The sequence below is a fragment of the Ciconia boyciana genome, chromosome 8 (assembly GCF_034638445.1).
Source record: "Ciconia boyciana chromosome 8, ASM3463844v1, whole genome shotgun sequence".
NCBI lineage: Eukaryota > Metazoa > Chordata > Aves > Ciconiiformes > Ciconiidae > Ciconia > Ciconia boyciana.
The window spans coordinates 3,386,512-3,496,297 of NC_132941.1; the positions used below are offsets into that span (position 1 = coordinate 3,386,512).

A 109,786-nucleotide genomic window follows, 5' to 3' on the forward strand; every position below is an offset into this window, starting at 1 on the left:
TTTCTCCTGTCTGGTCCCCTCCTAACCAGAGTCCCCCCTCCTTCAGCTAACAGTGCCTTTGGTTGCTAAATGCTTTTCTTTTTTAGCATAAATATAAATGACTCGAGAGTGGTGTGTGGAAAGCAGTAGAAGCCACCTGCTCTGATACAAAAGGGATCAGGATGTTTTAGCCGAATGAGCTGGTAAATGGAAAATGCAGCTGGATGTAGACGAATGCAAAATGATAATTGGGGGCAGTGAACGGAAAGAGGGTGTATAATAGCGGGGGCACGTAGAAAGTGTAACAGCCACAGAGGGGAGGCAGGGGTTACTGCAAAAAATCCTTGAAATGGCCCACCTAACGCTGTCAGGAGTGGAATAACATACCCCCAGACCCTGATGTACATCAGCAAAGGCGGCGGCGGGGTTTGCAGAGGTTTCCCGTGCAAGCGGCCAGCGCACGGCTTTGCAGCAGGAACAGTAAATGTGGCCACGTCCGATAAACTGCTCCTTACAGCACCTTTGCGCTGGCACCTCCTTTAAAATAGCAAAGATGGGTCATTTCTCCAAGTGGGTTACAAACGTCACTGAGTTAATTCATCGGCTTTTGTGTGTGTGGAGTGGCGAACAGGAAAGCAAAGGGGTTCAGGTTTGCCTGCAGCCGTCTTTTATGGTCCAATCAGCCAATTTTCTGTGTAACTATAATAAATCACGGCGACAGACACACAGAATGGCGTTGTCTTTATGTAATTATTCCATAAATTGCCCCATTTTCTCCCCTAGAAAGCTCTCCCAGTTCCTTCCCTTTTCTTTGCTGGAGAAGGTTGTTATCCTGAACACAATAAGACAACCGCGTTTGAAGAACTTATTTTGTAAGCAAAGGGTAAAGAGATGGAGCCTGCTCCTTTTTCCAACCGGTGGCTCTCGCGCGGCTCTTTGCTCCAAGGGGGGATTTGCAAAGCAAGGGAAACAATCTTACAGCTCGGGAAATCGAGCGTGAACTCCAGGACTGAAGCAAAACCATCTCACTAAAAAGCCCGTCAACACAGAGCCGAGCTGCCAAGGGCGACGATGGGGAGAGCAGCCGGCGGGCTGGGGGGACGGGTAACGGCAGGGGCGAGCGTGGCTCTCCTCCTCCTTTAGCTCTGCATGTCATTTCACCTGGGCTGTGGCTTAGAGGAGTCTCCTGTACTCTGTGTCATTAGCTTCATGGTGGCATTTGGCTTCTTTGCAGAAAAACACGGGGTTTTTTCTCTCCTCCCCCCCCCCCCCCAATTTTGAAACCCCACACCGCAGTGACAAAGGGTAGCTTTTGCATCTTTAAGTTGTCCCTGTGCAAGTGACATTTTAGGGCACTTTGGCTTTCCAGCTGCTGCAGATGGCACCCATCACTCAGCCCCGCAAATCACCCTGCTGAGCAGCGCAGAGGCGCTTTCCAAAGCAGCCCAGCTCCCTCCTGCAAACGGCACGCTTTGCTGCAGATTTGCTTCTGAGAAGCTTTTAATTCTCTTCCCATTCCTTTTCCATTCCCATCCCCTGGCTAACTACTGTTTCAGACTGCTGAACAGTAAGCACGCAGACCAGGGCAGGTCCTGCCTGCGAGAAGCCAGATAAACTATTCTCCTGTGGGCACTTGCAGTTATAAAACCCACACAATTTGTGTACAGCAAGACTTTGGGGACCTCTTGGCTTGGCTAGTGTTTTGATAACTGAGCTTGTGTTGTTTCTCCCTCCCCCTGCCCTGTAGAAGATACTTTTTAAAAATACAGCAAGTGGGAAAGAAAAAAAAAAGACCTTTTCCCACCAAGGATATAAAATTTCCATCAAAGCGGCCATGTCACTAGAGACCCAAAGCTAAGAAGTTGATCTTATATCTCTATAATAAACTAATTTATTAGGTTTTTATTTTAAGAGTTGGTGGTATTAATTAGATTGATATGGCCCATAAATCACTTGATTTGGCTGAGCCCTCAGATACTTGTAATTTAAATTAATACAGGTGCAGCTCAATTAATCTGATTAAATCCTGGGACAAGCAATGTACTGTTTGCAGCACCCAGGAGTACATGACAGGGAAAAAGAGTTTTTTAAGGTAACGTACCTTCTTCATCGGAGGGTCAGATCAGCTCAGCTGGTGAATCAAGGTACAAGAGTGGAGCTGCAGAAGATGCAACCTAAAAACCAGTACAATGTGCAAGGTGAGAAGCTAGACCTGCAGAGCCAGGCATCTCTCCAATATCATAAAGACTGGCCACTTGCTGGGGCTCGGTGCAAAAGGCAGATGCGGTACAGCCGCTCTCCGGCTCTGCCCTGAGACCTGGCAGCCAGGCAAAGCTCATCACAGCTTCAGGGCCAGGCAAGGAGCTGAACTTCACAAACTCACAGCAACCGCTCTGGTTTTGGGGAGTCCTGATCTTCTCTCATCTTTAGGCACCAACAAATGAATTCCCCAGAAGGTGAGTTTAAGCCGTTAGCGAGCATAAGCCATGGCCTCATCTCCTTTGCGGTCACTATCTTGATTTTTTTCTGCCTCATTCCCCGGGGCACTGGCAATGAGCAGACCAGGACGACTGAACAGAACGGGCTGATGTGGAGGCAAGTTGATGTGCCCCATCCGAGACATACCTGTCCTGCAACTCCCTTCCCATCAAGAGTATTTCTCCTCTGGTGATGTTTCTGGATACTGCATCATGGTAGTGGGGATTTTATTGTGCCTTGCCCGTATAGAGGGCTGAATGCACCCTCCTGTGGGATATACGTTGCAGTGTGTTCTTGCAGGGTTGCACCCATCCACTTCCTGGCGTTGAGGGTTACTAAACTTTTACCGGGTGAACGACACCAGATACTCGACCGGTGTTTCCATCTAGTTTTTTCCAGAATACTCTGGGCTGACAGCTCTCAAGATTGATGTTCCCTGTCTGTACAGCCCAGACAGCTGCCGTGCAGCCTTCTCCCTACGCTCCTGCTAATTTGCCTTAATCCCGAGTTTAAGCGAGCTCCCCAATGGATAAGAGTGGAATTCAGACCCCGTGGTCCGCCCCAGCCTTGCTTTCTCTGTTGCCCACAAGCGGTCCACGTGGGACGGTGGCACAAGTCTGATATCTACACCAGTTCCCCAGAAGCCGGGTGAAAACCCCTTCCGAGGAGACCACAGCACGTTTAGCAGCAGAGCACCAGCCCAGGGCTTGTGCAGCCGCAGGTTGTTTCCGTTAGAGTACAGATGCCATAAAATACGTTTTCTTTTAAAGCAGGAGATAATGCTATTATAGCAGTTGGATTAATCTAATATTCTTCTTCATCTTCAAAAGGGAATTGCCTAAATAGCCAGAGAGAGACACATTTTATGAGTCCTTCTCAAGGGCTATCAATCAAACTTTCCAAGAAAGGCATTGATGCCCTTTTTGCTCATGAGAGGGAAATCAGATTCCCCACAGCTTTGCTTTCAGCCTGCTGTAGCCTTGCAGTGTAATAGCTGCATCGCAAATGGTCTGGACAACCTTTTCTTCTACCGGTCCAGAGAAAAAACCCACAAGGAGGAAACCTGTAAGAAGAGAGGGAAAACAGCCCAATTAGAGGCAATGATCTCTTAGCTCTCTGCCCTCTCTCCCCCATGGATGAAGCAGATGTAAAACAATAGCTTTATTTGTGAAAATTTTAATTGGGTAGTTCAAAGGAAGCGGCGGAGGCTCTTTTGATCTCTTGGTGTGTTTGAATGCCACGTTGCAACGGTGCCTGCTGGCCACGGCGGTGACCTCTTGTGTTAATTAGTGTTTATCTGAAATCGAATTAGCTCACAATTGGGAGAAAGCAGAGTGAAAAATCAGAGGATAATCATAGATTTGTGTGATTCTCAATTAGAGGTAAAAGCAGGTCTTTGGCTGCTGAAGTTGACGTTAAAATAACTCTGAGAACATTACATTTTTGCTTTGTTTTTCTAATACTCTTCGTCAGATGGTACTATTTCTCTTACTAATACCCCGTGCTGCCTTCATCTTTGCTGAGTCTGCTGGTCCGCGATGCTCATTGGAACTTAAACCATAAACCAACACCGAACAATGATGCATTATTTAGAGCAGACCAAATGCTGTAAGGTTGACAATAGTGCAAAGCTTCTCTTTCTTGTGGTCAGTAATCCATAAATAAATACATCATCTATCTAGGTTTGCAGAACTGTCTGATGGATGGGAATAGCCTGCATTATATGAGGGCACTGAGGACGCTGTGAAAGCCAGCATCTGCTTGGAGTGCAAACTGGCCATTTCTGAGTAACAGCATTAAAACTCTTTATGTAGACGGGGGGTGCGAGAGCTGCCCAGCCACCGTCCTGGCGCCCATCTGTGGGGCTCTCCGGAAGGTAAAGGGCAACAGGGGTTCTTGATGCAGGAATAGAAATGCATGAAAGCATCAGGTTCTCTCTCTCTCTGTGAAATATTAGCAAAGGACAGAATGTGATAGCTAAAACTATCTCAAGAGGCAGGTATACGGTCCCAGTTTCTGCGTAGAGAATAGCAAGAGATAGAAGTCAAACATCTGTCCCCCATGAACATCTGCAGACCTTCAGCGTGTTGGACCGGAATGAAATCCCATTCTCAGATCAGCTCCAGATCCTAAAGTTTCCAAAGTGCCAGGAATGGTTTTATTCAAACCCTGCCTTTGGCTCCTAAGCTAGCTTCAACTGACACCAAGCTAAAAGGTGGACCTTGCCGCTTGCACACGCAGTGTGCTCATCGGCGTGGAGCAAGGCACTCCGAAAATAACTGGGTGGCATTTTCGCCGTGTCCTTGGGCATGCACCGCTCTGTTTTCTGGGGTTAGCCACAAGAGGGTGGCATGATGATGTGCACCAGGCAGCTTCCCTGCTCTGGCTGTTCCACTTCTAGCACAGCATTTTATAGCCAGCTCTGTAGATCTAGCAAAACTTCGGAACAGATCCTTGGTTTTGGCACATGAACGCATTTCCCACTACAAAGGAGCCTGACGGGTCTTTCTGAAGGCAGCCCTGACTGTGCAGCATTCCTTGATGTTACATGCGTCCTTTGTGCCTAAAACCAGCCTTAGTTAGTAGGCACTGTAGCAGCGTATAAAATTTAGACTATTTAGGGATGAAAACTTTTATTGGTACTTGGTAACTGCTGTAGGGAGAAGTCCACGGATGTTGTTTATAAGCAAATATTATTTTTCATGGTCATGCATGTTTACAAGACAGTGACGTTCTTATGCAACTACTTTATAACACATCGGGATGTTTCTAGTGGGTCTTTATTTGATGACAGCTGACGGTGAACAAGCTGGTTAACAAATACACACAAAAAAAGACTCATGTGACAGCGAGGGAGATTAACTTAAATGAAACAGATTAATTTCATCTAAAATCTACCCAGCCTGGATTGTCTCGGCATGTTTTTCTAAATCAGACCTTCGGTAACCCAACCCAAGTCACTCGTCTTGAATAATGAATCAGCCGATGTGTCTCTGTGTAAGGCAAGTTAGCATTTGGTTTTGCAAAGCCTCACTTGGGTGACAAGTCCCAGTAAGAGCAAGGAACAGGGCACAGGGGATGTCCAGGTAGCAACACAAATTGAAGAGATAAAAAAAAACCAAAACCCCGCTCCAAGTTTTATGTGCAAAGCTTTATAAATGCTAGAATTTTTTCACCTTACATTAACATGATAGCTTTTCATGCATAGACAGACAGATGATGTTGATACTCAGAATACACCTTAGCCTCACTGCTGTTTCATAGCCTGGCACTCATCTAAACCAAAATTCCCCCACCCTGGATCCGTGCAGGTTTCTGCAGGGTGCGAGAGTCTCCGCTCACTCGCGGCTCTGGCTGTAGGGCCAGGGACCTTGTTGGCAGAAATCCCTTTTGCCGTGAACATATTTTAAATACAAGCTTCTGAATCTCATTACTTGCTGTCTTTTCCTCTTCCATTCGTTTTTCTCCTAACAATGCACCTGCCAATATCTGCCCCTGAGCCCCATTTTAAGTAGCATTTTCCATAGTTAATGTCACACTCTTGCTCCCTATCTATCTTTGGCAACTGCTGACTGCCTGCAGCAGGACCAGGGGAGAGGGAAAGCCCTCCCTGGGTATAACAATAACACAACACCCATTCTTAGAAGAATGATGAGATAGGCTGTGTAATAAATATTTATAAGAGCAAGCGTAATGAAATGAATGTGTTGTATACTGAAGCTCCCTTAGGGTTTGGTCATCACATGGTTTTTTTCTTCTTTTCTTTCTTCTCTGTGATACAGAATTGTCCTGATGTCCCTGGGTTGTTGAGCAAATTGCTTATTGTGTTGCTCACTTACACAATGCATGTTATTATGTGCAACCAGCTGCTCCTGTTTGGCATTGCTCGCACATACAGAACAGGAGGCTACCGTCACTTTTCTCGTCTGGAAGTCAACGTTCCCTCTAGTGCCGAAGTTGCTGCCAGACCAGAAGAAGTCTGGCAACAAAGCGAGTCCTCGTGGTAAAGGTCCCTAAGAGACTCCTTTTCTGGGAAGACCAAGGTTGCAGTTTCGCAATGAGGTTGAGCTGATCCAGTTTTGTGCTGCCGTTGAAAGCTTCCTCGTGCCTCTTTCTGTATATTCCCATTGCTTTCCTTGTGCTGGCACTAAGTCTTGGGTGACTGCATGGAGAGCTGGAGCAGGGGACTGGTTTTGTTGTTATTGTTGTTGCCAATTAAGTTTTCAGCACCATCATCCTTCCCTCTGGTCCAGCTCTGGGCTCATTCAAGCACTAATGCCATCACAAAGGAAAGAGTAGCCAACTCTTCCGGTAATTAGAGCAGCTTAAATCCATCATAAAATGTCAACCTCAGTGTTGCAGACCTGTCTGGAGTCACAGATGGTCAGAAACCAGAGCAAGGCTGTATTTGAGACTGGGAGGTTTAATCCTGCTTGGGAGAGAAAGAACCTAAGCATGGTCCCAAACACATCTCAGGCACTGACCCCCTGCAAGATGGGGGCCGAGTAGCTGTGGGCAGCGCTTCATATCTGCCAAACTGGAGGGCACTAACCCCCAGGGGGGATGCTTTCACTGAGCAGGAAAGTGCTTTGGAACAAGCGCATCTACAAAAGCTTCACCGTGCTCTAACTTTGGAGCTATAGGGTTTGGCAGCGTGGGGATTTGTGTCTGAGATCAGTGGTCGGAGGGAGCATGCTCAGTCTGCAAAGAAAGTGCCTATTCCAAGTTTAAACAGTCCTCTCCAGGGTAAAGTGGATTAAACTAAGCAAATATAAAGCAACCTTCGCCTGGCATAAGAACATCCTCATCGTGATTTTTAAAATAGCTATTCTGCTTTAAATTGCTGTCTCCGTTAACTTTGAATTAACTTCCATTTCTTTCATTTGCTTTAAGTGCTCTGACCCTGGCCCACAGCTTCTCGATGCTCTGAACCCCAAGCCGTGGGAGGCAGCCAGACAGCATTTTCAGCGGTAGGATTCAGACTGAACCTAGAACTGGGATAATACTGCGCTGCCTACTTAATAAGAAGATGCAACATGCTGTGAATCTTCTTGTTCCTCACTGCTTTCTCTGTGAAACAGCTTTTTCCCTGTTCTTCGGGTTTCTTTTATTTTGGGGGATCTTTTTGGGGAGCAAGCGTTGCTCTTTACCTGTATTTGTTTAGTATCTTGCACAACCGGATCCTGGTAGTTTGAATCCTACAGCTGCCAGCTGGAAGTGGACATGGGCTGCTTAGTGTGGGTTTGGATTCAGAGCCTGGAGAAATGCTGGTTCAGAAACCTCTAACACATGCTGCTGTGCTTCGAGGCCTCTTGCATCTGTACCAACCTTTCAAAAGCATGGATCCGCCCTTGGCTACAGACTGGCTGTATGGGAGAAGCTCCTGCTGCGCTAGATAAATTTATAGCAGCTTTTGCTAGATTTCCCTAATGAGCTCTTCTTTGCTGGGATCTTGCACAAACCAAGAGATGTGTACAATATACTGTCCATATAACTGACTCACCAAAGATGTTTTTTTTTTCTGGAGCACAGAAATAATGTCTCCCAAAGGGGGAACAAAAGGCTGGACTACAAACACCCGCCACTTGCTGTTGCTACTCTTTGCCATTCACACTTTCTCAGCTCAGAGTATCAGAGGTTTGCAGCTATTGAAAGGTAGAAAGAAACTCCTCGCTGACAGGGACGGGAACTTTGGGGAGTCTGCAGTGCATAAATGGGGGCTTTTGCTTGCCATAAGTATTGGGGCAGAAATGCCATTATCTGGGGAAAGAATGTCCCTTCTGTTGGCACAGGTCTGCTGTCACTTTGTTCTTTATGGACTTACAGCCAGGGAGTTATCCAATCCTTCCTGAATCTACAAAGTGTCTCTTTCTCCAGGCTCTCCTTCCTCTGCAAGCGCTGCAAGAAGTCACTTCACACAGCGGTGGCTGAGGCAGCTAATGCCTACCCGGGAGGTGTGACACCAGGAATGCCTCTCTGCAGCCACAGGACCCGCTCCTGCGAACACACGCGTCGGCCAGCGTTGGCTTCAGTTGTGAAGGAGTCGCCCCACGGAAACATTGGATGTTGCGAGCTCAGCTTGTCTGTGCCTCATGCAGGTGGACGGTGGGGACTTGGTGTTACTCTCGCAGCGTACGTGTATTGTCAGTGTGAAAGGAGCTGATGCTCTGGGTCGCGTTACTGGCACTTTCACAGATCAGGGGCTGTTTGCTAAGTCTTTTTTTATTTTTCTTTTCCCCAGGGATAGATATTCAAGGAATATATCTGTTGCAAGCTTGGGTTTGTCAAAATGCTGGTTTAATTCCTGTTCCCACTGACATGCAGGCTGTGGAGAGACAGAGGGGTGCCACAGAGGAATCAAGTAAGACTGTAAAGTCAGGCAGGGAGCAAAGACAAGAATTAGACCTGGGTCTTTTGATTTCCAGGCTAGTGCCTGCTTCTAACCCTGACCTGTCGGCAGGGAGCTGGGTCAATGCCTTAACACAGGCAGGTGCCGTTAGCCAGAGCGTGCAGTATTTTGCAGACCACTAGGTTTTCATTATTTATATTATGCCAGACTTGCCTGACTTTTAGGTAAAGGTTTCCTTGCTTACAGGGAGGGAGAAACATCCAGGATTTGAGGGAAAAAGGGCAGGGGTGTGTCTAAAAGCATACCACTGGCAGACACAATGAAGAGACATTCCTCTACAGCCTCGTTAAAGCCATCTGACAGCACCTTTAAAACCGCCTCACACAGAAAGGAGCAGGTGGGAAAGGCCTAGAGAGAAGGGAGGGTTTGTGGTGGTTGTTAATCGTTAGCTCCATGCTGGAGTAGTGCAGGAGGGAGCACGGCTGTTACTATCCCCCTTTTTTTTCTGCAGGGAGGTAAGTGCATGGATAGGGTTGGTGGATTTGCTGTGGCCTTATTACCCCCTCCTTCCCAGCGAGGTGCGCAGCAAGTGCCCAGCCAGCCGGGAGGGCCCCAATGCTCGGCAGAGCCTCCCTGCATGTCTCTGTCCCGGGCAGGGGGCTGCTGGATCCCAGGGCTTGTCTGTGCTGATAGTGCCAAGTACTACCTTACAGTTGCATAACTCATAAACACAGGAAACCTGCTTCCCACCACGCAGCCTTTCTGGTTTCATTTAAGTTTTTATAGTTCATTATACAAGCTAATAAATAGGAAGGTCTGGATTAAAAAGGTTTCTTTTTTCATATTCTGCATAGCTGGAGCCCTCTCTGCATTCCACACTGCTGCGATAAAACATCCCAGTGCACCGGGCAGCCCCTTCTCCTTTCGGAGGCCAAAGCAGGCTCCCTCCTACCCACTCTGGATGCAGTTGCCTTCTGCTTGGCACCAGCCACCGCTGCCAAAAAGGAGGTCTTGGTGTCATTTGCCCTCAGGACTGAACCTGCACCTGCGGCTTTACGCGCAGACGTGCAGTGTGACTTTGTGTCTGGGACCCAGCCAAGCTGGGGAGGCAGCGGCGTCGGTCTCCATCTTTCAGCACCCTTCAGCTCCCCACCTCATTTCCACTGCTTGGCTTGGCTGGTGGATGGCACCTGCCTCCCTCCGCAGCAACGGGGTGCGGACAGGCTGTGCTGGCTATTTTATTTGCTTTATTTTCAAAGAGAGCCGAGACGCATAGGCTAGACTTCAATGCCTGAAAAGCCCAATGAACGCTATACACCTGAAGGAGTTGTGCTTCCAAATGGGCCCCAGCGGGACTGCAAACCAATGGCGATATGGTCACTGGTGTCTGTTTCCCTCCGTAGCCTAGCCAGGCTGCGTGGGGTGGCTGCCTCACCTCCTCTCCACAGACACGGGCCTGCGCCTGCCGACAGCAAGGCCTGCGGGAGGGCGGCCATCAGCCCTCGGGCGGCCGCCAGCCCTCGGCCGGCTGTGGCGGTGCGAGCCGCCGGGACCCCGTGCCCCTCCGCCTGTCAGCGGAAAGCGGCGGGCAGCCAAGGGTGGACGCTGCAGAGGGCTCCCACAGCCCTGACGGGACAGAGGGGCTGGCAGAGGTGTGCGTGTGTGTCCCCGGAGCACCATGAGGGGGAAGACGACGGCTGGCGGCAGCGCGGTGTCCTCCACACTCACCTGCGGCAAAAAGGAAAAAAAAACCAAAACCTAAAGAAAAGGGGGAAAAAATATTAAAAAGCACATAAATGTTTATAATTCCCCGTTTGCCAGCCTGGGGAGCTGCCGGCCCGGCGGAGGAGCCCCGCACCTGCCGCGGCAGCCCGGCCCCGTTTCCCCCCCCGCCCCAAGCAACGGGACCGCTCCCCCCGCCGCGGGCTGGCAGCAACCTGTTGGTTCCGCCGCTGTCGAGGAGGGCGGGAGGACCCCCCTCGGCTCGGCGGCGAGCCCGCTGACAAAGGCGGAGCAGCGGCAGGCCAGGGCCGCCCCCGCCCCCCGCCCCCGGCAGCGGGGCCCGGCGGCGCCGGCGGGCAGCGCGGGGCTGGGGCTGGGGCGCTCGCACAAAATGGCGGTGGGGTGGCGGGAGAGCGCGCTCCCCTCTTAGATGCGGCCGCGGCGGCCCCTGCTCCCGGCGCCCGGCGGGGCTTACATGGCGCTGGAGGACCTGCTTTGTCTCTGCTTCTCCGCCCTCGCCGTCCTGGCCGTGCAAGGTGGGTGAGGAAGGAAGGGGGGGGTCGGTGCCCCCGAGCCCACGGACGGTCGCGGTCGCGCGTGGGGCCGCGGCGCCACCTGCCCTTACACCGCGCCCCGCTCGGCCACGGGCAGCGGCCGGCTCCCCGCGGGGATGCGCTCCCCGGCCGGGACCCTTTCCCCCGCCGTTTCTCGCTCCCACGTAGCAGCCCTCTCCCCCCCCTTAGTGGCCATTATCCCCCCAGTCGCCCTCTCCCCTCTCAGTGGCCGCTTCCCCCATCCCCCGTGGCGATTTTTCACCTCCCCCCCCCCCCCGGCTTTTCATCCCCTTGAATCGGGCGACGGCCACACTGGTGGCCTCAACCCGTGCCTTGGACGGTGCCTCCTTTGGGGTCACCTTTTGGGGGTGACACAGGGTATCCCCCGCAGGGAGCCCCTCTCAGAGTGCCGGGCTGGAGCGGGGGAGCGGGCCAGCAGCAGCGATCCCCGGGCCTCTGCCTTGCCAGCGGCAAGTTTCCTCTGGAGGGACGGCTGCTGCGCCAAGCCAGCCCAGGGACCAAGCGCTTGTCGGGCGCGGGGCTGGCCCGGAGCAGGCCCAGGTGTCTGGCAGGGCCATGGTGGGGACCCTCGCCCCGCTCCCACCAGCGTAGCACCCATGGGTGAGCAGATGTCCCGTTGGTCAAGGAAGCGACCCAGGAGTAGCCGTGCTCCTCGCGCCCTCCGTTTTGCAACGGTTACGCAAACGGCTCCGTGCGTGGGTACACGTACGCCTGTGGTGCTCGCCGACTTTCTGCGTTTGCTGTCGAAGTTCGCATCGACGGCTGTTGGAGCTGCGGACCTTGGGGTGTGTGGCTCGTTCCCTGTGCGTGCACAGACCCGCAAAAGCTTTTGTCTGCATCCCCGAGAAGGGGCTGGAAAGGTGTAGGCTGGTGGAGCTGCACTGAAAAATGTGAGCCGTCTATGCGCCCTGGAGTTGCTCTCGTTTAAAAGAGCCTCCTAAACGGGGGATTGCAGTGGAGGAGCCATCCCTATGTCATAGTACATTTTTATTCCTTTTTATGATGCATTCTGGTTTGGCAGAACATAATAACAGCACAAAGGATGTTTAGTTTTTACGGCTTCGAAAATAGCCTTTTGGGGGAGAATACAGTGTGGTTGATGGCTGCAGGCTTGTTTTTCTTTTCTTTCTTTTTTTTCAGAACATTGTGAGCTCCCATAAGGGGTAGGTTATCATTTGATATAGGTGCAGCGTTAAGTTGGCTGTGTGTAGAAATGAGTAACAGTCCATGTAAATGGCCCATTGTCATCGGTGCGTGTGGGTTTTTCTAGATGGATGGCAGCCTGTGACCCCACCAGCAGAAGAACGGGTAAGCTGGGACGGGTGGGAGCTGCGTCTCCTGCGTGTTTGAGCAAACAGCTAAGTGGATCCCAAGGCTTGTAATGGAGGGCAATGATTTAAAAAAAAAAAAAAAAGAAAAAAAGGGTGGGGTGGTGGAGTGGATGTTGTTTTTCAAACCCACTTCAACAAGAAAACTTCAAATGCTTTGCGGGAATTTGCAGTTGTGGCTTCTCTGCTTTTTTTTGCAAGCAATTAGGCAACTAGTGAAAATTGTTTCTGTTTGTTTTCTAACAATGGGCCACGTATTGTGTAGAGGTAGTGAGTGCGTCCACACAGTCTGTGGACGTGCCTCTCGGTACATGTGGATGTGCTTTCCAACAGGTGGGTTTGATTCTGAAAAGAAAAACATGGACTTGTTTCAGTCTGAAATTAATTTGGCAGAGGGTTGAAATGGTTTTGGGAAAGTCTGCATTTGATCCTGAAGCCCACGTGTTTTGATCCAAAGTTCAAGCCTCACTGGGTATGAAATACTTAGGAGAGAAGTAGGCTGGAAAACCTTCCCCCCTCCGTGGATTTGATGGAAGCTGTGCCTGTTTACACTAGCTGGGGATGTGATCCAGTGTTTTGAAAGCCTTCTGTCTGTCCTACTTTGAGACTTGTTTTCCCTGCAGTAGCAGGAAAGGGTTTAAGAAAAAAAAAAACCCAAAACAAAACAACCCCTCTTCAGTTGACTCTGGCAAGGGGGTTGTGCTGATTGGTTTCCTTGGGGCTCTCTACAGGGGACGTGTTGGTGGGAAGTGGGCTGAGCTTTCCATCCGAGGGATCAGCTGAAATCCATCTGGGTTTATGTCATTTGGATTTGTGGTTGAGTCCTCTTGCTGCAGAACAGATTTCCTTTTTCGACATCACCTAACTTTAGTTCTGATTTGTTTTATCCTTCCTGTCGCATTTGTCTTGGCGGTGTAACCCCGCAGCCTGCTGCGTGCAGTGAGTGCCTTTGCCTGGGGAAGTCAGTGTTGCCATTGTTCGGGGATCGCGCGTCTCTGCTGCTGCGGTCGCCTGCGCTTGGCAGGATGTCACCTGCATGCAGATCCGCTTGCCCTGTTGACTGTGGTGTTGCAGTGTCGCCTGTCCGTAGGCTGGGTTGCAAGGAGGCAGGATGGGGGGTGCAAGGAAGGGGTATTTCTTGCAGTACCCAAGAAATGGGGAGCGCTGACAGTGCCAAACACTCGTGCACGTCACGTTAGCGAGGTTTTGCCTCTATCATGTTTCCAGGGGCCGGTTTCTTGCATGGGAGCTTGCTGCCATTGGGTTGGGGCTGTCATGACAGCCAGTCTCCAAGCCTGATGGCAGGGGCTGCTCGAAAGTGGGGAATGTTTCTGCTGGTTTCTCTGTTTCTCTTCTGGTGCGTGAGGCTGAAGGAGAAACTGCTCAGGCTTGGTTCTGTTTTTGTTTTCCCTGTTTTCCCTAGCTTTTTCCTTCTCTCTTTCTTTTTTTGTGCCCTCTCCTTTCACTACCTTGAAGTCCAAAGCGAAGCAGAACCTGCGAATTTTCTGATGTTTCCCCCCTTTCTGCAGCAGACTTTCTCCTGGCAGCTGTAGAAAGTTTGATCTGCTGCAGGGGGCCCCATGCGGGGTGGGTGTATCGCTGATGGTACGCGAGCCGCTTCAGGGTGGCGCAAGTAATAATTTAAAAAGAAAACGTTTGGCAACCTGCCTTCCCCTGGGGAAGAAGGGAGACGATTCTCCCTGCGTGCACGCTTGCAGCATGATTTGGAGCTGGAGGCAGCTTTTGTGGTATGGCACAGGTCTCTGAGCATCGGAGGCACCAGAGCCACCTGCGTTTGGGAACTGCTGGGTGTTGCCGTGGCATACGGGACGTCTCGCTTCAGTGCCTGCTGTGGTCCTGTGCCAGTTGCTTCATCTGCTCTTGTGTCCTCAGGGCCCATCTTTAGGCAAAAACAGAGGTGCTGCACACTTCTGTCAAAGGCGTTGAGAGGATAAAATCTGTCAATGAGTGTTCAGCACATATATAATATCTTCGTCACTATAGTATACAACTATCCCGAGGGCAGGGTGCTGCATTGTCCCACGTTGGCTCACGAATTTGTGATTCCTGATACCATATTGCTTGCCCGGTGATTTGAACTGTACCTCTCTTGGAGCTGCCTTCCCAAAGGCTGACTCTTCTCCCAGGGAGAAATCCAGGTGCTTGTGAACTAGTCCGGGCATTTGCAGCGTAAGAGGTGCTGCTTGCATGATTTACATGCTTCTCTCCTGTTTAAATGGCTGCCTGGCCATTAAGCCTAGTCATGGTTATAGAATTAAGATGGGAATTAATATTTAATCTGATTGTAATTTGTTGCTGGAATCCATCCCAACCTGTATCTCTGCGTGAGGTGAGTGGGTACCCGAAGGAAAACTGAGTCCGGTGTTACACCTAGGGGATTTTCTGCTTGGACACTGAGAATTATAGGCCTGCCTTGGGTGATGGCAGAAACCCTAACCTTTACAAACCCGGAGCGATCATAGTCATTTTGTTATCTGTAGGAAGCAAATGTTTGCTTTATAGTCAGCTGTAATACTAGAGGGGATATGGTAAATCCTTGTTATCAGTATTTGCCAAGTGCACGTTGGGCCAAAATCAACTCTGGTGCAATTTCTTTTGGAGAATAACTGGACTCGCTTGTCTACAGTATTTTTAGCCTGGTTTTCTAAAGAAAAGAAACTTACGTAGTCATGCTGTCTGGTTGCCTGTCCATCTCCCTTTCCTTTTCCAAATAATTTTTGGACCTGCTGGTCAGTCATAGCTAGTACGGATATGGAGAATTCAGAGTTTTTGAAATTAAGTAGTCAAGTAGAGGAGAGAGATGCAGTTTCTGTGTGGACTGAAGGAGAGGCACTGGAAAACCCACCTAGGGAAGGAACCTGAAGTGCCTCAGCTGCAAGAACTGCTTTGAACAGAGCTTGCACCTTGTTCGGGTAGGACAGGGTAATCCAGTCACAAGACACGAAGCTGCAGGAAATCACAATCTCACGTCCTTGTATCCACTTGTTCATTTTATTTTTGAAGTCTTTTATGCTTTAAAACATGCTGTTGTTTTATGGTTATGCTAACATTCGTGTCACAGGGCTTGGTAGCTGTTTTGCTTTTCTCTCTTACTGGGAAAGCACTTTCTGAACACAGGACTTGGAGCTGCTGTGGCATTGGCTCTTTCTGTTTTTGTGTTGGTCACTTGCCATCTTTGCCTCAGTTTCCCCATTTGTTCTAGCTGGGCAGAAGGTGCTGTTGCACACTGTAAACATATGAAGAGCACCGTCACTCTAAGTACCCTTCTTGCATTTATTGAAATCCATGAGTAGGTGACCTCCAGGTGCTCCTTATGCTTTTCTGACTTAACGGCTTCGTTGGTGAGATGATCCACAGTCGTTAAAAGTGAATCTGCCATCTTCATAAAAAGCAGAGTTGAGCTGTGTTTTCACAAGCCCTTCTAGAGATGCTAAACCCCACACCAGACATGGGGGGAAGGACTGAAGAGCTCCTTCTAGTTTGTCGGACTTTCACTGGTATGCTGAAGTCATCCTTGAAACACCATTGAATTTTCCTAATTTTGAAGAGTAACAGAGCCTTCATAGGGAGGGGAAGAGCTGGTCAGTCTTTACTTACAGGAATGTAGAGAGCTGCTAGAGTTGCAGCTGCTGAGAAGAGAAGTTCCCTGGGAGAACCCAAACACTTGTCATCAGCCTTGTTTGAGCGTATCTAACACTTTCCTGTTTGCAGGTGTCAAGACACTTTGCTCATGAGTGTGTAGGTCGTGGTGCTTCTCCCTTGGATGTGTTTTCGTTCATGTCACTGATGCCCTTTGGTGTCTCTGTTTAGTCGGATACTCTCCTGCTCTTAATCCATGGGATCCTGCTGTTGTGATATGGGCCCGCTTTACCTGAAAAGTCCAGCAGATGCAGTGTGTTGTCTCCATGGGTAATAAACACACTCTGTGGTGGTTATGATAAGCAATTACTGTAGTCTACTGAAACTTTCATATCAGATGTTCTGAAATGATTTTAAAATCTGTATCTGCATTTTAAACGCAATTGCCTGTTACTGCCATGTTAAATTCAGCTAAGCTATTGAATAACCTGGTTTATTCTATGCTTTCTTTTTTTTAATGTTGTAATTTTTTTTCAAGATCTCTCATGGATTTCTTGCGGACAGGTCTTTAATATTAAAGGTGTGTCAATGAAATGTGACCATCCCCAGAGGTTGCTCTCAGCCCAGACTGGTGGGAGAATTAAAATGTAGTGCATGAAGCCATTGTACTTGTGCTCAGTCTGCTGTGGCCCTTTCCCTTATTCTGACTGACTTCCCTGCTCTCGTTTCCTGCTTGGGTCTTTGAATCACATTCCCTTTGGAGTTGGGATGGCTTAGCACCTTGTTAAATGTAAGAATTTGGGAAGTTAAACAGTTAAAATGGAACTCCAGGGAAGGGTGCTGGGATGGCAGAACTTGGAGCAGAGGTACAGCAAACCTGGGATGCAGAAGCGATGCCAGGCTGGCAGCCGGCTGGGGGGATGTGATAAGGTCCTGCTTTATGTTTCAGTGTCTGTGCTGGGAAATGTGCATCCTTGATAGTTTCTGAATTGACTGTCGATAGATGATCACATTAATTGGTGTGACCAAAAAGGTCATTACTTAATGGGATGGATTTCCTGTGCTGTGTTGTGTGAATACACTGAGGGTTTTGGCAAAACCTGGCTGTTCATGCACTCAGGGCTTTGATAAATCTTCTTTTTCAAAAGCATCAGCAGTGCTTACAGGTTTTAAAATTACCTGAAGTTTTGCACTTAATGTAAGACTGTTGTCTCTGTGTCTCTCGGCTGCTTAGTTTGATCCAGTTTGCAGAATGGGTGCATGTATTTTCCAGACAAAGTGGAATTGTGCCTGATACTAAAAGAAAACTAGTCAAGTGTTCACTGATTTGTTTGTTTGTTTGTTTTTGCAACTGAGAAGGCTTTTATGTTCCTTTGGAAATCTTTGTCTCTTTTTTGTCTCTTTTTTTGGAGATGGTCTAGAGAAAAACTCCAGTGTGCTCCTTGTAGTGCTGATGTGATGTGCTGTTACCTTTCTGGAAATATCATTGCTGCTTTAAAAGGATGACATGTCTAGTCCTCTTAATCATGTTGACCCAGAGGGACTGGGCTAGTTGCAGCCCATTTCTATGTCCTACCAGTCCTGCTGGCTTGTTTGACTCCTGGCAAAGCCTTGAGAGAGCTCGTAAGAAGGAAACATGGAGCTTTTCATGACCAAAAAAGACAAGGGTCAGGGAGGGCAGGGAATTAGCAGATGTTCAGGCTGATGTTCATGGGGTTTAGCCTGTGGTGTTGGGATGGGACCTGTCACTGTATGGGAGATAAAGCTTGTGTACGAGGTGCTGGGACTTGTTTGAGGTTATCTTCAGCAGTGGGGTAAGAAGCGTGACATGGGGTGGAGGATCTGGGGCTGCCAGCTTGACTCCGTTATTTCCCGCTTGATAGGTATTTTCCCCCGCCATAGAGGCTCAAGCAGCCCTGTTGTTAGAGAATTCAGGTTGTCGTAGGAGGGCGATCATATGCTCCACAGGTTTGTGTGTGCTTGCGAAGGCACTATGCGTTGTTGCATAGCAAGGCATCTTGGCAGAATACACGTAGAAGATAAAAGGGGAAAAGGAAACCCAGCATCTGATTCAATACCAGCTCCTTTGCTGGGTTGGCAAAAATTGTTTAGATCCTCCTTCCCAAGAATGATTTTGTAAACATAATACTGCCTATTAGCCATGTAAATTACTGTCATTGGTGGCAATTGTTGTGATGGAAAGATAAGTGTCTTGAAACTCTGGTTTGATTTACCCCTCCTGCCCCCCCCAGGCTTGCTAACCAGTTGTTTATGTCAGCACTGATTGCGGCTTTTGTCAGAGAAATCAAAATATTGATCAAAATTATTTAGCTCTGTTTTTCCTAGGTCACAGTAAATGCAACTTTTCTTTCTTTTCCTTTGTACTCTTTTCTCTGTACTGAAAACAAAGCAAACCTTTCCTCGAGGAGGTGAGCCGTACGTTCCCGAAGTCAAATGTCATCCACTTGAAGAGGGTCCTTAGGAGCAGACTTCATATCTGGAGGCTTTCCTCAAGAGTCTGTCAGTTGAAAATCTGGCTAGCAGCATTACCACAAGTACCATTGTGGGGTTTTCTTTACGTGCAAAGTGGGGAGAGAAGGAAGTTTCTCCCAGCTGCTGGCAGAGAATAGCTTCCCATTTACTTAACGCTGTGGCTGCTGCCAGGATTTTCTGTTTAGCAGCAGAGGGAGTTAAGTGCGGGGTGAAAGGCTTCAGTAACACTTCAGCATCCGGGCACGAGGCTGAGCCGTCAAATAATTCTTCTTGCTCTTTGTTTTTTATACCAGTCAAGGCACTTGGGTAGTTTTGTAGGTTTAAGGCTAGCGAGGTTACGCTGCCTTCATGTGTACTGTGGGAAGCTGAGGACATTTCTTGTTTCAGGTTTAATGGTTGTGCTTGAACAAGAGCATCTCTTAAAGAGCAACACCCACTTCTGACTTAAAAATGTCTTGTGGGTGCTTGTCCGTCACAGCCCCTCCATAAGCTGGTTTGATGTCCTCGCTCAGTAAAGTGCACCTTCATTCACTCTGAATTTACCTAGCTGTGGTTTATAGATGTATATGAAGACAGCTACTGGTATGAAAAGCCTCCCTGTGAGTATGTGTGCGCTGATCGAGTTTCCTGGTAACCTGCTCTTTACTAAGCTGAATATGTGCAGGTCCTTGAGTCTTTCACCTGTTTTCCATCCCTTAATCTCAGCCTTCTGTAGTTAACACTAGTGTAAGTAAAATCCCTGCTTTTCTCAGCAGTTAGGTGTTTGCTCAGCAGAGGAAATGTCTTACCTACTTTGATTGAGAGCCCGACTTTTCGGATCTGGACCCTGCAAGTCCCTAGGGGCACCTGTTCCCCTGCAGTTCAGCGCAGAGCCGCTGTTCAGCTTGGACAGCCGGTGCTGGATGCGGCTTTCCAGATGTGACGGGATCGGAGCCAAGCAGAGGGAAAAGTAAAGAAACCTTCAGCTCCGAGAGCGCCTCTTTGGTGAGCAGCTGAGCTGTTGCCAAGGCAGATTTTGGGTGTTGCAGCGGGATGCTCACACGCAGGAAACCAGAGGAAGAATTGGGATGGGGCATATATGTGCAGCTTCCATATAGCTCTTAAAGAGAAAAGCTGCTGTCTAAGCTGGAATCACACCGTGTAGTTACACTTGCATAGAAAAATACTGTCTTAGTCTTACAGCAGCTTTCACCAAAGAACATCTCAGCCACGTCCTTCATCAGCAGAAGTACAGGTGGAGCGTATGGAGCTTCGCCCTCTCCCACTCATAAAAGTTGCCTCTGCCCTTTTCCGTGTTGCCTGCACAATGCGGTTTTTATTTTCTTGTGTAAATGTCTCCAGCCTCTGCTCAGCTGTGTCCATGAAGAAGTAGGAAACCAATAGTAGGACTTTTTGGGCTTAAGCATGGAGACGTTTGGTTTCTTGCTGCATGACACACTTAAGAGTGGCTTCAGGCAACCCTCTATCTGCATCATAGTTTTAAATTTGTAACATGAGGTATTAAAATTCCTCTCTGAGGGACTAAGCATGAGTACATTCGGGGTGGAGATGTCCAGATGCTGTGCAGCAGAGTGCTGCAGGCATGTCTTTCGGATGCAGAGGCCTGTTGGGGGAATAGGTGCTGTACAAAATGCATTTTGTAGGTGGCTGCACGGACATGGCTGTACCTCCCTGTCTGTGGTGAATCAACACTGGATGTCTGCGGGTGCATTGTGAATACAGAGATGTGTATGTGGTATGTGCAGGCCTGTAAATGAAAATTCCTGATTACTTGTTTATATATTTTAAAGTTTGTGGGTTTAAAAAAAATGCTGCCCTCGGGAATATTTTCTTCTCACCAGAAACTTGTTAGACTGGAAATTTCACAGTATTAATTTTTATGGCATTGCCTAAGCTGAACTAATTGGGTATTTTGGAAGGGGGAAGACAAGGGTGTGGATGTGCATTTTTATGTAGATTTCATTAAAAATGTGACTTGGATTATCCTGCTAGCTATCTGAGCAATGTGAAGGTCTCTGCTGGAAAACGCAAGTGATTATAGGCTGGTGACTAACAAATAATCCTTGGCTAATATGGGGTGGGCTCAATTAATGTTAATCCCTGCTCAGCAGTAGTAAAAGTTGGATAAAGTCAAGGAGATTTTGCAAGGCTGTTACTGACCTGAACATGAGAATGATCACACAGCATTCCCTAAAATGAAACTGGCTCTTTGGAAGAGGCATCATTCTCATAATTTCCTTCTTACAATACAGAAGGAGCTGTTCATAATGGCCCAAAATTGCCTGGTTATGAAGATGAGGATTTCTCTTGTGCTGATGTTATGTGCTGGGGCACACAGGACCTCATTAAAAGAGGAGCAGCAGTAATTAGTCTAGATTAATGGAAATAAATCTGGTTTTAGTAATAAATGAGGTTGTGTTCCTTGGTCCAGAGCAGCCACCATCTATAGTGCTCATCTAGCAGCCTGATGCACACAGGCAAAACCTCTCCTCACCGTGGAAAAAAAAAATGGGTGATTTGGGCGTTTTTGCTGAAATCTCAGTATAAGTCCAGGTGTTGTTTTTAGATGTGTTCTGGTGAAATAAGCAGAAACCCAGAGACAGCAGGGAGAAGCATCACATCTGATACAGGAGGGCCCCAGAGTGGTGTGACGGTCCCCACAGGCATTCTGCTGCTCGGATACTGTAGCATTGAAAGCGTGTCCTTCACCATTTGGAAGCAGACCCAGTCCTTTTACTGCTTTGTCCTCAAACTGTCAGGTTTGGCTGGCTGCAGCTTTGGAAAAAGGAAAGATTTATGTGCTCTGAAGAGAAACTTGTGCTGACAGTGGGTAAATGCACTGTAGATGTTGGAAAGTTAAACTGCCAAGTAGGTGCAAGGGATTTTGGAACATAGGCTGTGAAGTATGTTTTCCTCCTGCTGTTATGATATAAGTAAGTTTAAATGTGGAAATGGGAAGGCAAATTCCCACCCATTCTGACTCTCGGTTCTAACCGTCTTCAAAAGGTGGTACTGCTCCTTGTTTTCCGTGGATATGGGCATTATCTTGCTGTTTCTCCTAATGCGATCCCTGAGCTGTAAGAGCTCACTTTGCATTTTCAATGATAACTGAGTTTCCAGATAACAATCAAATACTGTCTTTTAAAACTGGTCTAGGTGAGAAGTTATGCCAGGAGGATGCAAAGTCCTGAGATGGTCGAGTACTTGGTAAGAACATTGCATTGTCTGTCTGTGGGCACTCCTTTGACTTAAGTTTAGCATCCCATGTTTTATTATTTTCAATGGCTCCTTCTCAAACCTACCCTCTTATCTGCTATTGTCCAAGTAAGGCTGGCTGGCTAGCTGTATTGATAGCGTACCTTTGTGGGTTAAGTGATAACAAAAAGGAGCAGAACGTGGCTAGATAAAGCCGGGGGTAGTCCACACCCGTGGAGGGAGCCAGTGTCAGACACTGCAGCCTGTAGCCAGGCAGTGAAGCACGGATGGGTTTTGTGACTTCCTGGAGGCCATACGGTGGATGGTGACAAAGCTGAGCCTGGACAGAGTCTGGTGCTTTGTCTGGACTGCCCAAGCTGTCTGTTCTCTGCAAAATTAACTCCTGGTCTAAGCCCCCCTCCCCTTTCTCTTGTGTTCCTGTGCTGTGTGGGTGGTGTGTGCACTCTGCGGTCCTTGTGTCCTCCAAGAGAAGTGAAACCTTTCTTGGGGTGATGCAGGCTTGCAGTGACAGTCGTCTGCAGAGAGCTATTAAAACATACTTTCCCATTAGTTTTCTTTGTTGCTGTTCTGAATTGTCTTCTCTTCCCTTGTGTGCTGGCTCACTATTTCTCATTAATTCATGGTTTGTGCAATTACCTGGGAAATGCAGGAGAGTTGGCAGGAGTTTGATGAGCCTGACTTCTCTTTTCGGGGGTAGGTGACTTTGTAATGAACGATACAGCATGTGAGAGTTGGTTCTTGTCTTCTTGGAGTGACAAGTTGCACACCTAGGCCTTGCTGCTAGGACTTTATGGGACAGGTTGGCTGTTTTGGAGAGAGCGGGAAAGCACAAGGAGCAGAGAGGGGGCTAAATATGCAGATTTCTTGAGTACCTGGTACCCGAGCCATTCTTGACGTTTTGTATCTGCTGTGTATTATGGCACTTTACACGCTGTCCTGAAGAGACACTCCAGACTTGAATCCCAGACTATCAAGAAAATGCGAGCAAACAAGGGAGGCTCTTTGCTTAACTTTAAAAACCAGGATTGTACAATAAATAGTTCTAAATACATGCCAGGGGATTTTGTTTGTTGTGAAAGCTTTCCGCTCAGTCTGAGGAATGCATGTGTCTTGGGATGTGTGTCAGAGCAGTGTCACCCCTACAGAAGGGTTCTTTGCCCTTTTCCTTGCAGACAGCATTTCAGGTAGGAACACAGATGTGATCTGGTCCATTTTTGCAGAGGAGAAAGCCAGCACATAGCAAGGTAAAAGGGCTGTCACTGATTAAAACATCACAGTTTCTCTGCTTGTAGCTTGTGTTTTACTGGCAAATATGTCGCGCTGTTGGTTTCCCTATACAAATGCTTCTCTTTAAGGGTTGTATTCATATGTGGACTTCCCAGCTACTAGGAAGGACCTCTTGATGGAAGGTGGGCTAAGCTGTTTGATGGGTGGCTTCACAGAGTTCAGTCTGTTGGTGGAGAATGGGCTTTACCTGCTCTCCTCCTTCCGTTTTTATTTTCAGGTGAATAGCAGAATCTCATTACCAACAGCAGTGGCAGGGCTTTGAAGATTTCTGGCTTAATTATCTTATTTGCGCTATGAGTAGCAGCAAAATCCACGTGCTGTCAGGGAGACTTAGCTATTGTGCAGCTGTACAGAGGTGGGAGAAAAAGACCTCATGAAAGGGCTTGTGCAGAGGGTTTGTTCCTGATGGTGCAGGCTGGCTTGGGCTGCATGCATGTTCCCCAGCTGTACAGGTGCTGCAGGATTTCCTGCAAGACCTGGATGGGGTGAATGAGGTGCAAGTGGGAAGCTACCGTGTTCTGGACTCCATCCGTGGCCATGCAGATGCCTCTTTTGGGTAATGTTCGTGAAGGTCCAGCTTACAAGGTTGAGTTCTTTCTTCGTCAGGACTGTAAAAGCAGATTAATGGTATGTCTGTACGGTAACTGCCATTTGTCTAAACATCATCTGCTGTCCTTGGGGAAGGTTCAGGCCTGTTTTCTGTGCGTGACTTCCTAATGGCTTCCTCGGCAGGAAGTTTTAGGTTCCTTCACACAGCTACCAACAGTCTTACGTATGGAGGGTGTTGGCAAACTGGATTTTTCCCTCTTTTCTGTTCAGCTCACTTCTAACAGAAGAGAGATGCAGAGCAAGACTGGAACCTTGAGAAAGGCAGTGGCAGAAGGAGCTGTGTTGGGGGCAATGGCTCACAGAGCACATCAAGGGCTTGCAAACTCTCTTAGCATAGCCAGAGGCCATCTCTGAAAGTAAAAACTGGACAGGGCACAGCTGATGGGTTGTGACAGGAGATGGCCAAAGATACCCAGGAAGGGAAGAGGAGGTGTTTGCCAAGGCTGCATGAAGCAGTTTCACAAACTAACTTAAGGAGCAAACCCAAGATGGATGTTCCCAAAAGAACGCAGCTGCAGCCCTCTTTTAAGGAGCTGAGGTAGGATCCACAGAGGTGGGCAGCTCCATCCTCACTTCGGACGTAGATGTGTCTCTTCTGTGTCAAGGTGGGCCAGAGTGAGGTGGCAGTGGGGACTGAGCTGTGTCTTGCCTGGGGGCTTTCCCTCTGACTTGGGTAGAAAATGCTGGGTGCTTCACAGAGGTCTTCTATGAACACAGGTGCCTAGCTGCTGCTGTGGAGATGCATCCCGTTATCCCTCTCTCTGCGGAGAGGGTTGCATAGTTTTGTGTGCTGTGACGTACAGTTACAAACGTGGTGGGTCAAATGTAGCAAGCTTCAGTGGTGTGTGTGCGAGGGCTGTGATAAAGCCATGTATTTGCACGTCATTTCTGAGACTCTGACAGAGACACATCTCTGTATTTATGCTCAGATACAAAGAATCTTCTGCTATTTGAGTGAAACGGGTCAAAGTATTATTAACTCTAGCTATTCTCATCCTGAAGCTTTAGCAAAATGTTGACACATCTCTTGTGTAGGCAAGGAACTTCTGAGGTGGATGTGGTCTAAGTAACACTAAACTGCATGTAGCAAGAAGGCAAGGGAAAGGAGTGCAGGAATATTTGATGCCTTGATCATCAGTTGAAGGCAGAGGGATGTGAAAGATCTTTGATAATTAAGATCTTTGATCTTTAAGGTGATGAAAAATTCAGAAACACTAGAAAGTACTCCATCCTGGCACAGTTCCTTGGATCTTCTTTGGGTCAATATCTCTGTGCTGCCCTTTCCTTATGGGAACAGGCACAACCACAACCAAAAAGCATTGAGGGTAATAGCTTGTTTTTCAGATGCTACAAGTGACTGGTCACGGAGTCCGTAAGAGCTGTTTTCTCTGGCCTTCTCTCTTAGCTGCTGTTGTATGTGTCATCTTCCAAGTTTATGTGCAATTGTGGCTGGGTGGAAGGCAATCAATCGGGTCCTGTGGCAAGCTGACCTGGCACAAAAGCTTGGCAAAATGCTGGTTCCCCCTTGCATGGCTTGAGGGGTCTGAGTGAACCCTTCCAGTTCTGCTTTGTAGGTGAAGCCACCCAGTCTCTACAAGGCTATTGCTTACTCCTAATAATGCTCCCTGTGGCTTGCATATCCAGAACACTGATTGCTGAGTAAAATGAGTGTGCAAAGTCAAGTAATCCTTGCACATCTTGAGTATTGCTTTCCCTTTCTGCGGTTCCAGATAGCAGCTGGGAGAAAGTTGGTTTGGAAAACAAAGCTGTTAGGAACCGTTTGTTTAGACACAAGGCAAAATGAAAGTGGAAAACATAATCTGTCTGTTTCCCTCAGCCTCCCACCTTCTTTTTGTTTAAAATGTCCACATGCCATTTACTTTCAATAAACAAAAGATGTTTCTTATAAGCTGGTGTTTACTAGTAGGGAAATGTGATTTATTAGAGAACAGAAATCCATGCTTGTGCCTGTGTTTTCCAACTGGAGCAAGAGTTCATAATTTTATAGACCTTTCAAGAATAGATTTCCTAAAGCAAACAGTGAGGAACTGTTAAATTATAGCCATGTAAAACAGCAGTGTAATGGTGTGATTGCTCAGTACTAATGGCTTTATTATTCTGTACCAAATAGGAGTGATTTGGGCTGGTGGGAGATAACATGCCTTTCCTGAGATAGCTTTGGAGCCGATTCAGAGGAGAAGCCCATTTTAGATTCTTGGGCAACTTCTCTTCATCGTAATGAGGGAGATAAGGACTGTATGGGTGTTCTCTTACTCCAGGCAGGGAGGAGCAGCTTCCAGAAAAGCAATGCAGGTTTCTCTCTACAGTCTGAGAGCCACCAAAGTCTCACACTGCCCCTCTGAGTTAGACAGGGTCTCAGCTTCCCCAACATTTGCTTGGGGCATCTCTGTGACCTGTTTCCCTGTGCATCTCTGGGCAGAGATTCCCTGGGCATCTGTGTGACATGTTTAGAGGGAATAGGGGAGCGATGCAGTTCCCCTCCAGAATCACGGGTGGTGGAGGCTGTGTCGATGCCTCTCCTCAGCCCTGTCTGAGCTCACGAGCCCTGCAGGACTCCCGGGCAGTCGGAGCACAGTGTTCAAGCCAGGAGCTTTGGGACTGAGCTGCTGTGGGGGCTGCTGAATTCTTCAAATCCCTGAGCATGAGCAGAAATGACGTCAGAGTGCCTGGCACTGACATCTCTGCATCCTGTTGAGACCCAGGTTTGTACCCTATCTGCCAGTTTCTTTCCACAGCTGCTTACATGGAGCTTAAGCAAGTTGAGGTGCCAGATGCCTGGTCTTGCCTCTGTCTTCCATGTGTCTGTCACCTCCAGGTCTTGGTGGCTCAGTGTTGTGCTGACCTGGCTGTGAATGAAGCTCTGAAAATAGCGGCTGTTTGAGGAGGGTCTTTGCTCCCTTGTGCAGCTCTGCTGGCCGTTACCTCCGTGGCTGTGCCAGGCGGTTTGTCGCTGCACGTAGAGAGAGGCACAAGAGTACAGGTGGTCTCAGCTTGAGCTCCTGCTTCCTCCGGTCTTGCAGTTAGCATGTGTCTAAGGATGCCTGCCTGGAGCCTGGGTGGGATCTCTAACAGATGCATGCACGGTGCCCTGGCCCTCCTCCAGCTCGAAGCCATTGCAGTGACCTCTGCTGAGACATGTATGTTGAAAGGGACTGATCTCCTGTATTTCTCGGTTTCTTTCTCCTAGTTCTCAACTTTTACATGATATATTGGGCTCATTTCTGGCTGCCTTACACATATGCATGCTGGAAAACCTTGTCCCAGCTTAGCTGGGCTCTTGGAAGAAATTGTCTTTGCAAAGAGAGCTGTGGCTTGTAATGAAATAGCTTTGCAGTGACATAGTTTCAGTGCTGCAGTATGTCTGTGCTGGCTTTCAGGTTGTTCCTGTGCTAAAATTATGGCCCATTAAGACCTCTGGAACAGGATGTAACCATATTTTAAAGATATTTTATTCCTTAAGTGTTATTGCTAAGTGATTTAACTGATACTGCATTTGGAGGCCTACTTTGTAAGATCACTTTGTCTGAAGTGGAAGTTGAGGAAAGAATCAAGTGTGTGTGTTTCTGATGGTGAGGACGTGGTGCTGCCTTGGAGGGCTGGGAGCTGGAGGCGGGACTCGGGAGCCGCGCTGGTGTCTGGCGCTGACTGATCAGGGCCGCTGGACCAGCTATTTCCATTTCTGATCTTCCCTGCCCTCAGATGACAAGAGATTCAGAACTGCGTTGAAAAGATTAGCATTAGGAGTTTTACCACCTACTTCATTTGAAACTAGATGCGCTTGAGATGTGTTGAACAAATGGACAGTGGCCTTTCTTCTCCCTGGGGACAGCTTTTACATGGATGGGAAGCTACAGATGGGGCCCAAGGCAGAAATGCAAATAGGCAGGGCTGTGATACGAAGCATTTGGCAGCATCGCAGGCTTAAAAGCTCCCTCCCCATGGCTGCTTGATCCTGCTTTCTCGGTTGTGCTTACACAGCTGGTTGTGGGCTGCACTGTGAACTGTGCGAGTGGAGCTTTGGCCTCAGAACTGTGGGATTAGGGCCTGTGCTGCTGGCACTGTGAAGCTGGCCAAGCCCAGTCCATACCAGCACTGCTTGTAAGAAGCCCTCAGAGGTGTACTCGCTTCAGAATGACTGCTGTGATTACAGCTTTGTAGAGAAGCGTAGTAGGGAGCGTGAACAGCTAATTAGTTTTTATAACCCTCTTCTGTTTGCTTTTGAAGACACAAGTCCTTCGCTTGCTTGCCTGGCTCCCGTTTGCTGTTGTGACAACGTCAGCGCGCGTGTGTGAAGCTCATGTTACGTGGGGAGAGTTCAGACAGGTTTGGTTTCAGCACAGGTCTTGTCCCCGAGCTGTTCCAGCACTTTCCTGACAGGAGGCAATCGGTGTCAGAACAGGTTTGGCCCTGAGACTGCGAACAAAACAGTTTTGAGGGGCAGATCTCCCACAGGAATGAGTTCAGTGGTGGGTTGACTGTTTTTTTGTAGATGAAAAGGTCAGGTCTGTTGCCTGGGTTATGTAGAAAGGCTTTGTTCTGGAACAGCCTGCTCCTGATCAGCTCCCATCTCTGCTGAGCTGCCAGGCACTGGTCTAAACAGTGTTTTTCCTACATTTTCCTCATCGGTGAGTGTTGGAGAGGTCACTTTTTAGGTGAGTATGTTCATTTAATGCTGGGAAGTTTTGAGTTCAGATCAGCAACTTGGACAAATTTTTAACGCCCCTGATTTTGAGCCAGCCCTGCTTGGCGTTTGGTTTTAATCACAAGTTTTAACAAATTGAGTCTATTGAAAACATTCTCAGTGAAAAACCCCTTTTTTTTCTCAGAAGCTGTTAGCTGTCTTCAAGAAACAATATTTTAATTTAAGCCATGATAAAAGCAGAGTGGCAGTGGTTGTTATAAAGCTTAATTTATTAAACAGCCTTGTTTTTAATGCAAAAAAGTCTGTAAAGAAAAAAAAGCTATGCGCTTTAAAACTGTCAAAATAAAACCTACGACTTTGAAGTCTTAAAATACTTTGGGAAATGCTGAATGTTTTTGACTGGTTATATGGAACAGCTGAACTGACTTAACTGGAACAAAATTAGAGGAACAAAGAGGTTTTGTTTCCAGAGTGTATTCTTTGCCCTTTGACAGCGCTGTCTGGCTCACGTTCCCTGGAGCAGGTCACTGTCAGCTTCCCCCCCTTTGGTTAGACTTTCCACATAACCAGTCCACTGGAACAACAGTAATATGCTTATAAAAGAGCAAAAATCACAGGAGGATTCAGGGGCAAGAGTAGAACTTGAACCTCCTGTAACTGTTATGTTGGTTTTTTGAAGGAGTCTGAGTCTCATATTGATGGTTCCTCTTCCCCAGTGCCACATGTTAGTGCTGAGTTTGAGGATACTACAGGCTAGCAGGGCTTTTCCTGGCTGGTGATTGATGTTGCATCCTACACAGATGGACCTTCTCAACATGGTCTCAAAGTAAGAGACTTGCCTTCCATGGAAGACGCTCTGAAAGTCTCCCAGTGAACACTTCCCATGTACATAGCAGCTTTCATCAGCAAAATGGTGAGATGGTTTCTGTGCACGTGGGGTATCTTTAGCATGGTAGCTGGCACATCGTCTCTGGGAGGTGCTTATATGCTCTGTTCTTCTGTAGCCATCACTCGGGGCTATTTGCATGAAAACAGGCTCTCTGTAAAGTCTGTCTTCTGTTGGGGAAGGATAGACAGCAGGAGGAGATGAGCAGCTGAGAAACGGACCTCTTGTTTCCATGCAAGTATCCTGTAAAGAACAAAAGAGGGCGAGAAGCATGCTCAGAGATGGGATCTGCAAGCAGAAAGGCTCCGTGAAGCAGCATCAGGTCCATGTGAATGTAATTTTTACGCTGTTGTGCGCGGTGGGTCTCATGGGTGAGTCACAGATGCTGCTTTTGTTTTGAACTTCTCTAGGGCTAAATTCTCTGCTCTGTCTGTGGGAATTTTGCTGCTGACTTCACTACACTAGAATTAGGGCTCTTAGGGTCTGCTGTTGAAATGATGCGAGTTACCTCTTCTTCCCAAGTCCCAGCTTGTATAGGAGGTAGGATGCAAACTAAGACAAAAGTTGCCTTGTCTGTCCCTGTGGTGTACTCACTGTGGCTGGCTCTGAGGATCCTGGGGGCATATTTCACTGTCTTACGGATTGCCCTGTGATTTCTTTCCCAGTCCATTGGAGAGAGGTTATTTCTCTTTCCTTGGCACCTGAGGAAGGTGTCGGAGGATGGGAAGCCCTGCATCCCAGCTAAGACCACTAGCAACACGGTGCTGTGAACAGCAACCTCACTGGAGTCACCTTGAGCTTGCAGCACTGCCAAGCTTGAAGGTCTTAGAGAGGAGGTGGGACTGGAGATAGGGACAGCCCTGTGATGTACTTGAATTGATATGGCAGTGGCAAAGAACTCTCGGGAACTGATTGGCATTCACTGCAGCAGGCAGCTGGGGTGGTTTGAGACTTGGCTGCTCAGAGCTGCCTGTCCCTGAGGTAGAGGGTACTAGCTTGATAACACAGGTAGCAGGAGCAAATGCATGTCTCCCTTTTCCATCACTGCCCCGAGCAAGGCACAAACCTCTCTTCATCAGCCTTCATGTCCTTTTGACCTACAGGTATTGAGTTAGTTGCAAGCCAGTGCACTTGCCTGAGCGGATGCGCACTGAATTTAGTAGCTTGCTTAGAAATAAGTATCAGCAAGATGTCAGTGAGGTTAGGCTCATTACTAGATGTCATTAATTCTGTGGAATACCCTGTAGGGAATATATCAATATTCTTATTCTGTTGACATATATTAACATACATAATAGTTGTATAATCGTTACTAATAACGATGATAATAATAAGCTGCTTCTCATAGACAATAGTCAAAATGGATATTCAGAAGTCCCCGTAGGTACTTTTAAATCACAGTTGATGGACAGGAAGGTGCTGGTGTGTGTACAATGTGGTGAGAAGGGCCAGTTTTCTGCCTGCTTCTGCCTGGAAGTAGTGTGAGCCTGGAGGCCAGATTTCACAGGTACAGTTGAATGTGTTTATCTGTGCTGGTTGGCTGGGTCAGGCAGTTTGGGTCAGGAAGTTCCTATGCTTTTAGCTGGAAATTACTGTTCCCTACCCTGGCATTTGCTGCCATTCAGCAAAAGCACAGTAATTTTATGTGTGTGTGCTCCTATGCGTTGCAGTGATGTGAAAGTAAAAGGATGTTGCTTAAGTCACCTTCAGCCTAAAGTGTCAGTTTGGAGAAGCCCATTCGGCTTTACCTTGCAGAAAGATCACCGTCAGTGATAGTCTTATCTGGGGGTTTCCTTTCTTAAAGCACTCTTAACTCCAGGCTTTTCAGATCGCTACTCTAGATGAGATAAAGCTCTTGGTTGTGTGTGTTGTTTGCCTATATAGTCGCGAGCCTACTAGACCAAATCTTGCCGTTAGTTATTACAGAAAACCAGAGGGTGCCCAGATTTTTAGATCTTTAAAAGAACTCTAAGACACGTGGAGCTCAAGAGGTTCTGGATTGAAATGTGTTCTCCTGTTTTCTTAAATATAAAAATTGCTAGCAATCACATGGAGACTCACAGCAATTACAATACAAGGCTTGGCTCAAAGGATACAGCTCTTCTTCCTTTATTGGAAAATAATACCCTGCGGCATATCTGAAAGCCAGATACAGGGTGACAAACTGGCATGATTGTGGCAAAGAAGTAATATTCGGGATTGTCCAAAGAAAGATTAGCTTTTTAAGCCAGCTTTTACTGATGCAAATTGTCAACCACTGTGTTGCAGTAAGAAGTAGAAATAACTAAATATGAAATGCTGACTCATAAAGGGGAGTCATCTAAAGTGCTTTGTGTTGCAAGATTTCATGAAAATGGTTTTGAAATGTTCTCCTGCATTTACCTTACAGAGAGGCCAGTTCTGCCAGCTGGCAGGTGCTCTCGGCAGTGCATCATCCTGGAGATGTTCGGGGTGGAGCGTGTGCGCTAGAACATCCCGTCCGTCTCGCAGGGTTCAAAACAGGATTGTTCCCAGTGGAGCCTTTTTTTTTTTTTTAATAAATAAATAAATTTAAGAAATGCTTTGTTCAGTGCAGGTATAAAAGTCTCCAGCTTGGTTTTCAGTCTTTTTTTCTGGGCAGCAGTTCCAAATCACTACCTTCCCTGGCAGGGGGATGGCTCTCAAAAATATATCTTAGGGTTCCTGGTCTGTAGGATCAATACAAGTTGCATTCAGTGAACGTCTCTTTCATTAAGCTCATATTATACAATATAAAGGCCATTTTTCTTCCTCCCTACTGTGACCCCATTGCTCTGTGTTGTAGTTACCTTGCATGTGGTGGCCAATGTTACAGCTCCTGTGTCCTTTACGAATTGCTCTTTCCACTGCTTCCATTGTTATCCTTACCTGGTTTGGTTTTTTGGTAGTTTTTTGGGGTGTTTTTATTTTTTTTAAACAGCCTGCATTAAGGTTGCGCGCTCTTTGCAGCAAGCGTCTTGATTTTTATTTTGTGTTTGTGAAGCATCCAGTGCAGTTTTGCCTTGATCTTCGAGCAAGACCACCCCAAGCAACATAATGCAGCCTGCAGTCCTTATCCTGCTAATGCTTAGAGGTTCTGATTTCCCTGGTTTTTGCCAAGACCCTGCTGGGCCGGGTCCCAAAGGTGAATTCAGACACCACCCAGCTTCTCCAGAACTTTGTTTCCAGCTTCAATCCTTGCTTCAATCCTTGCATCCTCTTCCCTTAGTCTAATTAAAACCCGCTGTAACAAATGCTGTGAAGCCAGCTGCCATGCTTTGGCAGGTAGCAAACACAAGGCAGTGAAACCTCCAGCTAATCCATCCATGCTCTGTAGTCATAAGAATCTTGTTAATTTTTAAAAAGCCCTTGATGCCCACTAATCCAAATCAATTTTCATTTCTTTCATAAAGTCGTCCTTCCATTTAGGCTTCAGCTAAGAATTACAGCTAATTTGTTCGATTTTATAACAGTATAATTGAAAAAGTGATTTTAATGTCCTGGCAACCATATTCCCTTTCTTTGGTTGTTAATGAAAGAATCCATTAAAGTTAAATGATTTGGGCACAGATTCAAGTTGAATCGCCTGAATATTCTAGGGGAGTGTTTCTGACCATCTGCTGCTCTGTCATTGGTGTTTGTGTTGTAAATGGGACCGAGAGAAGGACTTCACAGGTCTTGTTCGAACCATTAAGCGTAAAATATCATTTTAATTTTCTGATCTCAGTGTAAATAGTGGAAATACTCAGGAGAGTTGGGACTGTTCTGGTCTGTGGTATCCTGCGCTCATAAATATTGCTGCTGAGCTGTACTTCCACGTCCTTTTCAGGGGCTCTCATGGCTATTTGTACTGATTACAGTACATCATTCAGCAGTGTGTTGTAAGTTCCTTTTAATGACAGGCAAGACAACTGGAAGCGGAGCCTGTGAAGGGGAAAGTACACGTGATGGAGGAGTGTTTCTCCCGCTGCCTCGAGTCACGCTCGTTGTTTCCGTCTGGTTGCTCCATTCTGGTTGCAAACGGAGCAGAGCGTCCTAGTGCAGGGTTGGTGAGCGTAAGCAGAGACAACTAATAAATTAGAGCAGCTGTTGTCATCGCCTTCCTTCTTTGCATATTGGCATGGTGGGTGATGTAGGGCTGTTGGGCCAAGCTGACACTTGGAAGCACAGGCCTCGTATACCCAAGCAAGGGCAGAGTGAAAGGGCTCGCGTCCTCCTTTCCGTGTAACACGCTCTTCCTCTTTCCTTTCCTGCCGAGCTTTCTTGTCCTTGGTGACACGCGACATCTCAGACCTGCTGGGAGACAAAATGGACAATGAACCAGGCCATGAAATCCATCCACTGGGAGTGGTGCTGGCTCTCTTCGGATTTGAGGCTGTACCTTGGAGGTGGATGAGTCTTTGGGTCCTCTGTTAAAGCTGGAAGCATGTCCATCTTGTTACGGATAGCTCAAGCAGTCATCCCCACGTGGTGACCTCAGGCTGCTTATCGCAGGGTTAATATTTACCCACTCAGTCAGGGTGGCTCTCCATTGCAGTTTCAACAGCCTTGCAATGTGGAAAAAAAAAAAGATAAAATTACAGGTGGTGTGTGTCTTTGGAAATTACAAAACATAGCCCAAGTTTCTGGAGCCCTTTAGAATGAGGAAGGGGCAGGATATGCCCTGTCAGTTTGCTTCAGAGCTTTACACTGCATTTTGCACGTAAAAGTTTGAGTTGCAAAGGCTGAAGAATTGTCTGGTAGAGAGGATGGGATTTATTTGCTGGGAAGTTTGGTTGCTAGTTTCAAACCCACAGTGGGGACACTGTTTCATTCCTCTGTGCATTGACTTTTTCCAAGGTTTGAAATTGGGCATGATGCTTTTTTTTTTTTTCCCCTCTGTAGGGTGGTGAGGAATTGCAAGGTGAAACATTCACCATTGGAGCTGGACATGATTCAATTGAAATGTGTTTATATTTGTATCTTTGGACTATACAAACCCACTAACTGAGGGGAAAAGAGCTACAAAATATACTCAGAGTTTTAACTGTAGCCCACAAGTGAAAGTTCTTTGTGTATTTTATTTGGTAATATTAGTTTCTAGTTAAGTGACTGTTCTCAAGAGGCATAATACCGAAGCATGTATCATATTGCATACTTCTTTTAGCTTTATAAGGCACGGAGAGATGAAAGTATATCCTAAAAATATGCTAAACTTAAATAGTTCAAGCGCAAAAATAGGTAACATTGTAACAGGAGATCTTGTTTCAGACTCTCATGTGTTGTTTGCAGATCAAACGTGTGTATATGAAGCATGAAATAAAATCAGGAACTTCTGCATCTAACGAAAGCAAAATGACTGGGTTTCCTTTCTAACATCAGTGAAAAATGCAGGAAGTAGTTATGTGTTTGAATGTTGTCTGTGAAATCATGCAAATCTAAGCCAGTCATTTTAGCGTGATGCAGTCCTTTAAAATGGCAAATATCAGGCTTATTCAGCTCGGACTGCTGCTCAGCAGCAAAATTATAGTCACCGTGGCAAATGGGCCTTCTAATGTTAACACCAGCAGATAACAAAAATAGCATTTAATAACTTTCATTAGAGTTAGTGTTTCTAGGGCTTTGGGGCTTTGCTCTTTCAAATCATTTACATAATTTGCAGGTACAAGCTGCTGTGCCAGACTGTCCATCTGATTCTCTCTCTGATCAGAGCATATTAATGCACTTGTTTGATGGTCTGTTACCAATAATTACCTTGGATTGCATTAGGAGCATTTCCAACATTGCAGCTGGTCTGTATTTTTCACTAAGTGTATTTCAGGGCCCAATTACAGGACTCTGATGTGTTATTGTTCCAGTGCGCTTGTTCAAGCTTGTAATTTTAATATGCCTTCTACACTGTAAATTTATGAATGCAAACCCAAGGCTCTGTCCTGAGTTCCCCATGCGTCCCGTGCTTGCAGCAGCTTCTGCAGAGATCGTCTCAGCTGTTCCTCGTTGCCTTTTTAAGAAAGCAGAGGTGACAGCTTGGAGATGGAGGCTTCCTCAGAGATGTTTACAGAGCAAAGCCTGAAGTTTGCTGTGCTGTATGCGTGGCATGGAGCAGGTGGGAAAGGGACAGAAACAGCTCAGCCCTCCCTGGGTTGGGCGTTGTGGGGGATTGTGAAGAGGTTTTCAGCGATTTTAGTGTTTTAAGTCACTTTGGCACTTAAAATAAGCATCCTTCAATGCAAGGGAGGCTAGTGCTGATATTACTGTACACAAGGACAGCTCTCCCTGTTCTGCTCTCAGTAACGCGAGACACCCTGGGGAGAAGACCCGAAAAAGGCTGAGTTTAACCAGTCTAGATTTTGGCTTGCTCTAGACTTCAGCTGCTGTTTCAGAAGCCTTTCTGGGGTCAGAGATGAGAAAATACAAAGGCTTAACCTTCGTGAAAGTGTCAAGCACTTTACTGTTATGATTGCCGTTGACAATTCAACACGATGAATAAATTATTACTGCTATTGATTTGTTTCATCTTTCTGGACTGTTTGTTTGCAGGGGATACATCAGAATAACACACATCTCAATGAAACTGAACTCAATCCTGAGAGCTGGTTTTGTGTTTATCCCTATCCAGTAGGCATCATCTATAGGTACAGATAAGATGCTTGGGCAAACCTGATGCTTATACAGAATTATGAGAGCATTTAGTCCTTCCTAGAAATCAGTTGATACTTTACTGGGTTGGAGTTTCCAGGGTTATGTCAGCCATGGGTTGGTGGCTCTGATGGTCTTGGGTGGCTGAAGTGAGCAGCTGCAGTTGGCTTCAGTGTTAGGAGCATCAGAAGTGTCTTTACAAATACTTAGACGGAGACCTTTTCAGCTATTTTATTTCCTTGATGCCTGGTATGTTATATTTATACACCAAGATACTCATTTACCCAGGGCTTTGGCAGCCTTTGCTTTTATCTAAGTGAGTCTAGTCATTAACCTATTTACCTTAATTACAGCTTTAGATAATATCAAGCTTTTCAGGTATAGCCTATAAACAGCAATGTGGCATTGCATGTGTTTTAAATAATGTTTCTTTCATGCTGTCCTTTCTGCTCTCTTGTTTTTAACTGGGGGTTTGAACAGAACAAAGAGAAGAGGCTCTTGCCCAGCATCGTTCTCCAGAGAGAGTTGAATTTGGAGCGTGCTACAGCAAATTGGTAAATGATGATTAATTTAACTTTTAAATGTAAGTGCTTTGTGTACATGTGAAAATATAATAATGGACAGCTATGAAATGAATGGGTTGGATCGATGTCCCAAAGCCACAAAGCCTCGTAAAGATTTGTTAGATGCAAAGATCTTCATAATTAAGTGAAGCTGTAGGAAGAGGGTATTTTTGTGTTGGCAGCGTACTCCCCCCACTGGTCTTGTTGCAGTAACTGGGCTCCCTTTTGACCTTTCCAGGGATGCACAGCTCACCTGCTTGGACAGATCCAGTTGGTAGGGCTCAAGTATGCTTGCTCCCATGTGATACTTTGCTCAAACGGGTGTTTGGACCATGGCCCTCCTAAAGCTTTAGAGCAATGCATGTCATCCTGAGAGCATATCACAAAGTATTTCTGTCTAAAATGCAGTTCTAGAGCTGGCTGTAGCTGTTGAGACTGGCCTAGGCTGTGGGATGGCCAAGCCTGTGCGCAGCAGCCAGCTCCAGGGCATTTCCACTGGACTGTGTGGACGGAGCTGAGCTTGCCCTCCCAGTGCTCATACTGGGTCCCAGTCTGTACTGGGACATGAGGGACCCTACTGCGCTGCCGAGCCCAAGCAGGGGACTGACCATGACACTGCGCACTCCTTCCCTGCAGCTGGGTCTGTGCGTGGTGTGAGACCATCACTCCTGACATGGCATCGTACCCTACCCCTTGATGTGGGGACGGCGTGACAGTCTCTGAGTGCAGTCTCTTGCTGCACGCAGTGCCGGTCCGGCACCCAGCTGCTCATGAAAGGCTGGGATCTGCTTAGTGACAGGGGATGATCTGAGAGTCCCTTGCTGCCAGCTGGATAAATATTCCTGCAGCAGTGGGAGATGCTGCATTATTAAATAAACCATCTAGCTTGCTTATATGCAGAATTAGGATAAGGCCTGCTTCCCACTGGTGAGCGCTGCTCAGTACTGGAACCGCTCTGCTGTGCGTGGATATCAAGTGTTAATAAAATGGTCTTTCCAGCAGCCCTGGAGATAGTTTTAGGAGCCTTCTGTTCCAGAGAGGCTAAATGGAGGCTGAAGGTGTAACTTTCTTATTCTTAGCTTGTTCGTGTTGCCATTACAAGGTGGAAAGTTCCAGTAACATCTGGTAGCTGGGAAGGGAACGTAGGGATCTCGACCCCTCCATCTTACAGGCCTCATTACAATTGAGTGGAAGAATGTTTTCTGTTTTATTGTGCCATGGGGAGGCTTAAGACCTGATGCAGAAGGGGATTTAGGTGCCCAGCTCCTCTTTCAGCCTCCCATTCTGTAGAGATCATGGGAGTCGGGTGCTCTGACCCCAGAGCTCCTCCGGTCCTGCTTTCAGTGCTGATGTTGCTGAGCGCCCAGAATGCTGGCTTCGTCAGAGACCTCCATCCAGATTTCTTTCTGGGTCACCACTTGCCAACTGCAGTTGCCCTAAAAACAGGCTGAAACCAAGCTATTGACTTTTAATTGTCAATGCATAAAGTTTCCAAGAAGAAAGAGGGCTTTGTGCTGCTTTAATGGGGACACACTGAAGTATAGTCGCTCTTTGAATTAGACAATGAGAACATAAAGATTTTCTATGGCTCTAAGAGTGTCTGAAGAGCATCAGCAGAAGGTTATGTTGAGCAGAACAATGGCACAGTAGTTGACTTGCTGAGAGGTAGGAAAACCCTTTGGAAGTAGTAACTCAAGTTTTTCTTCAGTTCTGTTCACTCCTGATTAAATGAGATTAATTGTGCTGTTGAGTTCCACGAGTTCAGCATCCAAAATAAATACATAAATTAAGACAGGCGACAGTGCAGAGGCTCAACTGCAGTTTGAATTCCTGCCACCTCCTGCGGGATGTGGAGGGGAGAGAGGAGCCCTTTTCTCTTACCACCTGATATCCCGCAGAACACACACGACGACTGAGCCCTCTGCTTGCCTCATCTGAGCAGCTTTCCTTGCTCCCGGGAAGGTTTTCTTTGGCTGCAGCTCTGCAAGGTGCACAAGCCAGTTCCAAAGTGCCAGATGTGTGTGGAATAGGAAACGCGCTGGCTGGGCTCCAGGCGGTGGGACCTGCAGCACAACAGCGGCTCCCTAGGAAAATCTCCGGCTGCCAAGAACTAGAAGTGATGTCAGCTCTGGAAGTGTGTCAGATTAGAAACCCTTGTACTTTGCTCTCTGTGAAGTATTAATCTCCCAAGGCCTGGGCTGTAACGGGTCCTGTCTGGCTTGGTGCAACTTTATTTGTTTTGGGCTGGAAGTGTTTGAGGGTTTTTGCGTGAAGGCACTGGAAGCTGTCGGTGGTTTAGCTGCTTTGGGTTGGGTCCCGTCCTTGAGTTGATCCTGGGGCCTCACTCAGCTGTGCTAAATAAAGATGGGCCTCCCTGCCTTGAAGTGAAGGTCTAAGCCTTGTAATTGCTGGGCTGGGTGTTTGTAGGAATGGGCCGGGGTTTGTAGGAATGATTGTGCCTTGGGATCTTGTACGTGCCTAAATCTCTTTGTCTCCCCCCAGCTGAATCAGTTTGTTGAAGAGAAGATAGTACATGTCCCTCAAATACTACCTTTCTGTCTGCCTTTAGGACAGCCCCTTTGGGTGGTGGCTTGGTTGGTGACAAGGTTGTGGCCATGATGGGGAGCTGTTGGGGCTGTCCTCACACCAGCTACAGAAGAGCCTGAGCTGTGCTGCGTAACTGGGATGGGTTTATCTGCTGAGTTCATGGTAGTGCTGCATTTGGAGCTGGGACATACACGTCTGTCTGAACAACCAGCATGGCAGAGCTGTGTGTCCACGTGGTGATGTGCCATTCGGGAGCATTCAGGGATTGTGGATCAGCTCATTCCAGCTGTGCTAGGTGCTGTACAAAAAAAAAGAAGCATAGATACGCCAGTGCACAGAAATGCATCCCTTTTGGTTTATGCCTGTATGTTTTGTTTTTAAAGTAATTACTAAAACACAACTCATCCTCCTCCGAACAAAGCCATTTGTCTCCTGTTGAACAGTAACCTTTTATTTGCTCGTGCTGTGTAACAGAGCTCAAGGACATGTTTACTGCTGATAGCCAAAATTTCACCAGAACAAGCATCTCCCTTGTGTAGGTCTTTCCTCCTCAATTTAAGTGGTTAAATCCCAGGAAAGGGAAATAACCCTATGTACAAGGAGACAAGTGGGGTTTTCTGCTGTTCCCACCATGGAGTGCAAGCTCCCAACAGATTTATGGGCTTGGAGTATTGCGTGTCTTGGATGTCAAAACACTGCTCTGAGGGTCTTGCCCTCAGACCAAGTAATTGCATTGTCAGGAATCTGTCAAACCTTGCTGTGTTGCTAGCTCACACTTCACCTGGTTATTTATAGTTTTGAAATTACAAAAACAAGAGAATTCATTCTTTTTCCCCTTTGCTCAGTGGTGAGTGGCTATTCCTACCTCCGTTTGATGTCGGGGAGAGGAGATGATAAGAGTGGTTTTGGCTACATTGAGATGTGTGATTTGGGAAGGGGGACGTTGACTGATTTAACGTGGATTTTCAGATGCCTGCTTTGGATCTAGAATCAAGCCTGCTGCTGGCAGGGGCTGTGCTCCCATGGAGGGCAGGGGACAGCTTTGTGCCTTGAAGATTTTACAACCTTCGTTCATCCGAAACGCCTTGTTTTTTATGCCACTCAACAGGAGACTTTTTAATTTACTTCACTGGGCCTGGACACCGGAGGTGGATGGCTGGCTGATGGAAGTGAGGAAATAGATGGGAGAAAAAGAACATTTTTCTCCTGGGCTGTTTTTGTGCATAATGTAGCCCAGGGGTTAGCAACACAGGAGAGAGTAAAATACTGCTGCAGAGCCTGGGTCAGAAAATATAATTTTCATGGGAACAAAATGCTTTTAACTTTCTGCATCAAAGACCCTCCATTTCGGGGCATGCTCTACGTTTAAATACATCTGCATTCCCCCAGCACTCTGTGTATGTGCACATGTGTGTGGTATATATCTACATGTAAGTGCGTATTTGCACATACATTTATAATCTCAAAGCTGCTACTGTCTGCCTTGGAATAGTTCAGCAGTTTGCTGGGCTTAGTGGAGTTTAGTATGAACTCTGCTGGTTATGTGGGACTGAATGGGCACAGACTGCACTGTTCCTCTCTCCTCGCAACCCACCACTCTGCTTTGGCCCCTTTTCCCTCACAGAAGTATTTTGAGATGTTCTCAGTTGCGTTGGGTCATTTCTGGGCGGTTGGTAGACAGATGGTTTCGTGTGCTGTGAAGTAAAAGCCTGATTTGCATGTATGTGTGATGTTGCCCGCTGTAGGGCAACGCTGTACAGGGTTCCCTGGCCTCAATTTAGAGATCCATGAGCTGAGAACTTCCAATTCTGCCAGGCTTTGATGCTTGAAGGTACATCCAGGAGGAGCCAAAGGCAAAAAGCTCTCCAGCTCCAAAGCACAGATCTGTAGGTGAAACACCTGCCCTGAACTGATACGTGGAAAGACCTTCTGGCTTCTGACTCAGAAGCCCACCTCCATGTTATTGTCAATGTCTGTTGGAGTAGCTGTGTTTGCTGTGTGAGGCAAGTGGCTGTTCTGGCTAGTCTTCACTACATTCATTACGGCATGACCTCCGGCAGGTAAGAGGGTGAAGGTGAGCAGGAAGCTGCACAAGCATGTGGCTGTGTGTTTAAAAAGGGTCATATCCATTTCTGTCACTATACGATGAAGAATGGAGTTTGGAAATAGTCGGCAGCTTCTGTAAGCACTTAACATTCCTGATTTCGTTTGTCTTTGATCTCACTTGGAGTAATTTTACTCTCTTCTGATCCTTTCCCTTGAAGGGGCTTTTATCTCATTGTCAGGCTTGCTAATTTAGTGCGGTGTTTTGAACCAGACCTCCTCCTATGTTTCCAGAGCCTGGAAGGTATTTTTTCCTTAATCAGGAAGTGTTTATACAGTTCTTTGAACAGCTTAGGACGAGAGTCGTAGAGGGGCTTTTTGGGATGCCAAGTCTGGGTCCTGGGCCCTGCTGCTCCAACCTCTGTACGTGCAAATGGCCTGTCCCCAAAAACCTGCAGTATTTTGGGGCCAAAAGGGCAGGAAGGAGGGCTGGATGATTTGGGACAGGTCAGATAAGGCTGATGTCAGTTGGGGGCTTCATTTGCCCAGCTGGAAGCCTCCCTGGGCTGCGTTAACTGACAGACAGCGATGGGTGGTGACATGTATTTGACCTTGTCATGGTCTTCTGCCAGGGGCTCAGTTTGAGCCCTGAGGGTTGTGAGTGCATCTGGGTTTTTACTTGGCTTCTTGGTCTAGAAACAGTTTTGGTGCCCCTGGAATAAATGGCAGTGATTTGAGTATGGTCACAAGCTCTCACCTTCGTGTGGAGCCTGCATCGCTTGGCAATGCAGTAGACACTTGCAAGTAGAAACATACCCTGAGGTTGGTTGCTTGTAAATGGTTTCTGCTGTTACTGAGTGGTTTATGTGGTTGGAACAGGTTTCCAGGAAAGGAGTGACTATTGCTCTTCAAAGATGTTGTGCAATCATGTGTTTATTGGTGGGAAGGCATGAAAAAAGGCAACCTCCTCCTGTCCGTATCCAGTGAGATGGTATTGTCATGACCAGCTCAGCAAGTGCACCAAATATTGATGATAGCAACAGACCGCTCTGGTTGCTCATGGAGGATCCTGTGCTCCTGGTGTTAGTATGTTCCTTGGTGAGCATGCTCCTGGGCTGTGGCAGAACAGTCGCCTGTGAAGGCTAGTTTCAAATGCATTTCCTTCCAATGGTCGTTTCTCCTCTCGTGGTATATAGCAGAGAGAGACCTGAACCAGACTGTCAGGCTTGGCGTGGGTGAGCTTTGCAGTCCGGCACTGAGTTTTGTAACTGGCCCTTTTTTCTCTAACATACCAACCAGCAGCTTGGATCCAGGTGGGTTTTGACTTTGGGGAAAAGAGCTGGGTGATATTTAGGGGTATAGAAACATCATCGCATGTTGTTAAAAAGCAAATACTTCTGCTGTGGTGCAAAGTATGGAGCTGTCTGTTCTTACTCCACTGCAAATGAGTTGAGTTGTTTTTTGAGGGATTGAAGTTTGAGAGGCTGATAATCACTTCTTACCGACCTGTGCTGGCGTGGGAAGCTGCACTGCAGATCTCTGCTCTATTCCTGGCTGCGTGAGCCAGCCAGTTGTCCCCTCGCGCTTCACCTTTTGAAGAGGAGGAGTATTTTCAGCAAAACGCCATTTTAATTGCTGTCTGAAGAAAATAGAAAATAGGACAGATATATGGGCTGTTTCCCTGAGCGATGAACAGGAGTGCCTGGCACGGAGCAGGAGCCCATGGAGAATCTGGAGGCAGGAGGACAGCCTGTGCGTGCAGTGGCAGGGGGCATGTGGGATGCCCGGCACGCAGAGCCAGCTGATTCCACGTGGCCGTGCCCACCCAGCCCTGCTGCGTTACAGGAGGGTTGGTGTTGGAGGAGGGTAAGAGTACGCACAGGCAGCGTTGGAGCCCATGATGCTGGTGCTGCACAAGAGCTGTCCGAGGCATGTTGATGCGTCACTGCTGGCAGTGATGTGTAAAGGAGGAGGCAAGGGGAAAGACTGCAAAGAAAAAGCTGGAGCCATTGGTTAAGGGGACTGACTTGTGATCTGCGTTAATTCCTTGTCTCCTCAGTTTCTACTTGCTCTTCTAAAGACAACAAATTTAAGGAAAGGTAGAGGATTAAGACTTCAGCCAACAAAGTTTCAACATCTTTCGAAATAAGCTCTGCATCACATGCCTCAGCCTTTGCCTTAGCAGCCCTACCTCCCTGGAGGTGGTGTGTACACACAGGCTGACTAAGCCCCGTGTGGCACGCTGCCAGGAGCAGCTGCTACGAGGAGATCCCTTCAGAGAAGTGTTTGGGTTGCTGCTCCTCCGTGGATGGGGCTTCTCACGACAGTGTTGCGGCTCCGAGTGTGCCTCCTGTCAGCTCAGCTGAGTTTTCCCCAGCCTCAGACTGTTAATCCTCTCCTGTGTTTGGCCATGTCACCTTCTGCACCTGCACCTTCTATGTTTGCTGGTAACTTGCTCTGTGCTTTATTTCTCCCTATTTCATAGTTTTCTTGTACTGGCTGTCTTGGATGGAAGGCTTCCAGTGGCAGTGTCTTTCCAGAGCATTTGGGGCAGCCTTTCAGCTTCATGTTCCCCTACTTCTAGCCTCCTGTGGAGCCAGTGAGTGAGTTTTGTAGCTTGCTGTGGTCCTCAAAGGACTAATCTTCCCTAGGAGACACGAACAGGCCCACTTGCCCCTACAGGAGGGCATTTGGTGACAGTCCCTGCATAGTGACATTCCTCAGCTTGTTCCCTGGCCTGAGGGGGCCAGGCAGCAAGGAACCTGCCAGGGCTGTGCTGGCTGACAAATCCAGAAATTACATTGCGATGCGTGCACGTTGAGAGCTTGATGGTGTCTGCCGCTCCTTGCTGTGCCTCCTTCCTGCAGACTGCGAGTTTGCAGCCCAGCAGAAGCATCCGTGCAGGGAACCCCCAAATCCAGGGACTTGCAGGCAGCTCTGTGTCAGCAGTAGCTGCCCGTTTGTAGTGGAGTACAGTGCCTGGCTGTTGCACTGGCTGCGTAGCATGGTGTGAAATGGGCATCTCTGCATCCGACTGGGGTTTGGCTTTAGGAGGTGGGAGATTGTCCCTTGGACATCCTAGTGAAGATGAGGGTGCAGGATCTGTTCGTGCAGGATCGCCTGTAACGATGTTGATCAACAGGCAGGGGATGGGCGGAATTCTTGTGTAGCCTCCTCATCACTGAAAGGACATAGATGGCCAACGTCAAGTTCTCGGTGGTTGTTCTGCAAACAGACAATGACGGCAAACCTGACAAGTTTCCGTCCCCATGGGCTTGGGTGGGCACCGAATCAGCCCTGCGCGTGGGCAGGATTAGGCCCTTCCTTTCAGGGGTACCTGCAGTTTCCGGCACACGCTTTGAAATAATTCCATCTCCCTGCATGTGTAATTTTGCATGTCATTGCCCCTAATTGCATGCTTAACACACACTCTTTTAAAAGGCAGCCCTTTTATCAGCAGTAGGTAGTAGCAGGTTTAATAGGGTGTTTGAATTCCTATAAAATTAATCTGTAGCCTTCTGCGATAGGAGACGGGCAGGGAGCCATGTGGTTCATATCCAGTGTTGATAAACTTGTTATAGAGGCAGGAAACATTTCTGATTGGAGCAGTGACAAAATAATTTGGAGCAAAGCCATAAAAAGAGTGGATGGTTTGAGCACAGCAGAGATTGAAATTGCTGGTGTGTGGAAGCAGCGCTGCCAGCTAACATTGACTTAGTGTCTCTGGAGAACTCTAACAGCAAATGCATTTTATTAATGGCAATATTCTTTTAGGAAACGCTGAGCCTTGTTTCAGAGGTAGAGCTCTCCTACGAGTATGTGGGTTTGGAAATTGGCCAGACCAAGACCTGGTCGGGTTAGCTTGCTGCTAGTCACTGCTCTGGCCTCCGGCTGCAGCAGGCAGGTTGCCCAAAGACTTGTTCTGGGTAAGACATGCTGTGATTGTCCATTTGCAGCTGGAATATCCTTTCTCTTCTAGTGGGGAAAATGCATCCATCCATTCTCATATTGGATTCAGCTATATGGGATAAAACACTCAGAGACAGCAGGTTACATTTTTAGCCATTCTTTTGTTGGCTTTCCTTTTGAAATGAGTCTTCCAGTACATGAATGTCAGCAGCAGGCGCTGCCTTTCTGGGTTCCCAGCTGGGCTCCAGCTCTTACTGCCCGTTCCCCCCGAGGGTGTTGTAACTCATCCTGCATCTCCTCTGAAGGAGTTTGCTGCTTTGCTGACTAGATCTTGGGGCCTTGGCCTGGTCTTGTGCCTGCTTGTGCCCCTGTAGTGCTGCGCTTACTTCCTTGCCTGGGCTTTCTGACCTTGACTGCACTCCGCTATTGCTCACTACGGCAGTCGCAGGCGGGAGCGGGACTTGCAGAGAGCACTGCTCCAACCAAGTTGTGATCGCTGGCATTGGGATACCAAGCTGGGCTTGAACATCTTTGCTTGTGCTTAGCAGTCTTGTGGGGGTCTATCAGCCTCGAAGGAGGCTCTGGTACACGGGCAGGTGAGGGGGAGCCCTCGCTTCTCGTGGGCAGCTTTTGCAGGTAAAGGAGAAGTTGGGGCCCTTTCTGCATCTTATGTGCCTGCTGCTGCTATTGCTGTCACTTCACCTTCTCCAGTTGTCCTTCTCTGCTTTAATCCAGCACGGAAAAAGCAAGTGTGGATAGAAGGGGTGGCTGCTGGGCACTGTTGGGGGTGGCAGAGATGGTGCGGGTTGTGCTTGCAGCCCCAAGGATGTGTGATGGACAACGTAGTGCACAAGTGTAATGGGAGGTGCTGGTCACCTAACAGGGCTGAATGTCACCTGTTATTTCCACCCTCACTCATGGAGAACTGTGCTTCCTTCGCTGTGCAAAACTGGGATGTGATTAACCAAGGAAAGCAACCCCCACTGCAACGCTGTCTTTTCTTTGCAGGGAGGCTGTTGGAGGGGGATTCTCTGGAGCTGAGCTGTAGTGCTGGTCCTGCAAAGGTGATACTGGAGCCAAACCAGGTCGTGGTTTTGGACTGTAACCTGGCCCCTGTTGAGCAGGTGATCAATATCACATGGAAGAAGAATGGGTTTCCATTAGTGGAGCAGGAACATCTCCACGTGCTTCCGAATGGATCGCTCTTCATCTCATCCCAGGCTGTGGCAAAGGACAGTAAATACCCTGAGAGGGCTGGCGCTGAGGGTAATTACTCCTGCGTGTCTCACAGCTCCCTAGGGGCTGTCACCAGTCAAACGGCTACAGTCAGATTTTCAAGTAAGTGTTGGGGGTTTTTGTTGATTTTCTTTTTTTCCCCTCCTGGTGTCTATACAGACCATCTGCCTCCCAGAGAGTTTGAGATAAAGTGTCTATGCAGTGAAATTCTATTAATGATGTGTAGGTGGAATTTGGGATAGTCCACAAATAAGCAGTGGTGTCTTTCTGTTATCCCAGTGCTAACATCCTGTGTAACTCTCCCAGGTAAGTGCCATCAGCCATGAATTAAAAACAGGACCCTCGTCACTCTCCAAAAGACAGTGCTTGTTTTTGTGAGAACTCGACACTTCACAGCCCTGAGTGCAGCACCCTCTGCCTGGGGAGATCGCTGTGGAGATCTGGCTATGACAGCTCTGACTCTCCTGGCCAAGGCTACAATGGGCTTGTTGCCCCAGTGACGTAGATAAGGAGCACTGCCCTAAATCTGTGAGCACTGGCTGAAGCTAAGGGGTTGGGTGATGGGGAAGTGGTTGGGAGAAAGCACCCATTGCCTTTCCTCTGCATGGGTCACCTCTGGATGGTGTGTGCAGGAATGCACCCGCATTACTTGCGTGGGGACAGCTGGAAGGACTGGCTGTGTTTGGGACGGGGCTGCTTGCATTGGTGTGCTGTGTGCTCCCAGCTCGACTGTGCTGAGCTCTTTATCCCGTCCACATCCCAGAGGTGGCAGTGGGTGGCCTGCACCTCAATCCAGATCAGGATCTGTCCTGAGCGAAGAGTGTGGATACACTGATAAAAAGAGTTAATCACTGAGAGACAGTCAGGCGGATGTGTGTGGTCGCTTGAGGGGCAAAAAGTGCTGGAAACAAGCCAGGCTGTACTCAGGTGGTCCAAGTTCCCCTTTGTCCTTGCTCTCGGTAGCTGGCTTAGATCTTAACAGGCTTCTAGGGGCACCTACTCCTCTCCCCATAGGGAATGTCTGATGACTTTGACGGCTTTAGCGTGTCTGAATATGGCCTTATGAAAATGATAAAGACTGTGAACGTAGCTGGGAACTGATGCACCAAGGGAGGCCTTGGGATCTTTCATCTTCTACACTGTGAGGTCCTGACGGACAGGATGTTCGATGTCTCCCCTTCTGATGGCTTTTGTTTGTGAAAGCTTAGCTCTGCCTTTAGCACAGTGAGTAGCGGAAGAGCAGGAGCTTAATCTTTGGCAAAGCAACTTATCTGATGAGAGCCCAGGCTGGTGACTGTAGTGAGCATGAGTGTTGAGGCTCTTTGTGTGCTTGGTGGAGCCGAGAGAGGTACCAGGGTCCCAGCGGGGACAGATGCACTGAATGTCAGTTCCCAAACATGCTCTCTTAAAGCACAGTGCTGCTGATTTCAGGTGTGGGAGGAAAGCAGGCAAGCCAAAACAGTTTTACAGTGCCGGTTTTTCGGTGCCAGTGAGCATGTCCCAGCACAGAAGGATGTGTCCAGCACCCTGCTTTTCAACTGCATTATGCAGCAGAAGAGAGCAGTGTGCTCAGAGCTTCTGGATAAGGAAATCTTTGTGCATCAGCATGGTCTGAAACGCCTATAATGAGATCCTGCCCTCCCACAGAGACCAAACTAGACTGTGGCATTGCCTTCTACCATCATCTCTTTCTGTCTCTGACAAACCTTGCCAGGCTCCCATGGCTGGGCAGGGCAGAGCTCCTGGCCCCATGGCTGCCTCTCCTCTCTGATGCAGGTTACTGGACTGTTCTTGTCCTTGAATTTCAAACAGTGCATTTGAGTGGTGTTGGCAGTGTCAGAACTGCAGAAGGGAGATTTTGAACAGAAATGAGCAGGCAGGGCAGGGTAACCTTTTCTGACGCCTTTTTGCTAAGCTGAAGGTTCCTCTCCTGCAGTCCCAGTTCTTGGTGCTGGGCCTGAAGAGCTAGGCCCAGAGCAAATCAGGAGTCAATCAAATACTTTTCCAGCCTGCCCTGCTGTGACAGGGTGCTCTGGTCTTGTAAGAACTTGGAAAAGCTCTTCTGTAAGGAACTGAGAGCAAGTTCAACTGGGAAGCTGCAGGGAGGAGGTCATAGCCCTGAGCAGAAAGGATGTCGGCTCTGGAAACAGGCTCTAGGTCTCACACACTGGATTTAGCTGTACACATCGGCTCAGCTGCCTCCATGTCACCGTCGGTCTCTTCTGGGTTCCCTGGTGAATAGTCAGCGCAGTTTGGGAAGGATCGTGGAGGGGACTTGGGGAGTTCGGTGCTGAGCAAGGAGTGGTGAGAGGAGGGCAGAGCCAAGGAGCTGTAGCTCCCTCAGTAGCTGGTGAATGCAGTAGGTGCCACTGGGTTTGCTCAGATGTTCCTGCAGGCAGAATTTACCCCATGTCAGCATGGTGCAAATCTCTGAACTCCAGGGGAAACTCCAGACAATGAAGAGCAGTTTGGAGGCTGGGACAGATGGGCTGTCTACATGACAAAGAGTCTGCGACTCCACTTGGTGTCGGGACTGTCTTGTGAGGTGAATATCTCTTTATAATGGAAGAGATGAAAGAAAGTGCTCTTCAGGCTGTTTTTCCTTTCGGTCTCTGAGAACGACACTCCAAGATCTGAACCGCTGAATCTTTGCACAATGTTCAAGAATAAAATTCCTTTGTATTCAGGAATGGCTCCTGGAGCTGTTTTAAGTGTGTGGGTGCCAATAAATGATTCCTTGACGTACCAAACAAGTGAGGGTAGAAAATAATGCAAATACAGTAACACTTCTCTCTAGTACAGTGACTTATGTACACGTTGATGAATGCAGCTGCACAGCAGACCATCAGGGCCAAGGTGCTTTTGCACTTGCTTAGAGCTGTGGTAGGTGAAGATACAGAGTGAATGTCCTAACACCCACTTTACGCTGTGGTGCATTTAACCGCTGGTACCCAAGCAGGGCGGTCCGGGTCTGCCCAAAGCACGTGTTTTGGTCTGTGAGCACTGCTGTAGAAACCAGCACTCCTGATGGCAGGTGAAGCTTTTGCCAGATCAGGGGAAAATCTTTGACCTTTGTAACATGTCCTCCTTTTCTGCTCAGAAAATGTTTAGCGTGCTGCACCTACAGATTGCTGGTCACCCATCCTTCCTGTTCCCTCTTCAGTGATTTGTAGTGCCAGATAAATAGCTGGTTTCAGTATTTCATTAAGTGAAGGGACCCCTGAGGGCTGTGAAGATGGAGTCAGGGATCCTGCATGCATTTAGTGTCTGGGGAGGTGGGAGACCTGGAGTAGAAAAGGTGTCATGAATCCAGGAGGATTTATTCGGCTGCTTCTGCCCCAATTCCAGCCACCCTGAATTAGGATATATTCCCTTTTAGGGGTGACTTGTGTTGAAGTTTGCACCCTGCCTCTTGCCTGGTGGCAAAGGTTTGTGCCTCTGTTATGCACCTGGGTTTATTGTTTGTTGTCTGACGAGTGGGAACAGTGGAAACATCTCAAAACCAAGGGACTGACTTAAATTGCCCTCTTCCCCTGGATTTTTCTAGAGGAGCGTAAGTAGGTGACGCATCTCTTCACCTGTCTAGGTTTCTCCCAGAAACAGGGAATTTCAGGTGAAGTCCCTCCTTATGCGTACTCATATGTCTCCTTTTATTACCATCTGCATGGGGAAAGTGCTGCTTCTGTGGCACACACATGCACCTGACACAACATACTCATTTCTGAATGGAGAGCAGCGAGGGAATTGATTAATGAAATGCATCTCTCGCTTCGATTTGTTTTGTGGGTTGGGCAGAAGCACTTGCTACATTAGCATTCAGCTGGTGCAAATGAGGATTGTAAAGGCCTTTCTTTTTTTTCCCCCCCCCCTGCCACTGAATACAGTAGTCTATCCAAAGCTGTTTACGTGTGGATGGAGTTATTCTTTGTGCTGATTGCCCTGGGCACTGCTGATCAGTAGGGGCAGTAGAAGAAAACCTGTTCAGCAGGTGGGATATATTAACCCTGCCATCATCCTGTGCTTCTAACCAGCAGTTTGTTTCCTTCCCTGAGCTGGGGATCCATCCACAGTCCGCCATCCACACCTCGTGGCAGTGGTGGCCGTGGCAAACGAAGAGGAGCGAGTCTGTGATGGCTCTTGGTGTGAGCGTGCCTCTTAAGTGAACAGCTGCTCAGGCTGATGAATTAGGTCTGCAGGTTTCTCCGAGCCCTGCGTGCTCCCATGTGGAAATACCAGGGGCGTTATTTTAGTTGTGGGAAAGTGTAGCTTTCTACCTGTTAATAACTACATTTGTGAAGATTTGTTAAAGCTGTTAATTTAGCTTAAACATTTTGTGTGAGGGAGGTTCTAGAAAATTACAGTAATTGTGACTGTCAGATGAAGACGTTTGCTGTGCCTGGAGGGAATGGGCCTGCGCTTCGTGGCTGGCAGTGAGCTGGGGAGAGGTTTCGTGTGTTGTTGTACCTGGAGGGACAGGCCACAGCAGGAATCGATGCACAAAAGCTCTTGTGAGCCGCTCTCCACAAGGAGAGTGTCCCTTCTCAGTGATTTGCAATGTGCCTGGGATTTGAGGAAAGGCAAGCTGGGATTTACGCTTATTTTAAGGATTTATTTGATTTTGTGGATTAGGTGCATAGGTGAGTGAAGGCCGGTGGCTGTAGGCAGAGCCGGGCAGGAAAACCTCTAGCAGATGAACGCACAGGCTCTGGACCATCCGCAGATGTGACTTTCGGATGCTGTTTCGAGTAGGTGGGGAGCTGGCATCTGTGAAGAGGCAGGAGCAAGCCCTGTACAGGTTAGCTGGGCAGCACAGGTCCTGTGCAGCCATGTGGCCCTGCAGACCGAGCGGTGTTCTGGCTCTGCCTCCACCGTGCTGTCGGGCCGTGACAAATCGCTTCCATGACTTTTTGTGCATGTTTCCCTTCCACCCCCATGGCCTGTTCAGAGGTGAGCTGTTCAGAGACGGGTTGTCTGGGCGGTATATGTGATCTCAGTGGGGGCTGTGGTTGTCCCCATCTTAGAAATACCTACTAATAATTGTAAAAGATACAAAGGGCACAAGCACATGGAGAATCTGGGGGCAAAGCGCTGTGGGAGAGAGCAGCAAGCCCGTTTCAGAAGGCTGAATTCCTTGCATAGACTGCATTTTCTGCCTGGGGTGTAGTGTTGCTGGCTGGCAGTCTTTCCAAGCTCGCGGCCTCCTGCACGGATCAGGCTGCTGGGAGAGGGGGAGGGTGCTGTGTTTCACCATACTGCAGTCACCCCTGGGCTCGAGGCTAAAAGCCTTGGCACATACGGCTTGGCTCCAGCTGGGTTTAACATGTCAGTGGGGAGGGAGCTGCGCGCTCCATTCCTGAAGGCGCGGAGCTTGGTGCTTTGGCTTGTTGCTGAGGGCAATTTGCTGTAATGCTCTTCACCTTCTTGCCTGCAGTGGGTAATTTTTACTGAGTGGCCTATTAAGGTGTTCAGGGTAATCAGTGCAACAGGGCTGGGAGGTGTTTTGTGGCTCGGGATGGCTTTGCAAGCTAAACCCTAGCTAAGGAGTTGAAAATAATGTCGAGTATGTATCTGTCATCTTTGTTTCCCTTTTCTCCTCAAGCATCTTCTTTCCCTGCCTCCCTATGTGAAAACCTCTCACTTCACAGTACTTCTGCGGTAGTTGTTCCATCAAAATGTGTTTCTGGGAGGAGAGCAGCCCCTCGTAAGGATCCTTGTGGCCCTAGGGTGAGCAGTGTGTTGGAGCCTGTCTTGCGGTCGCTGTGACCCTCGCACACGTTTGTGCAGTCTGTCAGAGTAGCAGGACCTGCTTTCCAGTCCTCTCCTTCCACAGCAGCCCTGCCTTGCTCTGGCCGATTCTCTTCTTTCCTCCCAGCACCAGCTGTTTGCAGCCCAGCTCTGAGCCTCAGTTGGGTTGCGCTGTAGGTGCTGGATGTGTTCTGCCACCTCCATTCCACCCTGGTACCCCTTGGGATGAGAGAGGAGGAACGCAAGGGATCACAGTATGCTGTGGTCTTGGCCACAAGCTGATGCAGGGGATGGCCTGGCCAGCAAGTCTGTCTCTGCCTGAGCCTCGCCGGTGCTGAGATCCAGGGTTCTTCTTTGGTCCTGCATCAAAGGAACCTTTTCACTGTTCTCTTGTTCTGGTGTTGCTTTCTGGACACAAGATCCCTGTTCATGTTCCCTATCCTCTCCTTCACTGGGGAGGCTGCAGGCTGCTTCTTTCAGACCTTGCAGAGGTGATTTTTTTCAGCCTGTCCTCAGCAATTCCCACTATCCTTCTCCCGATCCTGTAAAAGGAAGATGACTGAGCTGCTCACCCTCTGAATCCCACCCCAAGAGTTATCACGAGAAAGCACTGACAGACAAAACAAGGTTTGCTCTGCATCGCCAGAGTTGAACCTTCGGCACCCACTGAGCTCTCAGCCTTTGCTGGCTCTACCGGGGAGCTGTGACTCTGCTTGGGAAGCCTGGCTGTTCCCGTGTGCTGCTTGGAGCGGGAGGGATGCTGCGCTCCCTAATCAGGTTCGCTATTTAGTCACGCTTCTCCACATCCTAATGAGGAATCTGTCACGGGTGCATTTCTTGGCTCTTTGCTTTTGAAGAGCTGTTCTGGAGCCTGGCACAGCAGGCAGATGGGGCTGGGTGGAGGTGAACGGCAGGATCCCATTCTCAGCAGGGAATGTCAAGCTTGCAGATGCAGGTCTGGCAGGTGATGGGGAGGAATAGCCAGCAGCCCCTTGCTTTAGGACAGGCTATTGTCTGGGTAACCCTGAGGAGCCCAGGAAGCACTGTCACCTTTTGTACCCCTTTGCACTTCATGCCAAAATGCGCAGAGGTAAGCCTGGCTCGCTAAATGTCCTGCATCTCTTGCCAAACTGTACAAAATATGCATGCATGGAGCCGTGAGGGGAGAGCAAAGAGAGCGGGGAGCTGCCCGCTGGGATTTACAGAGCCTTTTCACCGCTGTTGGTGGCAGTGGCACTGCTGTTCATGCACACCATGTGCTACTTAGGTTCTCCAGTCTCTGAAGACTGGTCTAAAGCTGCTGTAAACTTTGGGATCTCATTGTATCGGCTTAGATGATGCCATTTAATAACGAACAGAAGAGAAACAGGTGACCTGACATGAAGAGGAGGGAACAGAAATGCCTACAGATTGTGTCTTTTTAGAAGGATTCTTGCCTCCCATTGTGACCTTTCCGGGTACATGACCCTTCAGAGCCTGCCAAAGCATTCTCATTTACGCTTGTAGGATGAAAAGAGAGTAACGGGAAAGAGCATTAAGGATATCTGCTGCCCAGAGAAGGTTGTTTTGATGGTGCCATCCTGAATGTGCGCTGGCATTTGATGGATTTTCTTTTAAACTCTTGGGCTCAGCAAGTTTTATTAACATGAGCTTAAAAGATTTTGCAATCCATAGAAATTACTCTGTGTTGAAGTGGTCTAACAGTGTATATTTGAAAATACTACAGCAGTTGGCTGAATTGGGGCCTTGCATATTAATGTCTTTTTTTCAGATTTTTCCAGGAAAACATTTTTCATTGCCATTTGTATTGAATTGAAAAATAGACTTGGAGGACAGCTGGTGGGAGAATTCAGTCTGCTACAGTAGTCTCCGCTACATTGCGGAGAGCAATGAGTTCCTTTAAACATGTGATAACTATTTAAATTAAAGAAAAACACTAACGACAGCTGAGAGTACGCTGAGGTTAAAAAGGGTCGCGTAAAAGCATTTAATTTTCAAAACTGTACATACTTTCTCAAGCTAACACTGCAGCAAAGTGTGTATGTGTGTGCATGTATGTTTGTGTGATGCAAAGAAAACTTCAGTTTTGGAGTCCTATAAAATCCAAAGCAGTGATGGATATTCTTGGGAAGCAGTGGTGAGACAAGCACATAATTGTGTTGGAGGACCAGAAGGTCACTTGGGGTCCTTATAAGCACAGCACTGTCCTCGGGCAGCAATCAAGCCTGTTTTCTGGCAGAAGTTTATGTTTATTGTGCCACGTTCAGGATTTCTGGCACTTGTGTTACGGCATTGCTGGATGAATTTGTACTGCAGGGTGGATTTAGCAGAAAAGGCGGTTTAACAGAGACTTATTGAAAGCAGGAGCCAGTTCTTCTGGTGGAGAAGAATACAGCTTTCCACCCCCATCAAGGAGCCCGCATGCATATTCAAAACTCCACCGTGTGACTGAGATGCCTTCGGGTTATGCTGTTGATAGGACAGATGCTGACAGCCCCAGGGGGAGGGTTTCTGTTCAGCTGAAGTCAGCGGCGTTTTGCTGCATGCGTGGAAGGGGAGAAAGATCAGGCAGCTGTGTATGAATGATGGGAAGGGTGCGGTCCAAGAGCAATCACAAACGTTAGTGCTTTGTCTCCAAAGTAAGTTCAGCCTCTCTAGTATAGAAAGAAGCATATAGGCAGGGGTGGGCCTTGAAGAGCAAACAAGTGTCCTGCCATGTATGAAACCCGTCCTCCTCCACTTAGCAAGGTGGCTGTGTCTGTATTCCCTTGGCTGCATCTCATCTGCTGGAGTAGGATGAAGTTGGTTTCTGCAGGCAAAGCCATTCACTACGGAGAAGGAGGATCGTAACTCTTAGGGTCTCTTGCCCTGGTCTCCAGCATTGCCAGCCTGCGGGCAGTTGTTTTGTGTAAGTAACTTGACATCTGGCTTTGTTCTTCCTCTTGCCTTGTTTTAATTTCCTGTGGCTGCGGGAGTGCCACAAGGCAAGGGGAAACTCTCGTCTCTCAGGGTTGTGGCATTTCCCCTCTTCTTTTTCTCATTCTACATGTCCTTCCCAAATGGAGCAAGTGAACAGATAAGGAAGCAATTTAGGAAGGCAACTGCTGAAACCCAGTAATTGCCTGTCTTTTCTCTCACACTGTTGCCTTAAAGGAGAAAATGAGGCAAGAAGCAAATTTGCACATTGAAAACTTTCAGTTACTGTTGGTAGGACTGCTGAGGGTCTGTAGGGCATGGGAAAGTGAGGAATTACATTTCAGGCTATCTTTAAGAGAGAAAAGCCTTCCTCTTAACTCATGCATCATAACAGGTTTGCATTTCTCAGCAGAAACCCTGAGTTACTAACTTTCCTTCCCTTCTTTCCCCAGCATTATCACGCTTTTTCCAACAGCCGGAGTCGCAGACAGTGGAAGAAAATGGCATGGCCCGATTTGAGTGTCGGATCGAAGGACTGCCCTCCCCTGTCATCACATGGGAGAAGGACCAAGAAGCTGTTCCAGCAGAACCCAGGTGATGCCCTGATTGCTTTCCTGAGTTAGCTTGAAAAAAAGCAAAACAAAACCTGACCATTTAGGATGTGGAAATCCTGCATAAAAAGGTAGAATGAAGAGAGAGGTGATAGACCAGCTTTGGACCTAATAATTAAGGGATGTAAGAGGAGGCGTTCAAGGGGCCCATGCAAACAGGTCCATAAAACACCTAAATAAAATTAACTTTTCCCCAACATCCAACCCACAAAAAAAAAAAAAGAGCCCTTTTTTACTACTGATCTCTTGTTCTTTGAGGTGCTGGAATGTGTCCAGAGCAGGGCAACAAAGCTGGGGAAGGGTCTGGAGCACAAGTCCTGTGAGGAGCAGCTGAGGGAACTGGGGTTGTTTAGCCTGGAGAAAAGGAGGCTGAGGGGAGACCTTATCCCTCTCTACAACTGCCTGAAAGGAGGTTGTAGAGAGGTGGGTGTCAGTCTCTTCTCCCAAGTAACAAGTGATAGGACAAGAGGAAATGGCCTCAAGTTGCACCAGGGGAGGTTTAGATTGGATGTTAGGAAAAACTTCTTCACCAAAAGGGTGGTCAAGCATTGGAACAGGCTGCCCAGGGGAGTGGTTGAGTCACCATCCCTGGAGGTGTTTAAAAGCCGTGTAGATGTGGTGCTTAGGGACATGGTGTAGTGGTGGACTTGGTGGTGCTAGTTTTACAGTTGGACTTGATGATCTTAACGGTCTTTTCCAACCTAAATGATTTTATGATTCTGGAACCTTTGCCATGATGGACCAAGTGCTCACTCTATAAAAGATAAGTTTCAAGGGAATTAAAATGACTAGAAATTGGCTGATAAACAAAGTAATAGAGGCTCGAGCCTCAGTTCTCCAGTGGCCTGGAAAGTCTGTATGCGAAGATGCATGATTTCAGCACAGTTTACATCAGCCATTTACTCCTCATCCAGAGCGTTGGAGGGAAACCAAGAAGAGTATGCAGAAGGGCAGGCAGCAGCATAAAAGTGAATAGTGAAACTTGAAATTGTGCTAGAATTTCAGAACCTGCACCCTGTGAAGGCCTGTGTGTGTCTCGAACAGGGTGTAGCAGGCTGCAGTGTGGGCTGCCTTCGACTTGTCCTCTTGTGTGAAGTTAAATGACGTAGAAGTCTCTGGGGGATTGGGGCCTGGCGTGAGGGGTATTTCTGCAGCTGACTGTGGGGTACAGCACTGGGGGTACTGGGCATACCCAACTGAACTCTGTGATGTGGTTTTTCTTTCATTTTGGTCATGGTTTTAGAGACAGTCATTTTCTTCAGTGTTTTCCCGCACAGATTTGTCTCACGGTTAATGATTCTTCTAAAGCACTGTGTGTGCTCAGTAACCTGGGAGGTCTTTTGGTTTGTTTTATTCCCATGTTTAGAGGTCATCTAGTAAAAGACCCTGAATTTTCTTTTTTTGTGGGAAAGGATAAGAGTCCTGCAGCATGACACCTTTTCCTTAATGAAAGTCAGTTACAGGCATGAGAAGAGGATAAACGATTAGTTGGCTGTTAGTTGGTCCATCGATGTCACTCCTGCAGGGGATCAGTGACTGCATTGTCCTTTAGTTCTTAAAAACTCATTTTCTGTTCTGCAGAAGGAGCTGTTTCCCTCCCAGGGAAGTTAAGCCGAGAGGAAGGAAAGAGGGGTGGAGTAAGGTTTAGGAATAATTTTGCAGCAATGACTGTTTCTGTAAGGATAACCGCTTATATCCTTAAGTCTGAAGTGTGGCATCTAAAGGTTTATAGGAGGCTGTTGCTTTGTAATGAGAAGAAAATTAATTAATAAAAAAAGAAAGGAAAAAAAAAAAACAAAAAAGAAGGGATTGCAGAGGAAAGTGTGCCATAAATAGGGCAATGGCTTTTTAATGAGACAGCTCAATGGATGTTGTGAAATTACTTGCTCGGAGATTGCTTTCAACACGGGCAGCCTGAAAATTGTTTTCCTTGTAAAAGCCAGACCATAATCTCTGGCTGCAGATCTTGCTTTTTAAATCATGTTTTAGCTAATATGCTTTTTCAGAAGGATTTGCTTTTTTGTTGTTGTCTAGTTGTTGTTGTTGGATTTAATGTTACCAGCTTTCGAAGGAATTAAGTGAATTCCAGGAAACATTGGCTGCCAACCAGAGCTCTCTGTTATCCTTACCCCATCATGCCTAAGGACCAGATCTCAGGCCAGCCTCTGATTACTGTGGACTCCCTCCTGTGCACACATCTGATGAACCTGTGAAAATGCAATCGTTTGGATAGGTAGGCAACAGGATGATGATTTTATATTCCAGAATAGCAAGATTAGGTGTATGTACAAAATCAGGCTCTGGGGCTATAGATAGAACCCTTGAGATAATGCTACTACATCAGTGTTTATGATTTATTTTGAGAGGGATAGAATAATCATGGCAAGCTGATATTGCTTTTTATTTTTTCTTCTTTTTTTTTCTTTTGTATCTTTTTTTATCTTGATCTTGCCTTTGGGCACTCTCTTTGGCCTTTGCTCTTGGATGCAGGTTCTAGCATGGTGCCACCTCAAAGGTGCTGAAGGCTGAGCTTAAAAACTACGTAGACAACCCAAAGGGTAGAGAAGTGCTTATTGATGTTTTCAGAATACCTTTCCTGCCCTGCTGAAGTTCAGGACAAAAATCTAACTTTCATATGTGAGTAAGGCACAGAAGTATTTTGCAGTTCTGGCTCTGAAGTACTTTTAAAAAACATGATCTTAAATCTGCAGCAATGCTGAGAGGTGGCTTGCAGGATTTCTCTAGATTGCAGTTGCTTTGGGGTGTGCGCTACATCTCTTGGCGTAATCTCTTCTCTGTTTTAGGTGCTGGCTGGGTTTCATACCGGGCTCCAAATTGCTGTTTATTTTCTCTAGAGGCAAGATGAGTAATTGCTAGGAACTGGAGGTCTTTGGAGGTCTGCACACAAACACATACCCTACAGATCACATGGTCCACGATCACAATATCTTTTTCCACATTTTGTCTAAGTGAGGGTTTTATCTGTGTGGAGAGTTTGCTTCTGTCATGTGTCAAGAGTTCTTACGGCCTTAATATGGTTCACGTTCACATACAGGGCTCTTGAGCTGTGAGCAAAAGGGCTTGCAGTTTTTTGGTCTGCAACGAAGCTGCAGGTTCCTAACTTGTCCTGAGGACTGGTGCTTTCATCTACTTTGTATACCTTCAAAAGGCTGCGAGAAAGGGTGTGCTAGCAGTTTACTGGGGAGAAAGTAAGAAAGGGAGTTGGAGTGTTAATGCCGGAATATTCTCCGCTATACACACAGCGTAGCACACTGAGCTGTAGGGTTGCAAGGGTTGGACACGAGGCAGCGGTGCTTGGTATCAGTTCTTGAGCACTACCCTTGTAATCGTCACTGAAGAGGTGAGCAGCCGTCGGCCCCCCGTGCTCTCTTCTCTGCCCCTCCTCTAAAGTATGAGTCTGCTTGGGGAGGAGCAGAGAGGGGAACAGCTGCACGCTTGTGCCCTGTTGCTCTTGCAGGTTGCTGCCTTCTGTGCCCATAGTAGTTGGGCCCTGGTCCGAGTGTGCTGCCCTTTAACCAGCTACGCACTGCAAGCGGGGTCTGGCCTCTCGCCCCCATTCAAGGCAGTCTCCTGTGAGATCCTGGCCCTATGGCCGTGAACGGCAAAACTTCTTAGACTGCTGAGGTGCCAGCATTTCTGTTTCTCCCAGGGCCTTTGTCTACCTGCCCTTTGGTTTTTGTTTTCTGCTTAGTTCGTAGTGAAGGTGAGCAGACAAAGATCTGCCCTTTATGTGGAAGAAAAGCTAGTGCCAACTGTCTGCTCTGAATCATCAGGCAAACTTAGCTTCCTTGCAGAGAGCCTGGGGATGGAGCAAAATGCCCTTGCAGCTGCCTGGAGGCTTCTAGTCCAGGGCTGCCGGGAGCCTGAAGAGCTGGAGGCTTTGAGAGCAACTGGGAGGAAATTGTGGGTAGAGAAATCCTACCTTTCTTCCCTCCTTGCTTCCCTGGGAGAGCAATGCTCACCTCTGTCGTGCTTTCCCAACAGGACATACTGCATTAAGTAGATCTCTCCGCTGCCGGCCTTGCCGAAGGGACCATCTTGAGCTACGTGTTGATTGAGTCTCCCCACTCACTCCCCCTTGCCTCCAGCTCCTGCTCTCTTTAGAAACACAGTGGCTTGTTTTCTGCCCTCAAGAGCAGCTGAGTGCGTTGGCTGAGTGTGACCGTGGACATGGTGCTGAGCAATTTGGTCTAGCTGACCCCCCTCTGAGAGCGGAAAGACCATAGACAATTTTGAGAGGTGCTTCCCAGCCTCAGTGAATCTGTGATACATAATTGGAGTGTCTTTTTGTGGCTGGGAGATGCCTTGCCTAGTGTTTGAAATATGTTGATATTAATTACAGACTCAAATAGCAGATGCACGACAAAAATAAATATTATCGCAGTGGGAGGCTTTCCCTCCACAGAGCTGAGAGGATGCAAATATTTGTTGTCTTTCTCGTGAGTCCTGACGAGGCATTCTGATGAGGGCTTTCTGGGTTCCCCCTCCTCTGAGGTCTCTGGAGCCTGATCCTGAGAAAAATGTCTTTGTAAGTAGTGGGAGCATGGCTTTAGGGATGTGGGGCAGTTGCCCTTGTGTACGTGGGAAGCTTCAGCAAGGCTGTGTCCATGAATCAGGCTGTAGGATTGTGCCAGTAGAGGCAGCATGGTCACTGGAGGAGCTCTGTTAGCTCTTCTGTTTCTTCATCAGCTGTGAAGAGGACAAGAAGTGATGAGCTCAGATTGCAGCAACTGAGGTCCAGGATAGGTGCTAGACTCGCAGCAGGGATATTTGTCTCTGGAACAGACTGCTTAGGGCAGGGGAGGTATTTCCATTACTGGAGATTTAGGATAAATGTTTGCAGGAGCAGGTGTGCTGTTGGTGACCATGGCTTGAACACAGGATGGGTGATCTCTTAAGGTCCTCCTGGTTCCATGACCCTTTCTCATGGCACTCCAGCTGTCTCAGCACCTGGAGAACCACAGTTTTAATTATCGGGTATACTTATTGGGATCTTTGTGGATGGAAGGACTGGCATTCATGGTTATAACTTGTCTTTGTGCTGTTCCTGTGGAATAGCTGCTATCCCTCCCCTTAGCAATTGCCTTTGAATGTGTCCTCCTCATAATGAAGACTGATAACCCAGAGCTGCCTGTCAAAGCTCAGCAGCTCTGTTTATAGAGGCTTGCAATTAAAAATGGATCTCATATATAATTAAAAAGGATCACGTAGGCTTTGTGTCTTGCATTCAAGAATAAAGAGGCTGCCATCTAGGAATCCAGGCAGAAAATGGAGATGCTGACAGCCAGCTCCTACTTTTATGCTAATTGCTAATCATCTGCTTTGTTCAGTCGAATGCAGCAAGGATTGTGTTCATGTTGTGAGCCATGTAGCCATTTCACTCCATGGAAGTGTTGCCCAGTAGCAGCCCATGGGCAAATGGGGGGGATACTGAATGCCCGGCTGTAAGGTTGTCAGCTTGTGAAAGCCAGAACCTCTTGGAAGAACAAAAGCACTCAACCCAGGAATGGTGCAGCTTCAGGCGGTTGTGTCCTGACTGCTTTGGGCCATGAAGGCGTAGCTGTGTATCAGTTGGTCCCTTCATGTACTTGAGGTGCAGCAGGAAAAAGATGATGTTCAGACTTCTTTGCAATGTATTTTTTCTCCGTTTACCAAACCTTTGTGAAAAGCAAGTGGTGAAACTGGCTGTAGTGTGTGCGAAGGCACTTGTACACTTGGAGATGTCTACAAATCTGCATGAAGAAATGTGTATGTGTGTATGTAGTTTTATACTATACAGTTGGCTTGTAGCAGCAAAGCCTTGTTGGTCTGGTCTCTGAAAAGCAGATCCTATGTTGTGAAAACTCCAGTGCCGCAGGTAGCAGCAGGTACAGACCTTTTCAAGAATCACCAGCTGGGTGGCTCAAAGGTTTGTCAGTCCCACTCTGTTGTGATTACCAGGGTCTGTACATGATACATATGCACATGAAAAAGAAGTGATAAGAGGACTTTTGAGTTGATTAATAGCTCAGGTAAGGCATAGCCTGTCTCACACTCTTCCTTTTGGTCACTTAGGTTTATAACTCTTCCAAATGGTGTCCTCCAAATCGTGGATGTGCGGGAGAGTGATGCTGGGGCTTACCACTGCGTGGCAACCAACGCCGCCCGAAAACGCTACAGCAATGATGCAATCCTCAGTGTCCTGAAAGGTAAGGTGCAGGCAGCAGTGTGTTGGGCTGGGCACGTCTGCCAGGTAGCCATTGTGTGTGATGGCAAGCTGAGCTGAAATACCAGTGATAATCTCTCCTGCTGGTGTGGCTTTGCACATGGCAGGCTTTGGTTAAAACCTGCAGAGAAGGCATTTTATTAAAGATTTCTCTTTACTCTGATGGGTTAAGCAGTCTGGATTGGCAGGTATTGCCACCTGGGAGTCACAGCTGGCTGCTCTGCCTGGCCCCAGGACTAGGCAGCCAGCATTAATAATGGGGTTGTTTCTCTCTGTGCCAAGGGATTTTTTTGCAGGTGGATTGTAGCAGCAAGTGGATTTTAACAGCCCTAGACTCCTTTATGTTCTGGGGTTCTTAGAAGGGGTCAGGCACCCTGCTTGCACCTTGGGGAAGTGCAGGTTGTTGCGATCTTATCTTCAGTGGCCTTGGATGGCAAGACAAGCAAAGGCTGGCACAGACAGAGGAAGACACTTGCCCAAGATAGCAAGAGAAACAGTTGGAGGCTGGAATAGTTGGCAGGGCTGTGTCCCTGGGTTGCCTCGCAGGGTCCAGAGGAGGTTAGGCACAGTGACATCTGACTTGCGTTCTGTGTCCGTGTTGCTGGCTCTTTGCTGAGGTGTTGGGTAGGCTTCAGAGACCTTTTTGTGGTATTTGGGAACAGCCTCAGCTGGGATTTCTTCTGGTGACACAGACTGTTGGAGCAAGGCTTTGGATGTGAGCTGTCCTTTGCCTCCCAATCTGGGCCTCAGTCTCTTAGTGCATTTTTCTCTGTAAACCAAGAGCGCAGTGGGCAAGTCTGGACATGAGAATGTAGCTGAGAGCATGCAGTGTGGGGTCTCTAGACTCCAGCATCCTTCCCAGCACGCCTGGCTGCCTCCCCAGTATTGTATAATCCCTGTCCTGCAAGTGGGCAAACTCACCAGGGCTGGGAGTCTGGCTGAGCTGTCCCTTCTCTCGGGACAGTGCCCCCCTGCCACGTCGGTCTCCTGTTCATGCCGACCCCAGTGTATTTTGTAGGCAGCTTTAACCTTGAAAGCTCTGAAATCCTTCCCAGCCCGTTTTGTCTTTGTTTAGGATTGTGTTGCTTGGCATTCTGCTACCAATGTATTTTCACAGAGATGGCTTTGCTGTTCATCCATCAGCAGGGAGTATAATTAACTGTGGAGCCTGAGACTATACCTCTGATCAATGGATTGTGTCGTGGAGGTAATCTGTGTGGAATCTGAGGAGAATTTGTGAGGGGTTGAATGCTCTGTATCTAATTGCCAGCCCCTGCCAGATCCTCTGTGTGCTTAATGAAGCACAGAGGTGAGGGGAGCGCTTGCTATGGGCCGTTCCACGCTCCAGAGACAGCTCCCATGTTGGGTCTGGTTTGCTGTTGATCAGGCTACAAAGGTGAATATGCTGTCCTTGGCATCATAACTCATTCTGCATAATAGTATCTTGTAACTCTGCAATGTTTAATCTGCTTTGCAAATGCAGGCAATGGAAGAGGTTAAATGGGAAGCGTTCCTTCTGGAGCACCAGCCGGCCTGAGCAGATTTCTGCCTGGAGTTCTCACCCAAATCTCGCTTCTGCAGCACCACACCACCCGCTGGCTGCAAAAACAAATATGCGAGGTTGAGTTTTTCACCAGATTGAGCTGATAGTGATGAAAAACATGCCTGTTAAATCTCTGGGGTTTTTTTATAATTGGGGAGAAGTATCTCTGAGGCAGATGGGAAACTGCAGTGACCTATTCAGGCTGCAAACTCCTCCATGAGTGACTGGCATGGTATTGATCCTTTTTTGTTTCAGCACTTCACCTTCAGAGGCACATTTTTGGATGCCTGGACGGGCTTGAGGAGTCTTTTCCTCCTTGTTCAGAAGCAGCTGATAGTAGCTGGAGTGAACTGGTCAGGCAGAAATCCTTTGCCGGTTGTAAATAATAGAACCGAACTAAACCAAAACAAACAAAAAATCCCAGAGGAAAAAAAAAAGAGAACAATAACCTGAAATACCACTATTTAGTGTTGCTTGAGCTGCTTATTTGGAAATTTCAGGGACCAAACTCCTATGTGTCTGCAGGCAGGAACAACTAAACTGCTTCTTCCCTCCCTGCTGATGGCTAGTGAGTCATTTGCACTGAGATAAGATGGGAGTCCACTCTTTCAGTCCTGCTGCACTGCCAAGGCTCCTGGAAAAGGCCTGTGCAGTGGGACCTAGTGTCTCCTTACCAGCTGTGCCTGCAGCTTTGGTGTCCCAGTGACAGCACTGGGCAGTGCCGTGTGATGATGGCCGAGCCTGTGTGCTTGTGATGGATTTTGGGGCTGTGCTGGTTATAATGCAAACACTTCCACTTGCACTGGGTTTGCCAGTGCTCAGGCCTGGGAACATCTCATATTCATGCCTCTGCCCCTGACAGACAGCGCTGTATTTGAACTGGCTGTGCATAGCAAAAGAATCCATTTCCCTGTAGCTCTTCTGCTCAGTTGTCCTTTTCCTCACCCCTCTACCCCTTGTTCCCGATATGATGGCTGGGAATTGTTCCATCTCCCTTATTAAAGACCTGTTCCCAGTAGAGGCAGCAATTAGCACGACCCCCTTCTGTCATATTTGCATGGCCTAAAAACCCCAAAAGTGTTGTTTCCCTTGACAGTGTGACTTCCCCGTCACGTGGGGAAGGCTGTATTGTGTGTCAGTGGCTAAACACATGCTGGCTTTACACAGGGCAGAGAGCGGCGGTGCACGGTGGTGCTGTAAGCGCTGCAGATGTTTCGGCTGTGCAGACTTCATGGTGCAAATTTCCAGACGTTCCTTGGGGAAGCGGCATATTGAGCTGGAAGGGAAGAGAGCAGACGGAGAGCGGGATACAGTCACGCAGCCCTGAAGCAGCCTGCTGTCGAAATAGGGATAACTTGGATTTTCCCCTTGGATCTCCACTCCTCCCGGCGAACAGAGTGCCAAACACATCTGGCAGCTCTGTCCCTTCACCCCTCACCTGGACAGATGATGAATGAACACTGCAGCCCTCCTGCGCTCTCTGCCAAAAAGGGCATTAGGAGCTGGCTGCAGGATGCTTTTCCCAGGCGCTCCGTCTATGCATGCTGCCTTTGCTTGGGGTCAGGTCTTGACGGGACTGTGTCTTGTTTCTTGTAGCTCCTTTTTCTGGAAGCAAGCTCTTGAGCCCTACTTTGAACTCATATATAAAGAATTAGTTCTCAGTGTGTCCTGGTTGTGTTCCCAGGTCCTTGGCATCCACAAGGAAGTGCTGCCATGCTTCATAAAACGGCTCTCAAAGAAGAGTAGCAGAAAGGCTTGGGGAACATGACGTTATATGGTCTCAGCAGGTCACTTTGCCTATCACTTCACTTTTCCCCTCCTTGTCATGGGTATGATTGCTCTTTGTGTGTTTCCTTGGGGATAGGGACTACCTCTTGCTATCTGTTTGTCCCATATCATGTCTGCATCCCCAGTGCAGCACAAATAACCGTCAGAGTCAACAAAGCGTGGTCCTGGGAGCCGGGACTCTTGGGTTCTCCTTTCCTCTCTGTTGTCAGGCTACAGAGGAGAATCAGTTCCTTAATACTTTAATTTCTGCCTCTGTAAATAGGGATAATCTAATAGGCTTGGAGTTGCCCTCTTAGAAGTGATGGGTCTGTCTGGAGAGTGATTATAGACATGTGGTGCTGGAGGTCTGTCTGCTCAGGTGAGCTGGGCATCAAGGCGCACTTGCAGAGGAAGATGCAGATATGTAGCTGATTGTGGGTGTGGGGTTTTTCTTCCTTGTGTCCTCTGCACCCTACTCCTGATCTGCGCGTGCAGAGTAGTCATTGCTGTGACACGTCACCCTGGATACGGGTAAAACCTTTGCCTCAGACCAGGCTGGCAAGAATCAGATTGTGCAACAGCCTTCCCCCAGCACCAACAAAACATCCATGCAGCGATGTTCGTGTGGTGGTTTCAACAGTCGTGCTCCACGTGATCCTGTGCCTGTGCTGCAATAAATGCAGGAATGGGGAGAACAGATCAGGGTGATGGGCGTAGGTACAGCAGGGCGGAGGTCTGGGCTGAGCATGCCACTGAAGGGTCTTCCAGCAGATGAGCACGTCCCCCGTGAGTTGGGATTTAGTACTGTGTTATTAGAGATGACACTGTGAGATTGCCGTTGGCAGAACATCATTTACGTTGACAGTTGTAGCAGCTTGCTGCAGCAGTGTCCCAGGAAATGTATTCTTCAGCCAAATATTTGTATGAAATATGATAACAGGGACAGAGCTTGGAAGCAGCTGAAACACCCTCACATTTTTTGTTCTTTTGGTGTTTGTATTGCAGTGGCTTGCGGGTACCAAGGGAGAGCCTGGCTCTAGGTGCTGGGACCTAGGTGGTTCCTGCTCCAAAGGGTTGTAGGAGAATACAGCTATTGAATGGGATGAGCTTTGGGGATGGAGGGGAAGGTGGTGATGAAGTGAGCAGCACTCGTAGTTGGCCACCACCTCACAGAAACAGACGTGCTGTTACCACAAGTGGATTTTCAGTCCCTGCATGTGTGAATGACGTGCTGGATGCTGGGTTGGCGCTCAGCCTGAGCCCTGACGACACGTGCTGTTCTCCCCTTGCAGCTTTGAACACGGATACTGTGCAATCTAGGGACAGGGCAGTTCGGATTTGGGTCAGTGCTGCTCTGGTCTGACCTCCCTGACTGCAGCCGGGCGTTGATCGCGTTGCGTGTGCTGCCATTGATGGAGAAGGGCAGCGTTAACCAAAGTGGGGTGGTGGTCCCACCTGGTCAGGGGTGGTCTTCCTCTGGCAGGAACCCACGTGGCAGAGGCAGCAAGGCCCTGCGGTGTTGTGGGGGAGAGCTATCCACAGCTGTGTTTGTGGGCACAGGAGACTGCTTAAGGCTGTGCTTGTGGGAGGGGAGAGGGTCATGGAAATGCGTAGGGAGAGAAAACATGGGCTGGGATAAGGCAGCTGCATTTTTACTGTGAGTTGTTGGCTTAACCAGCAAGTGATGCTTCACCTCTGGAGAAGGAGGCATCCCAGTTCCAGCCTGCAATTGCTGTGTCCCCATTCCTTGTGCCTCTTCTGCTGGGCACAGACCTCTGCCACTTTTCCCTCTCTTCTTTTAGCACCCTGTTTTTCTTTGCCCTCTGCTCTCGCTTTACTAGCAGTTAAGCAGGGAACTGCTCTCCACTTGACATCCCAAAAGCTCAGCCATGAAGACTCTGTTCATGTGTGTTTTGAAGCTCCAGTTTCCTGGGCGGCAGGTATCTGAAGCTGTTTGCATAATGCATCTGCTGGGTTGTGAAAAATGCTCTTGATCCTCCTCTGTGGCAGAGGATGCTAAGCAAACCACGGTAAGTGTGAGTTCAGAGAATGGCAAGATCAAGGAGGAGATACACAGCATTTCTAGCTTAATAAATAGATCTTTAAAGCTAGAAGTGACCTTCTGCCTAACATGAGCTGTAAACTTTCACTCCCTCTCCCTTTTACTGAGCCTAGCAATGCTAGTGATTTCAAGCATGCATGGAACAGGACTGAGACCACAGATTTTGGGTGAAACTTGTGAAGGGCTGGTGCAGACATGCGTCAGGCACCCACCCAAACACACAGCTCTCTCCTTGACTGGAGTTCGTACGGGGCCAGCATGCATCACACCACTCACATCACCGAGGGAAAGCTTCTCGTAGCTCAAGTGTCAGCAGCCTGTTCCCGCGAGCCGGAGGGGGGGTTTCAGCTCAGCTGTCTGTGAAGTTCAGTGGGGCTATGATATGCCACGCTCCTGACAGCTCTAGCAGCCTGCGGTGACAGAGGGTTTGATACAAAATTCAGAGCCCTCACCTCCCATTAAGCAGAACAGCTAAGCCCGGGGTTGGCACCGAAGTGAGTGGCAACAGAGGTGTCAAGGATAATAGAGCAGAACAAGGGGTGTACGGCTGGGAATAGGTGAGTGGTTTCCACATCCTGAGGGGAAACTGGTCTCTCCCACACGCAGCATTGGCTGTGCATTATGTTTGGAGCTGTCAGGTATGGCCAGGCTCCTGTGTTATGGGCAGCTGTGCCTCTGATTCCTGAAGATGAGAGATGACTGGATTCAGAGATGGCTTACGGTCCTCCAGTGTTCTCCACGTACATCTCTTATTAATCCAGATCTGCTTTGCTTTTGAGGCTTCCTAAAATAAGAGCTGGTGTTTGGTAAGGCTCTGACTGAAGCAGGGTTTAAGCGGCAGTCTCCATTCAGCTGTCCTCCAAGAGTCTTTTGGTGCTGGTGTAACTCTGTGGTGCATCAGCACATCTGCACTGCAGGGATCACACCTGGCCGCTCCCGGAGGGTACTGAACAGGCTGTGCCTGCACAGTGAGGCTGGATGGGAGCTAAGAATAGAGATCATAATTAGGTCACCAGCTTGCAATGGGCTACGGGACAGGAAGGTTGATGTGGTTGAGTTCCTGATGGCACTTGTTAATTATTAATCATTTGTGTTACAGCAGAGCCTCAGTAGCTCTCTGAGGTCGAGGGCTAGCGGTGCCCGACAGCACTTACAGCATCTTAACAGCTGGAGTGAAGATGTCGGAAGTGTCCGGAGGCATAGCAAAGCTCACAGTCCCATTGCTTTAGACATGGGACAGACATATGGAGGAGGCTTGTCCCTGTCTCAAAGACCCACCAGTATCTACAGGCCTGGTGCTGCTAAGGAACAAAAATGGGGTGAGTCAGCCCAGATCACCGGGGAGGCTGAATCAGGAGCTGAGCCGTGCTGCTCTGAGCCCTTGCTTGGATATCTTGGATGCCAGGGATCGCTCAGGACACAGCTTGGAGTTTGCCTTCAGTAACAGAGATGCTCTTGCCCAGCTCTGTTTCCAGGGCAGCCAAGGAGCAATGCCACATGGATTGTGGACAAGAGTGGGAAGCAGGAGAAGAGAAGAAGGATGGGATAAGGAGGGGCAGGTGGTGTTACCAAACACCGTGTCTTCAGGCACAGCCATAGACAGATCGGGGCTCTCTGCGGCACTCAGCAAGTGTCCAGCCGAAGGGCTTTGACAGAATCTGTGGATATCACTAATGATCTTTCCCCATGGAAAGCCAGCTTTCCTTCCAGACTTTTCCTAGAAAAACAGATTTGCATTGTCCTGAGTTAATGCAGATGCATCCATCTGCTTTTAGTTCTTCCTTCCAAGTTGGCAGTCTTCGTTTGCTGCCAGACTGTGTTACTGTAGGCTCCCAGCATGTTGTGTGTTCAAAGCGTAGCTTGTAGGAAGCATTCTGTGTACCTGGCATCAGGGAGACCACACTACAAGGTGGTTTCCCATAATGTTTCTCTTTTCAAAGCTGTGCATGACAGTGACATGAACGGCCATCTCTGTGACCAGGGCTTGTGCTCTGCCTCATTCCGGCTGCCAAAGAAAGCAGGTTGTGCCCTTCGGCACAGCCCAGGGCCTCCTGCCTGTTCCCTCTCTGCTGTCGCTAGATGTACGTGAATTGCAAATAGATCTGATGTTGCAAATAAATCTGAATAGCAAATAGATCTGATGAAATAGGTGTCAGCCCCTGGGAAACATCAGCCTCCGAGCACAAGGAGGAAGTTACTGGAGTGAAATGGCTCCGGTTACTGAGACAAGGTGAGGTGACTGAGTAAGGACGAGTTTCAGGGCTTGTGCCCTGTGAGCCAGAAGGGTCTTCTGTTGACCATGTCTCTGTCTCATTTCTGTACAAGAGGTAACAGAGCGTCTTTACCTTTTTTCTTGGAGATTTCTCCTACATAATCCTGGAAGGTGATGTGCTGGCCTAGGAAGATGACAGAGCGCACTGGTGTAATGATGGTTAAAGAAGTGTGGGAATGTTCACACTGAATCCCAGAGGCTGGCAAGTTTGGGTTCCCAGGGCCATTCGGTGTTTACTGATTTGAGGGAGTTGTCTATATTTAAATCTCTGATACCGTGGCTTTTGTTAAGGGTCTTCTGATGCCTTCTGGCTATTACTTTTGCACTTTCACTTCTGTGAATTAGCTATGTTACGAACTCTGAGCAGATGGAGTCACAGAGATGCTGAGAGATGTGCCCACAGCAGCACAGTGAGTTAGTGGCAGAGACCAGGGAAGACTCTCTTTCTCTTGAACCACTGGACCAGAGCCTAGCCCTGCTGGGAAGCTGGGACCTTGTCCTGGCTGGTCAGGGCTGAGGCGCTGTGCTAGAGCTGTGTGGAGGATTGGTGTCCACAGCAGCCAGACAGGTTGACCGACTGGACTGGAGCAGCACAGGTCACATGAAGGATGGGGTCCGGTTGTGCCCTTGTGCTGCAGAGAATGGCGTGTTGCAGTAGCATCAGTGTTGTCAGCCGTGGGACGTGCCTGGCATAGTATTGTGGTTCCTGTTCTGGTGATAACTTTGCAAAGCATCCTCTTGCAGCCCTTGTCCTTCTTGTCTGTGTTCCTGGCAGCTGCTGGGGAATGGCTGGGGCTTGCAGTGCTTTAAGAGCTCAGCGTGAGTAACATAAGCTGTCTGGGTCTTAGGGTTAGGGCAGGGAGTGTGCTCTGCCGTTCTCCAAACTGCTTTCAGAGACACTGAGGTACCTTTGCTCCTTTCTTCACTTCTTTTTCTTGGCCTCTCATCTGATCTAGAGGCTTAACTCCTACTGTACACTGAATGACTTTACTTCAAGGAGTTTGTTTGCACTAGGATCTATGAAAATGTGCCAAGAATGGCTAAAGGCTTGTTAATTACACAAAGGTGACATTATCAATAATGCCCCAATATGGTCCTCCTGATAGGTCTCAGTGTCCACTGTACCCTAAGCTTGGATTTCCTATTGCCTCTGCCGCATTCCAGCTCGTGGTCTGCTTCTTCTGCCTCCCAGAAACTCGCTGTGACGGATCTGCAGGCTTCTGAGGATTCACATGCATGGCCTCAGGTCTCCAACCCCTTTGGCTAACTTGAGCCTGCGGCAGAAAACCAGAAGAGCCCTAATTCTTGTAAGAAGCAGCAGCTGTCTGTGCAGTGGGGCTACAGGGCTGCATGGCCGCGGCTGTCGGCACGGCACCTCCTGTTTATTTTGCCTAGCTCCCGCTCGGAGCAGTGCAAATGTAGGCACTTCCAAGCACTCGCTGGGGAAGCGAGCAGGAATTTGTTGTGCAGTCTGGCTGGCTCTCGTCCCTTTTGGCGTGATGAAGAGCAGTTCCAAACGCATGTACGCAAACAGAGAGCCAATGTTGACAGCTTTACAGGAGTTGGAGTGGTGGGCAAAGCACGCTCCGACTGCTTTGCAGCAGAGCTAAACTTTCCCTGGATATGTAAAACTCCACACCATAAAGGTGCAAGGGTTTGGGGTGGGGGAAGAGGCCCCTAAAAATCCAAAGCCGTTCCTGGAAACCTGCCACTGCTCAGCCTCTTTCTGGGCTTCTGGTTACATATAGTTCAGGGTGTCAACTTGTGGCTGAGCTAGTACATTAAAGGATTTAATTTCTGAGCTGAAATCTGTCAGCTGTATAAAGAAGTCGAGGGGAATGAAAGAGGACTGCCTGATGGCCCCTCTGCCTGTCTGGACTGGGATTCGTGTGCTCCCCAGGCTTCCAGACACAGGACACAGAGCTGGGGAAAATGTTTAACAGGCTATTTCTCAAGCCAAGTGAAAAGCAGTTCCCAGAGGAGCTCCTCCTGCTACACTCGGCATGTAACACGCTCTGTGGAGAGACCCCAGAAGCTGTGGCAGATGCTGGTCTGAGGAGTGTGTCCAGGTAGTAAATGAACAGTCCTCATCCAAACTCATTAATCTTTCTCACTTTTTTTTTTAATATTGCAGAAGTGTATTTCATCTATTAAATTCTCCATTTTACATGTACATATATGCAGGCATTAAAAGGAGCAGGTTTTGTGCCTGCTATTAGAAGTGTAGGTTGCACCGTGTATTTTGGGATCTGTTTGCTGACTTCTTGTTGGGGATTTTGTGATATTAGTTTGAGATACAACTGCTGTATGTGGAGGTCTCTTAATAGCGCTAAGAAAGTGATTGAACTTCTGTGTTTTAATCATTTATGCATGTTTGTTTGTATGCTGCTTTAATGATGACAAATGATGTGTAGCTGGTCTGCTGCAGCACTACCTTAGTAAGTAGGAAGAGAGACTCTGTCCCCGTTCCAAAATGTGGAGATAATTTCTTCCCTGTTCAGCTTTTCAATTAAATCTTTGTATTGACAAATGCATAACTGCTTACAAAATGTTTTGAGGATGTGAGGTAAAAAGACAATACAAAACTGATTTACTGAGCTCATTTATATTATTGGACAGAAAAAAAACGTTATACCAATACAGTGTTACTAGTGCAATAAAAGCTGGGTTCCTTTTCAGCCTCCCTTCCAAGTTGACTTGTGCGCTGACCCAGGCACACTGCAGCTGCCTGAAAAGGGAAAGAAAGGAGCATTTCTAATGATGGAGGCTATGGACACTGGTGCTGCCAGATTGCACTGGGACAACTTTTGCAGTCCCAATACCCAAGCATTGGGTGACGGAGGAAAACAGAACTTGGATCCAAACTGCCCCAGGGGCTGGTATAGCAAAAGTGGAAGAAAAACCCAAAAAAGCAAATGGTAATTTTCAGAAAGGGTGCGGGCTTGCAAGAGCTGCATTTAGGGAGAAGAGGAGGCAGTGTTTGACTTGTGATACTTTGGGGAGGCCTGAATTGTAGGGTGTTGGAAGGGCAGCACTCAGCATCTCTAGCCAGTTCTGAAAAATCACTGGTGCCAGTCCTCTCTTGGCTGCTTTGCTTTCCTGCTTGCAAAGCTGTGCATTGCTGTGTTCAGATGAGAACAGTTACAAAGGAAGAAATGCTTGTTGCTAAGCATGCTCAGGTTTGAGATCTGGCATTGTTTATATTGCCCCCAAAGCAGATGTGCCAAAGTGTTAGGATACAGTTAGGCAAGTGTCCTGCCTAGAGATTTTACATGCTAGTTATCTCCTGTCCTGGATCTAGCCCAGAAGTACAAATAAATTGTAGATAAATTTCCAGGAAAGGGTAAAGGGAAGAGGAAGGCACGTGTGGAGGATGTTTTTTCTCCTCCATGATTGCTGTCAGCTTTCTCCCTGCACAGTCCAGGAGGTCTGTGAGTTGTCTGAGAAAAGGGAGAGAGCTAGGGAGTAGGAGTAGGACATGCTCTGCAAACACAGCGCCTGCATTTTTGAAGGTGTGTGCCTTGCAATGGGTAATTTGCTCCTTTATTGTCTGCAGAATAACAGCAGTGACAGCATTGACTTTCTCTAATGAACAGCTGCTCAGTGCTAGAATCTATTCCCGGGGGAGGCTTGCAGGGATGAATAAGGTTTCATGCTCCTCCTCCAGAGAGGGTGAGAAAGTTCGCAGAACAGAAGATTGTTGCTTGATTGTTGGATATCTCCAAATCTTGAACTGCTGACAGCTGAGGGCTGAATGTGTCACCATGCAAGTCATGTTTAACCTTCCAGCACTTTCGCCGAGGCAGGGTGTTTATGGAGTCGGGAGAGAGATGTTAGTTCCCGTCCAAGAAGTCATCCTCTTGTCACTGCAAACGACCGTCACAAATTGTCTGAACAAAAACCAGCCTCCTGTTTTCCTCCTGTTACCCTGCCTGAATTCTTTGCTGATACTCTGCACTAACAAGAGCAGGGAGGCAGGAGAGGATAGCTGATGAATTATGGATTCATTAGAGGCAGACTCAAGTTGTAAACTCTTGGAGTTTGAAATCACTTGTGTATGTTACAACTCGAGCTATAACTTCAAATAAACATTTTGAGCTTTGTCCCAAGCAGCTCCCCGTGGTGCCTCCCTTTACATCCCTGCTTACAGTTCCCCTTTGCTTTGAAATGATACAGATTGGATTTTTAGAGGTTAGGCAGCCTGTGTGCTGAGATCTGTCTGGCATGCTCGCTTGCTGTCTGAACGTTCCCTGTGCTCCCCTCCCCACCTCCTTCTGGTTTTATACTACACTTGATCATAAGCGATTTGTTGTATTTCCTCTGTGTCTGCCCACCACCTGGCCCTGGAACCCAGCTCCAGACGCTGAGAGATGCCCGTGAGAGCAATGGTACGAAAAAGTGGAGCACCCGAATTTGGCCTGACTTTTGCGTCTAATGATAGGAGAGTGGAAAAGCTCATAAACTGAGAAGTCTGCTGTAGTGAGTCATTCATAAACAATAAAACCTGGCGGAACATTTTGAAATATTTCTGCATATTATCAGGAAGTCTTGTCTCTTGCTCTGTGATGGCAACCTTGCTGTCTCCCTGTGCAAACACAGGCATGTGCACAGGTTGACGAACTGTGCAGGAAAAGAGCCTTCATCTCTAACTCTTTTCAGTGCCCAAAGGATTTCTCTCAGTCCTAGTGCATGACTCTGAGTCATCCCAGAGCCATGTTTGGCACCCTACAGGCGTTATTTCAGTAAAAGCGGGTAAAATTGATCCATCTGATTCAGAAGGGCAAAAAGTCCACAAAGGCCATCAGTGAGAGTGAGTTTTGATGTGAATCCACGGGTTGTGCCTTGGGCTGGGCAAAGCTTTTGCCTAGAGCAGCTTTACTACTTGGAGAGACAAAACAAAGCTGGGGTGGGGGGGAAGAAATCTCATAGATGAAGTTTTGAATAGCAGCACTGTGAAAGCTTTTAGTGCCACAGAATGGCCAGCATGGCACAGGTGCATTCAGTGACCTGTTTTGTTCAGGCAGTGAAAGATGTCTTGGAAATTGCAGCTCTTTTTTTTTCCTTTGGTTCTAACAATATTCCCTCTTGACCTGAAATTATCTTAATGGCAGTGGAGACAAAAAAACCTCACGTTGGTTTTACTCTTTGATGTTTGTCGGAATCCCCTGTGTAGCGGTTTTCCTGGTAAGCTTAGTACTGTTCTTGAGAACTCCTCAAACCAAACGAAACCTTAGCAATTTCGTAGCAGTTAACCTGTGATCCATCCTATCCAACCAGCCTGTTGAGATAGCAGGTGAAAAATGTACTCTAAAGGGGGCTCAGTTTAAAGAGGAGCTTGACTTATAGACTTGCTTTGACAGACCCCCAGTAAAATACAAAGCTGGAGAGAAATGCGTTTGTGTGTGCAAGAGGTATATGGGGCATTCATCCATGCACACACCCAGGAATGTTCTGGGAAAGCAAGCGGAACTGTTTGCTTTTGTAATATAACTTCAATAATAATGGGCGACAAACAGACATGGGGTCTGGGCTAATGTGTTTTCCCAGTAGTTTTTCCAAGGCTGAAACCAGAGTTTTGGCCGAGGGAGAAGGAAGCAGAAATGGATGTTTGATCTACAGATCCCTGTGGCTGTTGTGGCTCTTGGTTGTCAGAGAGACCTTGAGTTGTGCCTTTGGATTTGACTGTCAGGAAGCCCCAATATCAACTCTCTTATATCTTCTGCAGGGTAAGTATGGAGCCAGTAAGTAGCTAGGCATCAGCCCTTTTGGGTCGCCAGGCCTGGTTTCTGCTGGCTGGTTACCTGGCCACCAGCGAGCTCCTTGCTCTTTGGCTTCCCAAGCACCCAGGGTGTGGGACGGGCAGCACCGGAGGGAGGGGTGGCATGGGGTGCTGCTGCGGGACTGTTCAGGGTGAGGGTGGTGAAGCGTTCGGTTGGTCCCTTCCCAGCCAGGAGAAATGCAAGGCCCCAAGGAAGGGTGAAGCTATAGGCTGTGCCTTTACAGCAGCACTTCATGGTGGCTCTGCTAAACAAGAAGATTGCAGAGCTGGGCTGATGGCTCCTGGGGCCATTGCAGAGTGAGGGTTTGTGCAGCTCATAAAATCCTTCTCCCAGTGACTGACAGCACTGCAAGGCAGCTGTCGAGGGACTGAGTGATATGGGACAAGTGCCTTCACATGAAGTTTCTATAACCTGCAAGGTGCCTTTGCCAGCCAGCACCTGGGGCCATGCACCTGAATGCAACAGACAAGTGTTTAAGTCAGGTTTGAGGAGCTTTCTCTCTTCCTCTGCCCTAAGCTTGGTAGAGAAAGCTGCTTGGAAATCTGGCAGGGAATATATTGCCATCTGGCTGGTGGTTTTGTTTTTTTTTACTCTAGATTTATTTTTTTCCCCCAGCACTGCAGAAAAGGACAGGTTTATGCACACAGACATGTTTCAGCCATGTCCTGCCCAGCAGGTATGCCGGCAGCCGGTGGTGTTGGGTAAAGAAGCTCACTGCCGTGGTAGGCTGGAAGTCTGTCCCCATATATTCCTGCTCCCAGGACCTGGAGTGTAGGCTGCTGCCCTGTTCGTTTACATCAAAAGCTGCTGTGGCCCCGCAACAGGTAACGGGTCTCCAGGGTGGGCAGATGAGGCTCACTGAGCCCTGTGCAGGGTGAGCCAGGCCTGAGCATGTGGTCTGTGGAGATGTGCGACCATGTCCAGCCATGCTGCCAGCCCCTCAGCAGAGAGCAACTCCTCACGTGGCTCCTTTGCACCTCTGTCCCTGGCTCACTCTTGAAATCAACCTCGTCACAACTTGTTGGGTTCTCCAGTGTCTTCCCAGTGCTGTGGCCTTCCCTGTAATGGCTGCTATAAAAGCCTTTTCCTTTGCTTCTGGTGCTTTCTCACGTGTTTCCTTCCAAATCCTGGCTGGAAAGCTCCTTCTCCTTGTGCTTTCTCCCGTGTTGCCTCATCCCTCTCTGCCATATGAGGTAGGGAAAGGGTAGAGGCCTTGCATTAGCAATGTGCTGAGCAGCCTCACCCACCCAGCCAGGTCTTGCTGGAGTCCTTGCGTTCGGTTGTTTTGCAGGACTAATGATTACTCGTGGATTTTAGTGCTTTGTTGAACTGGAGCTGGAGTTAAAAGAAAGCTGCTGTTCCAAAGAGTCTTGTGTTTCTCTGATCCTTCAGCTTACGTGCCTGTTGTAGAAGCTCTCGTGCCTGTTTTTACATTAAGCCCATTTTCCGTCTCAGTAGTTCTCAAGCCCAGCCTTGGCGCCGCAGTTGAGAGGGGCCAGGACTTTGATCTGTTTGTCAATGAGGCCTCTGAATCCATAGCGTGATGTGGTTTCTTCTTGTCCCTGTTCTGTCCCCCAAGTTGTCCTGCTGCGGCTGGACGTGATGGCTGTTAGGCTGAAAGCGTCTGTAGGAATGAACAATGTGAACAGCTAATGTATGTGAATGTAGCAAAGCCCTGGCCAGCCCACACCGTGCTGTAAGCACAAAAGGAGATTGTATGTGCCTGTACGCACCAGGCCCTCTGTGTAGCCTACTTGTTCCGCTGGAAGGAGGATATCTGGCTTGGCTTTTCCTTCGTGCCCCATGGCAGCTCTTACTGCTGGTGTTCGCCCAGGGCTGGGGTTGCAGTTTAGTGTGGCCCAGCCATTGCCCCAGGTAAGGGACTGCGGGCGCTCCTCGGTCTCTGCTTCCATCTGCTGGACAAGCACTGGCTCCTGCTCTCTCCCGTTTTCTCTTGGTGCCTTGGGGATTTTGCTGTCTCCTTTTAAACTGTGCTCACATAATACTACAGATGGAAATCCCTTTCACTCATGTATGGACTGCAAGAAAATTTCAGTGTCGAACCAACTCTCTTTGGCAAGACTTTTGCGCTAGAGTAAATGGCAACGAGCCTGGAGATGGGCTGAGCACAGCGTGTTCAGTGCAGCGATGTGTAGCCTCCTGCCATGAAGGCAGGCCGGTGTGCTGAGGCCAAAGCTTCTCTGGTTTATATTCACAAGAAAGTCAAGTATGAATGAGTGTTGCTTGGATGCCACGTCAGTGGCCAGTGTGGGTCAGGCCAGAGGTCCAGCCATTGCAGTGCCCATCTCCAAAAGTGACCACAGGTAGAGGAAAGCACATAAAAAAATGGAGCAGGGAGGACATGGTGCTATCCTTGGACATCTCCCTCAGCATCTGACAGTCAGGGTTGTGGGAACATCTTGGGCTGGGGACTGCAGTGAGACCTTCGTATTTAACAGTTCCAGTAAATGTGTCCTTCGTGAGCTTGTCTGAACGTCTTGGGTTTTGAACTCTGCATCATCTTGGTGTACTCTTCACTGGGTAAAGAACTGGCTGGATGGCCGGGCCCAAAGAGTGGTGGTGAATGGAGTTTACTCCAGTTGGCGGCCGGTCACAAGCGGTGTTCCCCAGGGCTCTGTGTTGGGGCCAGTCCTGTTTAATATCTTTATCAATGATCTGGACAAAGGGATCGAGTGCACCCTCAGTAAGTTTGCAGACCACACCAAGTTGTGCGGAAGTGTTGGTCTGCTTGAGGGGAGGAAGGCTCTGCAGAGGGACCTGGACAGGCTGGATCGATGGGCCAAGGCCAACTGTATGAGGGTCAGCAAGGCTAAGTGCAAGGTCCTGCACTTGGGTCGCAACAACCCCATGCAATGCTACAGGCTTGGGGAAGAGTGGCTGGAAAGCTGCCTGGCAGAAAAGGACCTGGGAGTGTTGGTTGACAGCCAGCTGAATATGAGCCGGCAGTGTGCCCAGGTGGCCAAGAAAGCCAATGGCATCCTGGCTTGTATCAAAAATAGCGTGGCCAGCAGGACTAGGGAAGTGATCGTGCCCCTGTACTCGGCACTGGTGAGGCCGCACCTTGAATACTGTGTTCAGTTTTGGGTCCCTCACTACAAGAGAGGCATTGAGGGGCTGGAGCGTGTCCAGAGAAGGGCAACGAAGCTGGGGCAGGGTCTGGAGCACAAGGGTGATGGGGAGCGGCTGAGGGACCTGGGGTTGTTTAGCCTGGAGAAAAGGAGGCTCAGGGGAGACCTTATCCCTCTCTTACAACTGCCTGAAAGGAGGGTGTAGAGAGATGGGGTCGGTCTCTTCTCCCAGGGAACGAGTGATAGGACCAGAGGAGATGGCCTCAAGTTGCGCCAGGGGAGGTTTAGATTGGATGTTAGGAAAAATTTCTTCACCGAAAGGGTGGTCAAGCATTGGAACAGGCTGCCCAGGGAAGTGGTTGAGTCACCATCCCTGGAGGTATTGAAAAGCCGTGTAGATGTGGTGCTTAGGGACATGGTGTAGTGGTGGACTTGGTAGTGTTAGGTTTACAGTTGGACTCGATGATCTTAACAGTCTTTTCCAACCTAAGCGATTCTGTGATCTTGAGACAGTGAGTTTGTACTGTGCAAAAAGGTCCAGCTTTTATTCATTTGAGACCTGCTGCCAGCAGCTTTCTCTGCTAGATCATGGGAGCACCTGGAGCAGGCCTAAGGATTACTTGTGCTACGTGACTCCTCTGCAGTTATTTGTCCCTTCATGAGGACAACAACAAAAGTGTCCCTCAGAGTTAGACATATTTGGGATAGCTGGAAGAACAGGGTCGCTGCTGTCGAGGGTCATGAACAGTCTGGTCCGCTCAAGAGTGCGCTGGTTGTTTTCATCTGACAACAGAAATTTGGCCGCTGCAAAGGCATTTCTTTAACCTTCCCTTAACCTCTGCTCAGCAGTGGGCAGACACAGGCAGAAAGTTCATTTCAAGCAAAAAATCCCCATCCCGTTCTCAAGCCATTGTGCAATGCAACCTATAGATCTTCCTGTAAACGTTGCTTGATTTACATGTTGGCTGTTCATCTGTGCATATATAAGCTAAATAGCGCTCTCTCCTCCAGATGTGTAACGACTGATTTAGTCTTTGTGCCGTCAGGTGAAGGTCTGGACACAGAGGCTTGACCTCTCTTTGTTGCAGTATACAGTACAGCGTCTGGATGTTAGAATTCTTTTAACCAAGTTACTAGATTCTTTCTGAGCTGTTACAATGCCTTGGCAAAGGGTGTGTTGTGTTGCTGTTGCTCTGTTTGAGGATAGTGGTGTCTTGTTTCATCTAATTAACAAACATCCATTTAGCAACAGTCAACGAAGGTGCTGGGTTGAAACTCTCTTTATTTTTCCATATTAAAATCCTGATGTTAATTTTTACTAGGGCCAGCATGATTAGAGTAAATCTGCAGGGCACCCCTTTGTTCATTTCTTTAGCAAAAATATTGTAGTCACGTAAAAGCAAGATCTGCTTTTCTCCTCCAACTGGGCGTGAGCCACTGCCACACATGAGACTACTTGGGAAAGCACAGCTGGGGTGTCTGGGCTCTGCATTCTATGCTTTTTCAGGGACTTTGCAATTTGGAAGGACAGACTTTTCCTTTTATTTTTGACATTAGGTTCCCAGCCAGCAGGAGGAGATGTCACCATCATCGCCGCTCCAGAGAACACCACGGTGGTGGCCGGGGAGAGCGTGGTGATGGAGTGCATGGCGGCTGCCGATCCCACCCCCTTTGTCTCCTGGATACGACAGGGTGAGCGTGAGGGACAGAATTAAGCTTTTGTTGTCAAGAGGAACCCGTGGACACTTTATTTTAAAAATCTATTAAAAGGCGGAAAAATCTGTGGGACAGGAAGGGTGCTTCTTACATCGGTACCTAATGACACAGGTGGTGTCGTAGTGTAGGGTGTCCTTGCTAAACTGGAATTACTAATTAAATCTAGGTGGTTATAAAGCACACAGTTCACTTCATAGTTGTTTGACCTGTGAAATATATGAAGTTCTAGTGCCTGGATGCCTTTTGATCTAAATTAGTCATCCTCATTGTATGAGCTTGAGCAGTGAAGGTCAGGTCTGTGCCACTTCTCCGGGGACTCAGAGGTTAGTGGGGATTCTGTGGAATCTGCCACTGCATTGGAGAAATAACTTGTATTATCTTGCAGGATTATAAAACATGATAAGATCTGTTAATCATTGGAGTGGCTGGGAGTGTTGCTGGGAGGTTTTTATTCAAAAATCTTACTGAGTTCAGATTGGTAATGGAAGGATTGAGAAGATGCTTAGGTCTCGTCAGAGGTGTGCAGATGAGCCAGACTGGCATACATTAGCCAGGGCTGATAGCCTAAGTCACAAGTAGGATGCTAGTGTCACTTCACCAAGTGTCACATCCATCAGATGTGTTTCAGAGGCTCTGACTGAAGACGTTCTCAGCTCAGGAGTTGAATCTCCCCCAGAAAAGGCTCTCAGTCATTTTTATAAATCCGGGTCACGATTTAAGACTCCTCTCCCCTGTAACCATTTATTGTGGTTGGTCTTCAGCCCAGACTTGTCCACAGGCAGTGATTTTAGCATATACAAATATCTCCTCTTCCCCACAAAAAAAGAGCAAAAAAAAAAATCTCAGAGAACACAACTTTGGAAATCAAATCAGCAGGGATTAAATGTTCTGGCAGAAATGTTTCTGGTTTATCCTGTGCACTTCACAATTAAAAATACTCAGCTTTCCCATGCTAGATCACTTATTCATTGTTTTACTGAGAGCTACTGATGCCCATAGTAGAGTAGATATTATCAGAGTTGTTAATCACTATGAAAGTTTTTTAGATGAGGGGAAGAAGAGGGGGAAGGGGGAAAGGCTGGTGAAACAGTTCCTTGCATGCTTTAAAGTGTTTGCTTGGTCCCCCTCTGCTTCCTAGTGTGGACTCTTCAAATTAGAAAAAATGGATTAACTGTGCTAGCAGTTCTGTGTCATACAAGCATGTTTCTTTCCAAGACTTCGTTAAGAAGCGGGCTGGGTTACTGGATGATTAGTCACGTAGGTAACACCGAGGATTGTACCTCCAGGTTGCCAGTTTGGCTCTTGCCAGCCTTGGTGGTGTCAGCTAATTGCTACCATCTGGAGTCAGATTTTCAAACTGCTCCAGTGCAAATGGGGTGCACAGATTTCCTCCTCCTCTGAGCGTGCAGCTGCTGAACTGTGAGGCCATCTGAAGACCCCCAAAATGGATGGAGGGGGCAGAGGATCTGATCTCAGCTGCATTCCCTGCTGATGGTGCTAAGTAGGTGCAGCTGCTCACAGTGGAGGTGGAGAGCTTGCTTCTGTCTCCAGATACAGGCTCAGCTGAACCTGTGAGAGGCAAATGCTGGCAAGTACTGAATTTTTGCTGTCTGAAGGACATTGGTGCTTCTGCAGGTGGAGAGGGACAAGTTCTGCTGTTGCACAGGTATTGCACAAGCCACCTGGCTCTCCCAACCCACTAACTCTTGCTGAGAGCTGGCCATGGGTTCCTGACATCCCATCCGAGCCTTTCCTCGGCCAGACTGTGCTTGGAAAGCCCTCCCCAGCTCTTGTCTTTGCTCCCCCACACTCATTCAGAGGTACCAATGCCATGGTTCCCATGTTTCTCACATTCTCAGCAGTGCTGAGAATAAGCAGTGCCCAGCACCAGCCTACTGCCTTGTCCAGGTCATGCTGAGAAGCGTAGGGCTATTTGAAGTTGTAAAAGGGTGGCTCGGCTTCTGGCCAGGGGGCTGGAGCCACCCTTTCCTCCTTCTCTACTCAGCAGTGCTGAGCATCTAGCCAGGAGAATGGGGAGAGGGCAGCTTATGGCCCATGTCTCTGACCCAAGCACCAGAGCCCCAAGGAGAACCTGGTGTCTTCCTGATACCTTACAGGTCAGGAGCCAAGCTGGGAGCAAAGAATGAATCGGGAAGCTCATTAAATTTGGGTTCATGTCCGGGACGCAGAGGAGGGGTGAGTTGTTAGTGATTCAGCGCTCTTGCTGACATTTGCACTAACAAGTGAGAGGAGGAGGCGTGTGTGTTTGTGCATGGGGGTCAGCACGCAGATCCAGCAGCTTTTCCAAAATGTGTGTTAGCATAGCTTTCCCTTGAATGTGCTATTCCTAGGGGGTCTCATTGCAGGCACACCCTAGGCATCAGAGACTATTTTGATCCAAACCAGAACTTTTTCAGTTATTACAGGATAAACTAAACCTTGGGCCAATGTTGGCTTGGGCTAGCTGATGCTCGGTCAAGCACTGAGGAGCATCCCAGCAGGAATCCTCCTCTGAGCTGGGGTTTGGGATTTGGGGGTCTCTCTGCTCCCCAGCTGTGATCCTGGCTCTAGTAGACGCGTTGTTCACAAGCCCTCCTAAAGGGCAGCCTGGGGCTCCCTCCCACATTTGTGCACGCTTCTTCCTGCAGATGGAAAGCCCGTTTCCACAGATGTGATTGTGCTGGGCCGGACAAATCTCCTCATTCCTTCCAGCCAGCCCCATCACTCAGGGGTGTACGTCTGCCGTGCTAACAAACCCCAGACCAGGCAGTTCGTTACAGCCGCAGCTGAGCTCCGGGTTCTTGGTGAGTAGAGAGCAGGATAAACGTGCCACATAGCTGTAGGTTACCTGGACCAACATCCAGGAGCTCCCCAAGAAGTTGCGTTTGTGGCCCATGCTGGGTAAGATGGGAGCCAGGTTAGAGCCAGGAGGCCCTGGGTTGGGATAGCTCTCAGTGGGGGTGTCACCTCTTTAATTGGGGGTTTAGTTCCTTGTATTTACTGAACCGTTTTATGCCTTATTCTTGTTCTCCAGGGTTCCCCCATGGAAATCTGTATCAGCAATTAACTTTCAGTATCATGGAAGCCAGCAGGGAGAACAGCCTAGGATCAGGGAACGCAGCACATGATTGATACAGAATTTATTTTTCCTTTTGGACAGAGTCTAAATTAAGCCTCTAGAGTCTGCCTGGCAAATCCTGTCTTGTAAGCAAAGCTGCTACTGAATAAAACATAGCACCGAGTGGGGAGGAGAAGGGATTTGCTTTGCTATCTTTTCCTCCTCCTTCCTGCATTAATTTGTCCCCTCTCCTCCTAGCTACACCCAGCATCTCCCAGGCTCCTGAAACCATCTCACGCACCCGAGCCAGCACAGCCCGGTTTGTCTGCAAGGCAGAGGGCGAGCCAGCCCCAACCATTCACTGGCTGAAGAACGGCGAGGCCATCCTCTCCAACGGGCGGGTGAAGGTGCAGAGCAGCGGGAGCCTCGTGATCAATCAGATCGGGTTGGAGGATGCTGGCTTTTATCAGTGTGTGGCTGAGAACAGCTTGGGCATGGCTTGTGCCACTGCCAAGCTCTCGGTGATCGTGCGGGAGGGTTTGCCCAGCGCTCCCAAGAAGGTGTCAGCCGTGTCCCTCTCCAGCACCACAGTCCTTGTGTCCTGGGAGCGGCCAGAGTACAACAGCGAGCAGATCATTGGCTTCTCGTTACATTACCAGCGGGCTGTGGGTAGGTGTTACCTGCCTGTGCAACACAGCTGTGTTGCAGGTACAAGACACAAGGCACAGGTTGACTTTCTTTCCCCTAGTGACAAGTGTGAGGCAATTCCAGCTAGTTTAACCCTTTTCATTGCAGGTAAAGGAATTTTCTCTTGGAGTCAGCATCAGCCTGTGACAGTGCCTCTGGATTAGCCGACATATACAAACTTGTTGACCAGCAGTAGCATATCCACGTAGCTAAGTTGTCTGGATTCTAGTGGGACCAGGCACTTCTGGAAATTTATTTCTGTTCTTTCTTTTTTCCTCCAACACATTGATTTTATATGCAAACGGTGTGATTATTAATGGTGATATTAAACAGCTACATTGTGTACAGCAGTAATCACTAAATTATTCACACCCAGAATCTGAAGTGAGGCACATGGGTCTCTTGGGGTCTGTCTTCCCAAACAGCCAGCAAGCCAATACTCTTGTTGAACTGTTGCCAGAGCTCCTCTGAAAATTAAGCTGGTAACTTCAGCTGCCTTAGCATGGATTAAGGAGCTTGAGTCAAAATGGAGATGTTAACATTGAGGCATTGAATGTTTCTGCCTAAAGAGTTCACATAAGAGATGGGTTTTGTGCAGATGCTGGGGAAATTGGAGAAGACATAGTGATTTTTAAGGTGGATTTACACAATGGACCTTGTGAGTTAAGTGATTTTTCGAGGAGTGTCTTGGCAGTTCACTGACCTGCTGATCAGTGTTTCCTTGGCTCTAGGAACAGATAACGTGGAATACCAGTTTGCTGTCAATAATGATACCACTGAGCTGCAAGTCAAGGACCTAGAACCCAATACCAACTATGTCTTCTACGTGGTCGCGTATTCTCAGCTCGGAGCCAGCCGGACATCCTCTTCCATCATTGTTCAGACCTTGGAGGACGGTGCGTTGAATTAGATGGGTACTGGTGCCTAAAAGGTGTTCTTGGCCTGTTTCATGGTGAGCATTGAATATGCTATGGAGAATAGTATCAGCTCCTAGAAACCTAAACCTGCTGCTCCTAGAGCTTCTTGACAGAAGCCCTTTTAAAAAAAAAGCAAACAACAAACCAACCAAAACCAAAGCACCCTTGTCTGATCGTCAGCTTGGGTGATGAAGAGCATGAAAATGACCTCACTGACACTGGGGCCCATGAGAATCCTGCGGGAACTGCAGTCAGCTCCTCTGGGCTTTCCCCTAGCTAATGTGATAGTGCTCCAAACTTGACTCTGGGCCAGACTTGATTTCAACTCCGAAGAAAGACATCTATTGCAATTTGTAGGGTTGGGAGCAGCCTTGACGTTGGATCCCTTAAGAGCCAGTAGTTTGTGTTGATTTTACCATTTATCACATAGCATTTTGCGAGCAGTAAAGGCAGAGTGCCAGAAGGACAGCTGCCCAACGGGGGAGGACATGTGCAGCTTTCAACAGACTGCAGGACAGAGGCAAGAAGCGATGGTTTTGGCAGACCTCGTGCAAGCCCCTGCTATGCTGCAGGGTGCATTATGTGCTTTTAATACTCCTGACATAGTGAACTGCATAGTCCCACGTGTACGTGTCTGAAGCCTGAAAAGCTGAGTTGAAAGCATGAAAGCTGCCTGCAGCACAGAGCTGGGATTCTCAAGGGAATGGAGATTCCCGGACTGAAGTCTGGATCTATGAGCCATTTCCTTTAGTGTCTCCTTCGTGCTCTACAGTACAGCGTAGGCCGATTAGCTGGTCTGTGCTAACCTGCCCGGTTTGCAGTGGACACAGGGTCACTTCATTTTGCTTCCCTAGAGGGTAGTGTGGTGTGGCCAGCAGGCTCTGATCAGCCTGTTCAAGCAGAGCAGCCCACCGTCTCCCCTCCCCAGGCACCCTGCCGATGATCTGAGCTGTTGAAGAGCTGCGGGGTATTGGTTTCCCCCGTGACAGACAGCATGTCACCAGCGGCTGCGCAGGGCCAAGACCAGCTAGTGGCCTCCAGCCAACTGAGAGAGCTGGCAGAGATGTGTTGTGGTCTTGTCCTGGTCTTTGCTGACTACCCGTTGTTGCTTCTGCCCAGTTCCTAGTGCTGCCCCTCAGCTGTCCCTGTCGAGCATGACTCCTGGTGACATCCGTGTGACATGGCTGCCTCCTCCTCCAGAGCTGAGCAATGGCAGGATAACGAAGTACAAGATCGACTACTGCACCCTCAAAGAAGGTGAGGGAAACCCATTTGGGGGGGGTTGTGTCTTCTGCTCCAGCAGTGTTAACAGCGTGTCATGTCGAGGGGAGGAGGTGCAAGGCTGAAAACGGATGGACCCCTTTTCACCCGAGGGAGGAGAACAGCCCTCTCTTAGCCTGGCTCTGCTGGTGGTGGTCACAGCAGTGCCAGTGCTGTGCTACTTCACACGACTTCAGGGTGCCTTTTTCTGTGATTGTGGAGGATCCTGTGTCCCCAGGGGAATGGCCTGATGCTTGCGTGTTTGCGCTGCCCCATGAATGTCTGCATGATCAATCCTTTGGTGCCATATGCACTGTGTGTTTTGCGGGAAGAGCTTTATGCTGGTTGGGGAAGAAGGCTAAATGCATTTGATTCCTTTAAAATGGAGTCTAATCAAAGTGATCCTTGTGGGGAAAAAAGCAAGTATCCTGGCCAGGCTGTGGTTGCTCTATTGCTGAGTGTTATCCGGTTTTATTTATATTGTCAGACACTCTTAAGAAGCCTTCAGCAGGGATGGTAACGTTTCCTTATGCTGGATGCGGCTGTTCCAATTCCACGTGTACTTGCTTTGCAAATCCTTTTGGGTATTTGCTCTTAAAACCATCAAAGCTCTGCAGCTTCTCACTTCCCAGGGTCATGATTCTTACTAAGAGAAGGATGGGGAGTGCGATGAAGTGCTGGACATGTTCCCATGTGTTTGATCTGGATTAATAGTCTTCACTGTGACTTCTGGCTCTTGTTTTTTTGCCCTGAGCCTGCACATGGCTCTGTGGCATCGTAAAACCTTGGAAATGTTTGCAGTCCAGGAATCACACTCAGCAATACGCTGTTACATAGCAGGGACAGTGCTCCCAGATGAGATGACGCCAGGTGAAGCTGAAAAGCAAGACCTCTGCATTCACCAAACAGGCAATATGAATCTTCAGCAAGACCAATTAGTTGTTACAGTGAAAATCCCAGGCCATTCTCAGTTTAAATTTCCTGTTACCTCCCTTATGAACTTGGGTGGGCTGAAGAGGGAGCGATAAAACCTCAGTTGGGTGTGGGTGAAGGTGTGAATTTTGCAAAAAGCAGGGCTGCTGGACAGTTCTGGTTCAAATTAAGGTGAGGATTTAAATACAGCAATGAGCGGCACTGGAACGTACCATCAGCTACCATCAGCTGTGCTCGTGTTCTGCCATCACATCATCATCAGCAAGGTTTCTGACAGCTCTCCTCCAGGCAGGCTCAGTGGTGCTGAAGGCAGCCTGCAGTTTTGAATGTGATGACGGGGGTTGTCAGTCAGGGTATCTGCTCTGCCCAGTCTTTAGTTCGAGTTTTTCCTGGTGGCATGAGATTCCACTGGGCAAAACCGAGCCAGCCTAGGGCGTGCGGACCACGTGGGGGTAGCTAGGCTTTTTGGCTGCTCAGTTGTATTTTCCTTTAACTGGGAAAACCATGTTTTCAATGGTATTGCCTTGGTTCCAGCAGATCAGGTTACCTCCATTGAAGTGGGTGGAAATGAGACACAAATCACTCTCTACTCTCTCCATCCCAACAAAGTATACAAAGTTCGCATCGCAGCTAGCACCAGCGTGGGCTACGGGGCCCCTTCTGAGTGGACCCAGCATCGGACTCCTGACAGAGACAACCAGACGCATGGTAGGAGGCTGGGTGTTGTCTGGGATTCGGGATGGGGTTTGCAGGACATTGGGGAACTTGAGGCATGATCGGAGATGTTTGCTTTCATTAGGAATTTATAACCATTGGTTTTGGTTAGACCAAAGTACCCACCTTTACCTTTCTGTTGAGCAGCCCCTGTATGTCAGGGCTCTGAGCAACCTGATCTAGTTCACTGGTCACTGCAGGGGGGCTGGACTAGGTGACCCTTAAAGCTCCCTTCCAACCCAAACTATTCTATGATTCTATGTCTTGCTGCTTCCCTGGGTAGTTGGCCTTTCCTCCCTCCATGTGCAGCTCTGAAAACTCTTAAAAAAGGAAGAAACAAACCCAAACCCCAATGTTATGACATTTGGGAGTGGATAGACAATTCTGCCAAGCAGAGCTAAGCCCAAGTCAGACTATAGCAGTGGTTAAAGATGGTGTTATCTCAGAATACATTGAGAAATTACCATAGTGGCTTTGTGACTTTGTTTTTTCCTGTAGCACCCGGCTGGTAAAGTCAACGGCAGAGCATAACTGTACCACTCTGTCAGACAGTGGAGACACCCCACTCACAGGACAGCCTCTCCTCACACCCCTCCCTCACTGCCGAGGACAGGGAGGATTCAGTAGAGCAGGGAAATGGAGACAAGTGGCTGAACATTTTTCTCTTGTCTTGTTCTTCTTCTAGTTCCATTTGCCCCGACAGAATTAAAAGTCCGAGCGAAGATGGAGTCTCTCCTGATAACATGGCAGCCCCCAGCCAACCATGCCCAGATATCTGGCTACAAGCTCTACTACCGAGAAGTGGGCCCAGAGGAGTCCAGCGATGAAAGCCCTTTGGATGGTGCTGAAGATGAGAGCTGGGATGTAGGACCCATAAAACTAAAGAAGAAAGTGAAGCAGTACGAGCTGACTCAACTAGGTTAGCTGGTTACATCTTTTTAGCAGTTGGTGTGGCAAGCCAGGGTCTGTCTCTTGCACTTTGTAGCAGTCCCGGGATGCTTCCAAGAGGTTCAGTTATCTGCTTGGCTGCAGGTACATAGGGTCAGGACCGTGTAAGCTGAACTTTTTTAAGAGGTTTTTTTAAATAATTTTTTTTTTTTTTTTTAAATAATCACCTAAAATAATTTCTCGAGTGGAGCTCTTGGGGCTTGTTTTAAGCAGAGTTTAAAAACCAGAAATTTTCTGACGCCATTGTAGCAGGGATTGTATTTTCAACCAAGGGCCACTAACATACTTAGTATACAGTAGTAAGTGGATCTGAATCAGTTTGTGGTTTTTATTGTGTCACTCTAAAGAGCGCCTAGATTAAAATCTCCGGTCAGGACAATGATCTCTCCTTCCCTATGTATTTCTAAGAAGCTCCATAATTGCATGCTATTTGAAATCTCTCTGTATTAAAATGCAGAGATGGGTTAATTCATAGCATGCTAATTTTGGGTCAGTATTCTCCTCCACCTCCCCGTAAGGGAAAAGGGATAGAAGAATGAGTGTCCGTGGCTGGAGAACAAGTCTGCACCACAGTCAGATCTGCCTGCCTGGCTAACCGTGCTCGGTGTTTCCCATAAGGAGTTACGTTTCTAACATCTGATCGTACCAATTAGTTGATTTGCCCATTGATACAGGATGGAGAGAGAGAAGAGAATCATGGCAGATGCATCCTTGAAGCAGGATTCTGCTTCTTAAGAGTTCTTCCATCCCCCACGTCTTGCTTCGTCCCTGTTACTGCCCAGTGAGCTGAGACTGCAGGGCGAGTGTTTCTCGTGCTGGTTCATCTTACACGTCTAGCATATATATTATGCATGGTGTAGAGGTCAGGCTGCAGCACCTGGAAAGACAGTTTGTGTCATCGCTAAGTAGGTTTCCAGCCATGTTGCAGCCATCCTGCCACTGAGAGGGTGTTAACAGTTATGAGTTTCTCTGAAGAATTCAGGTCTGTAATTATTGCACTGAGGAAACCACATGTGAACATCATCACGCGCTGCACTAACTACTGGCAAGTCAGTTAGCAGAGGAGCTCGGGAGTGGGCTCAATTGGTTCCAAATGCTCTGGCACGATGATGCTGAGAAGGCTGCTTGTTCTTCTGTAATTACTTCCTTAAATTTGGGTATCCATCAAGCCCTAATGGTTTCCTTATGATTTGGCAGTTGTGTATTGGCTATCATTGTGTCAGGAAGAGTTTCGGGTTTCTTCCAGCCGTGGATGTTCTCTCTTCTCCCCCTTACACTGTTGAATGACGTGCTCCTGCATGCGTACAGTAAAGGAAGGGGTCAGGAATCTGGCTGTATGGAGAAAGGCAGGGGGTCTGGACATGAAACAAGGAGGAGGAGTGGTTGTGATTTAGAAGGGTTTAGTTTTACAGTGGCGAGCTACCCTGCGCAGGTACTTACATCTGCATTAGGGGTCTTGTAGGCAGAGTGGGTAGCAGTCTCAGGAAAGGTTGGCAGCCCTAACATGATCTATGCTGCTGCACATTGGCTGATAGGGAATCAGCTGGGGGGATTTCTCAGCTCATGCATGTCTGCCTGGGAAGCACAGCAGTGGAAACCTCTCCTAAGATCCCTCTGTAACAACAACCAAACAAAATACCCAACACTGTCTCTTGGGAGTATCTCTTGACATCAGGGTAAGGGGGCTGCATGTGATGAATGGAGCTGTCTGGTGGGAGAGTGAGATTTGCCCAGGCTGGCCCATGGGAGGTGGGCTGCTGAAGAGGTGTCATGGCTGAAACTGCAAATTGGGTCAAGAGCTTGAAGAGATAAGGTGTCAGGAAATCCCAGGGTTAGGCACTAGGAGTACAAGGCTCTGGCTCCAACATGGTTGCATACCATGTCAGTGCAAACAAGGTCCATGTTCCCCATTTGAGGCTACGTATCGCTGCAGCACCGTCACTAAATGACCCTTAGCTCCACATCTCCGCAGTGTCAGTGAAGCCAACGCTCTGCCTCTTGTCTTGGTTTGGGGTGTGGCCTGAGAGACAAAACTCCTGTCCTGCTGCTTGTTCCTGCGTAGCTTGATTTTGATTTCCTGATCTTCTTTGGTTTTTTTCCAGGAGCACAGCAGGGCAAGAGGGGAAGCACTTTGTGGGGAGACAGCTCCTTTCAAGGCGTGCCTTGGACAGAGGTGGATGGGTGTGCAGAAAGCAGCTTTGGACAGAGCTTCTTGAGCACAGTTACTCTTTATTCACAGCGATAGCATAACTGTTACACCAGCAAAGAGCCCTGCCCATGTTTTCCTCCCCTAGCTGCCTGTTATCTCAGGCTGTGTTTTATGCTGCAGTAAGGACCCTTGTGCTGGTCCGGTGCAAGATTCTTGCTTTGTCTTCTCTTGCACTGGTCCTGCTACTAAAATGTTGCCAGCTTTGTCCACCACCTCTTCGCTATCCTGCAGGCTTCCTCATCCTTCGCCTTACCCCCAACATCTGGCTTCTTGATTTTGCCTTTGGTAATGTCCCAGCTATCTCCATTTGAGCTGTCTGAAATAAAAGAATGCTTTTCTCCCATGCTCGTGCTAGCCTCTGGAGCAAAGCATGTCTCCTTAGAGTGATATCACTAATGGCACACCTTGTATCTTGCCTGAGGGTTATGTGCTGAAATCCTGTGAGAGAGGTGGGCAGCTCTTCAAAGGCGCATAAGAAATGCAGCAATTTCATGAGCCCACAAAATCAAAAGGAAGTTGTCCTGAATCACCAGGAGGGCTTTTCCCTGAGAAATTCTCATTCATTTCCATCTACATTCCAGCAGTTAGTCTCTGTAATGGTGTGCAACTACCAGAGCCATAATTTACGTGAAAAATAAATGGTGAGGATCTGATCCTGTCTTCCACATTCCCATGAAGGAAGAGTGCATTCTTCTTGGAGTGACTCCCTGGAGATCAGGGTATTTTCCCACTTACAGGAAAGTATGGCATCTGGCCAACATGAACACCTTGAAAAACTGAATAAAACAACGTATTTAGCATATTGGATATATTATGCAGTCATCCAGATTAGTGATTTGAAATGATCTGGACTAGATTATTCTGCTTATATTTAATGTATGATGGAATGCAGTGAAATACATCTGTTTTCATGCTGCCTACTAGCTTCTTGACAGCTTGATAGAGCTTTATGTCTGCATGTTCTAAGAGCTTGAACATCTGGGCCTGTGTATAAAAATTGAAGCCAAGCCTCTGACTGAGAAATCCAAAATAACCCTATTTTCAGAATGTGAATTGCTTGATCTTGTAGTAGAGCTCCTCTGGCTTCATGTGTAAGTGGCTGCTATATTGATCCTACCCGGGGATGGAGATGGAGGACTTGTCCTTTCCTTCACTTCATTCTCCAGCAGGAGCTGCCCACAGCTGCATCACATCTGTGAGCGCTTCCTCATGGTTTTGGATCGCATCATCCGCGATGAGCTCGTGTCCCAGTGAAGCCCAGCCAAATGCTCAGGCAGGAGGCGGAGTGTGTGTGCTGGCGAGAGACAGGCTGTGGGGTTCTTTGTTCCACCAAGCCTGTGGTCCCAGCCGTTTGGAAGTGGAGTGCCCTTTGGTCTCATCCCCCTTTTGTGGGTTTGAAATGTTTTCCTGTGGCTGGAGAGTGTGGAAATGCAGATCAGGCTGCCTTGGAGGCAGACAAAACTCTGTTTGCTTTTGGGATTCTTTCAGGGAGAAAAATGTGGCTGAACTGTTTTTATATTCTGAGCGCGAACATGTGTTGTGGAGCAGAGAAAGCCTTTGGTAATTGGTACCATTAGCCTCTGGGAGTGTAATCAGCGCAGTCATAATAAAATTGGCATCAATAAGAACGGTTTTATTCTGCTTACGTTGTCTGGCAAAGAGAGCAGTGATCTATCAGGGCAGGGAATGAACAGGCACGTCCCAAATTAACAAACTTCATCAATGTGCTGCAGCCAAGGCAACCAAAGACTGTCTGAGCTGCTCTCGCTGAGCTTCTGAATGGGCTGGCTGCTGAAGGGAGGAGCTGGCGAGTGTCTTATTTGAGAACTCTCTATCTCCCAAGTTGTTTCCTCGATTAAACATCTCCATTTAAAAAAACCTCAGATGTTACTTAACACAGCAGAGGAGTATTTCAGCTGATGAAAGGCCAGAGGAAAGAGGGAAGTGAATTTTGGACCAGGGCAGCTTGGAGACAGAGCACCCTGTCCCACAGCTCAGTTTGGGTCCAAATGTGAGGTTCCCCATAGAGTGCATGGCTGTTTGATGGGAAGAGTGTGTAATGAGGACCCTCAGGTTTCTGGTGTGGGTTTTGTGTGTGCTGTTGCTTTTCTAGTTGCAAATCAAGAAACTCTGCTGGGAAGGCAAAATAGTCACCATACAACAAAAGCTGCCGTTGCCTTAACAGGGCATGTGAGGACTTGCTGGAAGGAAGATCCTCACAACAGTGAATAAATCAGAAAGGACTTTAGAAATTGGAGGTGCATTTTGGAGAGGACAGGGTGTCCTCACTCCTCAAGAACGCAGTGCATCCACTTCCATGGGGCAGAGAGAGGAGTTGTCATGAATACATTTCTTTAGGAGTTTGCAAGGGAGAAAGATCAGGAGATCCTGAGATCATGTCCTACAGGCCATGACACTGGTTAACCCTTGGTGGCTGGGGCAAGTCCATTTGCTGCTCATAATTTCTGTAAAAAGTGAGGGGAGAACTAGAGAGTAGCTGTGATGGTATGTACACCAGTTGTGAGACAGTATTTGAACGTGGAAAGCCTGTAAGTGGAACTCCCTGCTGTATTTTAGCAAATACAACTCTGTTCAAGCTGCTTTCTTGGATGGTGAGAAAAGCTGGTCAGATCAAAAAAAACATGTCTAACTGGGGAGGGTTGGTAACAGAAATAACCCCAGACAAACCTTGATTGATTTTTCCAGCTCCTGGGAAACTCTATGAGGTGAAGCTGGTGGCATTCAATAAGCACGAAGATGGTTATGCAGCGGTTTGGAAGGGCAAAACAGAAAAGGCACCTGCAACAGCAGTAGGTGAGGAATGCCCTTCATTTGTTGTCTGTCTCTTCTGCTTGGCATGTGGCTTCAAAGGAAGGGTAGAAATAAAGTTACAGAAGATGAACTTGAAGAACAATATGAAATGGGGAAGGTCCCAATATAAGGAAACTCCCTTTGACAGTCATTGCAAATTGCATTGGAGGTATTATCTTGGGAAGGAGAGAAAGGAGTAAAATATTCCCCTTCTCATTAGAGTTGTTCTTATACTGGGTGTGGATGGCCTTCACCGTGTTCTCTCGGGCCCTGTTAGTGGCTCAGGGATGGTCCTGGAAATGCCAAATAACCTGGGTTTCATCTCTTACGTTATAAAGATTCGAGAATGTGAATTAGCAGCGTGCCAGGCTTTTTGCAGTGTTATAAAGTAAAAGCTCTGAAGACCTAGGCTCCATTCTCAGCTCTGCCAGTCTGTTGTGGGGTGGTGAACAGTCTAGGCTCCTCCTTACCCTGGTGTGGGCCTTCAGGCGGGTAGCTTTGAAGCTGGCCTCCTGTGCTCCACAGCAGTACACCGCCACCTTGGTGTGTGGATCCTCACTGTGATCTTTCCCACACATGAGGAAAAGCGTGGGCCACTGCACGCACAGAAGGGCTAAGCTGGGCATCTAGGCTTACGGTGGAGGTCAGCATATCAGTGCAGGCTCCACAACCTAGGCCTGTTTTATTCTGTTTTCTGTGTCCATGATGGCTGTCCCTTGCCTTCCTGTCATGTATGTCTCCACGTCTCTTTTCTCTTTGTCTTGCACCACAGATCCCCCTGTGCAGAAGGGTCCTCCGCTGCCTCCAGTCCAAGTCTATGCAGAGTCCAACAGCTCAACTTCCATATGGCTCAGGTGGAAGAAACCTGACTTCACAACAGTCAAAATTGTCAACTACACCGTGCGCTTCAGCCCCTGGGGCCTGAAAAACGCCTCTCTTGTTACATACTACACCAGGTAAAGAAGGTTGCTAAGGGTTCATCTGCCCTGTATTGCTCATGTCAGAAATAAACACAGGGCAGGAGGAGCCTGCATGAAAGTTCCAGTACTGAGCAAAATCCTGGGTGTTTCACATGCTGGAAACGTCTTCCTTGGTCACAGATACATTTAGAACTGCTGAAATGTGGCACTGGGACTTGTCTCTGACTTGAATACCAAGGGATCATTTACTGGCTGGTCTCTACATCTTTTCTGCTCTGGTTGGACCTTACATGCTTGTTTCCCTGTTAGTAACATAGCCAGGTGCAATTATGGCCAGTCTCAAAGCATTCATGATTTGTCAGATGGTCCTCACAAGTTTGGTTTAAAAATTGCTAGAGTTTAAGCAGTTACAATAATTTGGGGATGTATTTTAAATCTGGATTCCTGTGCAGGTTTTCAGCCTATAACCAGGCTGTGTTTTCAAACGTTTCTCTGCAAGTGCATCAGAAATGGTCCTGGAGGCTGGGAACCTACTTTGCTCTGTATCTGGGAGCTGAGTGGTCTTGCATTCACATGACTGCAGGAGATGAAGCTTTAGGTGAAAAATCAAATAGTGTAGGAGTTAGGATAATCTCTTACAGTGTTCCTGGTAAGGTATCAAGGTGACAGTGGGTGGGAGAACCATCTAGTGTTCGTGGCCTTGTGAATGTGTCCTCTTTCGGCAGCTCGGATGAAGACATTCTCATTAGTGGGTTGAAGCCCTACACCAGGTATGAGTTTGCCGTGCAGTCCAATGGTGTTGGCATCGATGGGCCCTTCGGCAGCGTGGTGGAGCGGTTCACCCTTCCTGACCGTGAGTATATATGGGAATTGAATCCTGATTTCTCCTGGCTCTCCCTGAATCTTTATCAAATCCCTCCTAATGTGCCCCTGAGAGATGTTGGATCACCTCTAAGCTGTGATGCCCCTGAGTACATGCTGAGAGCTGCTAAGCATCCCAGTGGCTTTCCCAAGCCCATTAAAGGAGTGTAAAGCTTTGTAAATAGAGAGAAGCGTGTAAAGAGAATTGGGGCAACGATTGCTGTTACTGTGGGGTTGCCTCTGGGTTCAGAGAAATCCCATTTGTTAGAGAGAGCTGATAATGCATCGCTTAAGCGCTAGGTCCTCCCCGGTGCTGAATGTCACTGTCAGAACAAGAGTGCCTTGCCCAGCCTGGTTTTCCAATAAGACCTCCACCTCTTAGCTTCAGGCCTGGTGAAGGCTGAGAGGCAGAGATGATCCCAGGAGCTGCGGTGGGTTAGCTCCTTACTCTGTGACAGCTCCTCCGATATTCAGCTTCACAGAGCTGCAGCAATGGCCTTTGGAGCTGTTGTGTGTCCTGCCCCTAGCTGGGACTAGTTGCGGTGCAAGCAGGGCTTTGGGGAAGACAGAGGAGAAAGCAACAATGAGCGAGGGTGTGCTGGAAATATTCTCTCAAAGATGAGCAATGTTGCACAGCCTCAAACTGAGCTGCATGGCTTCATCAGCACTGTCACTTTTCCCTTTACTGGTTGGCCATGATGCACAAGTCCTGCCCTATACTGGGCTCAGCAGCCTCCTTTCTGTGCTCTCCACAGCTTGTTTGGATGAGGTGTCAGGCCACCCAGGTTGTCCATCATTTCATGCTTGCAAACGTGGCTGTGGCACCACTGAGAAGCGTTCAGAGAAGGCACAGAGCAGTTGTCATGGCCTGCAGGTTGAACGCCCTCCTCCTATGTTCTGCTGTTCATGCTGGATCTTTACTTGTCTCTGCCAGGTCCCTCAACTCCTCCATCTGACCTGCGGCTGCACCCGCTCAACCCCTACGCTGTCCAGGTGCACTGGTGCCCCCCTGTCGAGCCCAACGGTATCATTGTGGAGTACCTCATCCTGTATAACGCCAACAATACGCAGCCAGATGACATGTGGACCTTGCTGACGCGAGAAGGTGAGCCCCCTCGAGGTACTGTAATACCCCACCAGGTCCTCCTCCTTCTGCCTTCTTCCCTGCCTACGGAGCCCTGGTTGGTCAGTCCTGCTGCCCTGATTTTTGCCTCACTTTGAGCACATACAAATAAACATTCAAGAGCTCATGCTGCCAGCTTTCATGGAGGATATGCTGGGCCTTGCTTCTGGTCATATAGGAGAGTCCAGGGACACGACTGCTGAGAGACATGAAATCATACATGTCTAGGGCTGAAATAGCCATTATCATCCAGCAAACATCCTGCAGATACAGGCTGGCAGCCAGTAATTCCTAGCAGAAAGTATGCCAGCAGCACCACGTGCGGTCTGTATCATCAGCTCTTTAAGCAGCAGGTGCATTAATACTGAAGAGGTCTGTGAGTTACCTCCTAGAGCTCATGACACAAAATCCCTCACTTCTGAGGATCCAACAGAATTCCACTGCTGCTTTGCTGCAGCCTCTGGATGCTCTTGAAACTGCACATTTTAAACCTCTTCTGACTTGCTTTTGATCAGGAAATATCTTCAGCACTGAAGTGCATGGCCTGGAAAGTGATACCAGATATTTCTTCAAGATGGGAGCAAAGACAGTCGTGGGATCTGGTCCCTATTCAAACGTTAAGGATGTGCACACCCTCCGGGAGAAGTTGTCTGGTATGAATTTCCCCTTTGTCCCGCTGCAGGAAGCGAGTTGCGTTGCTGAAGACCGCTATTTATCAGCAGTAGCATCTCTGTTTGCCAAGCAATTGCCTGATGTCACCGCGCAGGATGCGAGATACGACTGCGTGTAGGCCAGTGCAGAGGATCACAGCAGAGTCCTCAGATGTGCAGCTCCACAGGCCTCGGGCAGCTCCAGAACCCATCCCACAGCCGAACTTCATCTCTTTTCCCCATCCCAGCTCCTATAGAAGGGCGCATGCAACCTGCATCTTGCTGCCTTTCTGTTAGACCTGTGTAGCGTGAAATTAATGAATGTGCATAGATGCCGGTTTGCTTTAAGCTGCTCTAAATCGTCACTGCCAAGTAATCTGCTTCCTTTATGTGTATAGAGGCATCAGCTATTGGTTTTAGTGAAGCTGCTGCTTCTCTGAACATAAGACACTTTGTACCTTCTTCCTGCTAGCAGCTGAAATGATGTATCTGTCCTTCCCTACTAGATGTTCTGGATATCCACTCTGTCACGGGAATCATTGTGGGAGTCTGCCTGGGGCTGCTCTGCATACTCTTCTGTATGTGTGCCAGCTTCCGCAACAGCAAGCAGAGGTAGGTGTCACCTCGCCTTTGCAGGAGGTAGAGGAGGCTGATGTGGAAGGAGACAAAATACACTCTGAGCTATTTCCCCGCGTTCAGCTGGGCTGTTTGGGATGCGGCGTATGACATCAGTTAATACAAAGATGGAGTCTTGGGAGTGCTAGCTGGCTAAGGAACGTATTTAGTATATGTTTCACTGATTTATTTTCTCAGTTGTTTCTCTTTAATTTGCATTGTTAGACTAATGGGGTTTTTTTTCAGAGAAAGAAGAAAAAAAAAGAAAAGGGAAAAACCACTATTTGCCGGATTATTACCTGTGTCTGTTAGTGTGGGCAGTATTTTGCTTCTGAGGTTGGACAGTTCTAAGGATGTTTGGAAAGGGTTTGTTAACTTGCAGTTGGGAAAGTGATAAAAGACTTCCCAGTGAGTGACAGGCTGGTTTAAGGAGGATTGGACTCAGCCCAAAGCCCCCTGCTATGCCAGGGGTCTGAATCCAGCCACAAGCATTTAGAAAGTCCATGATCAGAAACCAGCTTAGTTGTCGAGAAGAGCTTTGAGCTGGTGGCAGATCTCAGGGCTAGGAACAAGCAACTTCTGGAGTCTCATGCTAACCTGGCCACTAAACTTTTCTGTCCTGCTGCATCTCTTATCTGTAAAGCAGAGATGACAGGAGTGACACAACTCCACGTGGGCAGGGGTTAGAGAGCGCTTGCTCTAGTGCTGGGACTCGTCTTGTCTGCTGCCGTTGTGATCCACTGGCGAGGGGAGGGCTCTGCATCCAGCACCATGCTTTGTATGAGCTCTAGGATTAGCGAAGGTGGTGAAGAGATGCATCTGGGGAGAGGCTACTGCAGCAAAAGCTGTTACCGTAGGATGTGGATAGAGGATCCCCTTCCTCAGGAGCATCAGGGCAGGGGCTTGGGCCTGGTCGCTTCCACAAGGACAGGCTGTGTGGCCCAGGGGGATCACTTTGTCAGTCTGTGGCTGTTTGGGACAGAGGAGAGTGAGGCTCATGAGAGATGTCAGCTCTTGCTTGTTTTCCCTCAGGGAGGCCCTGCCAGGCCTGGATTCCCAGGCAGCCAACAACCACACTTACTACCACCGCAGCAGGCAAGGGGTGGCAGCTCCCAGTGCCACCTTGGACTCACATGAGCTGGAGTCCCTCATGTCCCCGCTCCCGGAGGATGCACCCGTGCCCCTGGGGGACATCACAGAACTGACAGAAGTGCACAGCCTCATCCACACAAGCCTCCCTGAGGACATCGTCCATGGGAAGAAGAAGGTAAGGACCCATGCCCGTGGTGACTGGCCTCCCACCCTAGGCAAGAGCCTTTGTTTGGTGTGTTGCTGCTGGGAAGCCAGGGTCTGATCCTGTCCTGGCTCTGCAAAGTGCTGGTAGCCTTGGCTGCAGGCTGGTGCTGGGAAGCCATGCATTTCCCTCTCCGTAAGACGGACTGGCTCAGTCTTGGCTGTTTGGGATCCCCGTGCCATCTGCTATCCTTTTTCATCTCCTGGGACAGTGACCCCTCATCCCCAGAGAAGCGGCTACCAAACTTACTGCTGCAGAAAGCTGCGCTATTCCTGTTGCTGTGGCATGTAGATGGTGTGAGACAGTGTGATGTCTAGAGTAGATGCTCTACCTTCCAGGATACTCTTTTGCTTACAGTAAAAGGAGCTTTGTCCATAAACAGTGTGCTCACTGGAATACCCTTGAAGATACACAAGAGGTGAAATGGTGTTTTATTTGTGAACCTTATTTTTTCAAGTAGTCTTTTCCTGCCCTGCTTGGTTTGCCTGACATTGCATTGTCTTTCATTCCTCCCTGCCCATTTCCTCTCTCAAGCTTGCCTGAAACATTTCATTCCATTAGGGAACCTTTAATTGGCCTAATTTAGTTAATCTGTTTATGTCTCTCTTTGTGGCCCAGGGAGAGCATGTAAAGTAATTAGGAGGTTCAGTAAAACAAATGCATTGTGAGCGCAAGGGATTTCACGTTTGCATCGACGATGCACTCGTGTCACTGGAGGGAAGGTGAGTTCAGGATACCTGGCTAACCGCGAGACCTGTCCTTACTGCTAGTGGCAGTGCAGGTATGATCTTTTGGAAATGCAGTGTCTTCTCCTGGCTTTAATAGTCCTGTGAGTTGAAGCCGTGCTCTTGGCCATCCCCAAGTGCCGTGGCAGATCGGTGCTCAGCTGAAGGAGAGGCAGTTTGCAGCCAAGCCGCATCTATGGATTTTGGCGGAATGTAGCTGCCCGTCTGGGCCCAAGCCGAAGAGTGTGAGGAATTTCCTACAGCTCTTTCTGCTAAATAAGGAACAAATGTTTTCGGTGATGGTGACTTACTCTGAGAACAGGTCGGGGTGGGGGGAAGTTCCCTCCCTTGGGAGGCCTTTCTAGGGGCAGCATATCCAGATCTCTCTTCCAAAGCAGCAATCCTGTCTGCAAAGGTTTACACAAAGATTTTAATGTGTGCAGAGCTGGGGCTGGAGAGGGCAGTGCCAAGGCCTGGCCGCTCAGGGCTTAGCCTGAGAGCCTGGGGCCCTCAGCATCTGTTGCAGATGCTGGCAGTATCCAGCAGCGGAGTTATGTTCAGAGATCAGAGTTTCGGGGAGAGGGGCGATTCTGGCTGTAGTGTCTCTGCCTCCATAATTGGATGGGGAAAGGCCGCTGAGAGTTAAATTCACTGAGGATTTTTGCCAACAGAATAAAGAGCTTGGTTTTTTGATGGATGTGGATAGGGAAGCAAGGATCACTGAGGAGCAGCCGCACGCAGCCACCCGGAGAGCAGCGTTGTCACATGTGCCAACTGGTGAGGATGACCTGGCAGGTGAAGTGGTGGCCGGGAGCAACAGGCTGTTGTTGCTGGGAGTGGGCACTGGAGGGAGATGTGCTCCCACGCAGGAGGCCCTGCTCCCTCCACTGCCCAGTTCCTGCTGGAAGTGCCACCTGAGCCAGCCCTGAACACCGTTGCATCCTCTCTGCACTCTGACATGTATAATCGAGGGTGAAAAGACTCAGGCTAAAAACATCTTTGTGCTGCAGTTGCCAAGAGACCACGTGTCCGGATGGCGATGTGATTTTACCTGGCTGGGTGGTCAAGGAGTTGGGCAGGTCTCATGAGCACGGCTAGAGCGGTGCACACATGCCTGGACCCCACAACAGATGTAAATCGCAGTCAGGTGCAGTTGTGAGTGTGTGCATCTCCCTGCTTGTAGACAAAATGCTACTAGCCAAGGCCCAGGGTTTTAGGTTCCTTGGGTTGTCTTGTGTGCTGCAAATAGCTTCTTCCAGCAGCTGTTTAAGCTAGGCTGCCGAAAACCCCCGGGGACCCTGCCTGGAACTGAGTGGTGCCGGGAGCTTTGTACCCTACAGTGACCAGCTGCCTGTGTTGCCTTCTCTTTTATTCTCTCATGCTGTGTGTGGCTGGGGCTGTGAAAACCCATGGCAAGGAATGTGGTAGAGCCACAGGAAGGAGAAAATCCTTGTGGAGGGAAATTCCTGGTCCAGCCTGGCAAGGGGAAGCTCCCCAGGGTGCTCTAGGTCGGGTACTATCACTTGCAGTCCTAGTCAATAAAGAAACGGAGTGAGAAATGTCTCAAGGATCCCTCTTATTTAACAGCATATCATGTCACCACAGAGCTCAGGACGTTGGCTGGGACAGACTTAGTCTGATGCTGCTGTCACTGGTGGCCAGGTTTGCATAGCTGTGATGCCAGGGAACTGGCAGCTCCAGGCCTGTGCCTCTCCGTCCTCACGTTACGGTCCTGAAACCTGTTTTGTGTTGGTTGGGTGGCACTTGCCATTAGCAGTGGCAGTGATAGCTGCTCCTGTGCTTTCAGGCTTTTCATATGCTGGCTCGTTACTTCGCGTTTCATGGATTATTCTTTATTGTTTTTATTCTTGTGGCAGCCCGAGGTTCCAGTGGAGATTGGAGGCTCCGTGTTGTTAGGAGATGTACAAACACAAAGAAGGGACTGTCCCTGTGCCATAAGCAGTCAGAAGTGAGTGAATGTCACTTTGCAGGTGTGGGGACTAGAGAACAGTGAGACCAAGGGCAGGAAGACTTTAACAACGCTGAGGTTTGAACTGACTCCTGCAAAGAATTGTGGGCAAGGGTTTGGAGAAGTCCCCTTGGTCGTTTTCAAAGTCAAGATCACCAGTTCTTTCAAACGCAGGGCCATGATTCCTCTTGAGCCGTTACAAGTAATGCTGGGGGTGCAGGATGGTGCAAGGGGAAGGTGGGACAGTCTTTGTGCTGCTGGACAGCCCACAGGAGCCGCCTGGCCACCCTGCCCCTGCTTGCAGGACAGCAAGGTGCTGCTGCAGCCGAGCTGTCGGCACGGGGCCCCTCTGGATGGCTGACAGCTCCATTAGGCGGGAGTGTGCTCAGCCATTTAGCAGGCCCTTTTCCTTCCTTGCTGTGTGTTTCCCAGTGGTCACGCACAAGGATTTGTAAACACACTGACAATTGATTTTCCTCTCTTACTCTCTGCCCCTTTCAAATGACCCTCAGACTGATGCCCTCAGTAGCCCGTGTTATAAATGACACCGTAATGCACAGGCTGTGGTGACGCAGCTCTGTTTCCCCTGACAGATGGACTGAGGATGATAAAATGGCTCTGCTCCAGGCATCTCTGTCACTGCTGCTTTTGGGCCAAGCAATTCAGGGGGTGGGAGAGGATGTTAAAAAGCATCTGCTTTCCATGGAAGACTTCAGCTTGTCATTGAATGAAGCCAAACCCAAGCGTTTTGGCTTGGAAATGTTTGCTTCTTGCGAGCTGGAACCTTCCTTGCTTGCTGCCCCGCTCCTTCCCGGTGGGCCTCCTCCCCATGGGGACTGCGTTTCCCATGAAACACCCCCGTGACTTGGAGAGCAAACACTGTAATGCATCAGGGAACTTGGATCTACGTGGGTTGTTTGTCATTTTCATGTTGAAATTTTTCTGGGTGGAAAAAATGTCCCCATGTTTTCTGAAAAGTCTTAGATGAGAGCTGTGCTCCCGTTGACAGCTAGCAGAGATTCTCCTTTATCTGGTAGGGGAGAGGTCTGTGTTATGTTGCGTCTTGTTTAGAGGCGCAGCTGCGGGCAGGGATGCCTGTATGTTTGCATGACATGGAGCTTTCCCACTCCCACCGCCTGCTGTGGTGCTGTTCAGCAATGAATCCTTTCACTCCGCTATGACAACCTTAAAAGCTGGGCACATCTGAAATGTCCCCAGCCTTGTTTTGCACAGGATTTCAAGCTAGTTTAAATAACCATCCTCATAAAACAGGGAAGGTTTCAAGATCAACGTTTCCTACATGTTCATTCTCAGCTCATATATTTGCATGAAATCATTACTTGTCACTGAAAAGGTAACATGATCTAGGCACATTTTTACCAGTCGGAGTTTCTATAAAAAGGCTAAAATGAAAAGGCTTGTTTGCTTTGATAAGGATTTAGCTGTAATGGAAACACCTTTTATTGGAAGATGTTTTTATTAGTTTTCATTCTTGTGTTTGCAGTGAACTGACAAAGGGATTTTTCCCTCTTTAAATTAGTATTAGACTGACACTCCTTGCCTTCGTTATTCTATTGTAAAAACCAAGAGAACATTTCCTTGTCTTCCTTCAGCCATTCACTAGCCCCCCTCAAGTAGAGAGAAATAGTGTCATTTATTACACCAAAAGATACTGCTTAAAAAAGCAGAGAAGCTTTCAGGCACGCAAGACCTTCTTCAGGCCTGTGATGAAAACAGACCTAGAGTTAATTGCTGCTGCCCAACCTTAGAGAATAAGCCCCAAGAGGGATTTTTTTTTTCCCTCTCAAACAGAATGTGCTTGAACAACATGTGGGATATAGGCTATGTTGTGTGGCTGATGGTTTTTTCTGTTTGTTGAAAGTTGCAAACTGGTACAAAACAAGTTTGTTCTTCGTTGCAGCCAATTTCAGCCAGAGCTGAACAGGCTGTTCCCAGAGTCATCAAAACCTATGTAAACATGGCAGATTGACATTTCCGCTAACAGATGGTCCATTGGGGATTGCAGTAGAGCTGCCTGTTTCTTTCCATGTTTTTTGGTATTCACAAGATGCCTGCAAGAAGGTTTTCAAGTTTGCTCTGTGTGTGTGTATGCGTATGATGCTCAGATCTTTCTGATGGCAAATATGCATGTAAGCATCTATAATAGGACACACATTTGTGTGCATGTGTGCATATTTGTGTAGGTTCAACGCTGAAATTTCCAGGCAGTATTTGCTCTGTAACGTATGTTCCTTGGAAAAGGCACAGAAGCCATCAGTCAGCGATGTAGCTGCAGAAAGCCTTTCAGATGGCAGCAGAAGCAAATTGAACATGTTCCTTGAGTACTCACATGTAGTGATATTCCTTATTGTGAGCTGTGTGTGATCGCTTGGTTGATTTCTTGCTATTAAAGTGTAGTTTAATGATTGTCCACTTAGAAAGGGAGCAGTTAGGGAATACTCTTGGCTCAGAATATATTGCTGAGGATTGCGGAGAGAGGAATGGCAAAGACACTGCCTCCAGCATCCACTTCTCAATTAGCGAATGCTTGATATCCACAGCACTGGACGTCAGTGTTCTGCAGGGTGCTGTCATATAGATGAGGCCCTTTACTACTTGTTTTCTTAAGGTTTGATCCTGAGGCAGCAGAAGAGCTCCTATGACTTGGGGTTGGTGCTGGGATGTAATGCTGCTCTGCCTCCTGCAAGGTGTTGAGCCCCTTTGCTGCTTGAGTCAGGATGGACAGAGGGTGCTCGGGAAAGGCTCAGGCAGCCCTTCGGCGCATACACGAGTGCTTTAGTGTGCCTTCTGCCAGCACCGACAGCACGAGGTAGCATTTGCTTCTTGCTAAATAGCTGACTTAGGAATGCCTGGCTCACATATAACATCTGGTCATGTATTTCTACCTAATTTCCAGCCAGATGGACTGAGGCACAAGGAGGTCAAATGACTCACACAAGGTCAGGCTGATGTCAGAAATCTCCTTGCCATCTCGGCTGGACTCATGCTACATTGACTGTTGTTGGAATAGATCTGGCCTGTGTAAGTAGCATCCACTCACGCAGAGCAGAAACCTGGGTTCCTGCTGCCTGACAGTGAGCAATAGGTGGTTAGCGGGTTTGAAGAGATGTGCCGTATATCTTCACCCTACACAGCCATCATGCTCACACCACCAGTATTCTGTATGCATATGCACACTTGCACACTCGCACAAGATTTTATCTTCACTTCAGCCTTGCATCTGCCTCTCACTTCTATCCAGGCAACATGTAACATCTGTGGAACGAGCCTAGAGATAACTGGCTCATGTGGTCCTTAAATTTGAGCGCGCGTGTGTGTGTATATGTATGTGAGTCAGTAGCAAGGCTGAGCTCAGGTATATGCAGGACAGCCCAATAAAATCAAAACCTGGAAAGAAAATACTTTTCTGCCTGTGAACTAATAGTCTGAGCTGTTAAATAACTTCAGCTCTTAAAGGCACACATTTCCCATACACAGAGGTGTGCATTCAACAGTTTATTACAAGGGGAAGCTGAGAGAACCCAGAACAAATTGCGTTCAGCCCATATAATTTAATTAGATCTACAAACAAGGTAACACTGGTTGCCCAGGGGATTTAAAGCTGAGCTAAGAATTGCTTGGTGGTCTGTTGCAAAAAAAAAAATTAAAAAAAATAAGGCCCCCAGTTTTGTGCCTCTATGTTGATGGGGAATGGCTGAGTGTTTACCGAAGCCCTAGCTTAGAGCAGGAACTCTGTCTGCACCGCAGAGCGAGCAGTTTAGCATTGTCTTCAGCTCTTACTGGAGCACACGTGCCAGTGCACACAGGTGAGGGTCCTTCTCCATGCTGCAGAGCATCGCTTGTGCCAAAGCAAATACTGTAATCATTCAGCTCCAGATTTCCTCCGTCCCTGTTCCTTTTCAGCTTTGCAGTATTTTTCAGGAGGCTCATACTGCTCTGGGTTGTCTGCAGCTTTGCAGGGAGTTGATTTCAGTGGACCTTTAAATGATGTCTTGTGCCATGATATACCTGTCGGCCTCAAAATTTGAGAATCAGTGGAAAGCCCCTTATGCGACCAGTTGTGATCCATCTGGCAACTTTTATCCACTTGCTCTGCATCAGACCATGTAACAGAGCAATAAAGCCTGTTCTAATGTGGCGACTATGTGAGTCCGTTGCAGCGAGCTTTTTTATTTTGATGCCATCAGAAGTGTTCTCTGCATTTAACTTGTGTCTTCTAACACCACGGTATTTTCCCAACTTGCACTTTCCTTTTTCAAGCTGCTTCTCATGTCAGGTTTATGAGGATAAGAATCTGTGTCTGTGATAATTGGATCTTTTCTCCTCCCACTTTTCTTCTGCAGTCTTCATGGAATAAATCAGCCAACCAGCCCTGGACAAACAGCATAGCCCGATACGGGGACACTATCACAAAAGAGCCTCTCTCTGCTGTGAATGGATCACTGAAGCTCCCTTCCAGTGCGGGACAGAAACTTTTGTTACAAGCTCTGGTTTACGATGCCGTGATGGTGGGTGTCTTCGGTGGTTTATTGACTTGTGTATTCTGATGTGTTTTTTCCATTTATGTTCCCCATCTCCCTTTCTCCTTTTTGCAGCACAGGAGAAAATGTTTTCTTCTCTAAGCTAGCTTTAGTTGGCTAATCATAGGCTTTATGTTTTTTTTTCCTGGGTATAAGAGTGTATGCCAGCAAGAGTGATGGGATTTGAGTAAAAGCTGTTTGTTTTTTCCAAGCATTGCTCAAAGCCTCAGCTCTCCCTGGTTGTCTGTCTTGACTCCAGCCAGCCCTTGAGGGCCTGTGCTGTGGGCTTGTTCTTTTGGTGATGGTCAAGTAGGGTCAGACAGCTCGGTTGCCAGCGGGCTTGTGGCAGTCCTGGTTCCTGAGGACCCAGAGCCAGGCACCAGCAGTCTGCTTTGAGTCTTTGCTGTGGCCATGCAGCAAGCAGCCTGACGAATGAGTTAGGAGCTGCAATGCTTGGCACATCATTAAGATCTACGTTGTGCTCGCCTGAAGGAGGGATTGCATTTTTGCCTGTAAAAGGAGTCAAAGATCAAGGGCTGATTTAAACTCCTTCTCCAGATAGGGTAGAGCAATTTCCACTGCCCTTGTCGTCTTTATGTGGGTGCACAGACTGGGAGGAAATCCTGTTTCTGATATTGCTTCATTAGAATAAATATGCACTCCCATGTTTGGGAGAGCTTGTATAAGGATCGTGATGTCTGTGCCACAGTCTCAGCAAAGCAAGCTGACACCTGCTCAGATTGACTCTGTACCAGAAGATTACTTTGGTTATTGTTCTAAAAAGTTCACCCTCTACCCCCAGCAAATACTTTTAAGTAACCTATCTATGTTTCCTTCCTAGACAGTAGTGTGAAAATCAATTATACACAGGATGTAATTAACATTGTGGATAGAGCTAAGACAATGTTTTACAACCCAATTACAGGGCACCATTTACAGCACAGCTTACCCATCAGAGTTTGTCAAAAAAAGGAGAAAAGTGTTAAAATATGTAAATGATGCACAAGGTTGGCTTCAACAGAAAGCGCAAATTACATGTAGGATATCACTTCCATACTTTGAATTGTCTTCTTGCTACTAAATCACACTCAGCCCAGAATCTGAGTGCTGATTGCCTAGAGAACTCTTTGTGAGCTTCCAAAATAATGTGTCTGTTAAATTACTGAATGATGATCTAGCAGAATGACCTGCTTGTTAGCCAGATTTCTGGACACCTGTAGCCTGAACTCCACTTAAACGCTGTGGAGGAGAACCAGTTGGTTTCTTTCTGAATTCAGGTGCTTGAATTTAACCAACTGTTGCAAGCTGTGACCAGGGCTCTAATGAACAAACATTTTGTGATATGAAGCCAAAATTAAACCAGGAAAGTGAAGGGAGCCCTGGTATCTAGTCGTAGGTCTGTATCATGAGCTGTCTCAGAAGCCAGTTTCCTAGAGCACTGCCCACTCGCCCTCTAGAAATCTGGCCCTTATTATGGAAACAGACTGGTGAGTTTTGAAAATTGTGGTCTTTGACAGAGGCTTGGAGGAATGGTTGCTCCAGCCTGCCAAGAAACCGTGGGCAAATCACTTCACTTCCTTGGGACTTGCTTTCCCAAATGTAAACTAGGAATAACGATCCTGAGGTGATTTGAGATGCTTCTTAAGACTTCAGCCCTGAGAAGCATGTCAAGATAATGCTTAATAGAGGTATGTGTACATCCCATTGCACTCTGTGGGATTAAAAAGAAATACGTTTCAGTGCTTGGTTGGGTCACAGCCTCAATTATCGGAATTTCATTTACTTTACCTTCTTTTCTTTCTTTTATTTTCTTTTTTTTTAACTTTTTCCCCTGTTTGATAACAGAATGAAGCAAAGAAAAGCCACCTGCCAGCCAGCCTCCACCAAGTGGAAGCAGAGGTCATCGTCCATTCTGATTTTTCAGCCTCTGACAGAGACTACGACTCCCAGCTGCACACCCTGGAGAGCGAAGAGACAGAAACCGAGGACCAGGAGCCTGAAGAGCTCCCCTCTGGAGAGCTGCCTCTTCCTGGCTCTCCCAGCACCCAGCAGGATGCTAGCCAAGTGTTGGTGGACTGCAGGGGCAATTCTGAGGTTCAGGCCCAGGACGAGCTGTTATGTACCGACAGAAAGACTAACAAAACAGAGGCCACTTGCATCCGTGGGCTCACCAATGGCTTCCACAGGCACGGGGAAAGTCTGGATTCAGTGAAGAGCGGAGATTTGGACTCCATCCAGGAAGGCAGCGGGGACGTACAGCCAGTCAAGTGCCAATCGCTTTCCCTGGCCCCAGAGGAGGTCCCCCTCTGTAGTAACTCTGGTTTAACCAGTTCATCCTCAGCATCTGAGAACATGGCATGTGTCCACAATCATGAAAGAGTGAACTAATCTGATTTTGATCATGGGAGAGCTAGAAGCACTAGTAAGGGCCTGTCCCTGTGAGGTACTGCATGCCCTCGACTCACTGAGCCCAGCAGGAGCTAAGAAGGTGCAGCATCTCACCAGAACAGGATTCGGACCTGTCAGCTGTACATATTGCCTTCAAGAAATCAGTAGGTATAGACTGGTAAGGGCCCATCTTCTTCCCGCTGAAGCTGATGAGTAACTTGGCTTTCGTGGGAGCAGGATTGAGCCATCTGCCAAAGTCTGACGTGAAACCACGGCTAGAACAGAGCCTTCTGCGTTAGACTGGGGCTGTCACTTCGCTGTAGTCCTCGAGGCGACTGGCAAGACGTCTTTTAATGCTGGGAAGAGGCAGGGTACACCAAGCGATTCTTCTCAACTGTCTCTTCACCAGGGAGCGCCTTGGCACTACCTACTGCCTCGCAGCATTGGGATGAATTTTGTCAGAGGAGTCCCACAAGGCGGTGGAAGCCAACACAAACAAATTCAGTGAGCTGTAACCACCAGCCTTTTCTGCCCTCCCGTGGTTAAAAGGATTATAAGGCTCTCTTTGTGCACTACTGCAGTAACTATTACTAGCAGGCTGATGTAGTGGCCTTTTATTACACACTCTACGAGTGCCTCTAACAACTTGTACTATATAGAACCTTCTTCAGTGTCTGGGTCATTTCACCAACCTGGACTTTGTTTTATGTAGGTTCTTGTACCTAATATTTTAGGTACACATCTGTCCTTTTAATGTACAACATGTATTTTTATTTCCTTGGAACATCTTTATATTATTTAATTTTATAAAGTGGAGTAGTGTGTGGTATAGAGTAGCATTTTTACTACTTCTCTCTCTCTTTATTTTTTTTTCTCCCTAACAACACAACTACCTCATGTCTGTTGGAGAAAAAAAGCAGTAGATCTACTTTTTTGTTAATAGTCCATTATAGGTTTTAACTTATTCTTATACTGCCTTTTTCTAAAGAATATGTTTGCACTGGTTGTTGATTCTTACAGTGCTGCAGATCTGATGTCTCTCTTGCTTTGTTTCCAAGTATTGCTGTAGGACACCTTCCCTACGGCTGGAGAGGTGGGTTGTGTTTCTCTGTAGGACTGTGTTTTGCAGGAGCTGGCCAAAGGAGACTGCTTCAGCTGGCGGGATGTGATCCATCTTTCCTTATGAAGCTTATACTAGCGAAGAGAAAAAAGAACCAACAATTGCAAAATTAACTTGTGATCTTGGGGACATCTGTTTCTTTTTTTTTTTGTGCCCAACCGGAGACATCTCAGATGATTTTGATTTCCAGAGAGCAGCGCTCAGCCTTCTGTAAGCAG

The 109,786-nt window shown here is 48.1% G+C and overlaps 1 protein-coding gene across 1 annotated transcript; it reads left to right on the forward strand.

The window, feature by feature from the left end:
- The first annotated feature begins 10,958 nt into the window (after positions 1–10,958).
- IGDCC4 (immunoglobulin superfamily DCC subclass member 4) lies at positions 10,959–108,448 on the forward strand. Its single transcript, XM_072870222.1, has 20 exons — positions 10,959–11,064; positions 45,871–46,200; positions 55,212–55,353; positions 61,446–61,579; positions 79,667–79,801; positions 82,474–82,629; positions 83,142–83,552; positions 84,302–84,466; positions 85,607–85,744; positions 87,215–87,388; positions 88,080–88,313; positions 93,258–93,365; positions 94,135–94,318; positions 95,008–95,135; positions 96,078–96,248; positions 96,782–96,919; positions 97,423–97,528; positions 98,564–98,798; positions 105,884–106,048; positions 107,906–108,448. The coding sequence occupies exons 1-20, from the start codon at positions 10,959–10,961 to the stop codon at positions 108,446–108,448; spliced, it is 3,903 nt and encodes a 1,300-aa protein (XP_072726323.1).
- The last annotated feature ends 1,338 nt before the right edge of the window (positions 108,449–109,786 follow it).

Bases quoted from the DNA above. Each gene is read 5' to 3' on its own strand.
- IGDCC4 (XM_072870222.1), top strand. From the start codon at position 10,959: ATGCGGCCGCGGCGGCCCCTGCTCCCGGCGCCCGGCGGGGCTTACATG. The intron at 46,201-55,211 runs GTAAGTGTTGGG...TTCTTTCCCCAG, and splicing joins GGCTACAGTCAGATTTTCAA to CATTATCACGCTTTTTCCAA. The intron at 55,354-61,445 runs GTGATGCCCTGA...TTGGTCACTTAG, and splicing joins GCTGTTCCAGCAGAACCCAG to GTTTATAACTCTTCCAAATG.